General features: G+C 45.0%; 5 protein-coding genes across 18 annotated transcripts; 3 read left to right on the top strand and 2 right to left on the bottom strand.

Moving 5' to 3' along the window:
• Positions 1-51,166: 51,166 nt before the first annotated feature.
• On the top strand, positions 51,167-63,225 carry GNPDA1 (glucosamine-6-phosphate deaminase 1). Of its 2 annotated transcripts, none has more exons than XM_047086224.1 (7): positions 51,167-51,258; positions 52,161-52,290; positions 55,887-55,988; positions 57,635-57,817; positions 58,844-59,028; positions 60,680-60,854; positions 62,231-63,225. In XM_047086224.1, exons 2-7 carry the CDS (start codon positions 52,167-52,169, stop codon positions 62,329-62,331), a joined length of 870 nt encoding a protein of 289 aa, XP_046942180.1. In that variant the 5' UTR covers positions 51,167-51,258; positions 52,161-52,166; the 3' UTR covers positions 62,332-63,225. The 2 variants fall into 2 exon arrangements, with proteins under 2 accessions (XP_046942180.1, XP_046942188.1); XM_047086232.1 differs by lacking the exon at positions 51,167-51,258 and adding an exon at positions 51,615-51,693.
• LOC124517058 (cytochrome c oxidase subunit 5A, mitochondrial-like) lies at positions 61,166-61,850 on the top strand. The gene has a single exon (XM_047086255.1). It carries the CDS (start codon positions 61,406-61,408, stop codon positions 61,811-61,813), a length of 408 nt encoding a protein of 135 aa, XP_046942211.1. The 5' UTR covers positions 61,166-61,405; the 3' UTR covers positions 61,814-61,850.
• A 9,833-nt stretch (positions 63,226-73,058) lies between the features above and the next one.
• Positions 73,059-91,423, bottom strand: RNF14 (ring finger protein 14). Of its 10 annotated transcripts, none has more exons than XM_047086175.1 (11): positions 90,559-91,359; positions 90,319-90,454; positions 89,223-89,409; positions 88,827-89,002; positions 86,259-86,426; positions 85,035-85,186; positions 81,658-82,185; positions 80,559-80,787; positions 77,633-77,805; positions 76,618-76,748; positions 73,059-74,473 (listed from the first exon to the last, which is right to left on the bottom strand). In XM_047086175.1, the coding sequence occupies exons 5-11, from the start codon at positions 86,410-86,412 to the stop codon at positions 74,416-74,418; spliced, it is 1,425 nt and encodes a 474-aa protein (XP_046942131.1). In that variant the 5' UTR covers positions 86,413-86,426; positions 88,827-89,002; positions 89,223-89,409; positions 90,319-90,454; positions 90,559-91,359; the 3' UTR covers positions 73,059-74,415. The 10 variants fall into 10 exon arrangements, with proteins under 10 accessions (XP_046942131.1, XP_046942140.1, XP_046942148.1 ...); XM_047086184.1 differs by having other exon boundaries at positions 89,223-89,406; XM_047086192.1 differs by lacking the exons at positions 89,223-89,409; positions 90,559-91,359 and adding an exon at positions 91,366-91,423.
• A 10,500-nt stretch (positions 91,424-101,923) lies between these two features.
• PCDH12 (protocadherin 12) lies at positions 101,924-115,000 on the top strand. Its single transcript, XM_047086147.1, has 4 exons — positions 101,924-104,803; positions 107,833-107,930; positions 109,792-109,943; positions 114,406-115,000. The coding sequence occupies exons 1-4, from the start codon at positions 101,924-101,926 to the stop codon at positions 114,891-114,893; spliced, it is 3,618 nt and encodes a 1,205-aa protein (XP_046942103.1). The 3' UTR covers positions 114,894-115,000.
• A 4,962-nt stretch (positions 115,001-119,962) lies between these two features.
• DELE1 (DAP3 binding cell death enhancer 1) lies at positions 119,963-134,078 on the bottom strand. 4 transcript variants are annotated; one of them, XM_047086131.1, is made up of 13 exons: positions 133,906-134,078; positions 133,137-133,251; positions 132,919-133,042; positions 130,818-130,965; positions 129,717-129,878; positions 129,373-129,461; positions 129,175-129,271; positions 126,342-126,484; positions 125,148-125,306; positions 124,954-125,046; positions 122,044-122,209; positions 121,278-121,459; positions 119,963-120,540 (listed from the first exon to the last, which is right to left on the bottom strand). In XM_047086131.1, exons 1-13 carry the CDS (start codon positions 133,934-133,936, stop codon positions 120,520-120,522), a joined length of 1,530 nt encoding a protein of 509 aa, XP_046942087.1. In that variant the 5' UTR covers positions 133,937-134,078; the 3' UTR covers positions 119,963-120,519. The 4 variants fall into 4 exon arrangements, with proteins under 4 accessions (XP_046942087.1, XP_046942077.1, XP_046942094.1 ...); XM_047086121.1 differs by having other exon boundaries at positions 121,278-121,508; positions 133,906-134,077; XM_047086138.1 differs by lacking the exon at positions 119,963-120,540 and adding an exon at positions 120,548-120,945.
• Between the last annotated feature and the right edge of the window lie 8,522 nt (positions 134,079-142,600).

The raw sequence follows: 142,600 nt of genomic DNA, 5'->3' as shown, positions 1-142,600 counted from the left end.
CCTCTTCAGAGGGGGCTGCCCTGGTGCTTCGCAAAGACCTCAAGACCCTACAGCTGAAACTGCCGTCGGTCTCAGCCCACACAGCGCTCTAGTTCTCTCTCGCTCCTTAGCCGCAGAAGCTCACTGAGGATGAAGCAGGGCAGAGCCACCATCTGAAAGGAGGTGGTGGTGGTGCTTCTGATGAGTTGGTCTTTCCTCCGGTTTTATCTTCTATTCTGATGAAATGACGGTGATTGTCCCTCTGTTCCAGAACAGAGCTGCGGCTTATGTTTCCCACTGTTCGTTGCTAATTTCACGCACCATCAGGTTTTGTGTTTCATGTCTCCATTAAACCTGTTTCCCCCTCTGGGATGCTGGAACACTGTGGGTAGCACGTTGTCTTGTGCTGGCATGCTGGGGGTTGCAGGGAGGCTGGAACTAACTTGGGGAGCACCTGTCCCTTGGTGATACCCACCCACGGGAAGCTTGTTCTCCAGACTCCCCACCCTCACACCGGGGCAGCCATGGCTCGGAAACGGCCTCCGAGCTAAGCCCGGAAATGGCCTCCGAGGCCCTTCTCAACCCCACACCAGGTGGCCACCACCAATTGAACTTAATCGGCACTGTTTGGCAGTCCTGCTTGATTTATTACAATAATGGAAAAAGAAAAAATAAATCTGTCCTCTGGAAGCCTCCGGATTCACTTACACTCTTGTTCAGATCATGTTCCCCGTACACATAGGGCTATTTCATGAATTTTCCCACCACCAAAAGTCTGAGAGGACCCCTCGTTCTTTTAAGGAGGAAGGACATCTGTCCAAAGGCATCTTTTTAAAAATAAGTTTTAACGTTGTTCAGGCATGGGAAGTACAAAGAAGAAAACATTTAGTGACCCATGTTTTCACTGCCTAGGTCACTTCTGCTGGTAATAATTGTAACATTGGACTAGTAGTCATACATAAAATTTGAGACTTTAATGATTAAAAACTATAAAGTAACAAGTGAGAACATCTGTTCCCACCCTTTCGCATGGTAACAGCTATTATTTATTAAGAGTTTTTTATGGGTCCTTCCCTCTATCTATGTGTATATACATTCTTCTAAATTTACTAAAAAATGCTCTACATTATGTTCTGTACCTTGCTTTTTTTCTTTCTTACCAAATAATACGCCTTGGCATTCTTTCCTGATCCACCTCATTTTTTCAGCACATGGTTTTTCAACATAGGGATGTCCCACAATTTACTTAATCGGTGCCCTATCAATGGCAAAGCACTTTTTAAAGACTTCATTGGGCCCCTGGGCAGTTAACACGCTATTCACCAGTAAGAGAGTAGAGACCCCTATTTCATTCATTTACTCAAAATCCTACAGCTCCAAAGATGATTCAGCTTGGTCCACAACATCTGGCAAATACAACCACAGAGCAAAGCATTAGCAAAGCTGGGGGTGGACGTGTGGTATAAAAAGTTATTTGCAATGCATCAGAATGAAGATCACTTGTAATGATGTAAACACCGTCAGTTCTAGAAGACTCAGTCATGTGACTGGGCCAGGTGGTATTGCCCTGGGTGACATCGATGCAGCAATGCTTTACCCAGAGTTCGGATTTACAATGTCTCAGAAGCCTTGCCACACTGAAATGCCTTATTTTATTCAGAACGGGTGTATTCTCTAGAGCTGCTGAGTCCACAGAGCTAGCCCTGTTTTCCTATCACCAAGCTGCCTTGATAGTAGAACCATCTTTTATTTATATGTGTGTGTGTATGGGTGTGTATTTTTTTTTTTAATTCTCCAGAGAAAGAGACCTTCGCATTGTCCAACTTTAATTCTACCAGGGAATTGGGGTGATCATTTCGGGTAAAATCGAAACTAGCCTCTTTTGGCCACTTGCCAACTTGGTGTCCTAGGCATGTCACCTAACCATTCTAAGCCTATAAAATGGAGTTAATGATGCCTACCCCATGGGGTTATTGGAATGATTAACTGGACAATATACGTCCACAGGAAACATATGGCATGCCCCCACTTGTATACTTAAACACACATCTAATACGTTAATCTGAAAAGAGAGATGTCTGGAAAGATGTTCCCCAAAATGTTAACCCTGTTTTTCTCTTGGGGTGGGATTTCTGGAGGTTTTTTTTCTTAGTTTTTTTTTTTTTTTTTTTTTCCATACTGCTTGGTTTGCTTGTTTGGGGGATTTAAAAAAATTTTTTACAATGATCAGGAAATACTTTTACAAAACACATAAAGCCATTTTCAAAATGAGATAATGCAAATAAAGAAAATCACACAGTAAGTGCTCAATCAATGGTAGACGTTATTACTGTGAAAATTTATCATGAAAATATGGGTCCTTCAATCCCAGAAAATCATCATTTAACTATCTTTAAGACCCACAAAGCTCAATCTTTAAGAACATGGTCTTTGGAATCAGACAGTTCTGGTTTAAATTGCAGTTTTGTATCTTTTTTTCCCCTTGTCAAAACCCTTCACCACTTATAGTTGCGATTCCTCCATCTGTGAAATAAAATGCTTTTCTCTCATCCAATCACCCAAATCCTACACAACCTTCAGAGCTTTCAGTGTTTCCAGCTGCCCTGAAAACAAGGAATTCCTGAAGTACTTGCAGACTTTGTCATTCTTGAGGGCCCTGGATATAACAATGGAACGTGGTCATAGCCAACAGAGCTAACTCCTTACACAATATCTATTCTTCCCTCTCTCTTTACCAATAGATCTTTAATTTTATGCAAGGCAGCAACGTGCAAGGTATTCCTGATCAGAAAGGATGTGTTCAACTCTCATATATTCTTTGCCCTTAACTCTTCCCCCTGTTCCCGCCTAAAGCAAGACAATGACACTTAAAGGGTCAGTAGCCATTTTTACAACTGTAAGAGCCACCCACTAAGAATGACAGAACAAGAGAGCAAAAGAAGTCAGGTCTTTGATGACTTCAGGGAGAGGCTATACAACTCCTAGACCACATCCCCCAACCCCCTGTTTCATGAGAAAAATAAATCTTTACTGTGTTAACCCACTGTTGTCAGGATTCTGTTACATGCAGCCAAATGCAATCCCAAGTGAATATACTAATTATATGCTTACTGTGAGGATTCAAATAACATGTTTCTTGAGCACTTAGCCTAGTGCCTAGAGCAAAGGCATAAGTTAAATACATATTTGCTGATGAGTTCCAGTTTTCCTTCCTCGTAAGAGGGAATTAGGAATTGAAAAATACGTCACAGGGGCGCCTGGGTGGCGCAGTCGGTTAAGCGTCCGACTTCAGCCAGGTCACGATCTCGCGGTCCGTGAGTTCGAGCCCCGCGTCGGGCTCTGGGCTGATGGCTCAGAGCTTGGAGCCTGTTTCCTATTCTGTGTCTCCCTCTCTCTCTGCCCCTCCCCCATTCATGCTCTGTCTCTCTCTGTCGCAAAAATAAAAATAAAAACGTTGAAAAAAAAAAAAAGAAAAATACGTCACAGACTGTAATAGAGAGTTGGGAACTTTATTTATTCGGTACTTTGGAAAGTTCTTAGAATCATGCTCAGCAGACAAGAAGGGCTTTATAAGTATTTGATAAATAAATAATGAAATGAACAATAAACAAATAAATGAATACATAAGGAATTGTCATGAAAATAAAAGATGTCACAGTGATAGAGACACAGAGCCCCTTCTGGGGGGTACACAGGGAAAGGCTCTTGGAGGAGGTGATAATGAAGGTAGGACCTGATCCATAAGAAGGGGCCAACTATGCAACTATGCAAAGGTCTGGAGAAGGACACTGCAGCCAAAGGGAGCCCTGTCCAAGGCTCTAAGATAGGTGAGTTTGTTATGATGAGGGAATAGTCTTCCTGAAATCACCAAAGGTTTGCATTTGCAAGCAGAGAGAGGAATACATAGGGTATTCCATACAGAGAGTAAATCCACATTTTACACTGCCTGAAACTTACACAGCTTGGGAGACCCTCTTTAAGGAAAAGAACATTAAAGTACAAATATGAAATGGGGCTTTGGAAGGGAGCTTTGCAAGCAAAGTGAGTGGCTCTGGAGCTTAAGCTACATGAACTTCAGAGAAAATCTATTTCAGGCTGGACCTGAGGTGATAGAGAAAAGTAGACTTAACATACAAATTATTCAGTCTCTTTTGGTACTCAGAGACCGATTTGAAGCAGATGGAGTGAAAAAGTTGGCCTTTATGATAAGGATCCAGTATAGCTCACTGGACCCAAGGATGAGAACCCAGCTGGGTCAAATATATATGTTGCAACCAAAGTCTCAGACAAGCAGGACTCCCCCTATTTTATCGCTTTGTAAACCTACACAGGTGCTTTATTCTTGTTTTTCTCTTTGCAGATCAACTCCATGTACCTTTCTGACCCATGGAGCAGAAAACCATGGCTACCCACGTTACCTGCCACGCCTCCAACCACCAGTTCCCAGTCCAGCTTCCCAGGGAAGCAGTCTGATTGACAGACTTGAGTCAGGTGTACATCCTCAGGTCAAAAAAACCAGCATGATGGCAACAAAGAGACCACTCAACCCTGAGATACAGACGAAGGCAGCTGCCTGAAAAAAAGGAATCACTGTGAGCCTGGGAGCAAACCCAAGAGGTGTCTGCCTCACCTGTTAGTCTCTGACTGCAGAGCAGGACTGTCCAACAGAAATATACCACCACACACAAATGTGAGCCGCATACATCATCTGACATTTTCTAGTAGATGCATTACACAAATACAAAGAAACAGATGAGATTGATTTTAATATATTTTATCTAACTCAACATATCCAAAATATGATTACTTTAACATATGCAATATATAAATATTTTACATTCTCTTTCACATACTCAATCTTTGAACTCCAGCGTGTGTTTTACATTTACAGCACATCTCAACTCGGCCCAGCGATATTTCAAACGCTCAATAGCCACATGTGGCTAGAGGCTATCATGGTGGACACGCAGATCTAGATTTCTTGGCTGAGATCAGGTTGATGCAGCTACTCACGTACATCACAGCAGACCCAAGTCTGTAACGATCAAACAACATTCTCTTGGTTGATGCCGTTATCATTACAGTGTGTCTGCTCTTGGACTCAGCTAAATATGCAGGATTAATCATCGCTGGCTTTCAAAGTGCACATAGCTCAAGCACATTTGCTGCCAAAATGCAATTACAGAGTTCTTTCTTTGATGGATCCAGAGTTAATGTCTTTGCACTTCCTTTATTCCAGAAATGAAATTAAAGCCACACACACACAAAAGGCCCACAGAAACCTACAGCTCCATCAGCAAATTGTTCAGCCTTGGTAGGAAGGTCATTAGACTGGTTTTATACAGAGTCCATAAAGCATCGGGAAAACAGATAAATGTCAAAATCCTGGTTGCTTGGTTGCACTTCAGCTCAGCCTCCCAAAGGTAATAAATGCACCTCTCCAAAGTGTATCTGTTTTCAGTTCGCTGCATCCAGGTAAGTAAGCAGTGCAAGGACATATTTCTTTTTCATTACATGTATTATTCCCCCAAGTTCTAGCCAACACAGATGTATATACAGGTTAGATCTGCTCCACCTCACTTGGAGAGGCTAGTTTCTATTCTGGCTATTGATTTTTCAGAAGGGTTTGGATGAAAAGACAAGATGTGACGAGTTTAGAAGTCTCTAACTTTTCTGCCCAGAGGCAGTTTGTGATGGCTGCCTCGTAAATTGATAGCTACTATACATGAAGCATTTCTTACGTGCCAGGCAGGGGTGCTAAGCCCTTACAGACATTATGCCATTTGATTTTGCAACAATGCCATGGGTTAGTACTATCATCAACGGCCCCAACTTCTAGAGGAGGAAACTGAGGTTTCAGAAATATTAAGTGACTTGCCTGAAGTCACAGGGTTACTAAGCAATGAAACCAAGATTTGAACTCAAGTTGCTTGACACCAAAGCTTTAGTTACTAAGGCCTGCAGAACAATTAAGGGTGATTTCTGAAATAGAAGGCCATCCAAGTCTCACTTCCAGGGGCCAGACTTTTCACCAAAAGAGAGGATAGTGGAATGAGGTCACCGGTGGTCAAGGCTAAAAGGTGGCACAATGGAGCTCCTCTTTCATGGGAAAAATAAAGACAGATGTGCAAATGCCTGAGGAGGAAGCAAGTGACCAATCCTGGCAAAGAAGGGTTGGACTCGACTCTGCCACAAGCTCTGACCTCGCACAGCAGCCTTGAACAAGCCACCTGGCTTTCAGTAATATAAAGATAATGGCTCTGCCAGGCCTCCCTGAGGGCCTATTTGGATTAACCAGTTAATGGTTATATACTAGTTAGAGTAGGCAAAGGGCCCAATAAAATCCCTACCCAAGCCTTTTGAATATAGAACTGAGCCCCTGTTGATGATAAAAAAATGTTAAAGGAAGATCAAGTTCTCTTCAGTTTTACTGCTTTAATTGAACCCTTTGGCAGTCCTAGGCCAGTCAAGAAAATAATAGCATGCCCATGTTAATTAGACAAATTGACTCTGAAAGACAACACTAGTAATGTTCTTAAAACCTGAATTAGTTTTGGTAACCTCAAGTGGAGGGCAGGCATGGGATAAATATTTATTGAAGGACTAAATGCACAGATTCAATGTTTAGCCAAGCACCTACTACGTGCCAAACAGTGGATTACAAAGATCGGGCTTTAAAAAGCTACCTTTCTGGGGCACCTGCATGGCTCAGTCAGTTAGGCATGTAACTCCGGCCCAGGTCAAGATCTCATGGTTTATGAATTTGAGCCCCCCATCAGCCTGTCTGCTATCAGCAAGGAGCCTGCTTTGGATCCTCTGTCCGCCCCCCTCCCTTCCCCATGCGTGCACATTCCCTCCCTCAAAAATAAAATAAACATTGGGGCGCCTGGGTGGCGCAGTCGGTTAAGCGTCCGACTTCAGCCAGGTCACGATCTCGCGGTCCGGGAGTTCGAGCCCCGCGTCAGGCTCTGGGCTGACAGCTCAGAGCCTGGAGCCTGTTTCCGATTCTGTGTCTCCCTCTCTCTCTGCCCCTCCCCCGTTCATGCTCTGTCTCTCTCTGTCCCAAAAATAAATAAACGTTGAAAAAAAAAATTAAAAAAAAAAATAAAATAAACATTAAAAAAATAATAATAAATAAAAAGCCACCTTTCTGATGTCAATATTTTGCCTGGAGATTGGGAGTGACACCATATCACTCCAAATGTGGATTTCTCCATCAACGAGTTCTTGCACAATCAGCAGTATAAAGCAAACTATCAAAGTAAAGAAAATTATCAAACAATTTCTCAAAGCAAAGAGAAATTGAAAATTTGATAGCAGGTCTCTTGGCAGAATGGCCCTGGAAGACAGAAATCTACATTTGCCAAACACAGGAAAAATCACAGAATTTTCAGGAGCTATTTTGATAACAACTATAAAATTTAAAATATGCAGAGTATTTTCATCCTTTAAAGGACTATATCTACCCAGATTTCCACAAGGCAAGAATAAATAAGTTCCCAGTTGGAGGTGAAGGTCACATCTCAATTACATAACACTCTCTTGTCAATACTTACCTGTTCGGAAAAGTATGTGAAATGTGCACGTTTCCGTAGAAATAACCAGGCATTTGTCCAGCTGGTTTCCAAACTGGCTAGACCTTGTCAATCAGTTAATGCCTTACCTCCTGTGAGATAAACACATGAGAAGTCACTGTCAGGCTACTGTATTTTCTCAAACCCTAATTTGTTCATGCTTTTATTCATTCAACGAAAATAAATTGAGGGCCAACTGTATGCCAGACATTGTTCTAGACATGAATGAAACATGAACAAACCAAAGATCACCTGTCTTCCTAGAACGTACATTTTAGCAAATGTTTTCAATTCCCAATAGAACTTAACTGTGCTTCAACTGGTAGTTTTAACAAAATGAAATAGCCTTTTGGGCTAGTACTCAGATTTCCTTATGTTGATTCATTCTCTTGGCAAATACTAACCACTGGGCTATCCCGAAACAATACAAATATCTATTGAGATGGCAATCATGATTTCAAGGGAGCTCACTGTCTAAATGGAAACACAAGACATTTACAACAACAACAACAAAAACAAAGAAAACACAACCCAACACTACAGGGCATTAAATGCCATGAGCAAAGCGAGTAGAACACTGGGAAATTTCAGAGAAGAAAATTCATCTTCATGGAGAAGGTAACTAGGAGGCATCTGAATTAGGATTTAAAGGATGAGTATGATAAGCACAGGCAAAATGAGAGGAGGGTGGGACACACTAGGATAAAGGATTGTCTGTAAATGATCAAAAGTAACATCTTATTTTCTTGAGGCGCCTGGGTGGCTCAGTCGGTTGTGTCTGACTCTTGATTTCACCTCCTGTCATGATCTCATGGTTCATGGGACCGAATCCAGAGTAGGCCTCTTCACGTTGGGATTCTCTCTCTCCCTCTCTCTCTCTGCCCCTCCCCTGCTTGCAGGCACGTGTTCATGTGTGCATTCCCTCTCTCTCTCTCTTCCAAAATAAATAAATAAACAATTTTTCTTTTTAAAATAACATCTGTGGGGCTGGGGAGGGGGGAGCTCAGTTGGTTAAATGTCCAACTTCAGCTCAGGTCATGATCCCACAGTTCGTGGGTTCGAGCCCCGCGTGGGGCTCTGTGCTGACAGCTCAGAGCCTAGAGCCTGTTTCAGATACTGTGTCTCCCTCTCTCTCTGTCCCTCCCCCTCTCCTGTTCTGTCTCTCAAAAATAAATAGCATTTAAAAAGTAACATTTTCTTAAATATGTGATGGTGAAACAAATCTCTGAAAGCTGCTATGGATTGAATGGTTGGGTCTCCCCAGAATTCATATGTTGAAGCTCTACTCCCCAGTGGTCCTGGAAGTGGGGTCTTTGAGAAATCAGGTCATATAAGTGGAGCCCTCCTGATAGGATTAGTGCCCTTACAAAACGAGTCACAAGAGAGAGACGATCTCTCTCTCTCTCTCTTCCTGGTGAGGATACAGCAAGAAGGTGTCATCTATAAACCAGGAAGAGGGCTCTCACCGGAACCCTACCATGCCTGCACCTTGATCTTGGACTTGCAACTTCCAGAACCCTGAGGAATAAATATCTGTTACTTAAGCCACCTGGTATATCTTGCTACAGCAGCCCAAAGGGACTGACACAAAAGCAAACACTTCAACCTTGCTTTCAAACTTTTTTATACAAATCAAGTTTAGAGCAGTTGTTGTCTTCAACTCAACTGAATGCTCAGGGTCAACCTACAATGAAAAGTTAAGGGTGGAAAATGGGTTTCTTTCTTTCTTTCTTTCTCTTCAGTTTATTTATTTATTTTGAGAGAGAGATAGAGAGCAAGCAGGGGAGGGGTAGAGAGAGAAGGAGACAGAAAAGCCCAAGCAGGCTCCACAATGCTAGCACAGAGCCCGATGCTGGGCTCGAATTCATGAACTGTTGACATTGTGACCTGAGCGGAAACCAAGAGTCAGACATGGAACTGACTGAGCCACCCAGGCGCCCTGAAAATGGGTTTCATCTCACATGTTCACTATGGAACTGGCAGCTAGAAGTATTGTGTGGCAAGTAATTCTGAGGCTTCATTAAGGGTCAGCAGGAAAGGACCTGTGATTGATTACTGATGTCTGCTGCAGGCACAGGCTTCAGATGTGGTGGGTGATTTATTTGCCGTCCCTGGGTTAAGGTCAGACATCTGATTTGCTTAGGGAGGAATGCTGTGTCATAGTGGCTTTTAAGCTGTTTTAGCAGCAGAACCCTTTGTTCAAATGAAATCTTACTCAAATTCCAATAGTTTGAAGAGGAGAGCAGTCCTCATTGAACAGGAAAGTCGGATGTCTAGAGTCCCAACCTCCCCCTCCTCATTCACAGTGGCACCAGGAGCACAGCCTGAAAAACCACCACTTTATGAGACTGTTGCTTTCTGGGTTACAAGACGAACAGCATTTAATTTGTTTAGCTCATATTCAATTCCACCAGAAGGAAGATCATCCTATTTTACAGATGCAAAAACTGAGGCCCAACGAAGTTAACTGATAAACCCGAGGCTGACAAAAGAAGGTTACTAATGACGTCAAGAACCAGAAGCCAGGCCTCCTCCCTCTTACAGGACCGTGGTGTCACCGTCTGTGACTCGGCAGCTCTACCAGAGCTTGCCATGGGCTGAATACCAGAGACCTCTGAGGAAAAGAGCTGGGTTGAGTTGAAATAAACATGAGAAAAAGAAGATGGTCCTGCCTCTCTGTCTGAAATTCTGCCTCGCTCTGCCCTCCCCTACATATCTTTTCCACCAGCCCTGTTGTCAGTGACACTTTAGAGGTCTGTATCCCTGAGCAGCTCAGGGCCACCGGGGGCTCAAGTTTCCTTCTCACTTCCTGAGACTTGCAGGAGAGGTAACAACCTGAGCATGACCCCTCCTCCTCTCTCCTCAGCTATTTCTTTTCTTTTTTTTAAGTTTACTTATTTTGAGAGAGAGAGTGCGCATGCGTGCATGCACAAGTAGGGGAGGGGCAGAGAGCAAGGCATACAGAGAATGCCAAGCAGGCTCAGTACTGTCAGCACAGAAGCCCCAGGAGGGGCTCAAACTCATGGACCTTGAGATCATGACTTGAGCCAAAGTCAGACGCTTCACTGACTTAGCCACTCCGGCACCCCTCTCCTCAGGCCACAAAGGGCTGACGTAGGGTAGTCACAGTGGGTCCCCCATGTAAGCCACTTTACAAATTATACAGTGCTTTTCTCATCTCCCCAAGCCCACCCCACCACCTCATCACTTGTAGCCTGGACTACTGTGGCAGCCTCCCTCCCCACCTCTTCTCCCCTCTTGGGCTCTGGCCTCACCATGTTCCCTTCAACTTCCCACACCGCAGGAAGCTATCTTTGAATAATGCAGATCCGGTCATGCCTCTGTCTAAAACCCTCCAGCAGCTTCCCATTGTCCTTAGTTCCTCATGGAAAGACCATTTAATTATGACAAAGCGTGTGTGTGCATGTGTTGCAGTGTGCACATGCACTCTCAAAAAGGAGGGTGGTTTACGATATTTAAACTGGGACGCGAAAGTACTATAGGCTCCCTAGGATACACAGCAAAGTATATTTATTTAGGTCCTGACTCATTCCACAAAGGAACTGGAGCAGCTGGGTATATAATATGTCTCCTGGACAAGCAAAAACAGGATGCTTTCTCAGCTATGTTTTGGAAACGTCAATTCTGTGGTATGAACCAACTACAGTGTAAAATAAAAATAAATTAGCGTCTTATTATCTTAAAAGCCCCGAAAGGAAAGGAAAGGGCATATATCTGCAGAGGTGCTCTATCACAGCATCAAGATGATTTCTGGATCACTGAATGGGCATTCTGAGGTGCATTAGGAGAAACGGAGTCAATACCTAACACAGTAGCCTGTGTGTCAGTATTTTCCTAGCACTGGCTGGCCCCTAGGTCCTAAGTCAAGAGGGCTACAAAAAAGCAGTTGAATTAAGAAATGGGCAGAGGATCTGAAGAGACATTTTCCAAACAATACATGCAGATGGCCAACAGGTCCATGAAGAGAGGTGCTCAACATCACTCATCAGCAGGGAAATACAAATCAAAACCACAATGGGATATCACCTCACACCTGTCAGAATGGCTACTATCAAAAAGATGAGAAAAAGAAAGTGTGTTGGCAAGGAGGTGAGAAAAAGTGAACCTTTGGCACTGTTGGTAGAAATGAAAATTGGTGCAGCCACCACAGAAAACAGTATGGGAGTTCCTCAAAAAATGAAAAATAACCACTATATGATCCAGCAATTCCAGTTCTGGGTATTTATCAAAAGAAAATGAAAACACTGACTCCTCTTCATTGTAGTATTATTTGCAATAGCCAAGACATGGAAACAACCTATATCTATGGATGGATGAATGGATAGAGAAAGAGAATGGGTGCGTATGTGTTTGTATATGTACACACAATGGAATAGTATTCAGCCATAAGAAAGAATGAGATCTTGCCATTTGCAACAGCATGGATGGAGCTTGAGGGCATTAGGCTAAGGGAAATAAACTAGTCAAAGAAAGACAAATACCATATGCTCTTACTTACGTATGGAATCTAGACAAAACAAAACAGTAAGTTCATAGACAAAACAGAATGATGGTTGCTAGAGGTGGGAGGTGGGAAGCTGGGCAAAATGGGTGAAGGGGGTCAAAAGATACAGACTTTCAGAAAAAAAGCACTTACTATAAATTAGGCAATACATAATATTTCAAAATTCCAAAGGTACAAACATGCCTGTAATAAAGCCTCCTTCTCATCCCTGTCTTTCAGCTGCCCCTGTTGCCCTCTTCAGAAGCATAATAGTCCATGCATACATTAGCCTGCATATTCACAGTTTTTATTTTCATTCAAATAGTGGAATTATATTCCCAGTGTCCTTTGCCTTGCTTTTTCCCCCTACCTTGCTTTTTCACTCAACCATTTATCCTGAGACCCAGTTTCATTACATGTGACTGTCATGAACAGTGACTGGGCTGTGTCCTTGGGATTCTTCTTGGGCCTGAGGGATTTTGTTCCCACTAAAACAAAACTGTCTGACTTGGGGCTGGGGAGTTGGGCCCATATTTACTCATATTCACTGACCCTGGAGCTCATCATCTAGAGAAAGGCAGTTGCTGTCCGGGACCAGCAGGGCAGTACTTGGGGTCAGACAATCAGCACCAGCCCTCCTCTGCACATCACTCAGGGACACTGGCTTATTTTTTTTCTTTTTTTTTTTTTAATTTTTTTTTAACATTTTATTTATTTTTGAGACAGGGAGAGACAGAGCATGAACAGGGGAGGGTCAGAGAGAGGGAGACACAGAATCGGAAGCAGGCTCCAGGCTCTGAGCTGTCAGCACAGAGCCTGATGCGGGGCTCGAACCCACGGACCGTGAGATCATGACCTGAGCAGAAGTTGGCCGCTTAACCGACTGAGCCACCCAGGCACCCCGACACTGGCTTATTTTTAGAGCTTTTAAATAATTTTTAATACACAGGAAATGCACAAATATATTTCTGTGGAAAAAAACGTTTGAACAATTCAGTTGAAGTAAAAAAGCCAGCCCCTTTGACTCCCCAAACACATGTTCACTGTCTACACAGAAGGGTCTACCGTAGCTTGGGTGTTTTAAGACTTTTGCTCTGTGGGGAAGATTGTTTTGGTGTGTTTTCCTACGTGGGAATCATATTCTTTACACCGTACAAGTTGCTTTTCTCATTTAACATTTTGTCTTGGCCCTATTTCTACTTCAGAGTATGGAGTGGGTACTTTGTCCTTTGTAACCACCACATTACGATTCTATTGTATGGATGTATCGTAGTTGATGTAAGGATCTTCCCTTTGATGAGCATTCAGGTTGTTACTAATTTTTCAATATCCACATCAACTGGCTTCTTTCACAGCATATGGGAAGGCAGCTCCCTTCCCAGGATTTCTGAAGATTCCAAGGTCACTTGTGTTTTCCTGGTCACTTTCTGTCCCTGTCCTGTTCTTGAATCCACTAGGGGCTTCTCTATTCTTGCCTCTCCCCCCATGCTCATTATTGCAACTCTGCCTTCTTTATCATCCCAACACCAACAATTTCACTAAGGTTTGCTGGTAAAGGAGAGGGATCACAGCACAATAGTGAACAGGAAACACATTACAACAAATACCAGGCATCGTTCTTCTGGAAAACTCCTTGACCACTGTACCTTGGGGAGGAGCCACTGGCTGAACTTCTCAGGCCCCTACAACTTGCCAGGTTATCTCCTCTCTCACAAGGGCCCTCTGGCATCTTTTAAATTTCATTGGCCAAGGAATAGCTGCTCAATTCCTATTGCTTTATTCTTACCTGGCATGGAAATTTTACAGCATGGTTAACAGTAACTCTGCTACTTGCTTCCTGTGTGACCTTCGATAAGTTACATAGACTCTCTCAGCTCCAGTTGCTTATTATGTAACAGAAGCTATATTAGAATGTATTTAAAGCCCTCAGCACAGCATCTGGTACATTAGCTCATATCATATCCATGAGGCTATCACCTCTCACACTGGGAAATGACCCATCAAGGTGTTTCCCTCTCGAAAGAGCAGTTACTGGCCTAAGTGAGTTCTACCACCAAACTATGACATCCAGCAGGTGTTGTGTGGTTGTTTTTTCTTTTTAATATTTTATTTTTAAGTAATCTCTACAGCCACGTGGGGCTCAAACTTATAACCCTGAGATCAAAAGTTGCACACTCTACCGACTGAGCCAGCCAGGAGCCACCCCCCTCTGCTTTTTTTTTTTTTTAAGATTTTATTTTTACCATCAGGAGGTTTTGAAAAGAAGTGTTTTCTTCTCCATTAGTGGGTTCTAGAAAATCTCCCTTTCAGCTTTACTCCTTACAACTGTTGCTTATGCAATGCATGAGTTCTTGGAGGTTCATGGCCAGCATGAAAAGAGGTCTTGGGCAACTTAAGTGTGCTTTATCCAGGCCACAGAACCGAGATTCAATGCAGTCCCTCCCCTTCACTCTCTGCCATCATCCCTCCTCCACCCAGGGGTTCAAGGCAGACATCTGGGAGTCACCCTTGAATTCACTCTTCCCTTACCCCCACCCTTAGGCTCCCACCAAACCCGGCTGGGGTTACATGCAGATTCTACAGCCCCAGTACTCTGAGCCAGGACACCGTGGGCTCCCCCAACCCCACTCCCACCGCTGCGGCAGTCCATCGTCCACCAGGCTAGCAGAGGCATTCGAAAACATAAACCAGACCATTTCCCTGTCCTGATTAAAACCCATCAGTGCTTCCTGTGGCCTTCAGAGTGAAATCCAAGCTCCACGGCAAAGCAGGCAAGACTCTGGCCAATCCCCTCCTACTGCTTCTCCAGCTCCGTCTTCTGGGGCCTTTACAACTCACCCCCCTTCTCCTCCTCTAACCACCACGCCACCCGCTCTGGGCCTTTGCACCATCTCCTTCCTGGAGCACACCTCACGGCCACAGCTGCCGCGGTGGGTCCCGCTCAGCTTGCCAACGGCAGGGCAGAGAGGCTTCCCCTGACCACCCACTCTAATCAGCCCACCCCTCCAATTTCTCTGGCTCAAACCACCCTGCATATCACCTTCCAGGTCTCTTCTTGTGGATGTGTTTACTGTCTGCTCCCCACAAAACAGGGGGCTCCGCAGAGGCAGGCACTTGTCTTGTTCACTGCCCTGCACCCCGTGGGATGCACAGTAACCACACGGTATCTAATGGGTGAACAGACAAACGACTACATTTACAAAGAAAATGAAGAGGAAATCTCCAGAGGAATGTGTAATTGGAAGACACACGCCAAAGGAGGGTCCCGTGGGAGCTATCTCTCCATACTGGAGCCTGGAGCCTCACAGTGAGACAGGCGTAGGTTGGAGCCAGGAGTGAGGTCCCGAAGTCCCAGGGCCTCCCATGGCCTCCTGAGACGGGAGAGGGAATGTCTCCCCACCACTCACAAGTGCCTTGATTGGCACAGCCAAAGGGCAGGGTTGCTGCCTCCACTGCTGATTTCCATGCAGCGCGGCCCTTCTTCCACCCACCAGAGAGCCCACTGAGTTGCCATAGCAACAAAGGACTGCACCAGAGTCCAACAGGGATGTGTGCATCTCCCAGCACTTCTGTGAGGGCGAGGAAAAGGGGGGCTCAGTCCAGAGTTGTGCCCTTGCTCTGTCTGCCTCTGGCCTGACCTGGTCTAAGCAAAGCGCTCTCCTTGGCCCCTCCAGCCCTACCTCATGGGAACATCAGAGGAAGCTCTCCCTTCACAGTCCTCTCTTCTGTTTTCTCTCTCCCGCTGTGGAAGGAAGGCCTCATCTCTGTATCCTGTCCAGGCCCACAAATTGGCCAGAAGAACAAAGGAGAAGGATTCTCTGATGGCACATAACTCTCAAAACAGTCTCAAGTATGTTTTCGTTTTAAATACAACATCGTTAGTCTGAACGGTCATCTCCTGGAGTTTTCCAGTCTCTGTTGGCTGTCTTTTCGGTCCCCCTGACGAAGGCAAACTGGCTTTTTAAATCCCCAGAAGCTAACAGCCCTTTGAGCAAGCTGCCGTGAAGCAGTTTGTAACATTCGTCAAAATAATGACAATATTATTTACCACTCTCTGAGTAAGTATGGGGCGTGCCTCACCTCTCTCAATCCTTACATCCACCCTGAAAGAAAGGCATTATAGTCCCTCTTTACATGCAAGGAAACTGAGGCCTGATCTGTCCTGGAGTCACACAGTGGCCGAGAGGCCAAGCCGCCATCTGCACACTGCACTCTCAGACTCTGAAACCCAAGCCATTGGCCACCGCTCTGCATCAGGAGGCAAAATCAGCAACATGGAGTGACACATTTTGCGTCCCCAACTCCAGCCAGCCCCGTTAGTCCTCACGTGGCCCCCTCCCGGCCACCGTGGCCAGCAGTTGTTGGCTCTGGCCCCACGCCACATCACCCCCGCAGGGATCTGACAGCAAGTAGCTCAGAGTGGGAACAAAGGCAGCTTTTTCAGCCCCTTCTTTAGAAACCTTGACTCCTTGCCACAGAAGCACTCCGTGGATTGGCTGCTACCATGGCAACTGGCTGCTGGTCTCTGTCCAATTATGTCAGTCCAGAACTGCGGTGCCTCCGTGTCCATTTCCTGCCCAGGCTCCCAGCCTGCCAGTCCAGCCCTTCTGACCTCCAGGCAGTTTTGAATGCCTACGCTTTCTAATTACAGCTGCCTTTCAATTCCCTGCTCCTGATGAAACCTTTGTAATCTGCATTGAACTTCTCCTCCCCGCAGCCCTTTGTCATGCTCGGCTGCTGGCTCTTTATCTGTGGTTTATGAAGCACCAATTGTGTGCCCAGCCTTGCCTCCAGCATACTTGTGCACCTGATGGGCAGATAACTTGGACACACAAATTTCAAACATCCGGGACTCAGTGTCTAGCACCGAGCTCTGCTGCAATTGTGACCTGGTAGGAGGTCTATGGTGGCCTGATTTTAAGCCCAGATTTCTTTGTTCAATGACTCATGAGCACCTACTATGTTCCAGGCACTGGGGATACCATGTTAAACAACTCAGCATGGAACTTCACGTCTTCCTAGGGGAAAGGGGTGATAAAAGTAAACAGGTAAACAAACATGACTTGGGGAGTGGGAAATGTAGTGAAAATAGAAAGGGGCTGAGGAGCTCTGATCCCGGAATGGACATTTTCCTCTGTCCTCATCTAAGCTTCTCACTTCCAGAGGGAGGGGTGCACCTGAGGAAGCAGGGGGGAGGAAGTGGTGCTTGGTGCCCAGGGGGCATTTCTGGATGCAAGTGGCAGAGACTAAACTTAGGGAAAAGGATTTTTATTTAGGCAATGATGCAACTGGGAGTCTGAGGCCCCAAAGTCATCAGGACTCTATCACCATCTTTTCCCTCTCTCTGGCAGTCAGCTTCCTTCCTTCTCTTTGCAGTAGCTTTTCCCACAAGACAGGCAGCATGGCTGCTGACAGATCCTGTGAGCTTTACTTTTCCCAGCCGCAGTCATGGAAGACAGCCTGACCTCAAGCATTCTCCCATTTCAAGACCATAAGACTGTAACTCCAGGCCACTTGTTGGCCTGGATCAGAAGTTCCCAGCCTGACTAACCAGCCAAGGCCAGGGATAGGATCAGAGTACTAACAAGGAGGCTCCTGAGTTCTTTGTAGTTGGGAAAGGCAGACAGTACCAGGGTCCAGACCATCCTCACAGAGGGAGACCCATCAAAGTGTGTGCCCCTCCACCCCCTCCCCACACTCCTGGTTTCTTATTTTTATGGTCTCAGTTCTGTTCCTGAGAGGTAACTTTGCCCCTATGGCCTGGTTCAGTCCCAACTCAAGGTCACACTCTGCTCCGGGGACTTCTCTGCCCATCTTATCTTTGTGACCCTCATGTGTAGTCCCACCAAACCCATGCAGGACCCAAAGTCACCACTAACTCTGGTTGTTGTGTACAGCAGGTTTGACTGAAGGCCTAGGGGGTAACAGATGGGAAACACTCCATAGCTCAGAAGAAGACCAACATATGCTCCACACATTGAAACAATTCTCAGTGCCTTCTATCCTTAGTGCTTACTATGAGGAAATCACATGATTTCCCTTCCTCTTTGACCTTTCTCTTGGAACTCCCAGCAGGAACCGTGAAATTCCTTATTACTTTCTAACGCAGAGGTATTCAGCTTTCTACCTCCACTCAAGTCACATTCCTGAACTGACCCTGGTGTCTCCTAAAAACATGTGAATGTGCTTTGCTAAATTAAAGAACCTTCATTCTAGGGTGCCTGGGTGGCTCAGATGGTTAAGTGTCTGACTCTTGTTGGCTCAGGTCATGATCTCAGGGTTCATGAGGCCGAGTCCTGAATCAGGCTCTGTGCTAGACATGGAGCCTGCTTGAGGTTCTCTCTTCTCTCTCTGTCCCGCCCCCTGTTTACACACTCTCTCTCTAATAAAGAAGAAGAAGAAGAAGAAGAAGAAGAAGAAGAAGAAGAAGGAGGGGAGGAGGAGGAGAGGAGCCTTCATTCTGAGCCTACAGAAGTCAGGAGAGGTTTTCAACAGTCATTATTTGCTTGGCTTATCTACCAGCAAATTCTTAGGGGTCCTATTCCCAATGGCCAGAGCAAGGACAGGAGGTCGGGGTGGAGGGGTTCATTCACAGAGCCTAGTTTGGCCTCAGGATAATGTGCTATCCCCCTCAGTGCTGAGCTTGTGTAAGGTTAGGAAAACTTGCATGTGGTATATCTTACCACGTCTCCTCTAATGTTAGATGGGGTTGCATGCTTATCCCTCAGATATCTTTTGAGGGATGGGCTCAGCAGGTCATACACTGGCTCAACATCCTGAGGGTGACACAGAGGAAGAATGAATGGCTCCCAGACTGTAGAGGTTAGTGATGCCTCAGCAAGGGACACAAGATCCCATTCAGAGAAAAGAAAGGGTAACACAGACCCTCTCACCCAATGTCAGCTATATTTTCCAGCTGAGAAAGTGCAGTTCCATGCTTGCATTCCCAGGACCTGCCTTTTTCACTCTCACTGGGGTGGGGATCCGCAAATGCTAGAATTCTGACAGAGTTGCCGCCTCTGAATCTCCCTACTGGATTTGTGAAGATTCAAAGATGACAGTCATCTGGGAAGCCGTGCCCTTACATGTTTCCCGCTGCCTGAAGCTATTTCTGTGAACAATCAGAGCTTTCTTTCTCTATGGCCTCAAAAAACCTACGCAGGGGTAGTCTGCCCACGTAGGGCGCTCATGTAGCAAGCCTTGTCTTAGAGACCAGTTTGAATGTTCTGGAGGGATGGGAGCCAGAGACAGGGAAAACAACTGTCCATTCTGCTTCTGTCCTATTCTCCCCCAAAGATTTCACATGAGGAGAGTTACAAATATCTTGATGTTCATTCCTTATAAGTCTAGGTTCTTCTCATTATCTCGGACTTCTTGGAGCCTGACCTATTATTGGACTCCTTCTGACTTTGTGGTCTCATCAAACTGCAGGCTGTTTCTGCAAATGCATTTGACTTTGAATATAGGGGCTAGGCTACATAGTCACTGAGATCCTTTCCCCTTTTTACAAAAGGGAAGTACTAAGTTCATAGAATGAGCACTGGGCCACAAACCAGGTAAGTTTGGGGATCTGGTCCTAGTTCTGATAAGGTGTGACTTTGCTCAAGTCACTTGCATCTTGGGGCCTTTGGTTTCTCATCCATCAAATGCATGGCTCGACAGAGGCAGTTTTCTAAACCCTGGCCTCTCCTCTGTACCTTTGTCCTTTTTGCCACACCCGTGTATCACCTGTACTATTATACACTGAATTCAACATTAATATGTTGAATTACCTTTTTAACTTGGCTTCATGATAAGCAATATATCCACGATATCACATATTTAATGTGCTATTTTAATTTTTTTTACCATGTGCTAAGACAAATACTTATTTTTAATTATACTCATCTGTATAATCCCTGAAACCTTCCTGAGTACCATACACATAAACCACCTTTGAGAAACACTGAATTGGAGCATAACTTTGAGAATGCTCTTTACCCTTATTGTGAAATGCTAATAATCCTCAAAAGGAAAAGGAATTTCAGAAAGGAAAAAATTTGTCATTCCTAAGCCAACAGCCAGCATGACCCTTGGAACAAAATGGTCATGTTTTGACAACTTTTTCTTTCCCATCACGGGTAACAGGACCCAACTCTGATTTTAGTTTCTGGAGGCTGAGGAATCTATAGAGCCCCGCCCACTGCTCTCCCCTCGGATTTCCACAGGGCCTACTGAAGACCACAGTCCCCAAGTAGCCCAGGCCTGCCCCTGTGCTAGGTGGTGGGACTGCTGTGGCCAAGTGGAAACGGCTAACTCAAATGATGGGAAGGTTGGCCTTTCGTCCTAAGCACGCGATCCCAAGGTCAGAGCAAGTCTTGTTGGCTGGCAGCCTCCTCCAGTTCCCTTCACCGGCACTGCTTCCTGGAACTATTTGGATGACATAATGCAAGAGACTCACGGGGATCCTCGGCTGGAACTCTCTTCTCTGGTAAGGCACTGGCAAGCAAGAGAGAGGAGGGCTGGGCTCCTCAGGTGAGAGAGGGGGAAGAGATAACACTTCCCTGGTGAAAAAGGATACTTGCACAATGAAAGAAAAAGTGAACAAATCATCAGTCGTCAGGGGTGACCTTCCCCACTACCTCAGGGATTCCCAAATCTGGCTGATCATCAGAATCACTTGAAGGGCTTTTATAAATAAAATTCAACTATCCCTATGCTATTATACAGCAACTCCACTCCTTAGTATTTACCCATGAGAAATGAAAACATATTTGTGGCACCTTTAGTCATAATAGCCGAAAACAACACTAAAAGGCCCGTCAGTAGGTAAAGAGAGAATCAAACTGAGGTATAGCCATAGGGTAGAATACTACTCAGCAAGAAAAAAGGATAAATCCCAAAAACTTTATGAGAAGTGGAAAAAAAACAGACACAGAAAGTGAATACTGCATGATTATGATTCTACGGATATGACGTTCAAGAACAGGAATGACTCATCTATGGTGATAGAAATCAGAACAGTGGCGATCTAGGCAGGATGGGGATTGATTTAACTTTCTGGGGCTGTGGAAATGCTCTGTACCCACACATTTGCCAAAATTCACCCAATTATACTCTGAAGATCTGTGCATTTCCTCATAGGTAAATTTTACCTTAATTTAACATATATATAGATTAAAAAATATATATGTGGATATAGATATACATTATAGATTATAGATAATATATAGAGATATATTATAGATTTTATAGATTATATATTATATAACATAATATATATAAAATAATTATATGTATTAGATTTTATAATATATATATATATATATATATATATATATATATATATATATCTCCCTCCTTTGGCCCCCATCCAATTCCTAGTAAGTCAGCATCTCCAGAGGTAGAATCTGGAAATTTATATTTAAAAAAGTGATTAATCAGGTTTGGGAACTTTTGGATCCTAAGAAAGCTTTGACTGACTCTCAGTTACCAGATTTGGGGTAATCTGCTACTAGAAAGAAAGACTAAAATAACAGCTACTGCTTATTGAACACTTATGTAATAACCCCACAAAGCGGGTATCATTTTCTCCATCTTACAGATTAAACAAAACAAAACAAAACCGAGAGCAAGGCACTTGCCCAAATCACACAGCTGGTAAAGAGCAAAACTACTTAGCCTAAGTCCTCTTTACTACAGATACCTCATTCTTTCCACCATTCATTCATTTATTCAAATAATCCAAGCCAAGTAAGTATTGTGTGCTTTCTTGGAGCCAAGCACTCGGCCGGGCATTATGCCATGTCAACCTCTCTGAGAAGATAGTAAGGAGGACTGATGGGTGAGTAAGATGAAATCTATAAGGCAGCATTTACCTTTGCTTTATAGACTTGGGGAGGAAAAGGGATCCAAGTCCTCTTTCAATTTTCATTATTCAGATGGTTTAGGGAAAGTCCTAGGGTTTATGGTTATATAAGCATAACTAAAGGAAGCCTCTGTGCTGCTTACTTTGGGAACTTTCCAGAGCTAACACCAATAGCAGGTAATGTTAAAAAAATGAGCTAAAATCATTACGGGATTATGAATAATTCACAGGCACCCCCTATTACCCATTACATTTTGTTCTACATAATTGCTTCCTGGGAATCTGCTCCCAGGGCAGGGAATTGGGACTATACATGAAATTGAATATTTCTGCCTTTGACAAGTAAATTTAAACAAAATTGTGAATTAGTTTCAGTCCCCTGCTGCCTATCCCCTTTGAGTCGATAAGACAGGTCCTTTACTGAACAAAATAACCGTGCAAGCAAAAGAGTATAGCTCTCTTGAAAGAGAAGTGAGGTCCCAGTTCCTATTCATACCAGGAAATGTTCCGAGGGTTCTAAATATGCTGGAGGATTTGGGGCAGGATGGGGGACTAGAAGAGGGAAGGCTAGGAGAGAATTAGAGTCAAACCAGAAAAAGTACTCTGGGTAGTATAAAGATGGGACTGACCAGGAGAAGAGTAATCCTTCTTTAAAAATTGAGATGGGGCACCTGGATGGCTCAGTCCATTGAGTGTCTGACTTTGGCTCAGGTCATGATCTCGTGGTTCTGTCCCCCTCTCTCTGCCCCTCCCCCACTTGTGCTCTCTCAAAAATAAATAAACATTTTTTTAAAATTGAGATGTAATTCACATACCAAAAATTCACCTTTTAAAGTGTACAAGTCACTATATCCCACCCCCTGGCAACCATTGATCTACTTTCTGTCTTTGTGACTGGCTCCTTTCACTTAGCATATTTTCAAATTTCATTCATGTAGTCTCATGCATCAGAAAGAACTCCATTCACTTTTATTGCTGAGTCATATTCTATTGTATGGATATACTATACTTTGTTTATCCATTCATCAATTAATGGAAGAAGTTTGGGCTATTATGAATAATCCTACCATGAACATTCGTGTATAGGTTTTTGTGTGAATATATGTGTTCAATTCTTTTGGGTATATAGCTAGGAGTGGAATTGCTGGGTCATAAGATAACACCTGTTCAATTTTTAACTTTAAAAAAAAATTTTTTTTAATATTTATTTATTCTTGAGACATAGACAGAGTGTGAACAGGGGTGGGGCAGAGAGAGAGGGAGACACAGAATCCAAAACAGGCTCCAGGCTCTCACTGTCAGCACAGAGCCCGACGCGGGGCTCGAACCCACGAACTGTGAGATCATGACCTGAGCTGAAGTCAGACGCTTAACCGACTGAGCTACTCAGGCGCCCCAATTTTTAACTTTTTAAGAAAATTTATTTATTTTGAGAGATAGGGAGAGAGCAAGTGGGAGGGGAGCAGTGGCGGGGGGGAGAGGGGGGAGAGAATGAGAGAGAGAGAGAGAGAGAGAGAGAGAGAGAGAGAGAGAGAGAGAGAATCCCAAGCATGCTCTATGCTGTCAGCGCAGAACCTGGCACAGAGCTCCGATCCCACAAACCATGAGATCATGACCTGAGTCAAAATCAATAGTCAAACGCTTACGCTACTGAGCTGCCCAGGCACCCCAACGTGTTCAATTTTTTTAACATGTATTTATTTGGGGGGGGGGGACAGAGAGAAGAAGCTGGAGGAATCAAAATAGGCTCCAGGCTGTGAGTGCAGACACCAACGAGGGGATCAAATTCACAAACTATGAGATCATGACCTGAGCCGAAATCAAGAGTTGTCCGCTTAACTGACTGAGCCACCCAGATGCCCCACATGTTAACTTAAAAAAAAATTATTTTAATTCCAGTATAGTTAACATACAGTGTCATATTAGTTTCAGGTGTACAATATAGTGATTCAACACTTCCATACATCACCGGGTGCTCCTCTGGAGAAGTGCCTTCCTTAATCCCCATCACCTACTTCACCCATCCTCACCTCTCACCTCCCCTCTGGTAGCTATCAGTTTGTTCTGTGGAGTCTGTTTCTTGGTTCTCTCTCTCTTTTTCCCTTTGCTTGTTTGTTTTGTTTCTTAATTCCACAACAGAAGTTCAATTTTTGGGGGGAAGTATCCAACTGTTTTCCATAGTGGCTGCACCATTTTACATCCTCCCGACAGTGTATGAGGATTCCTCCTTTTCTAGCAATAACCTCTAGCAATACTCTTGCTTTATCTTCTTTATCAAAATTTATGTTCTATATAGTAGTCATAGCTTATCTGAAAACCTAACCTACATTACTGGTATCATGTGTCATCCCTCTGGATAACACCTTTACAATTTAAGAGAGCTTCCTGGAAAGAGCCTAAATGTCCATCAACTGATGAATGGATAAAGAAGATGTGGTCTATATATATAATGGAATACTACTTGGCAATGACAAAGAATGAAATCCTGCCATTTGCAGCAACGTGGATGGAACTGGAGGGTATTATGCTAAATGAAATAAGTCAGTCAGAGAAAGACACATATCATATGTTTTCACTCATATGTGGAACCTGAGAAACTTAACAGAAGACCATGGGGGAGGGGAAGGGGGGAAATAGTTACAAACAGAGAGGGAGGCAGGCAAACCATAAGAAACTCTTAAACAGGGGCGCCTGGGTGGCTCAGTCGGTTAAGCGTCCGACTTCGGCTCAGGTCATGATCTCGCGGTCTGTGAGTTCAGGCCCCGCGTCGGGCTCTGTGCTGACAGCTCAGAGCCTGGAGCCTGTTTCAGATTCTGTGTCTCCCTTTCTTTCTGGCCCTCCCCCATTCATGCTCTGTCTCTCTCTGTCTCAAAAATAAATAAACATTAAAAAAAATTAAAAAAAAAAAAAGAAACTCTTAAACACAGAAAACAAACTGAGGGTTGATGGGGGGAGCAGGGAAGAGGGGAAAATGGGTGATGGGCATTGAGGAGGGCACTTGTTGGGATGAGCACTGGGTGTTGTATGTTAGCAATGAAACATGGGAATCTACCCCCAAAACCAAGAACACACTGTATACACTGTATGTTAGCCAACTTGACAATAAATATTATGTAAAAAGAAAAAAAAGAGCTTCATGGAGATACACTAGTACATTATTCAGGACACTTCCAAATTCAAATTATCTGAAGCAAAGAGAGGATTTATTTACTCATGTAGCCGGGAAGATAATCAGGTAGCCTACAGAATCTTAAGGGGAAATTATAGGAACCAAGGTTTCAGCTTCAGGAAGAAGTTGCCTCACTTTCTCTCTTGCCCCTCCCCCCTGAATCTCCCTTTTGTTTCTTGTTTCTTTGGTGTCTTCTTTCCATGACACTCTCTCCACCTCTCATCTCTGTCGCCTCCACTTGGCCTCATTCCATATCAGGTTCTTTCCATGTACTAGAAAGACGGCCGCCCGCTGCTCAGACCTACATCCTCCCAATTTAGCAGCAGTGGGGATAGTTTAGACTTAGGGACGGAGACCTTCTCGCCCACCATCATGTAAGTCATGCCATCCTTGTATCAATAGCATGTCCAGGAAAACGAAGTCTAAAATGTGTGGCCCCCACTGGCTCCCACACCCACATTTGGGGCCGGATCAGAAGAAGGAGACCTTCTCTGAGACTCACCACCTAAACTAACTACCGCCTCCTTAGTCATTTCACTCTGTTTGCAATTTTACTTTTTCCAAATGAGTGGAATGGAATCTTTTTTTAGAAAATGGAGGAACAACTTCAGTAATTGAAAGCACTTTCTGTTTTACTCTCAGTGGATTCCAAAATCTGAAAAGGACTCTCAAGGGACTTCCAAAACTTCTCGTTAGGTTAAACACCTATTAGAGCCCACGTGTTAAAAAAAAAAGAAAACGAGCTGAATCCTTGAATGTTAGAGCTGGAAGACTCTGTGGCGACCACCTAGTCCCCCAACTCATTTTACACTGGGAGCAACTGAGGCCCAGGATTGGTAGGGCTCTGTCTGGTCACACAGATGAAAAGCAGTAGAGCTAGCCCCAAACCCTGATGTCCAGGCCATGCCCTTTCTTCTTGACCAGGCTTCTTGTCTGCACCCTCCCTTAGGCGCACACTCAGATAAAAAAAAGCGGGGGTGGGGGGTACTCCAGATTCATAGTAAGGGCATAAGAAGGACGTGCTGAATGTACGTACAGACTTCCTAGTTGCAATTTACTCTGGGCATCGCAGGGACCCAATTTATGCTGTGGGGAGGATTTCTTGCTGAAATCAGCACTGCCTGGGCCATAATCTTGCTGTGAGTCACAAACTGCACAGGAAGTATCTGAATGAGATTTCTTTAAGTGAGAGAGAAGTGAAGGGTGAGGAAAAGAAATATATGCAGGCATTTTGGGAACTGAAATGAAGAGCTGCAATCAACAGACTCACCCAACATGAGTCCCACCCCTGTGTAATGCTCTGTGGGCAGTGCGGACGCTGTGGACACAAGCTTCTCCTTGCACACATGCTATTCAGAGAAAAGACATACTTCTGGGACACATTTTAGAATCTTCCCCCCCCCCCACATGAATGTGTAAGAGCTCTTTATACGAAGAGTTTCATTCTTGTATATCTTGTAAGTGTCAAATATTTCTGCCCAGCTTTCATTTCTCTTTTACTTGTTTTTATCTTCTGCAGTGTTTAATTGTCATATGTGATCTTATCAATTAATTATTTCTTTTGTGCTGGCTAAGCTTTGATGTCATAATTCAATATCCTTCTCTACTTCATTTTTTTTAACCGATGAAAGTCATTTCTTATAAACCCATTGAAACTTCCCTTAAAAGCCCAAGTTTGCAATAATTTGAACAAGACAGACTCCCATATGCACTCTACTTAAATGTATCCAAATGTTCTTCCAGTACTTTTGATTTGTTTTGTTTTGTTTTTAATGTTTACTTATTTTGGAGAGACGGAGAGACACAGCATGAGCAGGGGAGGGGCAGAGAGAGAGAGGGAGACACAGAATCTGAAGCAGACTCCAGGCTCTGAGCTGTCAGCACAGAGCCCGACGCGGAGCTCAAACCCATGAACCATGAGATCATGACCTAAGCTGAAGTCAGGCGCTTAACCACCCAGGTGCCCTTCTTCCAGTACTTTTGTACACTTAACTATTTCAATTATCTGGGATTCAATTTGGTGCAAAATGTGAGATAGGGATCTAAGTTTTTGTTTTCTTGTTGTTTTTTTCCAAATGGCTAATCGCTTATCATAATAACACTTACTAACTAGTAATTCTCTTCACTTCCAGTAATGTTTTCTAGCGGGGCAGACTGTGAGGATGCATGCTTGGTTGCTGTTGTTTTAAAATATGTGCATAAATCCATGCCACTTTTCTCTTCAAAGGATGGAATTTAACTCCCCTCCCCTTGAGTGTCAGCTGGTCTTAGAAACATAATAAAGTAGGGGCGCCTGGGTGGCTCAGTCGGCTAAGTGTCCGACTTTGGCTCAGATCATGATCTCACGGTTTGTGAGTTCGAACCCCACACTGGGCTCTGTGCTGACAGCTCAGAGCCTGGAGCCTGCTTCGGATTCTGTGTCTGTCTGTCTCTCTCTCTGACCCTCACCCACTCATGCTCTGTCTCTGTCTCTCTCTGTCAAGAATAAGTAAACATTAAAAAAAAGAAAGAAAGAAAGAAACATAACAAAGTATAATGGATGGTGTAAGTGCTGGTGTGTGACTCATGAGGCTAGGTCATAAGCGACATGCAGCTTTCTTCTTGCTCTTTCTTAGATCATCCACCCTAGAGCAGGGCAGCTACCAGATTCCACAGCCCCCACAAGTGCAACAGGGAACCTCTGCTCCCTCAGAGCGCCCCAGGTCTGTCGGGGAGGCGCTGAGAAGAGCCTCACAAGAGCACACAAACCAGCCTATCTCTGTAGTCACCAGGCAGCTTCTTGCCTTTTTTTTTTTTTTTTTTTTTTTTTCTCTTTAGCACCACTGCTTCCTGACTGTGGCTTAGGAATCCCGTTGGAAAAGCATCGCTTCTGCATAAACCATCGAGAGAGGCCCTGGAGCAGAGTGTTTCCTGGGGGTTGAGGATGGAATTGCTTCTGAGCTACAGCAGGCCACCTGGGTCCTTGAGTGGCTCTGCTTTGCCCTGAATTTTGGGGTGTCCAGCTTGAATTGCTCTATCAGTTTCTTTCTATAAGTCCCTCTCTCTGTAGAGTGCTCAAGGCAAGCCAAAGGAGTAGGTAGGGACACAAGTCCTTGTATCTGCTTCCAGACATTTATCGTCTCTCCCACAGAGAAACGTCCCGTTAATTAGATGGAGCCATGGAGCTCCATGGCGATATGGATTAGAGCCCTAACAGCAACCAAGACACAATGCTCTGTTATTCCCCAAACCCTTTTTATAGACCTCACCTAAGAGACCCCTTTGGTCTCTCTGTCTCACCTAGTTAGCACTTACCTTCTCACAGATAACACATTCCTCTTCCTTGGTCCAGATATCGCTTCCTTGAAAAACCCAGCAGCTCCCTCTCTGCCCCAGGCACATGACCTGCCTGAGTTTCTGCATTAATAGCTGACCTAGCATTCTTAGAGAACCAGTGCCTCTTGCGCATCAGATCTAGGAAGGAGCAACTCTGTGTTCTAGAGAATATTTTCTTGCCCTCTTGCCTTCAAAATGGCATTCACTGAAAAGAGACAGGGTTTTGCTGTCAAGACTGGGGACGAAGCCGCTCAGAGAGACAGACGGGCAGCCTTCAAAACATGCATACAAGCCTTTTTAACAAGCAACTCCACTGTTGGAAAAAATTTAAAGACAAGAACAAAGATTTAATGGCAAGGGTGCTCATTACAACACCGTGTATAAGAGTGAAAAATTGCTAATAGCCTAAACGCTCAAGACTAAGGGTACTGATAGATTATGGCACATCCATAAAATGGAATACCATTTAGCTTTTAAAAACTGCCCTGTAGATGAATGTTCATGGGCATGTAAAGATGGGCATTGTACATTGTTAGCAAAAATTACTGTAGTATGTCATTTTTTTCAGTATACACAGTAATAAATGTAGGATGGATATTCATCAAAGATTAACAGGAGTTGACTTGAGATGATGGGTATTTTTATTGTCTTCATTTTGCCTGTGTATGTGTTCTACACATCCTCTAGGTGGGTGTCTGTCACCTTGTAAAGAGAAGAAAATTGTAAGAATTATTTTCAATTCAAAATCTGACTGCCTCTCTACTAGACCAGCTAAAAGCAAAAGGACTGGCAAGACCAAGCGCCAATGAGGATATAGGACTACCCAAACTCTCATCCACAGCTGACAGGAGTGCAAAGTCTAACAACCACTTTGAAAAAATGTCACAGGATATTACTACAGCAAAACATGCATCTACCCCATGACCCAGCCATTCCTTTCCGGGGTTTATACCAATAGAAGTGTCTGTTTATGTACACCAAGTACACACACAAAATCATTACAGCTTATTAACAATAACTTTACTAACAACAACCCAAATCTGGGAACACACTAGTGTTCATCAGCGATAGACTGGCTGAAATAAACTGTTGCCTACTAATACCACAGAGTACTACAGAATACTGAAAAAATAAGCCTCTACAACATGGTAGAACATGAATGAACTTCACAGATCTAACGTTGATGTGCGTACACACATTATTCTATTTACATGAAGGCCAAGAACAGGCCAAATGAAGCTATGATAGAGATCAGGATAAGGGTTACCTGGGGGGTATTGATGGGAAAGGAACATAAGAGAGCCTTCTGGGATGCTGGGAATGTTCTATACCAGCACTGTCCAAAAAACATATAATGCAAGCTGTATATGCAATTTAACATTTTCTAGTAGCCATATTTATTTATTTTTTATTTTTTATTTCAGAGAGAGAGTGTGAGCCAGGGAGAGGGGCAGAGGAAGAGAGAGAGAATCTTAAGTAGGCTCCACACCCAGCACAGAGCCCGAGGTGGGGTTCAATCCCACGACCCTGGGATCATGACCTGAGCCAAAATCAAGAGTCAGACACTCAACCAACTGAGCCGCCCAGGTGCCCCCAGAAACCAGTGAAGTTTAATTTTAAGGATATATTTTTATTTACTATCCAAAATATTGTCATTTGGACATTTAATCACTAAAAATTATCAATGATATATATTCGTTTTTTTGTACTAAGTTGTTGAAAGTGTATTTTATACCTACAGCACATCTCAATTCTAACTAGCCATGCTTCAACTGCTCAATAGCCACACATGGCTGGTAGCTACCATATCAAAAGCCACAGGACTGTACCTTGATTTGAGTTGTAGTTTCATAGGTATATACTTACATAAAAATTCATGATACTGTACATGTAAGATATAAAAGTGACACTTCAGGGGCACCTGGCTGTCTCAGTCAGTTAAGCGTCTGACTTCAGCTCAGGTCATGATCTCCTGATTCGTGGGTTTGAGCCCTGCATTGGGCTCTGTGCTAACAGCTCAGAGCCTGGACCCTGCTTCGGATTCTGTGTCTCCCTCTCTGTCTGCTCCTCCCCCACTCATGCTCTGTCTCTCTCTCTCTCAAAAATAAACATTTAAAAAAATGTTAAAAGTTATACTTCAATAACATAAACAAATACATTTTTAAATAAACCTTTTTAAAAAAGAGGGTTTAAGAGACACTTCGAGCCAAGAGAAGCAGCCTATGGAACTGGGGATACCGGTCAGAGTTCTAAGGGCAACCTTGCAAGTCAGCTGACTTGTCTGCACTGCACAGGCTAGATCCACGGTGTGGTGGAGCAGGGTGAAACCAGCAGGGTAATAGAAGGAAAAACAGAAACTTGTGGAGAAGGCTCCAATGTTAATAGGAGTGTGGGATGATTCTCATAAACAGAGTGCCTTCTTGCTGGGTTTGCCCCCCGGAGTTGAAGAGCATGCTCTGGGACTCACATAGAAGATGGCCAGGAAAGATCCCAACCCACTGGCCAGGAAGGTCCCCATGGCCATGGCTGACATTGGTTCCACTCAAGCCTGACAGAATCTACCTCCAGAGTTTTACTTGGAACACCATAACTTAGGCCTGTGCTCCTGAGGTAGAGTAAATATACCTGATGATTTCTGTAACATTTTTCTCACTAGTTATGTACTTATTTAAAATTGTGTGTGTAGGGGCTCCTGCTTGACTTTGTCGGTGGAGCCTCTAACTCTTGATCTTGGGGTTGTGGGTTCAAGTCCCACAGTGGATGTAGAGGTTACTTAAAAATAAAATCTTTAAAAAAATTGTGTGTATATAAGTACGTGTGTATATAATGGAACATGAAATCTATGATTTCATAGATAACAACTGATTAGAATAATGCTAAAGTTTAAAAAATGACTAAAAAATATTAAGTAATAACACAGACAGTACATGGATAATAGCAACCAAAAAACTAACGAAGTGGTACGCAATCTTTGAATTTTAGAAAACAGTGCTTTATATACAATCCTCCCTTCATGAAATGATACTGGATACCCAGGCTTTTTGGGGTGGGAGAGGCAGAGGTATTTAAGGGACTGGTCCACGTGGATGAATCAAGTAGAAAAAAAAGATGAACAATTTGTTTAGAATGTCTGTAAGAGGCATCAGAAACTGCCTAGTTGGGGGCTGCCTGGCTGGCTCAGTCGGTTAAGCGTCCAACTTTGGCTCAGGTCATGATCTCAACCATTTGTGGGTTCAAGCTCAATATAGGACTCTGTGCTGAGAGCTCAGAGCCTGGAGCTTGCTTTGGATTCTGTGACTCCCTCTCTCTCTCTCTCTGCCCTTCCCCTCCCCTGCTCATGCTCTCTCTCAAAAAATAAACATTAAAAAACAAAAACAAAACCCACAACTGCCTGGGTGGAAGTCAGAGGCAATTTTCTAGGCAAACCCAGGCCTCAGAGAAAACACCCGGGGCAGGTTTCTCCAGAGGGGTTTATGTTGTAGTCATGATAGAAATTCTTTGTCCTCCTGGGGCAAAGGACAAGGCCCCGACTCCTCACCCAACCAAAGCCCAGAGCCATGCATTTTCCAGATCAGCAGATCTCTAGACATGGCACTTCCTGTTTGTCCGGGAGCCTTCAGACAAAACGACTGCTTGCAGGACTGATCCACGGCTGAAGGTCTGACAGAGAGCAAAGTCAGGGGAAGTGCACATCCGTAAATACTGAATTGGTGAGCAAAAACAAAGAGCAGTACCCTAACTTTGAGTGGTTGCTCCCCTTTTTAAGTCGTTAATACATCGATTTTGGGAATTTGTCTTTTCCTATCAATATTCTGAAAGTCTTTTCTTTCTGATCTTTTTTCCTGGTTCTGACCAGAATGCTTCCCAACTTGGAAAGAACTAGCTTTGTATATCAGGGCCAACCTGCAGGGTCTTTCGAGGAAGCAAAGAAGTAGGGGTTTTAACTGGCATTGAGTTCCTCAAGGGCCCTCAGCATCCACTGAAGAGAAGCCTGCCCACTTCCAATTCAGAAAGTGCACAGGGGTTTCCGCTCTATTTCTCCATGCCCTTTGAGTCTAAAGCCCTGTGTGGAGGGGCCGCTGAAGGAACACAAAGATGTCACCACCTTGTTCTTAAAGAAGCTCAGTCCAATTGGGAGCAGAGGAGAACAAAAGTGTAAAAAAGGCAGAAGGAAGCCAAGAAGGAAGGAGTGGGCTGAGGAAAGAACCAGCCACCTTCACAGCCCCAGTCTGGTCCACAGGACAGATTTGGGGGATGAATTTTATATCCCTCCTCCGAGCTCCCCACCATATGGAAGAGCCTATAACAGTCGTGCAAGTTTGTTTCTATTCATTGTCCATTTACAGTGTGCCAGGCACTGTGCTGAGTGCTGTCCATGCACTATCCCATTTGGCAGAGAGGTTGCGAGCGCAGGCTCTGGAGCTACTCATTCAGCCAACGTGTTTTATTGAGAAACTACTATGCGCCAGGTGCTATTCTAGGTACACTGGGAAAATGGCAGTGCCAAGGCCAAGTTCTTACCCTAAGAAGTTACAGCAGAGGCTTCACTTGGACCAGATCTGTGTTTCAAACCTGTCTCTGCTTTTCAGTGGATGATTGACCATTATTAGCTCCTTGAGCTTCAGTCTCTAAATCCATGAAATGACCAACAAAAAAAAAGAAGAAGAAGAAAGAAAAAGATTTGCCTTAAATGTCTGTGTGAGGATTACATGAAACACACATGTAAAGTTCTTAGAGCAGCACCCAGCAGATAGCACAGGCTCAATTAATACTGGCTATTATTTACAATCCCTGAAGTAGGTACCTTTATTGCCCCCCCTTTTTTTTACTGTAGTAAAATATACATACAATAAAATTTACTACTTTAACCATTTTTAAGTATACAGTTCAGTGGCACTAAGTACATTGACACTGGTATGCAAATGTCACCACCATCCATCTCCAGAATTTTTTCCATTTTCCCAAACTGAAACTCCCTTCCCCATTGCCTCCCGTCCCTGGCAACCACCGTTCGACTTTCTGTCTCTGAATTTGACTACCCTAAGTACCTAATATAAATGCAATCATATAACATTTATCCTTCTGTTACTGGCTTATTTCACTTAGTATAATGTCCTCAAGATTCATCCATATCGTAGCATATGTCAGAATTTCCTTCCTTTTGGGGCACCTGGGTGGCTCAGTCGGTTAAGCGTCCGACTTCAGCTCAGGTCACGATCTCGCGGTCCGTGAGTTTGAGCCCCGCGTCGGGCTCTGGGCTGATGATGGCCCAGAGCCTGGAGCCTGCTTCCGATTCTGTGTCTCCCTCTCTCTCTGACCCACCCCCGTTCATGCTCTGCCTCTCTCTGTCTCAAAAATAAATAAACGTTAAAAAAAATAATTAAAAAAAAAATAGATCAGAAAATCAAATTATTAAAAAAAAAAAAAAAGAATTTCCTTCCTTTTAAAGGCTGAATAACATTCCACTGTGCGTACAGACCTCATTTTGTTTAACCATTCATCTGTCAGTGGACACCTGGATAGTTTCCACCTCCTGACCATTGTGGATAATACTGCTATGAATGAAGGTGTACAAGTGTCTTTTTGAGTCCCTGCTCTTAATGCTTTTGGGTATATGCCCACAAGTAGGATTGCTGGTTCATATGGTAATTCCATTTTTAATTTGGAGGAACTACCATACTGTTTTCCATTCCCACCAGCAGTGCACAATAGTTCCAATTTCTCCACATCTTCATCAACACTTCTTATTTTCTTTTTCTTAAAATAACATCCCATGGGTATGAAGTGGTATCTCATTGTGGTTTCAATTTGCATTTCCCTACTGGTTAGTGATGGTGAGTATCTTTTCATGTGCTACTGGCCTTTTGCATATGTTCCTTGGAGACATATATATGCAAATCCTTTGCCCATTTTCCAGTTGGGATTGTTTGTTTTTGTTGTTGTAACCAAGTTGTAGCAAGGTGTTTTACATGCATTTATTCCTTTCTTCCTACAATGCTCCTAGAGCCTCCTCTTAATCCTCCTGCCAGGCACAGACTCATGCCCAGCCTCCTCTCCTGGCACCCAAAGCAAGCCAGACTGATAAATGAAACTTGCAACAGCAGCTGGAGAAAAGAAAACAAAAGCAGAAAGAAGGGAGGGAAGGTCAGCCAAAGAGATAAATAAACAGGCTTCATTTCTCTCAATCCAGGGCATGCTAAATTAGGTCCCAAATAACAGCACCTCAAATCCAAAGGAAAACTGATTCATGTGAATTTCATCTTTGAATTTCACAAGGGAAATGGGTCTTTCACATTCTAGGAGCATTCTCTCTGCCTCCCCTATGATGAAAGAGTAGCAACAAAGACCAAAAGAAATAAGAAAAAGGGTGAGGGGCCTGGAAGGAGGGTAGGTCCTATGCAATCAACCCCTGTGAGCAGAATCGCGTCTGGTGGAAGGGGGAGGGACAGTGATCGCTCCCCCATTGCATTCTCCAGAGGTGGACCCTTAGAGCACTAATGTAATAATTAAATTGATGTTAGAAAGTCAAGTGAGGCCATGATGAAAAGCTGTTGCAAGGAAGACATGTAAATGCAGAACAGAAGACCCCTAGGGGGTGCCTGGCTGGCTCAGTTGGTAGAGCATGTGACTCTTGACCTTGGGGTTGTAAATTTGAGCCCCACACTGAGTGCAGAGATTACTTTAAAAAAAAAAAAGAAAGAAAGAAAAAGAAAAAAAGCATCTAAAAAGATGGCCATCCACAAGGCATTTTTTAAACATAATTGCTCCTTGTGGTGCCTGGGTGGCTCAGTTAGTTAAGCATCCAACTCTTGATTTCAGTCCAGGTCATGATGTCATGGTTCATGAGTTTGAGTCCCACATCAGGCTCTGAGCTAACAGTGCAGAGCCTACTTGGGATTCTCTCTCTCCCTCTCCCTCTACCCCTCCCCCCTGCCTCAAAAAATAAACTAAAAAAAAATAAATAAATAAAAATAGTTGCTCCTCTTGTGGTAGGGCCCCCTCCTTAAGGAAAGAAAAAAGAAAAAACAAACCTCAAGGCAACCTGGCTATATGCATATGTGACAACATCCCTCATGACCTTGTAACGTGAGACCACTTAATCAGACTACATGTTTGTGTATTGCTATACATGGGAGACAAAGAAGTAGCAAGTATATAAAAAACTACACCACATGACATTCCAGGCTCAGTTCTTTGGGTACAAACCCAACTGAGCAGTGCCGGCCCGAATAAAGTTGCTTCCTGGAAAGAAAAGACTCAGTGTCACGACTCTGTGTGAGAATCCTGCTACACTCTGACAGTGACCCCAGCCTTACCCTAGTCTCTTTGTTCTTGATATTAGAATTAGACTATAGCTCTTCACCAGAAAACATGCTACATGCAGGTTCATGGGCACCATCTCCAGAGATATGGCCCCCATGTGCCTGAGATGGGGGCCCAGGAACCTACCTTTTGGCCGAGCTGCCCATTGTGACAGTGATGTCAATGGTCAGAACCTGTTCTTTGAGCCCTTTTGGCTACTTTCAGCAGCAGAGACAACCCTGGGCTTTCCCCAGTCTATGGGACAGCCATCATGGTCTCCACATCCCCTTTCTCTCCCCAGATCCCAGATTCCTGATATTGCAAACATAAAAATTAGGGGCTGATCACTTATTTACCCCACGACAACAGCATTTTTTCCTTCTTAAAAAAATTTGCTTAGAGATGCTTTTAATTTTTAAGCACTTGCCCCTAAGTCTTTGCTGCATAAAGAGTGTGAGGGAAAAATTTGGCAGATGGCATTTGGGGGAGAGATGGAAAGCATCTAAGAGCCATGCAAACTGATCATCACTGAGCAATGAAGATAAAGGGAGAATCATAACCTAAAGTTACAGTAAGAATAGGATTCTACATACTGGTCAAGGTCACACCCATTATAACTGTAATAATGGCTCATGAATCTCATGCCAGGCCCTGGGCTAAGTGCTTTTCACTAATTTATTAAAAATATATTTAAATATGGGGGCACCTGGGTGCCTCAGTCAGTTAAGTGTCCAACTCTTGATCTCTGCTCAGGTCTTATCTTAGGGCTGTGAGCTCAAGTACCACATCCAGTGTGGAGCACACTTAAAAAAAAAAAAAAAAATATATATATATATATATATATATATATATATGAAAAAAATATATATGTATATATATATGAAAAAAAATATATATGAAAAAAATATATATATATGAAAAACTACATAAAAAATTATAAAAATGTAAACAGAGGCTGCATTTACAGATGGTCTCAGGTCATTCAAGCAATGTAGCCTTGTGGTTTTAGCACATGAGCTGTAAACAGCCTTAGGTTCAAATCTTGGTTCTGTCATTCATCAACTATGTGACCTTAGCAAGAAACCTCTCCTGGCCTCAGTTTGCTCATCTGTCAAATAAAGAAGCATGTAGCTCACAGGGCTGCTCTGCTGATGAAGTGAAATGATAAATGCAAAACTCTTAGCACGGTCTCTGGTACGTAGTAAAGCGACTTAAGAGTGTTTATTACCATTATTGCTGCCAGAGTGGAGTGCGAGTCCTGACCTAAAGTAGGGCGTGTTGGGCCAGTACACACTTCTAACTTCATACATCTCCAACAAAGATCTAGAGAGATCCAGGGAACACTACTAGGCCAGAGTAGTCACTGAGGTGGCACCCAGAGCTGGAAGCTGGCAACCTCTCGTCTTCATGCTGGATGACTCTCCCTTCACAGATGGCATGGCCCAAAACTGGCAGAAGACCTTATAAAATAGGTTGCTTCAAGAATTAAATAAACAAGCAATGCCTGGCACATAGCAAATGCCCAATCACCATTAAGCATTGTTATTATCATCTATAATTTTATAAGACATTTGCTAAGAACACGACCGCAAAAATAACAATTAGCATGATTGTTAGCATAGACTCTTGGAGTTTGGATGTCTTGGGTCTGGAAGCCCAGTCCTTTCACTCTTCCCTAATAACAGCATTCCACCTTGTTTTGGACGAACTTCAGCCCTCCATCCCACGGTCCTGGCGGGGCTGCCAATCACAGTCCTCTATTCCAGACCCTGACAGTCCCGTTAAGCCTCATTAGCCAGAGGCCACCAGGAAGGAGCCTGCAGTGATGCAATCATATTTCTTGCCTTGATGTGGTGAGGTGGGGCCTTCCACAGGACTGCTTGTGTTACTCTTTAGGACTCAGGATTGAGAAAAGCAGAGTTAACTGGGGATTGAAAGCTGTTGTGTCATGAGGGTGGCTGAGTAGTTGGTTGTCCTCCGTAATAGATGAGAATGGCAAAGAAGGCCTTTGTCACAGATCAGAAAGCATCGGTCACCCAAAGAGAGGTCCTTATGACATTTCATAGTTTCTACATGACTTTGGGAGAAAGTGTTTCCTGTTGGCTTTCCAGCTGGCTTTATCTTCTCTGTCCTCCTGGCTTCATTCTTGGGCAGTGCAAGCTGATTTTCACTGTCAGTCCCAGACCCAGTTTTGCTCTTTCAGCCCCAGGAGTGACTTCAGACAGAGACACTTTTCCTCAAGACATGTTACTGATATTTGCTAGAAAATTGTCATAATGAGAATTCAAACCTCTGATGACCATAACATGAAGAAACCTCCGGGAGTCATGCAAAGACCAACCTACAGTGACAGGCAGCACCTGTAGTGGCATTCAGGCCCTGAGCTGCGGCAGGATGCTCCGGGAGCTGGGCAGGGTGCCCTCAGGTGGAGACGAGGTCGGAGCATGGGAGCAGAGCCCCAGGGGGGTGCAGTTCCATGGCTGCTGGTGCTAACATGCCTATAACAGCCTGGTGTCTTCCCGGCCTCCTGGAGGGCTGAGTGCTTAGTTACTTTTGCGATTCTGGGGGCTATTGTAATCTTTTTTCCAGGAATATCTGTTAAACCAAGCCACTCAGTTTCTGCTGCTTTCCACTCCAGAACCCTAAATGACATATCTCTTTCTGTAGGCCCTGTGTTTGCTGCTGGGGATAGAGAGGAATGGGCTGCAGTCCTACTTGGACATACTCACTGACTACTTGTGATTAAAGGGAGTCATTATGCTCATGACAAAAAGATTCTTGCTTTTGGGGCTCCTGGCTGGCTCACTTGGTAGAGCATGTGACTCTTGACCTCCGGGTTGTAGGTTCAAGCCCATGTTGGGTATAGAGATTATTTAAAAATAAAATCTTTAAAAAATAAAGATTCTTCTACTCCTGAAATCATTGTTGCACTATATGCTAACTAATTTGGCTGTAAATTTTAAAAAATAAAATAAAAAAAAAATTCTTGGGGCACCTGGGTGGCTGAGTCGGTTAAGTGTCCGACTCTTGATTTAGGCTCAGGTCATGATCTCACAGTTTGTGGGTTTGAGCTCTGTATCAGGCTCTGTGCTCTCAGCACAGATTCTTGGGGATTCTCTGTCTCCCTCTCTGTCTGTCCCTGCCCTGCTTACTTTCTCTCTCTTTCTCTCTCTCAAAATAAATAAGCTTACAAAAATCCACTCCTGGGTCCTCCCCACTCCACCCCATTTTCCTTCCATAGATTTGATGAAGGCTTTCTCTGACCCCAGCACCTGGCCCACAACAGCCTCAGCAGACGCAGTGAAGGAATGGATGGATGGATGGACGATGGGATCATCTCCATTTCTACACAGAAGGAGACAGTCTCAAAGAGGCTTACAACTAGCCCACACACCTAGTATCAACAAGTGGTAGAACAGAGGTTCAAAACTACACCAGCCTGTGTCTTCACACACCACACTGTGTTTCTCTTGTTTGCCCTGGAAAGGAGCTCTCTCCTTTTCTTGGATAGGAGAGAGCCAAGGTACCAAGAAAAGATTCCAATGTCAAAATAGCACATTGCAATTTGGGGGTTCCTCAAAAAAGGTAAACATAGACTTACCATGTGACCCAGCAATTCCACTCCTAGGTGTAAACCCCAAAGAACTGAGAACAGCTATTCAAGTACGTGCACACACATGTTCACAGCAGTGGTTTGAGTGGTTTTTTATTTTTTAAAATTTACTGCACTCCAGCCCGTCCTAACGGTTAGCTTGCTTCAAGCTTATGCATTCCTTGCTTGCTAGCCTGTCCCTTGATGCACAGCAGAAACAACTTACTTTCCTTGACATTTGCAGACCACTGGTTTTGGGGCATGAAGAACCAAACTTTTCCAGAAGATAAGCCTTCGAAAACAGCTGCCACTGATCCAGCAAGTCTGTGAAGGGTCATGTCCACATATGAGTAACCACCTGGGCACCTGCTTCTCTTGGGTGTAGCCCCCCCACCCACCCTTTTCCCATGCTTTCTCCTTTAAACCCTACAGCTTCCCCTGGACAGGGAAGATGGTCTTTGAGACATTAGTCTACCATCTTCCCAAGTTGCCAGCTTCCTGAATAAACCAACCTTTCCTTTCCTTCCATCATTCCTCTCTTGATTTTCAAGCGGTGAGCAGGTGAACCTAAGTTTGGAACTGGTTCTCTGTCCTGTAACATTTATAATAGTCAAAATGTGGATATAGCTCAAATGCCCACCAATGGGTGGATAGATAAACAAAGTGTGGTATATGATATTATGGAATCTAATAAAAAAAAAAGCATGGATTACTGATACCTATTACAATGTGGATAAACCCTGATAACAATATACTAAGTGAAAGAAGCCAGACACAGGTCATATATTTTATGATTCAATTTATATGAAATATCCAAAATAGGTAAATCCACAGAAACAGAACACAGATTTGGCGGCTAGAGGGGCTGAGAAGAGGGAAGAATGGAGGGAAACAGCTTAATGAGGAGGTGGGTCCTTTTTGGGGTAAGGAAGATGTTTTGAAACTAAATAGAGGTGATGGCTATACACTGTGATTGTACTAAATGCCACTGAACTGTTCATTTTGAGATGGTTAGTTTCATGTCATGTGAATTTCACCTCAATTAAAGAAAATCACATTCTAAGAGTCACACTAACACTCAAACATCAAATGTCTCCCATGGTACCTCTCCCAGTCCCAGGCACACAGTAGGTGCTCAATGAATGCTTGGTGCTTTTTAACTGGTTTTTAGGCTGTGTTGGATAAGTCCTCTTTTGGAGGAAGTACGATTGAATGGCTAAGACTGACAACAGCTGGGTTCAAGCTCCAGATCACCCATTTACATGACCTCCGGTGAAATCCTAAACCTCTGTGTACCAGTTTTCTCGTTAGTAGAATTGGAATAACTGTGCCTACCCCATAGAGTTGTTCTAAGGACTGACATGATAATGCATGCAAGGCACCTAGCACAGTCCACATAACACAATACCTTCTCAGCGAACATCAGCTCCTAGGATGACAGTGATTATCTGCTACAGTGGGTTCTGCTCCCAAACTCTCCATTTTCCAGTGCTTATCATACTCTCTCTAACACATTCTGTGCTGTAGAAAACTGGTTTTGCCAGCAAAGAAGCTATTCTTCTCAAGGCAGACTGACTCTCCAGGGAGAAGACTCAGCTATGAAATTCCAAGGAGGCTATGGAGTACCCTTCTTGTTTGTTTGTTTGTTTGTTTATCTCCATCAGCAACAGAGAGCTCCCAGGAAGTGAACTCTACACAGAATAATGAGAATGGTTCCTGTTTCCTTTGGCTGCCTGTGAAATTTAGTGCATTTACTGTGAGCTCTGTTTCTTGGTCATATGCTATGTGGGATGACATTGCTCTCCTTCCAGCCCCAGGCTGCTTCCTGTGCTCTGTGATATGGAAGAGACTTGGAGACGTGGGAAACATCCCACACAGCTGGTCCACCAGCCTCGGAAGTCCACCCTAGAGCAAAAGAGTCATCAGGCTCAGGAAACATCCTGTCCACACCCTCAAACGTATCAAACCTGTGCCTTTTGTCTATGCCCAGGTCACACACTTGATTTTTGAAACCACTGTTTTAAAAATAATTACAAGTGGGACATCTGGGTGGCTCAGTCCGTTAAGCATCAGAGTCTCGATTTTGGTTCAGGTCATGATCTTGAAGTTGGTGAGATTGAGCCCTGCATCGGGCTCTGCGCTGACAGCGCAGCACCTGCTTGGGATTCCCTCTTTCCCTCTCCCTCTCTGCCCCTCCCCTGCTTGTGTGCACATACACTCTCTCTCAAAATAAATAAACTTAAAAAAAAATAAAAATAATCAGAAGCATTTAGCATAGGTAATGCACTCACAAAGGATAAAAAAAATCAAACAAGGGGCATCTGGGTGGCTCAGTCGGTTGAGCATCTGACTCTTGATCTGACCCTGGGTCATGATCCCAGCGTCATGGGATTGAGCCCCACATCAGGCTACGCACTGAGTGTGCAGCCTGCTTGATTCTCTCTCTCTGTCTCTCCCTCTCTCCCCAACTCATGCACACACGCACTCTCTCTCTCTCAAGGTAAAATAGATAAAAAAAAAATTTTTTAAATCAAGCAGTATGAAAAGGAAGACTTCCTGCTCCTTTTGCTTCAGCTTCCCAGCTTTTCAGTTCTCCTCCCCCCAAGGAGATCACCACAACTGTTCTAGAATATCATTCCAGAGATAGTCTATAGGAACATGTATTTACTCCTACCTCCATGACCCCCATGCATATTCAGTGCAAATGATACCATACCTGGAGTTCTGCATCTTGCTTTTTTATTTATTTAAAAAACTTGTTTTATTTATTTATTTTGAGAGAGAGAGAGAGAGAGAGCGAGCAGGGGAGGGGCAGAGAGAGAGGAAGAGAGAGAGAATCCCAGGCAGCCTCTGAGCTGACAGTGCAGAGCCTGATGTGGGGCTTGAACTCACAAACCACGAGATCATGACGTGAGCCAAAAACAAGAGTCAGAAACTCAACCAACTGAGCCACGCGGCCACCCCTATTTTTTTTAATGTTTATTTTTTGAGGAGGGAGAGGGGCAGAGAGATGGGGACAGAGGATCTAAAGTGGGCTCTGCACTGACAGCAGAGAGTCCAATGTGGGGCTCAAACCCACGAACAGCAAGATCATGACCTAAGCCAAAGTCAGACACTTAACTGACTAGGTCAGCCAGGTGCCCCGTCCTTGTTTTTTTTTGTTTGTTTGTTTGTTTTGTTTTGTTTAACTTAACTATGGGGGTAGTCTTTATAGCAGTTCACAGAACTCCTCCTTTTTAACTGCTGCATTATATGCCATTGTATAGATGTGCAAAACTTTATCCGACCAGTTTCCCCATGATGGGCACTTACGTTGTTTCCAATATGCTCCTTTAAGAAGCAGGGCTATAATGAATGACCTTTTAGGAGGAAATGAGAATTACAGTTCCTTCTGTTGGGGGTTGGGGGTGGGGATTCTTCTGTTACTCTTGAACTTTCCCCAGAGTTGCTAGTTTATACAGGACATGTTCTGTACTTTGTCCTGCACTCTCTATTAACTATCTATTAACTTTCAGGATGCCCTGAACGTATTCAGCTTTTTTATTAACCTATTTTTAAAACTAATTTATTATCATTTTATTTTTTAAATGTTTTTATTTATTTTGAGAGAGAAAGAAAGAGCATGAGCAGGGAAGGGGCAGAGAGAGAGGGAGAGAGAATCCCAAGCAGGTTCCGCATTGTCAGTGCAGAGCCGACACGGGGTTCCATCTCACCAGGAGATCATGACCTGAACTGAAATCAAGAGTGGAACGCTTAACCGACTGAGTCACCCAGGGGCCCCCATTTTTTTTTTTATTTTAGAGAGAAAGAGGGGAGAGGGGCAGAGGGAGACAAAGAGAATCTTAAGCAGTTTCCACGCTGATTTGAGCTGAAATCAAGAGGAGGATGCTACACCAACTGAGCCACCCAGGTGTGCCATGTACTCAGCTTTTTAAAATTAAGTTACTAAAAAGTTTCAGTTATTTTTCCTCCACCATAATTGGTATTTAAATCAATTAAATGGCCACACTAACTGAAAAGCATAACTCTACCAATATAGATCTGGACAACCCCTTATGGTCTCCGCAGTTTTAACTGAGGTAATTATAAAAGGGAAGGCTGCAAATTAAAGGTACTTATTTTCACATTCAGGAAAGGAAAATACTGTTCTTTGGCTAAAGTCCCAAGCGGTGAACACTACCCACCATTAATAAAAAATAGCGATTTTTGTTCAGAAAATCAGCCAATCAGCGATACTCACCCCGGTAACCAGGCTTCCGAAAGTGAGAGATTCGAGGAAGGAGAACCCCATGCCTCTGAAAGCCAGCCAATCAGTGACAGCCCTGTGCTCCTAGACAACAGCCAATCAGCAAGTCCCTCATTCCACAGGCCAGGCTTCAAAGTTAGCAAGTCAAAAGCAGCCTTGCCCTATCGATCGATACACGAACACAGCTCAGGGTCCTTAAATTCCTAAATAATTCCTCTTCTGAAAGTCCACCAGCTCCTTGTCACACTCCCCCCACCCTTACAGAAAATCAGCTCTAGCTTTGTTCGGGAGAGCACACGTCTCACTTTCAAGCAAACATGAAGTTCATCTTTGTGCGTCAGACATAAAGTTCAATTTAATATTAGTTTGCAAGTATGCAGCCCTTTTAACATCTGGACCCCTGTTTATGATTGGTTGTGAAATCAGACTTCGGAGTGCAGGTGCATTGTCTCTGACTCTTGGACTTGTTTCTATTGTCTGTTTTTTATTTGTGTGTATTTGAACCCCCCCACAAACAAAAGCAACCATAAATTTTGCGAACTTTCTGAGCATAGTCATTTAGTGAGCGAGGAAAAATTCCTTTTAAGGTTTCCACAGTGTGCAATTGGTCATTTCATATTTTAAAAATGGTGGAAAGCCACATATAAACCAGCATATGGTAACAGCTACGCATAAGAGATGTATGATTTCCTCAACTAGTGTTAAGGGGAGTGATAAACAGATTTTTTTTAAAAGAGAGATTCAGGTTAAAATGATAAAATACTTGCAGCAGAAATGTAATGGACTTCCACACTGTGTATCATCATCAGTCTTCAAGCTCAAATAACCATTCAAAGATACTACTGCTGAAAGTGTTTTCTGATTCTAAAATTGTAAGAAAATTTTCAAATAGTAGCATCCACTTCTATAATAAAATTGTAAAAGCTGTATTTAGTATTGTTGAAATGATGAGAGATGTAAATGTCTCACCTTATGGCATAGCCACAGTGCAAGTAATCTCAAGGCAGAAACAACTTTTCTTTCGTGCAATATTTTTCTGGTTAAAAAAGCTTGCTAATAGGGCTATTCTGAGTAGAATCTCTTCCAGATAAGTCTTCAGAAAGTTTCTGCAAATTTACGCAGAAACTCTTTTACTGAGTTCATCACACACACACAGTTCACCACACACACACACACACACACACACACACACACACACACACACACCCCAAAAGGGCCCAGGAAACTTCTGGAGGTGATGGAGATGTGTATTACCTTGCCTGTGGTGATGGTTCACAGAGGTATGCATATGTCCGAACTCATCAAATCACATACATGAAATATGTACAGTTTTATTGTGTATATAAAAAAAGAAATGTTGAAAATTTTTTTACTGCTTTTGTTGGAGATAATATGAACATAACTTTTGGTGAATGTTTGTATAAGGGTATAAATCCTGCTTGTTCAAGGTTGAAGCACAACATAAATAATTCTATGGTTAGTTATCCTGCTGATATTCTGCATAATGCTACTCAACAGTACCTGATGTCTTTTTTTAAAAAAATTTAATGTTTATTTCTTTTTGAGAGACAGAGCATGAGCAGGGGAGGGGCAGAGAGAGAGGGAGACAGAATCTGAAGTAGGCTCCAGGCTCTGAGCTGTCAGCACAGAGCCCAACATGGGGCTTGAACTCGGGAACCAGATCAGGACCTGAGCCCAAGTCGGATGCTTAATCGACTGAGCCACCCAGTCACCACTCATGTCTTTTTTACTGAGATTGGAGTAACTGTCATGAAATTACTCTCTTACTTCAGCATTGATACTATTCTAAGTGAGCAATTTAAGGATTTTGATTTTATTGGCATTCAGTATTCTTCATTTCTCTTACATTCAAAAACCATTAATTCTCGTTAACACACAGTTGAGAAAATCCTCCATTTATGTGAAGGACTGAGATGATACTTGAATTCTAAAGAAAAGGGTTTTCTTCTCTAAGAAATACTCTCTAAGAAGCCAGTTGTTGGTTCAAAATTCCTGTTGGCTTTTTTTAAAATTTTTTTATTTTAACGTTTATTTATTTTTGAGACAGAGAGAGACAGAGCATGAACAGGGGAGGGTCAGAGAGAGAGGGAGACACAGAACCTGAAACAGGCTCCAGGCTCTGAGGTGTCAGCACAGAGCCTGACGCAAAGCTCGAACTCACGGACGACAAGATCATGACCTGAGGTGGAGTCGGACGCTTAACCGACTGAGCCACCCAGGCGCCCCCTGTTGGCTTTTTAAATAATGCATTGAATGAAGTTTACTTCTTTTTCTTTCTTTTTTTTCTTTTTTCTTTCTTTCTTTCTTTCTTTCTTTCTTTCTTTCTTTCTTTTTACATTTTTTAATGCTTTTCTTTTTTGAGAGAGAGAGAGAGAGAGAGTAGGGGAGAAGCAGAGAGAGAGGGAGACAAAGAATTCAAAGCAGGCTCCAGGCTCTGAGCTGTCAGCACACGGTCCGACCCGGGACTTAAACCAATGAACCCCGTGAGATCATGACCCGAGCTGATGTCAGTCGCTCAACTGACTGAGCCAACTCAGGTGCCCCTACTTATTTCTTGTTCATAGTTTTCAGTATCAATTTGGCAGTAGGATTGTGCAAATTGAAAGGACAGCTAACAGTGTAATGGAGGTGCTCCATTACTAAGGAACTTGTTGAATGTGTTAAATGAGAATTGATGAAAAACTTGTCCCTTTTATTATCAAAACTCTTGTTAAAAAGGACATTATGTATGAACCAGAAAATAAATTTCAGTCCAGTAGATAACTATTTCAGCACCTGCCATGATTATCTTTTGAAATGGGTTTCATCCATTACAAAATTTGACTATTTTACTTGGATGTTACTCAACACTCTTTTAGCATGGGAACAAGTAGAATCAACATGGGTAACACAGAAGAAAAAACGAACAAAAATTGAAGACCATGCTCCTTTTTGCTGGTGGACATTTTACAAAATTATTGATCAAGAGATGCAGTGGAATCCTGCAGAGTTGGAAAAGCAGGTTATGCTGTGAAAGATGGTATTATGTGCCTCAGCCAATCACATTTGAAGCGCAACGCTCAGGGTTGGTAACTTTTTGCAAGTAGATGTTCCATATGCTGGCTCATAATGCTAATGCTGAGCACGATTTCTCATTAACAAATGTTCACTGGTCAGGAACAGAATAAGTTGAATGTGGGGTTCCTGGGGAGCTCAGTCGGTTAAGCGTCCAACTCTTGATTTCAGCTCAGGTCATGATCTCCCAGTTTGTGAGTTCGAGCCCCGCATCAGGCTCTGTGCTGACAGTGTACGGCCTGCCTGAGATTCTCTCTCCCTCTCTCTCTGCCTCTCCCCTGCTCTCGCTCTCTCTCAAAATAAATAAACTTAAAAAAAAAAAAAAAAAAGAATGTGATCAATGCAGAAATCATGTTAACATGTAAATGGAACAAAGACTGTAACTTCAGGGAATTTTATAAGCAAATTCTGCAAAACGAGGAACTATTAAGGAGAACCAAATAACCAGGGAAATATAATGAAATAAACAGGTGTGTAATTTAGATACTTAGAATTTATTTCAGATAAACAACTCTGTTTTTAGAATAAGTATGTCTCATGTAATTTTTATCTCAAAGTATATGCAAATAGGCATTAGAAATAATTCAAATTTAACTGTGTCCTGTGTTTTTACTTCTCGAATTGGTGAACACCTTACCCGCAGCCTCTGTGCCTCTGTGCCTTTGATAATCCCTGTCTATAATGCCTTCTCCCTTCTTCAATGACCAAATCCTAATTCTCTTTTGAGACCCATCTCAAAATGATCCCTTAGCGATGGCTAACTGTGCCAGGCACTGTTCTAAGTGTCTTACATCTATTAAGATCATTTGTTCCTCCCCGAGGTAATTATTCTTGGTTATAATAGCATATACTATAAGGAAGATATTTTTCATATTTTATGGATGAAGCAATCAGGGCACAGAGAAATTAAGTGACTTACCAGAAGTTACCCAATCAGTAAATGGTAGAGCTGAGATTCATAGCCAGAGAGTGTGGCTCTGAAGTCCATTCCATGATAAGCCATTCACGTCTGTTGGATATGGTTGCCCTTGGAACCCAGCCACCATGTTGTGAGGAAGCCCAGGCCACAGGGAGAGGCCCTATGTGAGCGTTCCAGCCGACAGCCAGCATCAACCACCAGGCCTGTGAGTAAATGAACCTCATGATTCCAGCTCCAGCCTGTGAGTCTTACATTTGAGGCTCCACTGTACCCTGTGTGAATGTCTAGCACATTAGAAATCATGAGAGATGATTAAAAATACATGTTTTTAAAAGGATTCTTCAGAGCAGTTTTAGGTTCACAGCAAAATTGAAAGGAAGGTACAGGGGCACCCAGGGGGCTCCGTCAGTTAAGCTTCCTATTTTGACTCAGGTCACGGTCTCACGGTTTGTGGGTTCCAGCCCCACACTGGGCTCTATGCTGTCAGCGCAGAGCCTGCCTCAGATCCTCTGCCCTTCTCTCACTCTGAAGCTCTCCCACTCACACACACACTCTCTCTCAAAAATAAATAAATGTTAAAAAAAAAAAGAGAGAGAAGGTACAGAGAATGCCCATATACCTCCTGTGCCTACACATGCACATCCTCCCTGGTTATCACCATCTCCCACCAGAGTGGTACGTTTGTTGGAACCGATGAACTTACACTTATTCATTGTAATCCGCCAAAGCCTATAGTTTTCATAGGGGCTCATTCTTGCACATTCCATAGATTTAGACACATGTATAGAGACATGTATCCACCATTATAGCATCTTACAGAATGGTTTCACTGCCCTAAGAGTTCTCTGTCTCCACTTATTCATTCCTTCCTCCTCCCTAACTGCTGGCAACCACAGATTTTTTTTTTTTTTTTTTTTTTTTTTTTTACCATCTCTCTAGTTTTGCCTTTTCCACAATGTTACACGTTTGGAATATTACAGTAGACATAGCCTATTCAGACTGGCCTCTCTCACTTAGTGATAACACACTTGAGTTTCCTTTCAGGTCTTTTCGTGGCTTGACAGCACATTTCTTTGTAGCCCTTACTGAACTTACTGTTTTTAGTCATTGAGTTTTGGGATAATCTATTGTGCAGCAATAGATAAGTATCCTTCCAGAATTTCCTCTAACTAGTCTCATGGTAAAAAAAAAAAAAAAAAATTACCTATGTTTTCACTCATCCATTCACCCGGTTATTGAACTTAACGATATATCTGGCTTCAGACATGGCTCAAATGATGTCATCAGGGTTCGGTATCTGTTTTAGATGGTTCTACTTTTCTCATTGGCAGTTCTAAGCTTTCCTGGATTTTACAGCTCCCCCAAATGTATATCCTCAAAATACCAGCATAAACCCCAAGGAAGACCTGAGTCATCTGCTGTAACAATGAGTCATGTCTTCAATTTCAAGTCACAGAAAACTCTAACAGTGACTTAAAGTTTAAACCATAAGGATATTTGTTATTTACTTAGGAGAAGTCCAGAAGCAGGAGTCCCAGCATTGGTTAAATATTAAGAAGTTCTTTCTAGCCCTCACTCTATCCTTACACTTATTGCCTCATGGTTATAACATGGCTTTTCCAGCTCCAGGCATCACATCTGCCTTCACGGCAAGAAGAAAAGGCAAGGAACAGAGACTGTTTGGCAAGCATGTCACTTTTCTCTGAAAGTAAAGTAACTTCCCAGAGCCATCTTTTTACTTCATTGTTCCTAACTAGGTTACCGGGCCACATCCTGGCTGAGGAGCTGGGAGAGTAGTTAACTTTCCAGTGGCCACAGTGGGAAGCCACAAAGGAGAAGGGAGCCTGTGAGCCGCCCTTGGGTTAGTATCTTCCCTGTCTGCCTAGCCCTGAATCAATCATGGCCAGGGGCATGGAGCTCTCTAATTGATTAGATCTTAGGCCAAAGGGCAGGGCCAGCTTCACAAAACTCGTATGAACGCTGGGGACCCAGCAGGATTTTCTGGGCCTGGGGGCCAGATGTTTACTCGGAACAGAGGCAATGAAACAGTAGAAAAACATCTGTCACAGGAGAGCTGCAGAATGTTCCACTCTATGGGTGAATCCACAATTCTTTTAATTAGCCCATTTTGGTTCTACAAGAGGACGGAAGGCAGGGTGTGGGTAAGATGAACCCCAGGCATGCAGTGGGAGGAACATGAGGGGGCAGGAGGTTAGGGTAGAGAACATTTGGAGGGTGGAGAGTGGGCTGTAAGGAAGGTGGGAGGAAATAAGGGGTAATGATGGCTGGCCATGAAAGCCAAGCTATACTACTGTATCATCGAATACTTCCAACAAATACATAAGGTCAATGTTACTAATCCCACTCAAACCCCTTGTTCCAGAAGAGAAAATTCAGAGCTGGAGAGGTTGAGTCCTTTGAGTCACTCACTCAAGAACTGGGAATTGACTACCAGATCTTTCTGATCTGTCCCTAAGCTCTCTGGTTCCAGAGCTGCCAGCCTTGACATGGACCTGGAACTGGTTCCCTACAAAAAGGTAATGGGGATTGGGGTGGAAGGGACAGGCCCACTTAAAGTCACATGAAGTCATTCTTCCTGGACAGACCCAAAGGCAGCTGCTGATGAGCACCCCCCCTCCCCCATTTATCTGATGCGTTTGGAGACTCGGGTTGTGAAACATCTACGGTCCTCATGTGGAAATGAGATTTCTGACTGCATTTTTTCCCCCTGCAAATTAGCTCCACCACTCCTTCTCATCAGGGCCTCATCAGACTAACACCACCTCTATCAAGCTGGCCTGGAGCTGCAGGTGGGCCCACGGGGAGCCGTGAGCCCAATGACGGGAACTGCAGAATGTGGCCACCTAGCTCATTGTGTGGTGTGTTCCCATTTCTGTAAAATAGAAGCACATTCAAGGAAAAACAATTTGGAAATGTAGTCTAAACTGTTAGCAATGTTATCTTTTTTTTTTTTTTTTTTTTTTTTTTACATCCAAGTTAGTTAGCATATAGTGCAACAATGGTTTCAGGAGTGGATTCCTTAATGCCCTTTAGCCATTTAGCCCATCCGCACCCCAACAACCCCTCCAGCAACCCTCTGTTTGTTCTCTGTATTTAAGGGTCTCTTATGTTTTGTCCCCCTCCCTGTTTTCATATCATTTTTGTTAGCAATGTTACCTTGAGGTGGAGACCTGGGAAGACCAGGGACCTTCCCTTTTCTCTAGTATAGATTGCTGTAAAGATTAAGCTTTAAAAATAAAGCAAGAAAAATCCAATTATATTTAAAGCAAAGAGGTTGTAATATCTAGGTAAAACCATGACATCTAAAAGTTAACCTGAAGGCAGAGCTAGGCCCAACTCTAGGAGACTCGAAGGAAGCGATTCTGCTCTTCCTGCCCCCACCCTTCCCCAGCACTAAAACTCAGGCCCCAACCCCAGGCCAAGCACTGCATTCCTGGGAGTCACCTGAGGCCCCCAAGTCCCCGGACTCCTGCACGAACCCAGTCTCCAAGCCTCGCCTCCCACGGCTGTTCCCAGCCCTGCGCGTCCCTGGAGCGGAAATGAAAGGGTGGCTGGCCCCGGTCAGGGCACAGTCCACCGGGAGCCAGGGCCCCGCAATCACCCGGACGAGTCAGCCCCTCCGGCTGAGAGCTGCTCCGCGTGACCCGGTGCCACGTGACCCGCGCGGGGCGGGGCCGCCAGCACAGTTGCTGCAGCCGCCGAGGGAGGTGTCGGAGTAAGTGGGTACCGGGCTGGCGGGGACCCTCCTCGCGGGTGGGCGCGGGCGGGGCCCGAGCGTTGCCCCTGCCTCTGGTCCCCGGGGACCGTGAGCCAGCGAGCTGCTGGGATCCCTTCCCCATGCAGGGCCGGAGGGGCGATGGGATCGCCATCGGGGTCGGAAAGGCACACCCGTATCCTTTGGATGGCTGATCCAGACACTTCCGCCTCTCACTCTAACTGACCGCAGTGAGAGGGTAGCAGACGCCCTCCTTGCGGAGCGGTTACATTTTACCCCATACGCTGTGGGGGAAACTGAGGGTCCACAAAGCAAGCCAGGCCGGTGGGAGCACCCACTCCAGCACTGATAAGAGAACACACCTCTACAGGCAAAACCCGTGGATCTAGCGTCCCAGTATACCACTACACCTCTTTATTGAGGAAGAGGCCGTAGGTACAAAATATCCAGCGGATGGGGGAAGAGGGGTCGGGAAAGAGGGCTAGGTCGAGCTACAAAGTAATTGCCAACATATTAAACACTATGGTTTACATGCATCCTTATTTAATATTCACCATCGTGAAATTTGTCAGGGAGATACTGTCCCCATTTTCATGCCTGAGGAAACAGTCTCGAAGATCTTGAGTCCTTTCACTAAGGTTCTGCCGTTGCTAAATGGAGGAACGGAGATTAGAACCCAGGTCTGTCTCACAGCAGCGCCTCCTGGTGGGTGGTGGAGGCACTTGGCCCAGCCTATTCCTCTGTGAGCTGAAAGTTGGGATCTTTTCCTCTTCCTGGCTCATCAGCCTAGGCAGAGGGTGTTGCTGGGTGAGAAGGGCTTCTCCCCTCTCCCCAGCCACCTGCATCCCTCCCTTTATTCCTATCCCTTACCACTGATTCCTTTTGTCACCTGTCCCCTACAGGACAAGATGAAGCTCATCATCCTGGACCATTATTCTCAGGCCAGCGAGTGGGCAGCCAAGTACATCAGGAATCGCATCATCCAGTTTAACCCAGGGCCAGACCAGTACTTCACCCTGGGACTTCCCACTGGTGCGTTGTGGGATAGAGAAGGTGCCATGGACTGGAGGCAGGGGGAGAGAGTGAGCATCTGGGGTTTTTAAGGGACCAGGTTCATGGGCTCATTAAGCCAAGAGACTTTGAAGGAGGGCTCTGAGGTGCTGGTGCTATGAGTGAACAACCTTTTTTCCTGGACATGCAAAACAGAGGACAGTTTCCTTTATGGTCTGGTTTAGTTGCTGCCTTCTCCTAAAGAGTTCTGGTATAGCAGGGATCCTGATTAGGCAGGAATTTTTAGACTCCATTCTAAGTCTTCCCACCAGAAGTCCTTAACAGAACTGAGTCGTAATGTCTTCAGGCATACATTTTATGTAATGAATGAATTTTTGTGCATCTAAAGTGCTACTAGCTGAGCATTATCCTTGGGAGAATTGAGAAGATAGTCCACTCAAAGCATTTTCTATCATTAATTAAACACAGGACCTAAGTGAAAAACAGTCCCAGTTTCTTCATTCATTCATTCATTCATTCATTCATTCATTTTTAATGTACATCCAAGTTAGTTAGCATATAGTGCAATAATGATTTCAGGAATAGAATCCAGTGATTCATCCCCTACGTATAAACACCCAGTGGTCATCCCAACAAGTGTCCTCCTTAATGCCCTTTGCCCATTTAACCCATCCCCCTGCCCACAACCCCTCCAGCAACCCTCAGTTCTCTACATTTAAGAGTCTCTTATGTTTTGTCCCCATCCCTATTTTTATATTATTTTTGCTTCCCTTCCCTTATGTTCATCTGTTTTGTAGCTGAAATTCCACATATGAGTGAAGTCATATGTTTGTTTTTCTCTAATTTCACTTAGCATAATATAGTCTAGTTCCATTCATGTTGTTGCAGATGGCAAGATTTCATTCTTTTTGATTGCCGAATAATACTCCATTGTGTGTATATATATACACACACACATATATATACACACATTGATGGACATTTGGGCTCTTTCCATACTATGGCTATTGTTGATAGTGCTGCTGTAAACCTTGGGGTACATGTGCCCCTTCAACACAGTTTAACTGTATCCTTTGGATAAATACCTAGTAGTGCAACTGCTGGGTCGTAGGGTAGTTCTATTTTTAATTTTTTGAGGAACTTCCATAAACGTCCCAGTTTCCTATGGAAAAAATCAGAATGTTGCCTTTATGGGAGGATATTTTGACCTCAGCTCCTTAAGGCAAATGTCCTGATTCTTTCTTTCTAAGTTTGGGTGGATCTGCCCCTCATTGTCCCATCCACTAGAGCAGGGACCTTCACACCTTTTCTGTAAATGGTCACTTAGTCAATATTTTACACTTCACTGGCCATATAGCCTCTGTTGCAACTATTTCACTGTCCTTGTAGCTCAAAAGCAGCTGCAGACAGTACATAGATGAATGTGCATGGCCGTCCACCAATAAAGCTTTATCTATGGACATTGAAGTTTGAATTTATATAATTCTCATATGTCACAAAGTAATATTCTTTTGATATTTATAAACCATTCTTCACTGATGAGCTGCACAAAAAGAGGGAGCAGGCTACTTTGGGCCTGTAGTGTGAAGTTTGCTGACCTGTGCACTAGAGGTTTGTGGGAGCAGTATCTACACGTACCTGGAAAACCACCAATGTCTCAGTCCCTGTGGGGGCTGCACTAACATCCTGTTTTGTAACTAGAGCTATTCTAGGTCAGAGTCTATGCTGCTGAAATCCCTCCCTAATTCCCCATCACCTGCATAATCAGATCCCGGCTCCTCAGTGTGGCATTCAGGGCCTTCCAAGACCTGGCTCCTTCCTGTCCTGCTTGAACCAGCATGGCATGTCCATATAAGGGTTCCTTGGAACATCCCTTCTTTTAGGTGAAACATCTAAAAGGTGAAAACATCTTTAATTGGTGGAAACCAAATAAACCAACTCTAGCTAACTCCAGCAGAAAAGGAATTTATTGGTTAGATATTGGGGAGCTCACAGAATTGATGGGAAAGCTAGAAATTTGGAAAATGCACATGATGAAGCTCAGGGGAAGGATAGAGAAGCTGTGTGGCTCAGGCATGGCTGAGGCCATGTAACAGGGACAGATTGATTATGGGGGCAGGGAGGGAACTTTCGTTCATTCAACAGGTTATTTATTGAATGCCCGCTGTATGCCAAGCTGTTCTAGGCACTGGTGATACAACAACAAACAAAAGAAACAAATTCCTTCCTTCCTAAATCTTTAAGTGTAGTAGGAGAGACAGATAATAAGTCGACAAATAAAGTATGGTAGATGGTGATGAGTGAATGAGAAAAATGAAACAGTGAAAGGGGTTAGGGTGTATGTAGACAGGGGTGGGGGTTTGCAATATCAGATATGGTGGTGGGGAAGGTCCATCTGAGAAAGTGATGTTTGAGTAAAGGCCAGAAGAAGTGAGAGTTATGCAAATATCTGAAGGGAGAGCACTGCTGGCAAAGGGAACAGTATGTGCAAAAGCCCTGAGGTGGCATTGCAAGGAGCAGGATCAGTAAGGGTGAGAGAGGTAACCAGGGGCCAAATTATGTACATATTTTGTTAGGATTATTACTCAGTGAAATGTGAAGCCATTAGTAGTTTGTGAAAAGAGTGATCTGATTTGGGTGGGTCATTTTTCTTTTCATCATCTTATTTTTAAGAATTTCAAATAGTCACAAAAGCTTAAAGAATAGTGTAGTACCATTTTCCTGGGCTCACCAGTTGTTAAAATTTGCCACAGTTTCCTTCTTCTCTTCTGTCTCATGTTCTCTCTCTCTCTACACACACACACACACACTTTTTTATGAGCCACTTGAAAGTAAGTTCCCAACCTCCTGACACTTTACCTTTAAATCTTTTGGCATGTATCTCCTCAGAATAAGGACATTCTCTTACATAACTACAATGCTATTATTATCCCTATTAAAAATCCTTCCATAATATCATCTGATATACAGACTATAGTAACATTTCTTTCCACATCATCCACATTTATGTTTTATAGTTTTCCCCCCAATAAGCCTGTATCCAGACTTCATGAATATTTACTTTTTTAATCTATGGAAGTCCTGCCTTTTTCACGTGCTTTATGACATTGACTTTTTAATGACCCTCAACTCGCAGGAGTTTGCTGCTCCTCAGGGAAGTCTTCTGTGAACCTACAGACTTACCCTGATCATAGCTGACACTACTGTTTCATGTTCCCAGTCCTACAGGGTGAGTTCTTCCAAAGCAGCTGCTGTGTCTCCTGCTCCTGTGTTCTCATCACGTGGCCCCCTGCCTCACATGCTAGTTGCTCAGGGAATATCATGTCAGTAAGTAAGGTGATGTTCACTCAGGTTACTCATCATGGTCATTTCAGTCAGCCGTGTCCTGAGCACTGGGATTCAGCAGTGAACGGGACAGACACGGCCCTGCCCTCCTTGAGCTTACAGTCTAGTGGGGAAGTAGGCATTCAGAGCAGTTAGGATTGGAGCATTGGGATAGGACTCCATATCTGACATGTTCTCTCAGATCTGATAGGTTCTCCTTGCTGAGCAGCCCAGCTGGGCATCTTCAGGAACTGGGAGCTAAAGGGGATTCATGGCTGTGGCCTCTCTTACAGGGAGCACCCCAATTGGCTGCTACAAGAAGCTGATTGAGTATTATAAGAATGGAGACCTGTCCTTCAAATATGTGAAGACTTTCAACATGGATGAGTATGTGGGTGAGTCTGTCTCTTTCAAGGTCTTTCCTGATTCCAGGAGAATTGTACTCCTCCCCTTTCAGGCTCAGCCCAGGAGAAGAATAGGGAAGTCCCAGGGAGCCGGTGATGTTTAGGGATAAGCTTAATTAGCAATATCTGTCTCTTCCAGGCCTTGGTGTACTCAGCTATAAAAGCTGACCTCCTAGCTTGTAAGCCGTAAGTGATCAAACAGATATGGAAGCCTCTTGTACGGAGCAAGCATTTTTTTTTTTTTATGTTATTTTTGAGAGAGAGACAGAGGGAGCACGTGAGCAGGGGAGGGGCAGAGAAGGAGACACAGAATCCAAGGCAGGCTCCAGGCTCTGAGCTGTCAGCACAGAGTCCAATGTGGGGCTCGAACTCATGAACCGCGGGATCGTGGCCTGAGCTGAAGTCAGACGCTTAACTGACTGAGACACCAAGGCACCCCCAGAGCAAGCATTTTAAATACATATTAAATGAGTATCTCCTTCTTGTCTGCCTCTTCCCCAACTCCATGCCATTTCTTTCTGGAGCCAGTAATTACAAATGGGATCGTGGCTGGGGTGTGTCCCTCAGTGTCCGTGTCCTGTCTTTCTCTCCAGTGTTCATCCTCTAGCTCCCCTTCCTGCGAGGTACACTGGGAGAGGAACGGACACTGGTGTCCCTTCCAAAGCTGAAAAGCTACACCTTGGTCTTCTGTACCCACCCCACCCCCACCCCCCGCCAGGTCATCATTTCATTTGGCTTCTTTTTAAACATCTTTTTTTTCACTTGTGGTAAAATCCACAAAATTCACCATCTTAGCCATTTTTATATGCACAGTTCAGCAGCGTTTAGTCACACTGTTGTGCAGCCATCCCCCAGAACTCTTTTCATCTTGCAAAACTGAAACTCTACCCATTAAACACCAACTACCCATTTCCCACTTACCCAACCCCTAGCAACCACCATTTTACTGTTTCTGTGAGTCTCACTACTCTAGATATCTTATATAAGTGGAATCATAGAGTAAATGTCTTTTTTGTGACTGGCTTATTTCACTCAACAAAATGTCCTGAAGGGTCATCCATGTTGTAGTGTCAGAATCTCGTTCCTTTTTAAGGCTGACATTCAACATCCACCTTAAACATTCTTTTTCTTGGCTAAAAAACATTTTGTGAAGCCCTGAGATAATTCTGTCCAAGCACCTGGCATTGAAGTTGGGGTTCAGGCTGAGCGGGGTATAACTGTGGGTGAATGGTGAGGTGGGAGGCACGGGGGAAGGGGCATGCTTACTTCCTTTCCCAAATGGGCCAAGCCCCACTCCCAGGTTGCTAGGCCACCTCCAAAAGCCCAGAGTGGCCCTGGCCTCCAGCCTACAATTACTCTTTTGTGAAAAGGAGATCCAGATGAGGGGATTTCTCAGGTTCCTGGTGTGTAGCTACCTTGGCCCAGTCCTGTCGTCACAGCAGTGGTGGAGGGTGGACACAGGGAGACCAGCTCAGACTATCCTAAGTGTCTCAGGGCCAGAGGGGCGGTGCCCAGGGCTCCCTGATGAGCACTTCCCTGAAGGAGTCTGTGAAGGTCTGGGGGTATCCTGGTATCCTCTTTGGAACGAGAGCTGTGGCCCAGCCTGGGAATGACTTAGTGTAGCCATGGCCCCACAGGCCTTCCTCGAGACCACCCGGAGAGTTACCATTCCTTCATGTGGAACAACTTCTTCAAGCACATTGACATCTGCCCAGAAAACACCCACATCCTGGACGGGAACGCACCTGACCTGCAGGCCGAGTGTGACGCCTTTGAAGAGAAGATCAAAGCCGCAGGAGGGATCGAGCTGTTCGTTGGAGGTGAGCTTGACACTCTGCAGCACGTGTCCAGGGCAGGTCCAGGGTGGTGAGGACATGTGGGAACGGGACGAGACCCATGCCTGTCCCACTGCAGCTTCCTCACTGCACTGAAACAGTAGCGATTATTTATCACCCTGAGTCAGGGAAGACCCTGGAGTAGGAGCCCTCACCTTAGCTGTGCTGCTCAGTGACTGTGTGATCCGCACTTCAGTGCCTTGTTGGTAAAGTGAGACGTCTGGATTTGGACTCTCGGATTCTATTCCCTAGTCTTAAGGTTTTGTATGGATCAGTCCATGGGACTTACCTAAACAGTTCAGAGCAAAGACTTTGTGTAGTTCCAGAAGATTGCAACTTGGCCCCCGCACCACTGTAGCTTAGCCATTTGAACACCAGAGAAGTTTGATGACTTCCCCCGGGTCAGCCGCAACAGTGGAAAGAAAGGAAGAATCTAGGGTGGCCCCTTCTCAATTTGAGGTTTGTTCCTACCCTGGGCTGCCCTTTTCCATTACCGTCTGTCGCCACCTCTGGATTCACCCATGGGGGTGATAAGTTGGGACTTTTACTGCTGTAGATTTAACTCTTCTTTACTTCAAGGCAGGGAGGAAGAGGCTAATGTTCTCAGCACTCATGTTCTGAGATTTTATAAATTTTGCAACCCTTGACCAGGCCATTTTTTATTTGCTGTAATTCTATCTCAGCAACAGGACCCCTGACTACTGGGAAGGAGAGAGAGAAGTTACCCATCAGTGATCTTGCGAAGCAGAAGCTATTTGGAGTGCTGCTTACTTAGCTTTCTGAGGGTGGTAGTGAGGCCACGACGTCTGTGTGAGCCTCAAACAGAAATGCCAGGAGGTGGGGAGAGGGGAAGATCTTATGCTTAAGGTGTACCTGCCCAGGGTGAATGGGAAAAGAGATATGATTTCAAGGATTTTTTCAGACCCCAGGTGGGGAAAAATAGATTGTCCATTCTTGAAATCTTGGATCCCTGGGAATGACAGGCCTGTCCTCATTGTTTCTCCTGGGCAGGCATCGGCCCCGATGGACACATCGCCTTCAATGAGCCGGGCTCCAGTCTGGTGTCCAGGACCCGTGTGAAGACTCTGGCCATGGACACCATCCTGGCCAATGCTAGGTTCTTCGATGGTGACCTCACCAAGGTGCCCACCATGGCCCTGACGGTGGGTGTGGGCACTCTCATGGATGCTAGAGAGGTAAGGGCACAAGGGGTCCACAGGCCTTCCTGGGGGGTGGGGTGGTGAACTGGCCTTTTTGTTGTTAACTATACAGGGTACCACCTGGGTACAGTTATTAAAAATGAAGACCTTACAAATAAGGCTAAAATCCTAACTGATCCCATCACTGCTCCCCCTTCCTCTTTGGAGGCAACCATTGTTCTCAGTGTGAGGGAACCCTTTTCAGCACTGCCTACTTACAAAAGGCTGCAGGCTCCCCCGCCTCTGCCTGCCTAGCTTCTCCCAGGCAGAAAGGAGCCTGGCCCTACTGATGTCAGAATATGAATTTGCACCTGCCCGGGTACTGAGAGGGACTGCTGGTTCCCTGCAGTTGGTGGAGGTCACTGTTCGAAGAGAGCTCCCCCTGCCACCCCAGGATAGTTGTGGTTCTAGGCCTGTGTTCGGGGATTCATAAATGTGGGGAAGTGTGATTTGAACTCGGTTCAGTGTGTTCTTCCCTAGAAAGTGGAGTATCATTTGAATTTTTGGTGGTTCCAATTTCTTTACTGTCTTTCATTAGAATTTTAAAAACATTTTCTCTTCCTTTCAGGGGTATATTCAGTGGGAAGCAGCTACACATTTTAGCTTCAAGTTTCTTTGCCTAACAAACATCTACATCAGTGAAAAGGGCTCCCTGTTTCGAGTGAACTTTTGTGAAATGAGTGATATCACCCACTTTCTCTTGGGTAACCTTGACTCAGTACCTAGGAGGTCACCCTGCTATTTTTGGCCTTGCAGCTTATAAACCTGCAAGGGTTTGAGGGCCCTCCCTGTCACGTGACGGTATTATGATCTGGGAAAGGACCTGGGTCTGGAAATCAGGAGTTCTGGGGTCCTGAATGAAGAGTCACATTCTCTCTGTGCCTCTGTTTTCATTTCTTATGAGAGAGGAACAGTAAATCCTGTTCACAAGTCCATGGTACAGTGGAATTATAATGAAAGGAAATCTAGAGAGCAGAGTTCTTTACACTTTCCAGCACTTCTGTTCTTGATATTTGAACTGTTGAGGGGAGGCTGTGCCTTTGTTTTATTTGAACAAAAAGCATCACCCCAAGTGCTATTAGTCAGTCTAATACCCGGAATTGAAAGTGACTAGATTGAGGGGCAGCCTTTCTGGGCTTCAACCTTAGGAGCCACACGCATAACTATTACCATCACTTCCATGGCCCTTTGTAGATGGGGCAGATCGGGACCCCTCTTATTCAGACTGTGCTTGTGAAAACTCAGCCAGCCTAGGACCCCTTGGGACCCACTGTCACAACCATTGGGATAAGGGGTGTGGGCCTCTGTCTTGCATGTCTATTCATAGTCGTCATCAAAGGTATCAGGAGGCACCATCAAGTGGTGGCCTTTGGGTCAGAAATGACCTGGAGCAAGGGACTTAAATCTCCTGGAGCCCTTTTCCTCGTCCTAGAACATGGGGATAATGATGCCCCTGCCTTAGGTTATTTGTGTGATCAGGCACATACAGCAGGGAGCACAGTGTGGTGCAGGCTAACAATTTAAAATGGTATATTAAAAACAATGATTCTTACAGCTGGTTGGGGAGACTGGGCCAGAATTCAGGTTTCTGGACTCTGGGTTCCACTGCTCATTCTCCTCCATCACAGGCTTGTTTTCTGATCCCCAGGTGATGATCCTCATCACAGGTGCTCACAAGGCATTTGCTCTGTACAAGGCCATCGAGGAGGGGGTGAGCCACATGTGGACCGTATCTGCCTTCCAGCAGCATCCCCGCACGGTGTTTGTGTGTGATGAGGATGCCACCCTAGAGCTGAAAGTGAAAACTGTCAAGTATTTCAAAGGTGAGGGGAGGGCTGGGGCTGGGAGTTGGTGGCCAAGTTTAGGGTGTGCCAGGTGTGAGGAGTGGATCTAGTTTTCTTGCTCTGGCCACTTTCATAGACAACTCTGATTTTAACAAAAATGAAACCTTAGGATCTCAGAATACAGTCAATGCTCTTCCATCCATGACTGCAAGGGTCTGTTTCTGGAAGCCTCTTTGTTCTGAGGAGGCAAAAACCCCAGTGAAATGAAAAGTTGTCGTCCAAGGGCAACGTGGTGATCTCTTGGCAATGATATTGAGCCTCAGGGTGTTTTAATCTTTCAAGGTCTTCTGCAGGCCTTCCCCTCTAGGTAGGCCACTGAATTCTTAGGAGGATCTTTTTCTCTTCCACTTTAAAAAGGACACACTGCTTTAAACAAACTTATGTGAAAACCCTCATCTACTAAGCAGGCATATTGGGAATTTATTCTTTGGTTAAAAGATTAACCTTTGAGACTGCATGCCGTCATAGCGGTCACGTCACGCTCTGTACCACTCCCCACTGTTGCCCTGTAGCAGCAGCCGCAGCCCCCGATGCCAGCCCCAGAGGCCTCCCGTACCCAGGTCCAGGTCGCGGCTCCACCGCCACTGTCCAGTCAGTTCACTGCTACTCCCAGGGGGTCGCATGAAACAGATGGGGAGTTTGATGCTCACCGGGTGACATACTTCAACAAGCCAGATATTGACGCCTGGGAATTGTGTAAAGGGATGAACACGTTTGTTGGCTATACTCTGGTTCCAGAACCTAAAATCATTGATGCTGCTTTGCGGGCATACAGATGGTTAAATGATTTTGCCAGTGCAGTTCGCATCCTAGAGGTTGTTAAGGACAAAGCAGGACCTCATAAGGAAATCTACCCTTATGTCATCCAGGAACTTAGACCAACTTTAAATGAACTGGGAATCTCCACTCCAGGGGAACTGGGCCTTGACAAAGTATAAACCCCATGGATGGCTTCTCAAGGATTTATTCATAATGCTACTTGATTATAAACAGTCACCTGGAATTACTGATAACGTATTACCTTATTTGAACAAGTTTTCCTTTATTGAGTACCAAACCATGTAATGGTAACTTGGACTTTAATAAAAGGAGTTTGAACTGAAAAAAAAAAAAAAAGATTAACCTTTGAATGGCCAACACCCCCAGAGACTGGATTTAAAAGTCCTGTGGATTCTAGCATTCTTTGGAAATAACAAGTTCTTTTCCTACTCTAGGGTTTTTGTCATTTGGAGCCACAGAAAAAAGATAATTTTCAGGAAGAGGAAAAATTTGAGAGCTCTTGGATATGACTGTTCATAATGGTGGAACTTGGCTTCTACCTGCCTTAACTGCTTTTCGTTTTTAACTTTTCACAGGCTTAATGCTTGTTCATAACAAGTTGGTGGACCCCTTGTACAGCATCAAAGAGAAAGAAACAGAGAACAACCAGTCTCCTGAGAAACCGTATGGTGATTAGCCTGCACTCACCCTAGCATCAAGGACGTCCTCAGGACAGGCGAGGCATTTCTGGTGATTGCCTTTAGGAGGACACAGTTGTATTTCTCTCACCCAGTATGGTTACTCCAGACGAACGGGCATACAAATTGTTCTTGGCCCTGCAGCATGGAGCCTAGTCGTCAGAGTTTAGGGACAGGGAGAATGACTTGTTTTCTAACTTAATCAGAAAAAAAAGCCTCTGAAAAATGTACTCCCTAATTTTTGATGTCTGCCCTACAGAAATTAGGGTTTTTAGCTTTGGTTCTCCCTCTGGCACTGTTCTCACATACAGCACACTCCCAACAGGAATTTCTATCATTTGTATACTGATTCTCAATTTGGGGGGGTGGTGGGAAAGGGACCTGTGTATACGGGCCAGACCTCTCTGGAGAGGCTCTGAAAGCCCCTCTTGAGCAGGTCTGCTATTTGAGGATCACTACTCCAGATGAAGGAACAAATTCTCAAGCTTATGTTCAGTTCCAAGTGCCGTGGCAAGAAAGAAAAGGATTTCTTTCTTTCCCTTGTTGTTTTTCTCTGCTCTCACAGTTGGCCTTTCCGTGAACTCGGAGGATTCCTTGGGGGAGAATCTGGGTGGCCCGGGCTAAAGAGAAGGCTTTTGCTGATAAACTCAGAGCCTCAAGGGGCATGGCCACGTCACACTCCCTTCCCTCGGGGACCCTCCAGCACGGAAGGAAGGCAGAAACCCTCTTCCCAGCAGAGCCCATGTTTCTGTTCCAAGGTCTCCCTGGGCACCATGTCAGTGTGCCCAGCTAAGGAGATGGGGGCCAGGGCAAGCAGCTCGCTTCGGCCTAAGTTTAGTCACAACACAAGTGACATGTTCTCCTGCTTCCCTGAGAGCTGAGTGCCAAGACAACATACCAAATGCTTCTAAAGGCGCCTAATAATAGCCTTTCCTCACTTAAAATACCTTGCCCTTTCAGCCCTCTCAGGTTCCTGTGGCGTGTTCTCGTGTTCCCAGAACACCAGGAAGCACAACAGTTTTGCCCCTTTATCCTTCACCCCGTGTTCACAAAATGAGTTCATTGCTCTGCCTTTCGACTCTCTTAAGCCTTCGTGGAGTGGATGCTGCCTTCCCCTCCCTATCTCTGTGCCTGTTTGAAGCTGCTGCTTCCTCTATTTCTGGGAAAGATCTTTCAGAGACCGGCTCAGGCCTCTCCTTGAGTGCTGTGTTTGGTACCTGGTGTTCTGTCTTTAGCTTTTATACGTGATCGTGCTGTCATTCTGTCTTAGGCTAGTGGATCGATGGGCTTATTTACAATGTGATATTTTCTATTAAATCTGTTATTTTCAAATAAAACGTGTCTTTATGGGTTTGCGCCCCCAGGGGTCAGAGGGTGGTCTGTGTTGATACTTATGTATTTTGGCAATGGCTGGTGAGCAAGGCTTCACATTCACTCCTCACAGCAGTTCCGTAGGAAGGTGCAGTCACAGCAACTGCTCACCCTCTTCCGTCACCAGAGGGAAAATAAAGTCATTCATAGACATGAAGCACCTGTGTAAAATGGCAGGTAGGAACAGATGAGCAATGAATTGTCATGTTCTGGCTATGCCTGGGATCCAAACAAGGATACGGCTTCTAAAGAGAATAAGGAAATTTGTGACCAAGGGGGATATAAACATTGCAAGGTATGAAAAAATAGGTTTGGATGGTTTTTTTTTTAGTTAGAAAAGTAAACATAATGGAACATCTTGGGTCAATATAACCAGTTGAGGTACAAGTGGAAGTTGGCAGAAGGGTTTAAATTTTTATCACTTGTATTGAGATATAATTTACGTGCCTGTAAAAGTCATCTATTTTAAATTCAATGATTTTTATTAAGTCTACCAAGTTGTTCAATTCCCTGCCACATCCATTTCTGTCATCCCTGAAAGCTCCCTGTTCTTACCCCAGCCCATGTGACCACTGATCTGCTTCATCTCCACAATCTACCTTTTCTAGATATTTCCTAACAGTGGAATCCTACAGCATGGAATCTTGTGGGTCTGGTTTCTTTTGCGAAGCAAAATGTTTTTGAGGTTAATCCATTCAACATGTATCAGTATTCCCTTTTTATTGCAAAACAGTATTCCACCGTATGGATATACCACATTTTGTTGATCTGGTAAAGAAGGGATTACATTTTAAGTGGGCATGTTAAGAAAAAATTCTATTAGAGTGAAATGAAAAAGAATTTAGTCACGACAACTAAACTGGAGATGCCTCAATGAACTCGGGACCTTAAAAAGATCCCTTTCCAAGGCCCATGTTTCCCTGGTGGCCCAACAACAGTGTCATCCTGCTACAACCAGTTCTTCTGCAGGTCAAGTGGGATGTATGCTCTTGGGCCAGAATGGGCCTCTGACACTACTCAGGCCTCCTTGGAAAAGAGCTAATTACGTTTGGGGGTGGGGATCACAGCAGGCCTAGAATATCTTGTTGCCAAAAGTAAGGGTGCTTTTAAAAAGGTTTGAGGCAGTAATGAAAGGACAAGGCAGCCAGTTTAATGGAGCTCTGAATGGCCAGGTTGTGACAATCTAATCAGTAAGTATTAAATACAGCTAGGTAAAACAAGTTCAATCTGTAAAACCCTAAGTCTGATACTCAAAGAGAAAAAAGGTAATATTAAGTATAAATGGTATTGCATTTCAGGAAGAAAGGATTGAATGCATTCAAGGTTTTATTGCATTTAGTAAAAAGTGGCAGCCTGTTGACATAAATGGGTATCACGCCTTCTATTAAATCTGTTTATGAAGTAGAGATGGATACAAAAGCCAGGCCCACTATTTCCCTGATACATCTATGGCTTACTTCCTTACTTCCTTCAGGTCTCTGCTCAAATGTCATTTATCGGAGATCATCCCTTACCTCCAATATAAAATAGCAATCCACACTCCCTATTCCCCCTGTTCCTGCTCTTTTAGTGCCTGATGTGTATTTTGTTTCCCACTAAAATGTAAGCTTCCTGAAGGCAGGCCAAATACTGTTCTAACCCATCTCTATCAGTGCTTTGATATCTAGAAGGTGTCTGTTTTCGGTTGAACTATAAGCCTGATAGTACCTCCCAAGAATAAGGACCGTAACAACAACCCGGGGGAAGTAAGAGCATATTATATGATAATAGATTAGCCAATTGGCCTACTAAGGAGATCTAACTTTGTAAACTTGATTCCTCATTCACGAGAACCCAAATCCTTACTGTGAGGAGATGCTAGTGAAACATGCATACGTTTCCAATAAAATACATTTTAACAAAATACAGAGTTATTCAAGAATGATAAATAAAACAGAACATAATAATTCAGGCTTCAAGGGAGCCTTAACACCGGCTGGCAACTACATGATATTCCCCTAGTCTGTTCGGTCTCCTCTAATTTATAAGGCCTCAAGCCTCCAACCACTCTTCCTCTAGCCTTTCTCTCAGCTGTGACCTTGAAAATCAAAGTAATCAAGACAACGTCCAAAAGCTCCACCATCACGCGCACCCACCTGCCAGCCCTGCTCTCATGGTTTCCCTTCTTCCTGTTAATCGCTGCTTGTCCAGTCCCTCCACTTGTGCACTAGATCCTTCTCTTGCCTCCTTGAGGGCATCGTTCCAGCAAGATTCTCGCTCACCTGCAGCATCAAACTGTCCTGCTTTCCTGGGTCACTCCTATCAGCATACAAAACAAGCTTTAAAAACAAAACTCTTCACCAGGTTTGCCCCATCCTGGAGTCACCTGTACTCTAGCTCTCTCCTCCCTCCCTCTCTTCCAGCATTACCACCATGTATACCTTATACCTCTGTAACTGTCTCACAGTTCTGGGATATTCCATCCCTTTAAAAAATTATTCTTTTTCTTCAAATTTCCGCTTGGAACATTTCTCGTGACATACTTGCAAGTTCACGGATTCTTTCCTTAGCTGTTTTAAGTCTACGGATGGACCCCTCAAAGGCATTAATTTCCGTTGTTTTTGTTCATAGCATTTCTTTTTGATTCTTAGTTTCCATATTTTGCATACATGACTCACCTGTTCTTGTATGTTGTCCACTTTTTCCCTCAGAGACCTCAGTATATTAACCATAGTTACTTTAAATTCCCAGTCTGATAACTCTAGAATCTCTGCCATATCAGTCTGGTTCTGGTGTCTGTTTGGTCTCATCAGATTTTTTTTCCTGCTTCTGAGCATCCTTGTATATTTTTTATTGGAAGTTTGACATGATATATATTGGGTAATAGGAACTGAGGTGAATAGGCGTGAGGTGTTATGTTTATCTGGCTCACAGCTAGGCTGTGTTCGATGCCTGCTGCAGGTGTCAGAGGTTTTGATTTCCTTCAGTGTCCATGTTTTCAGTCTTCGCTTTCTGGTTTTCCCTAGAAATTCCTTCTTGAAATAGAGTCGGTGTGTTGCAGCTTCTTCAAAAGCTGTAATCCACTATTGTAATACTGGAGTCCTACTGATGGTATGGGACTAGGGAGAATTCTTCTGTATCTTATGAGTAAATCTATTTTGTCTTTTTTATGAGCCAGAGTCCTGGGCTGAGAACTTTAGAAGTTTCTTAGCCTTTTTTTTTTTTTCCTTATGTGAAAAAGGAAGGAAGGGGCTTACGCTATCCAACAGCCCTTCCCCAAGGTCAGAGAAGACAAGTAGTTTTCCCTGAGGGCAGTCTTCTGCCAAGTTAACAAAAAGCTCTGGGTGTATTTTGAAATGGCTACTGCCCCCCAGCCCCCTTACAAGAGGAGAATTTTCTGCCATCTTCACAATGAGAACCTGGGGAAGCTCCTGGAGGTAAAACCCACCAAAGTGTGGGCAACCCCATAGAGTAACTCCCAGTAGTTTTAAACTCTCAAGCTAGCCCACACTCAGCCCCCAGCAATTCACTTCAATCCTGATTACTGGCTCTAGCTTCTCCTTTAGGTGAAGTGATCTGTATTTTCTGCATATTTTTTCTCTAGTTTTTGTGGTGGCTTGCTCTGTGACCTCTATTCTTTGATGGGTCAAAGAGAAGCTGATTTTCAGTGTGCTCAGCATTTTTTCTTGTTGTGAGGCTACCCCATGTCTTCTCAAACACACTCCAGATTTCCCCCTCCCTTCCATTGAAACACCACTTGTCAAAGTCACCAATGACTACGTAGATCGCTAATTCAATGCTCAGAGCTCCTGTTACTTGACCTATTTGCAGTATGTGACAGCTGACCACTGCTTCCTTCAAACTTCACATGGCTTCCAGGATATCACAGTCTGCTGATTTCCCCTGAGTAGCCACTGTCTACTCTGATGGGTCCTCCACATTGCCCTGAACTCTTGGCATCTGGAGTGCTCCAAGACTTAGCCTTTGGACTTCTTCTCCCCATGTAACTCACTCTCTTGGTAATTTCATCCAGTCCCGTGGCTTCACATACCATCTATACACAGACTCCCATATTTCCATCTTCAGCCAGAGACTCTCCCTTGAACTTCAGACTAGAATACCCAACTGCCTACCCAACATCTCCATTGAATTAACTGCCAGGTGTCTCAAACTCATCTGTCCAAAACTAAGTTCCTGATCTTCACCAGAAAATCTCTGCCACCTAGTTTTCCCCTTATCAACCCGAGACAAAAAGAGCTAGGAATCAATTCTGATGCCTCACTTTCTCATATTATATATCCAATCTATCAGTGAATCCTTGAAGTTTTACCTTTAAGGTAAGTACACAATGTGACCACTTAAGAAGATTCCAACTGCAGACATGCCGGTCCAAGCCACCTGCACTTGTCACCTGAGTGCTGCAATAGTCTCCCTTCTTTTTTTTAAAACATTTTCTTGGTACTTTTTTTTAAGTTTATTTGAGAAAGAATAAGCAGAGTAGGAGTTGGGGGGGGGGGCGTGGGGCAGGGAAGGGGTGGAGTGGGAGAGAGAGGGGGAGAGAGAGAGAGAGAGAGAGACAGTGAGAGAGAGAGAATGAATGAATCAATCCCAAGCAGGCTCTACACTGCGCAGAGCCTGATGCGGGGCTCGAACCCACAAACCGTGAGATCATGACCTGAGTTTAAATCAAGAGTCAGACGCTTAACCGACTAAGCCACCCAGGCACCCCACTGCAGTAGTCTCCTAACTGGTCTGTTTCTACCCTTGCTCACACACTCTCCTAAAACCTAAGACCCTATCACACTTCTGCTCGAAGCCCTCCAAAGGCTCCCATCTCAGAGCAGAAGCCCAAGTTCAAGCAGTCAGCCTCTGCTATCCTAACTCTTCCTACTCTCTCTTCGGTTCCTACTGGCTCCCATGCTGTTCCTGGAGCACTCCAACATGCTTCTTACTCCAAGAGCCCTTGCCTCTGCTGCCCTCTCTATCCAGACTCTCTTCTCTTAGGTGCCCACATGGTACACTCCCACACTGCCAAGCCTTTGTCCCAGGGCTATCTTGATGATAAGTCTTCTCCACTCTTTTAAAATTCCAACATCACTCTGCCTCCCCGATCTCCCTATTTCCTCAACCAACTTCACTTCTGATCAACCATATTAGTTCCTTAGTGTCTGTCTCCTTCTACCAGAATTTAAAGTTGCATAAGGGGAGAGATCTAGGTCTGTTTTATTCACTGCTACATTCTCAGCACCTAGGAAAACAGGAAGGCCCATCTTAAGGTGTGCAATAAATACTTGGTAAGCAAGTGAATGAATACTAGGAACATAGCAGGCTGCAAGAAATGGAGTGGGAATGGGAATAAGACATGCATCATCATCTAAATTTCCATGCACTGACATTAATATTAGTTTAGTTTGTTGGTTCAGCGAAGGGGGGAAAAAGCCAAGCAAGGGAAAAAAGTAACTATGTTGACTTAGTATTTACAACTTTGGGATCAGAATCTCACTAAGTTTTCAGCGTGCACAGTCCTCTCCGAGGCGTCCTGTGGCTCAGAGAAGTATGCGAATCCTTGGGAGTGGCAAATCTTTGCGCGACCTGAATCATTGCGCAAGGACTGGACTGTGAATGCTGCAAGTGGATAATTAGCATTAACCTTTGTTAAGAACATCCTCAAAGCCAGCTCTCTGATCACAAAGGCCCAGCCTGGTTTGCTGACTGATTTTTTCATTGAGCCAAAGTTCAGGGAGCAGACTATTTGGCTCTTCTTTCCAGTATCAGATGGTGCCGGTGTTACGACTTATCCGTCACACTTAGGAGCTTCAAATATAACAGTCTGTTTACGAAGGGATGCACAAGTGACACTTTCTATGTAACAACTGGATGCCAACTATGGTTCAAGTATAGTTTTAAGTGGCCTCACAGTTTGGATAATACTGCTGCTCCTGCCTTGATGATGTCGTTAAGTTGCCATTCTACCTCCCTGTGTGGATAGCGGACTACAATCAAACACAATGAGGAAAATGAAAATCCCAGAAATAAGCCTGTTCCTGTAGCAAAATAAAATACTGCTCCTCTCTTAATCATGTACTGCATTTTTAGAACATGGAAACTGCTGCCACCTGCTGGCGATGCTTACGACAAAGTGATACTTGGTGGGCTCTCCAAAATTTCCTTCCAAAGCAGGCAGCCACATGGATTTATGATTATTCTATCTAATCAACTCTACTTTTCTCCTAACAACAACAAAAAATGAATCTTAAGTATATTAAGGGATTTCTAAAGTAAATTAGAACCATCTACTCCAAAAATATAACCCCGCTGGGGCACGTGGTGGGCTCAGTCAGAAGAGTATGCGGCTCTTGATCTCGGGGTTGTGATTTCGAGCCCCACGTTGAGTGTAGAGATTACTTCAATAAATTTAAGAAACAAAATGACCTTGCTGACAATACTAGAGGACTGGGAGAGTGGCTGCCAAGTCTCTTCTCCGTTATCCATCTCCTTACTTGCTGGCTGCGGTATTTAGCTGAGACTGCAAGCTTGCCCTCTCAGGCCTGTGGGTCCGGATGACCCACAAGTCTCATCACCTTACCCAGTTTAGGGGTACCTGGCTGGCTCAGCCAGTAGAGCATGCGACTCAATCTTAGGAGTTTGAGTCTGAGCCCCACGTCAGGTATAGAAATTACTTAAAAATAAAATCTTAAAAAAAAACCCAAAAAACAAAAAACTTACCCAGTTTCACGATTTCCTCAATAAGCTGATTTGGAAAATGACCATAACAGGTACATTGCCTAAAATTCCATACAAAGCCAGTGAAATGTCCTGAGAAATAACGGATTTAAAGCTACAAAAAGACCTCAAACAAAATGTTCAATGATTTGCTGAGCCTGCTAGGATTAGGTCATCAGTCTTCAAGAAAAGGTTTTCAGGAGTACCAGGGTGCCTCAGTCAGTTGAGTGTCCAACTCTTGACTTAGGCTCATGTCATGATCTCACAGTTGTGGGATCAAGCCCCGCGCTGGGCTCCTTGCTGGGCACGGAGCCTGCTTAGGATTCTCTCTTCCTCTCCCTCTGCCCCCCATCCTCTGCTCATGTGTACATGCAAAAAAAAAAAAAGGAAAGAAAGAAAAGAAAGAAAAAAAGAAAAAATAAAAGGTTTCAGCTCGTGACCAACCCAGGTACATCAAGATCTAATGGCTGTTTAAGTAATATTAACAAAAAAAATGGATGGGATATTGACTGTGCCAGCCAAGAGGAGCCTAAGAAAGTATGATGACTAAATGTAATAGGCGGTATTCTAGATGGGATCTGCAAACAGCTCAAGGTCATTAGGAAAAAAACTAAAGAAATCTGAAACAAGTATGGACTCTTCTTACTAATAATCAATATTTGTTCATTATTGTGACAACTGTATCATACTAATGTTAAGATGCTAGTAATAGGGGGAAGCCTGTGTGGAATATAACAGAACTCTGGACTATCTCTGCAATTTTTCTGTAAATCTGAAACTTCTAAAAATGTTTACTTCAAAAGAGAATGGGACAAGATGCAATTCAATTGACAAAGTGGGCCCTTAAGTCTGTTCAATCACAACCTTAAAAAGTCACAAAACTTGTATTTTGACTTTGCAAGTTATTCTGTAGCTTATTTTCATTTATCTGTTCTAGACTCAAACCTTTTATTTAAATCAAGAGATGCAACCTCTTCAAACTACACTTTTGAACATGATGACCTGGCAGTCTGTACAGGGACCCTTTGCTCTCTCGTGCCCACCAAAAGGATACATGAGGTTCATGTCAATTTATGACAAATCTTGGCCCACTTGTAACAAAAGGCCTTCATGAAATTAAACTAGGTACAACACTCCTTATTCTATCATATAGTTTCTTGATATACCAACCTTCCACAAAGTCATGTATTTCACAGGGCATGTGTGGTTACCCCAATCTTTCATTTTACTCAGAGACAAAAGTACTCTACCCAAGGGGCGCCTCGGTGGCTCAGTAGGTTAAGTGTCCAACTCTTCATTTTGGCTCAGGTCACGGGGTCGAGCCCTGCATCAGACTCTGCGCTGACAGCACGGAGCCTGCTTGGGATTCTCCCTCTTTCTCTACCCCTTCCCCCCACTCACGCATGCACTCTCCCTCTCCAAATAAATAAAATTTTAAAAAGTACTCTATTGTGCTCGCTTTGGCAGCACGTATATTAAAAAAGTACTCCACCCAGAACTGTACCATCTTTTTTTTTTTTTTTTTAACTTTCCTTAATGTTTTTATTTATTTTTGAGAGGGAGACAGAGTGTGAGCAGGGGAGGGGCAGAGAGAGAGGGAGACCCAGAATTGAAGCAGGCTCCAGGCTCTGGGCCATCAGCACAGAGCCTGATACGGGGCTCGAACTCGTGAACCGCGAGATCATGACCTGAGCTCAAGTCGGTCCCTTAACCGACTGAGCTCCCCAGGCGCCCCAGGAGAACTTAAAATAACCTCGTAACACATGCTTCAAAAATAAGACTTTATAAGCCCTATTGTCTTTGTTATAATTGGATGGTGAAAATTTTGTACCTAAGGAAGAAAGGATGGAACATTCAGATGAACAAACAAGTCTAAGACTAACCACCTGTGTTTTTTAAAATCGTAAAGAGAAACCTCCCATTTCTTTTACAGGAGTGCATTATAAAGCTTTCTTTCCTACTTCCACTTTATCAACAACATAATGTGCAAAACCCTAAAATAAAATAGTCTCTAGCAAATACCAACTAGTCCATGAACTAAAGAACTTCTGAGTGGCTACTAGTGAAAAAATCTCAACTGAATTCCCATTCCATCACAGAGCCACTCTTCTTAGGTATATGCTGTGTAAGTGTTTTAATTTCCATTTGTTATATTCAACTTATTCTTTAAGAAATTAACTTTAGTTCTGGGGCACCTGGATGGCTCAGTCGGTTAAGTGTCTAACTCTTGATTTCGGCTCAGGTCATGATCTCGCAGTCTCATGGGTTCGAGCCCCATATCAGGCTCCATGCTGATGGTGCAGAGCCTGCTTGGGATTCTCTCTCTCCCCCTCTCTCTCTCTGCCCCTCTCACAAATACACAAGTAAGCTTAAAATAAATATATATATATATATATATATATATATATATATATATATGAAATTAACTTTAGCTCTTATATAAAATGTGCAAAACGAAAGCTCATGAACCATATGGTTGAAACAAAATATGGGCCCTAAAAACCTAAGTTCAGTCACGAGTCTGGATAAAAGAACAGGTGCTATTCCATGACTTTTTTTCTGTTCACTTTAAGAATATGTGTTACATGCCATAAAGTTTTTTAAAAATGTGATCAGTTGCCTTGGAGACAAAACAGCAGCAACTCTGCTCTAATTATAAGACAATTTTTAAATTATTTTTATTTTTAAGATTAAGCAGCCTTATTGACAATCCAGAAACAGTCCTTGCTGACTCTGGATACACACACATAAAATGGTTAAAAGTGATTCCCCAATTTTCAATGATAAGTTGGGAAAAAAGAACATGTTCACAGCTGCAGCTGTATCCCTCTGTCCTCTTTTTCAAAAAATCATTTTGCTACCAAGCCATTCACCAAACCACAAGGAAAGACAATTTTTCAAAAAGCCATCAAAATCCAGAAACAGGGATCTAGGAATCAAGCCAAAATTATCCCCCAAAATAGTGCTGTTGCAAAAAAGGGTAGGAAGCCAAATTTCCATAGCTCATTAGAGAAGACCTTTAAAAAGAATTCAGAAAATTGGGACTCGAACTACAATGGTGGGGAGTTCAAAATAGAGGTATTTTTTAAAAATGCAGCTTGTTCAGCTTGGGAATATATTAGGCTTTCTCCTATTCCAGCATAAATAAAAATATGAGCTGCTGGAGTTAATATTAAAATTGTCCTTACTAATGGAAGGTAGGGCATGAGTGAAGGGAGAGAGCGTAGAACAAAAGGTAGCAAAGACAAGTCATTTTGAATCTAGGCTCTACCGCCCAGAAGAGCTGAATAGGACTGAAATTCTTCTGAGCCAGTATCATTAAATTCTAGACTGGGCTCAAAACCAGTGAACTATACCCCACTAATAAATACCAGCTGGCCCACAGTGTTTTTGGCATTAAAAAGATTTTTTTAATTGTCTATAAATTTCTATTCTGAAAAGCAGATCAAAATGACACTGGGTCATCCAATCAGTTACTGACTAAAAGGGCTTCCCCAAAGAAAAGTCACTTGGCAGAAACTTAGGGTGAAAGGAACATGACATGGAGTAAATGAGATCAGGCTCTTGGTACAATTTTAATAAGGCTTCTTTCTACCTACCCCAGTCATAAGGAGCAGTACTGAGGGGACTCCCCCATAATGTCTTAGAGGGATGCTTTCAGATAAAAAGGTCTACAACTTTAACTCTTGACTCCTCTCTTCACCTAAAGCTTGGGGAAGAAAATAAATATTTACTTTTTAACTATTCAGAGCTTCGGGCACACTGTAGTATTTAATATTCTCTAGTTTTCATTGAACCTTTGGCTTATAATTTTCTCTATGTTACATTGAAAAATGTGTGCATGTGCCTTTATCAGTAGTACCACATGGAAATATAAACCTTGTTCTTCCACATCTTCTACAAAGGATGAGTGCATAAATGGTACCCTAAATAGCCTGCAAAACTATTTTGTGTACTTGACACAAGATTTGGGTAAACCATTCCATTTCCTTATCTTGAGCAGGAGTTAACTAGTCTTCAATCTCATCTTCCCAAATATCTCCATTAACATCCACAGCATGGAACAACCTGGAAGTATAAAATACATTTTTATGCACTTGGAAAAAATATAATCTCTTTCCTTCTCTCAAAATTACCTTCTGCACTCTTCTGATAACATCTTTGAACAGCTTTTCCTTTCTCTCAATCACTACACTGAGGAGGGCTGAAATATGGGTCCCTCTGAACAAGCTGTCATAAAGTTTACAAGAATAGCCCTTTTCGGATCCAGACAAACTCTTTAAGGCCAAGGATTAACAATAATGGGAAATGGGTATCAAAAACCTGATACTCAATGTATACAGTAAATGGAATAAATCAGGATTAGGGAAGTCAGGCAATCCAGAAGAAGGTGAACTCTTCTAAACCACTGTAACTCTATCACACGTGAGTCACTCTATTCGGCCTCATCACCCTTGCATTCTCCACTGGTAGAATGCTTTATAGTTGCCAACTCGTTTTTCTTTCCAATGTTACCTAAAATTCATGTAATTTTCAACACTAGATTTACAATGGTTCACGCAGAGAACCTGTTTCTTCAACTTTTCTTACAGTTAGGTAACACCAATGATTTTAGGTACTATACATATGCCTCTTAAGAAAGATCATAAACTGACAGTGAAATGAGAGCTGTTGAAAAACAGGATATTTTCATTGTGCCAAGAAATCACCCCAGATATTACTTACTAATCACACACACACAAAAAACCAAAACCTTACATTTTTTAAAAATATATTTGAGAGAGCATAGCAGGGGCAGAGAGAGGCAAGATTCCCAAGCAGGCTCCACACCACCAGTGCAGAGCCCAATGTGGGGCTCAAACTCAGGAACCTCAGGAACTGTGAGACCATGACCTGAGCTGAAGTCAGACGCCTAACCCCTGAGCCACACAGGCATGCCAAGAAAACTTACAATTACGATGGAGCAAGCAATAGAACTGAGCAGCATACTAACAATGGGAGAGCCTGACATTACGGACCTAATGCGATATAAAATGAAGTACACAAGTATTCTTGTCAAAAACGTTAACTCTAAATATATTCAAACTCAGTCTAGACCTAACTTCCAATTTACAGGAAAGAGAGAGGACAGAGTAACTAAAAGACAACATGGAGAAAGAAAACTCTAGAAAGTAAGATGATCTATAGGACAAGTGGCCTGGACGCTCTAAAATGTCAATGTTTTCCTCAATGCATCCAACAAAAAAGGGTGAGCAGGGCCACCTGGATGGCTTAATCGGTTAAGTGTCCAACTCTTAATTTTGGCTCAGGTCATGATCTTGAGGTTGGTGATTCTGAGCGCCATGTCAGACTCTGCACTGACAGTGAGGACCCTGCTTGGGATTCCCTTTCCTTCTCTTTCTGCCCCTCCCCTGCTCACGTGCACACTCTCTAAATAAATAAAACTTTTTTTTTTTTTTTTTTTTTAAGTGGAAGGGGCCCCTGGGTAGCTCAGTTGGTTAAGCCTCCGACTTTGGCTCAGGTCATGATCTCGCAGTTTGTGGGTTCCAGCCCCAAGTTGGGCTCTGTGCTGACAGCTCAGAACCTAGAGCCTGCTTCAGATTCTTTGTCTCCCTCCCTCTCTATCCCTCTCCTGCTTGTGTGCTCTCTCAAAAATAAATAAATAAACTTAAAAAATAAAAAAGTGGGAAAAACTCTTCTCTATTAAGAGACTAGAAAGACAAAGCCAAATAAAATGTTTGAATTTGATTATATTGTGGCTCAATAAAACAGCTTTAAAAGATATTTTTAGGAATCATTGGGAAGTTTTAAATATGTTTATTAGGAGATAATATGCCACCATCACTAAATTTCTTTAAGTACTATGTTATGTACAAGAATTTTCTTATTTTAGGTGATAATATGGAAGTATTTAGAGATAAAGTATCCTATCTCCAACTCAGAGTCAAGTATTAGAAAATAAATACGGCAAAATACTATCAATTGTTCATTTTGGTAGAAGATATCCCATTAACCATAGTCTTTCAACTTTTATTTATGTTTGAAATTTTTCACTGAGTAAGATAAAAAATAAAATTTCCCAGTGGCGTATTTTCAACATAAACTCACAAGAAAATATAGAAGTCCATATATGTGAGAAAATATATAAGAGAATTCTCTAAGAAAAATGGTCCAAAATATGTTTCTGAGACTACAGGATTATGTATACGTACCGATTAAAACACGGGGAAGCAGGATCAGTGAAATGTTTATAAGGGTTTGCTCTAGAGAGAGAACCCATGCAAATCCAACAGAAATATTGCATACATCCAGTACATGTCATCTTGTTACATCCATCTAATTTCTGGTGGGAAAGATGGAAAGAGAAAAATACCAGGGCTATTAAAGCAAAAGAGGAAAGCACATGCCAAAAAGATTCAGTACAATGTCCTCCTCGACTTCTCCTTTTACCCCGTGCAGGGTTTAAATATGCAGGGAACATGCTGTAACTATTACACATTACAAGTAGAATATAGAAAATATTCAGCAGGTGTACCTACAACTAGATACTTAGCAAAACTTTTCTGATCAACAGGAGATACAAACCAAATGTGTATATTATACGTGGAACATGTAGTTTAATCTAAGTAAACATTTGGTATCAAGTCCTCCACTCTAACATAGGGCTGAGGCACGTCTGAAGTGGTTCAACAGAATGCCAGTTTCCTTAGTGGAGTAACTGGAAAATCACCACCAGGTTCAGTTCAGATATAATGGATCAGAATGGGAGAACCAAATGCAAAGATAAATTCTGATTTTAAAACATTAAGATTGTGTCAAGAAGCAATACATTTAAATGTCTATTTTGGCTCAGGTTAATAGGAAAATGTCGTTTCCTAAGTGTATACTTTGTACGCAGGTGTGTTAAATTCCAGGATAATTAGTTCTAAGAAGTCAGGCGTGAGTTTTTCTATCATGGAGATGAGGTAAGAGTTGATTGTAGCTCTACTGTGGCTTCGTCATAACCCATTCCATTTTGATGTGAAAACAATGTGAGAATAATTTTCACTTTGTGAAAGCATTTTGCAAGGGAAGACTACATCCACTTATGGTCAATATTTAGTAGTGAATTTGCATCTTCCAAGTAAGGTTTGATAAATATGTTTCCCTAGTCATAAATAATAGGCTTCTTCAGGCAATCGTAACGAGCTTGCAAATCTGTCTGCCAAGTCTGTCCCGAAACTTTACCTCTATGGGAGTCCCACAACACGGGCAGCTCTTTGAGTTCTTTTCTAGCCATTCCTTACTTTCCATCTCTTCCAGTGCCTTCTGAATCACCCTCTTGCCATACCTCTGTTCCAAAAATCTTTTATTGGCCTCATCTGCTTGCAGGTACTCATTTCGTAAGTCTATTAATTTCTCTGGAAAGTGAAATGGAAAATTAACTTTTATACAACTTTGCAAAGCTGACTAAAAACCATTTAAAAATGGTCATAACCCTTTGATTATTCAATAATGTTATTACTGGGACTTTAATCATAAGGAAATAATCCAAAATGAAGTTATATGCACGGAGATGCATGTAACAATGGCAAACAAATTAAAGTCCAAGGGAATAACCACAAGTGAAAGGGCCAGTTAATGGCATCATTTTTAGTTATTAAAAACTTCTAAATGAGGGGCGCCTGGGTGGCTCAGTCGGTTAAGCGGCCGACTTCAGCTCAGGTCATGAGCTCGCGGTCCATGAGTTCGAGCCCCGCGTCGGGCTCTGGGCTGACAGCTCAGAGCCTGGAGCCTGTTTCAGATTCTGTGTCTCTCTCTCTCTGACCCTCCGCCGTTCATGCTCTGTCTCTGTCTCAAAAATGAATAAACGTTAAAAAAAATTAAAAAAAAAACCTTATAAATGAGATGGCTACAACTCAACTAAAATACTCATTACAGAATCCAGAAAAGGGCATATTTTAGGTTATAACTAGGTAAAAATGACACATGTACAAATAACAAAGAACATAGAAGAATCCTCCAGCTAGAGAAGTTGGACTTGCTCAAGGTATTAGAATAAGAGGCCATCTTTCTCGTTGACTTTGAGTTAATAACGTTGACATGTTTGTGCAACCAGCGGCATACTGTTAAAGAGTGACTAAGCTAAAAGACACAAAGGTTGAAACACACACTCATTTTCCATGAAGTCAGCATCATTCACCCTTTGATAATAACAAGGCCTACCAAATAAACAAAAGTATCTTTGGCTTAAGAGCTAAGACTCTTCGATTCTGTATACAACAAAAGTCAACAAATAAAACTTGCCACCCACAGGTACTGCAAAGTCCCTCCTGTCAACGTTTCCCCTTGATATTCTTCTCTCTGGCTGCACAGCTCTATCACTTAACTCAGATGTAACAGGCAGCCAGTCCCAAAGGCTTTACTTGCAGACAAAGGCTTTTGTTCACATTCTATTACCTTAGTTTTTCAACATTTTCATTGAAAACCTCTCTCAATAACGTTATAATTATTTTATTAGTTTATTTTCCTCACACTCATTAGAGGTCTTTTTATGTAGTGAATCTTTTGGGGAAGCTTTCTTTCTCTGTATCGTGCATTCCCATGGCTCCATCACCTCTACTTAGAAGCTGCAGACCTGTATCTTTTTATCCTGTCATTTTTATCCCTCTAAAAATTCAAAGCACTTTTGTGTTCCCAGATATCTTAAGAGCAAAGATTATTGCACTAAAGTTCTCAAAATAATTGTTAGTATTTTATGTATTTTATATAGTACTATCCAACAGATAGATATACAAGCATGAATAGATACAGAAAGAGATTCTTAATTTTGCTGAAGCCCCCAAGCCCCTTTGATTTCTTCCACAAATGTTATGAAACACCTGAAACACACCTCAGCTCCTCAATGATAAGGTTATACAAGTCTAAAGCAAAGGCTTCTATTATACTCTGGTGAAGTCTCCATCCCATCTGCCCATATCTACTATAAGACTCTGCTCTAGGCAAACTGGAAGTATTCACTCATTCTCCCCTTAGGGTTACTTTCTTGGAGATACTGACACTCTGCTTACGATAGCAATTAGGAAACACAGTAATAATGGCATTAATGGTTACCATTTTGCATTTTACACGTATTAGCTCGTCATTCCCAAACTATGTTGAAGAACCAGTATTTCCCCCACCACTCTGCCAAGGACCAGTATTTTCACAAAATACAATCAAATGAATTATTAGACAAATAATAAGACAAAAAAACCTAAGCTTAAATTTTTATTAGATCGGACATAAAATTACTCTGTGAAATCACTGTAACTTCCTAGACCTCTCAATTTATTTATCTTGTCACGGACTAGTTTAACAACAATACCAACTTCGAGGAGCACTACAATAGTTTATCCTGACAATAGCCCTATGAATAGTAGCTATTATCATTATCCCTGTTAGTCTGAGAAAGACTAAGCCATCAAAGTCCAGTCAAACTGAGGTCAACGCCTGATTTCTCAATCCTTATTTAGATCAGAATTAGCAAACAGGTTCCACCTCCTGTGTCCACTTTAATGATTGGTGGCTTTCTGAAGCGCTATGTGTTGAGGAAGATTCTGAGACTTTCCTGGGCTCAGTGACAAAGAACTTGATGACTGATCAGATGTATGTGCCATGGAAACAAGAGTGGCAGCTAAGATGGTCTGCACTTGCCAACTAGGAGCTACATTACTCCACGTTCATAGATAGAAATGACCTTGCCATTCCTTCTCTGTAATGGTCCCCTGGTATCTGCATGGCCATTTCCTTAGTTCCTTCTTCAAGTATTTATTCAAACCGCTTTGCCAGAGAGGCCTTCCCCTGGTTTCCCTAAGTGTAAAACCTCAAGCCACTTCATATTCTGTTCCTGCTTTATTTTTTTTCCTCCATAGCACTTATAACCATCTAATATCATTATTGTTCTGTTTGCCTACCCATTAAAATATAAGTTCCATGAGGGTATTTGGTCACTACGATATCCCCAGAGCCTAGGACAGTAACTGAAACAAAAATATCTGTTGAAGGAACACTTCCAAATGGAAGGATTGAAGTGATAAGGATTTTTTTTTTGGCGGGGGGACGGGGTGGGGGGGTGGCGGGTGGCAGGTGGCGTAGAGGATAGGAGGACTGAGTTGACACAGTTAACACTTACCAGCAGTTACCTTACATGGAGAGACCCCGTGGTAAGTCAATCTGCACAAGGTACAGAAGGCAAAATTGCAACTAGAGCAGATGCCCATGGTGCAACCGGGCTCCTGCATCACAGGCAACTGGCAGCAGGGGCGGGGACAATACACCACATCTGCCATCAAGTCCAAGGTGGACTGGAGGAGAAGGCGGTCATAGCGGGCAAATAACTCTGTTTCCACTAGCTCTTTGACCTGGAGGGAAAAATAAAACACGCAAGTTTAATGATGCCCAAACGGTCTGATTCTGGGGAGATCCTTAAAATGCCGGTGCTAAGTTCACATGAATCAAAACACTCTATCTCACTTCAAAATCAAACCAAATGTGACAAGTCTAGACCCTGACTGAGGTGGTAGTTATATGGGTCTACACATGTGTGAAAGCTGAGCCAACGTACACTTTAAATGGGTATAGTGGGGGCGCCTGGGTGGCTCAGTCAGTTGGGCGTCTCACTTCGGCTCAGGTCATCATCTCACGGTGGTCTGTGAGTTCGAGCCCCATGCTGGGCTCTGTGCTGACAGCTCAGAACCTGGAGCCTGCTTCGGATTCTGTGTCTCCCTCTCTCTCTGCCCCTCCCCTGCTCAAGCTCTGTCTCTGTCTCTCTCAAAAGTGAATAAACATTAAAAAACAAAAAATGGGTATAGTGATGGCTTAACAAAGTTGATTTAAAAAAAAGAGTCAAGCCAAGTACCCTGTCCCTGATTGTTACCCATTCCAAGGATATGCTCTTCAGATCCAAACCTCACACAAAGGCAGGCTAGTGATTCTCCAGGGTTGATGGGATCCGAGCAGATAAACAAAGTAAATCACCAGAACACTTTATAATTACTTTTCTAACACTCATCTCTGCCAAGAACTTCCCATTCTAAGTCCAGCAAAGGAAGCATTTACATTGGCTTCAACAATAAGACCCCAGCATTCTTGATGGATACAGTGAAACTATTTGTGGGCTGGCTCCAAGGCCTCAGCCTGGCCTGATGAGCCCTAGCAAGGAAAATCCTGAGAAAACATCTCCCTTTGGGAAAGAGAAATGGGAGGCAGCTTTGAAGAGAGTAGAGGATTACCTGACCAGGAGTGGCCACCGAAGGGCACTTGGGTTCTGGGCAGTTGAGGCACTGAACTTGGCCATCTCTGATCTGGATTTCAAAGTAGTCCTTTAGACAGGCTTTGCAGTACACGTGCCTGCACTCCAGGAAGTACATGCATTCGCTACCCAGCTTCTCACAGAAACAGATATTGCACAGGAACAATTTACTGTTAAAGCATTTAATCTGCTGAGCTTGATCGAAGTCCAAGATTTCCTGGATCAGACTCGACAGCGATTCCACATCCTGCACCGCTCGCTCATCCACAACTTCCTCTTGGTCAACATCGGATCCAGCAGCTCCTCCAAAAGCTAGGTCTGTGCTGGGGGAGGCTTGAGCCATCCTTCTCTGCACCTTTTTCTGAGAACCCATCTTGAGCTCAAAAGGAGAGACAATATTCAGGTATGCTAAGGTCTCTTCCTTAAGAAACTGCATCCAAGCGAACAGGACCACGCTGCCACGGTGTTCTTCCCACAGGTTGTCTAAGTGCTTGCAAAGAGCAGACAGCTAGGAGGAAACACACGAGGGTGCTGGTGAGTTTGGAAAGAGGAGGATACTGTCAACTCCTCATTTCTCTTGAAATCTTTTTAACCTCTAAGTTAGGCCCTTACAATTCCAAACATGTTTTTTGTTTGTTTGTTTTACTGCTGTGATAAACTGTGCTGGAAAGAAAGAATATTCTTATATTCTTAAACTATCCAACAATGTGAGTCACAGCAGAAAACAAAGTCAAAAACTAAAAGAAGTACCATGAAAACAAGAGACATGGCAAGGCTGTGAAGGGCATAGGTTTACATAGGGGCCACTGAGGTGGAGGAGTTTTCGATTCTTTATTTGTTCTTTGTTTTAGTGTTGCTACGTATCTCATGTAGGAGAAAGAGAGCTAATTTTAAAATGAACTATTCCTATTCCTTTGGAGTCCTAGCCCTGTAGGTACCCTGCATAATAGAAAGAGGGCAGTTTAAAAATATCGTCCAAGTTTTTAATTCTAGCTTTCAGTCCTATCAAACAGCCAACTCAAGAGAAAGAGTCACTAACAGAATCCAACCTCAGAATCCTTGTTATTCAGATTTATAAGCTGGTTTTAACTAAGCAATCTGAGCTTACACCAGATCCTGGTTAATGAAGGGACACAGAATGCTATGGAACCTGGACACGATTATAAGCCCTCGACATGATTCGGCTGCCATAGGGAAAGCTCACACTCTCTAAGCTGAGCAACCAAATTTAAACTACTTCGACTTTTCCTCTTTAAAGGTGGTGTGTTCAATTTGAAAGGCAAATGTAAGAGGATTTTCCATTAGAAATGTAAAATATTGGTAAGTAGAGCTCAGGAATTATAAGCAGCTTTTCTTTTTAGCTAAACACAAAAAAATAAGCCTTCCAGATGCAGACAAATTTTGTAAATTTAAATAACAAGTGAAAAAGGACATTTTCTGTTCCTTGCTCTGCACAGTGCCATTCACTAAACCCTATATAAGCACGAACTTAAACACTTCCTGAACTTAAAAACTTAGGATGTTAAATACCGTTCAAAATGCTTTTTCACATGTACATGAATATGCTTATAAGATCAATCATACTTTTGAGAAACCTGCTGAAATGTGTAAAATGTACTAAATACGAAAAGGGAAACTCTGAGTGCTATTTGGGCCACCAAGTCCAATGAAGAACCATTCTCAATCCTCTTTTTTTCTCCACCCCTTCTCAAAAGGGGCAGCTGGGGTACACATAAATGTAAGGAGTAAAGAATAAGAGAGAGACTGTGTATGTGTATGTATATATATCGGGGGAGGCATAATGGAAAATACTATGAGGTTAAACCCACTTCCCTTCTACCAACCCCAATCCAGTGACAGACAGGACCATGTGTCAACTTCACTATCAACAGGTGACATTCACAATGTCAAGGAAGCAGGGCCCAGCAACCAACAAGAATTGAACCAAGAAGGAATACAAGGCCAATTAAAAGATCAATTACACGCATAACAATTTATCTGACAGGGAATCCTACTGTTATTTCAGCTGTAACACATAAAATAACAAACAACCCTCCTCTCCCCACACTCCCAAAAGCCAGCAGTAAGGAGATGCTACTTGGCTGGAATCTGAAACTGCAGCCATGCACTCAGTTTATCTGTCCTTGTTTTGTGCTTGTGTGTAAGTGTGTGCACACAGGCATGGATACAAAGTATCAAAAGCTCTCTGGAGAAATGTGATTATAAATATCTAAATAATTCAGTCAGCTTTCAGTGATCTAAATGTCAAACAGCCTTGACATTCTTGGGCAAATAATCCACTGCCTTGCATGTATTGCCTCTGGCCCAGATATCAGAATGTAAGGTAATAATACTCCTTTCTATTCTACATGTATTATCCTTTTGTAAAATTTAATTTTGTTTTTAAACCATAAGCTCAATTTTACAAAAGCACTCAAAGATTAGACTAGTCAGTGGGGTGGAATAAAAACTCCATGATCAAACAGGAAAACCTGACAAGCTGTTCCTTGAGGTCAAGGAACTCTGACAGCTTTTGTCTTAATATACATCAGCCTATCAATCTTCATCACGACTTGTAGAAAAGTAGCTGCTATTGATCCATTATCTATCTCAGAGGGCTTTATATTAGCTTCAAGTCATACTTATGTCTCAATCAAGAGTCGAGGTTATTACTTGAAAAGGATATATAAGCCGGAGGAAATGAAGGCTTCATAATACAAGGTTCGTAATATAAGGTCTCAAACCTTCATGAGATAGAAGGTACAGCAAGAGATAGGAGACCTCTTCGTGACATAGGAGATACATACACATTTCTAGTTGTGTGTATTTACATCCACGTGAGACCAGTCAACAATTATTTGTTATTAACATACAGATCTCTAAAAATAAGAGCACTTACTCTGTTTACGTAGCTAATTTGTTTATTGTAACTACATCAGCACAACTTTAGCCCTCCTAATTACAGTTAAATCTTTGATTTAAGGAATGGATAAGAAACTAAGAAAAAAAAGGCATACCAACATCTAAGGAAAACGAGAAGGACCTTATAGTCTCTATTACAATACAGATTAGATGGGAAAAATAGCAAAAGAAGAAAAAATATATATACTTGATTAAAAATTACTCATACTGCAATTCACAATGATCAGTCATCCTAATTACTGCCGTTCCTTTCTAAAACACCACTTTCAATTCATTAACATTAGGTTTCATGAAGGCAAGGGGAAAAAATTACAAAATCAAAGCCATTTGTTCTTCATGCACTGAATTCAAGATCATCAAGGTAGTAGTCTCCAATTAAAGATGATTTTTTAACTTTCTAAAAATGGATAGGAGAAATTAAGTTTCGGGTCTAACCTGAGTTGGTGACAGCCATTTGCCACTAAGTGTGAATGAAGGTGGGGAGGAGGATGGATAATCTGGTGGCAGTTCAAAGTTCAGCACAAGTGGAGGCAGAAAGCAAATGGTGTATTCAAAGCCACTATTCTGGAGACACTCATTTGAATTGCCTGAACCAAAAACAAAAATTAGAAAGAATCAGTCGGTCAACACTTGAGTGTCCATTACTATTGAGCAGGTGCTCAAGAAAGACTAACGCTTTAGCTGAGGGGATAAAAACCCTCCCCCAAAGCACCTTCTATTTCCTAATTATAACTTCATAGCCACCACCTTTAAAAAAAAGAAAAAAAAAATCTTATAAACCCCTGAAAAATCTACTAAGCACCATGACATTTCTAAGGAAGACACATAACTTACTCTTGTACATACTTGTGAATACAATTCCTAACACTAACAATACACAATGTTTTCTTTTGTTGTTGTTTTATAGTAGATGATTAAAGACACTACCTAGAGAAAAGGATTTTTATTTCTATCCAAGAGCTATGACCTACTTAGACCAGCATATGCCAACTTCCCATGAATCATAGTTGGGAGAATTTGTGCCAACACAACGATCTCAGGCTCGAGGGCAAGATACAGCACACAACACTCTCACAAAGTTTCATTTTAGATTATTACACTTACTTTCTTTACTCAATGCCTTTATAGTAGAAACATTTTGAGAAAGTGTGCATCAAAGTCTTCTGTGAACGTCTGTATCAAAAGCAGCAATTTTTTATTTTTGTGTGTGTTTTTTTTCTGAAGCAAAAGGTCACAGAGTAACAGCACGTCACAGGCTTATGGTAGTTGAAATGATTCTGGAAACCAAATAGTATTGACAACCACCACGGTACTTTAAAACTTTCCAAGCGTTTTCACGTACATGATGTCATTTTCTCTTTTATTATTCCTGTTTAACAACTAATGACTCATAGCTGATAAACTGCTAGTTAGAAGATTAGGATGCATGAAATATGCAGGATAATATCCCAATTCAGTGGTCAAAAGGCAAATCAAATTGAAAACTATGCACCCTCAGTCCAATTTTCAATTAAAACAGGAACATGCATTAAATCTGTAATACTACCATCTATCACCAATGCCTATAAACACAAGATGGTAAATAATTTAGGGTACACTAAGAAATCGAGAATAACTTTTATTTAGAAAAATCTGCTTAAGAGAGTATTATTAACTAACCGCTCACGAATATCTTGAAATTCTGTGGCAAGTCCAAATAGATCCTGGTTTCTCCACCTTGGACAGACTCTGCTTTCCTAAATTCATCTCCATCGTAAATACTCGCCAGGGCCAGCAACTCATCCTCCTGAGCTTCTCGGTCTTCTGACGACATTTAATTTTCTGGAGCTGAAGTTACGTTAATCCAAATCAGTTAAGAATAGAAAAGGCAGAGAGTTTGGAAAAATCTAGGGGCAATCCCCACCCTCACCCCCCAAAAAAGATTAAAGTTCCACCCAAAAAACTGCAAAGAATTAACCAATATTATCAATCTTCTGCTCAACTAAAAGTGATAGACATATCTAATACTCCAGTACCTTTGCAATAGTAACAGCTTTTTCAAAAATGATGATTGTGGTGCTTCTAAGTGCTGACTGTAACAGACATCAGAAATTTAGGGAAAAAAGGCATGATCTAAAAAATTTTTAAAAATTTTCAAATTATTCTGACTTGTCCACCAATCCTAGCAAATTGCCTTGCTCACAAAATTAGTCAAAGTAGGGACCCCTGGGGGGCTTAGTTGGCTGAGTGTCTGACTTAGGCTCAGGTCATGATCCCAGGGTCATGGGATCAAGCCCTGTACTGAGCATGGAGCTTGCTTTTGAGATTCTCTCTCTCCCTCGGCCCCTCCTCTGCTCACACTCTTAAAAAAAAAAAAAAAAAAGTCAAAGTACATGTAATATACTTACTAAAAACAAATGAATTATTTATTATTTTTTTTAAGTTTTATTTATTTAAGTAATCTCTACACCCAACGTGGGGCTTGAAGTCACAACTCCAAGAGTAAGAACCATAAATTCCTCCAACCAAGCCATTCAGGCATCCCTAAATGAATTTTCTAAATCCCTAAAAGTCTCTAGGGCAGGTTTTTTTCAACCTCGGTACTACTAACCTTTTGGAACAAACAATTCTTTGTAGTAGGAGGCTATCCTAAGCCTTACAGGATATGTACCAGCATCCCTGGCTTCAATCTACTAAATTTTTCTTTAATGTTTATTTATTATTGAGAGACAGAGAGCATGAGCATGGGAGGGGCAGAGAGAGGGGGAGACACAGAATCTGAAGCAGAGACTCCAGGCTCTGAGCTATCAGCAGAGCCCAACACAGGGCTCAAACCCACAAACCACTAGATCATGACCTGAGCTGAAGTCAGACAGTTAACCAACTGAGCGACCCAGGCCTCCCCCCCTCAAGGCTTCAACCTACAAGATGCCAACATAGTCAAATGTGCCCCCCAGGGGTGCAGTGGGGGATGGCTCCCAGTTCAGAACACCCTGTTCTAGAGAATGTTACAGGGACAGATACTATATAAGAGGGTTAGATAACTGAGGAAGCAGCAAAATAACATCAAATTTTTCTATTTTTTAATGTTTATTTATTTTGAGAGAGCACAAACGTGCCCAAGTGGGGGAGGGGCAGAGAGAGAGAGGGAGAGAGAGAATCCCAAGCAGGCTCCACACTGTCGGTGCAGAGCCCAACAGGGAGCTCAATCTCACTCACCAGGAGATGATGACCTGAGCTGTTATCAAGAGTCAGATGCTCAGGTGCCCCTAACATTAAACTTTTAAAATACCACCAGACTTATTAAAAATAATTTTAAGGTCTACCATTATTTCAGGTGAAACTAAGAATGAAAATATGCTACAATTAAAATGTAAAATCGAGGGGCGCCTGGGTGGCGCAGTCGGTTAAGCGTCCAACTTCAGCCAGGTCACGATCTCGCGGTCCGGGAGTTCGAGCCCCACGTCGGGCTCTGGGCTGATGGCTCAGAGCCTGGAGCCTGTTTCCGATTCTGTGTCTCCCTCTCTCTCTGCCCCTCCCCCGTTCATGCTCTGTCTCTCTCTGTCCCAAAAATAAATAAACGTTGAAAAAAAAATTTAAAAAAAAAATGTAAAATCGATACTTTTTAATCGCAGCAACTGAAAGATGCACCACAATTTCAGGTAATTTAAATGTGGAAAAATATGTAATGAGAATCTGTGAAAATTACTTTATTAAAACAAAAAATTACCTTTCTGTCAATTAAAATACTGGACTATAACTGGATTTGCAAATGCCCCCTCTTGACTAACATTTTTAAATGTAAGCATACACAATTGAAAAGTTAGGACATTATAAAAGGTGACACTTCAAAATTTGAACAAATTCATTTAAAATGATTCCATTTAAAAAAAATTGTTGGGACACCTGGGTGGCTCAGTGGGTTAAGCGTTCGACTTCGGCTCAGGTCATCATCTCACGGTCCGTGAGTTCAATCCCCGCATCGGGCTCTGTGCTGACAGCTCAGAGCCTGGAGCCTGTTTCAGATTCTGTGTCTCCCTCTTTCTCTGACCCTCCCCCGTTCATACTCTGTCTCTCTCTGTCTCAAAAATAAAATAAACATTTAAAAAAATTAAAAATAAATAAATAATTAAATAAATAATTAAAAAAAATTTTTTTTTCCCCAGCAGATCGTCATGGTTGTGCTTAAGCTACATTCCCATCCCAAACAGAACACACTAACATATTCTAGTTGAGATGAGTTAGTACCTGTTATTAACAATCAGAAGAAAAGGCTATTAGCAATGCAGTCTGTCTTTCAATTCAGAATGTGGAATTCAGGCAAATCCCATTTATTCTCCAGGAGGTGGAGATAAGAGTGTCGAAGCTGGATAAAATGCCAAGATCTGGAACTCATGCTAGATACACTATAGAAATCCTGCCATCTGCAGAAAAAAAACAAAAACAAAAAAACCCCAGAAGATGGTGTCAGGACCCTCTCCAAATTTTAATTCCAAAGTTCCATTATTACCAGTTAGGTCAAACACATCCTAACATATAGTCAATCTTAATCTACAGCTGCCTATTACTTTCTTTAGGACAGCCTAACAGAGCCATGTGGTTAAAGGAGTGTTTGCAAGGCCCCAGCAGTGTGAGAAGCCTTACCTGACTGCCCTCAGCCCTGGGAGGAGTCAAGGTGGAATACCAACATCATATGAGAGTTGAGCACACCATGTCTCATAATAAACATCTAAGCATCTTCTTGGATTTGTTTTGTTTTTGTTTCTCCCTTCCTCTTTGGCTTCTTCTATTCTTTCATTTTCTATCCCCCTCCAGTTCTTCCTCTTACCTGCTATGAAATTAATCCTGCTAGGGACACTCAACATCAGGTCAATTTAAGTGTGACAGCAAGATATTTAAAAACAGAACAAAAGCATGCAAAGGTACACATATACACACACTTTCAAGTTCTACTTTGAAAATTTTAGAGCCAGACTTCTCAACTGGGAGTAAATGGAAGTGGAGGGTGGTCGATAAATGGGTTATGGAGAATCCTAAGAACAGTCTGAAGTTTTACGTAAAAATCCTATAAGAAACGGTAATTTTGAAACCAAATTCTCAGATGTGTGACTCCCAAATAAACTAAGAATGAAAGTCACAATCAATTTACATTCATTGAGCGCCTATTATATATTGTATTAGGTCCTTGCACATTACCTTATTTAATGCTAAGCAATTAAGTTTCTGTTTCTTCCAGTGTAAACATTTGTAAATGGGGTGAGAGATGATTTTATAATGATTCAGGTTTTAGGTTACTCTTCTCCATCTTGTCTGCACATGGGAATCACCTGGGGAGCTGCTTTTTAAAATCTCAATACCCAGGCCATTAAATCAAGCAATTAAATCAAGCATCAGTAGTTGCCCAAGCTCTCCAGGTGATTCTAATGTGCAGCTAGGATTAAGAAGCTCTACTTCAACCAGAGTTTCCCATCCACAGCTTCTCAAAACCTACCGCACAAACCCCAGCTTCTGAAGCTACCACCAGGTCCCAGTGCCTTAATTCACATGACAGACCTACATTCATTTTCATTCTATCCACTCAGCTTTCAAGACTCATCTCCAAAGACCCTATTCTATGTAGAAATTTCAATTAGATGTCCTGTCTTTCTTTAAAAATCCAGCAAACTTTTTTTTTTTTTACGGTAACTTTTCTATGACATTATCACATCCCACTTTGCATTACAATAGTTTATGAACTTACACTTTCAGGCCACATTAGCTCCTTAAGGGCAAGTTTCAAGTCTTTTGCATCAGTGTGTTGCTCTCAGCATCTAGCAGTGCCTTGCGTTTGACAATGGAGACAAATATGTAACTGAACTGGTGTAAGATGCAGCGTGCTGAAAAGGGGGACCAGAATTCTAAGGTTCAGTGACTGCTTTGCTACAGCCCACTAGAAGCAGGAGTCACAATAACACCGAGAAAAGTAACACTGAGTGCTTACCGTGTGTCAGGCATTGTGCTAAGCACTTTAAATGCATTAACTCCTGGCAGATTCCCACAGCCCCACGCAGCAAGTCCTCTATTTGCATTACACGGCTGAGAAAAATGACAGTTTAAGTCCGTTTCCGGCCCAAGGTCACACAGCTAATATGTAACTAAATCTGGGTTCAGACCACTGTTTCTTCATCTGTAACCCAGGAAGGAGACGAACCCCCGCGCCATCCGACAGGTATTAAGTTTACTGTTAGTCTCGGCAAACGGAAACTGCTACACCAGCGAGGGAAGCCTTCCTCCGCCGGGTTTCCCTTCGGCCTGCGAAAATCCTACTCATTCTCCCAGGCCACACCGTGCAAAGTATCGAGCTGGGGTCAGCCCTGGCTCCGGAATCAGCACGCCGCCGAGGGTGTCCCCACCGCTCACCACCCGGGGTGCTGAGTCGTTGTTGGTACGACTCACCTACAACCCGGGGGCAGGCCCCAGCCTCGCTACCTGCCCCGGCGCTCGGACACAGAGGACGCTGCAAGAACGTGAGGTGTGAGCGAGACCCAGGTGTCCCGAACCAACAGGGCCTGGGCCTTCCCCTTCCTCCTCTGAGCGCCCCGGGTGGGAAGAGGGTTGGGATCTTAGCCGGACCGGGCTGGGGACGCCCTGTCCCAGGTCTGGGAGGCTCAGGCCCACTGAGCAGTCCCGGCCCGGCCGCTCTTCTCTGCCTCGCGCGCCCGGAGCTCGGTCCACACCGTCGCTTCCGGCCACCCCGCCGCGCCGGGCCCAAAAGTTCCGCCCTCCGCCCTAGCCCTGGTCCGCTCACCGCCACCGCCGCCCCGGCCTGGAGACGCCCGGCTCAACCGGCGCTCGGCACCGCCTCTTCCGTGTTTGGAGCTGTCAGCTGAGCCGCGCGGATCCGGCTGGCGGCCCGGCGAGGGGAGGGCTTGCGCAGCCGCCCTGACCGCCCGGTCCCTCGGCCGCCCCCTGAAGGCTAAAGGCGGCGGTGCTTGGGCGGTCGCCGTCACCGCTCTCCCCGCCTCGCCTGGTAAATTTAAGTTTGCCTCTGGAGAAGTGGGTAGAAATGCAGATTCTGTGACCAGGAGGTTCCTTTCCGTAGTTCTGGGATAGGCCCTGGAATTCGAAATTTTGCCAATCCCTAGAGGTGAAAGGGAGACAGTTCTCTTTCCAAGACAGACACTCCTGTAACAATCTCAGACGTGCTCCTCCAGGTAGAGTAAGCAAGGTTCCCCCATCCAAACTTCTCAGAAATGCTGCCCATCTTTGGGGCACCTCCTCCATGAAATCATTCACTCACTGTTCCTATTACAACACTAATAACTACCATGTTTATTGAGCAGTCAGGATGCTTCTCTTCACCATAACCTTATGGTTTTAGATACTATTTGTTATTCCTACTTTATTAATGAGGAAATTGAAAGTAGAGAGGTTCAGGAACTTACCAAAGGTCACATGATTTCTTAATAGAAACTGAGTGGGAATTATAATCACATGCCCTCTACCTCATACCATATGCATAAGTAACTCAAAATGGATCAAAGACCTAAATGTAACGCTAAAACTATAAAACTCTTAAAAGAAAATGTAGGAGTAAATCTCCTAAACTTGGATTAGGCAATAGTTCCTTAGATGTGACACCAAAAAAACACAAGAAAAAATAGATAAATTGGAATCAACACAACTAAAACCTTTTGTGCTTCAAGTACACTATCAACAAAGTGAAAAGACAATCTACAGAACAGGAGTAAATATTTGCAAGTCGTTGATCTAATATTCTGTATATATAAAGAACTTCTGTAACTCAATACAAAAAGCAAATAACCCAATTTTTAAAATTTTTTTTAATGTTTATTTATTTTTGAGACAGAGAAAGAGCATGAATGGGGGAGGGTCAGAGAGAGGGAGACACAGAATCTGCAGCAGGCTCCAGGCTCCGAGCTGTCAGCACAGAGCCCGACGCGGGACTCGAGCTTACAGACTGTGAGATCATGACCTGAGCTGAAGTCGGATGCTTAACCGACTGAGCCACCCAGGCGCCCCGCAAATAACCCAATTTTAAACGTTTTCAAGGTTACCCATGTTGTAGCATGGGCGAAGGATCTGAATAGACATCTCTCCAAACAAGATATACAAATGGTCAGGAAGCACATGAAAAGATACTCAACATCATTAGTCATCAAGGAAATGCAAATCAAGACCGCAATGAGAAACTACTTCACACTCACTACGATGGCTATAATAAAAAGACAGATAATAACAAGTATTAGTGAGGCTGTGGAGAAATAGGAACCCTCATACACTGCTGGAAATGCAAAATGGTGTAGCTACTCTGGAAAACAGTTTGACGGTTCCTCAAAAAGTTAAACATTAAAAAAAAAAAGTTAAACATAGGGTTACAATAAAACCCAGCAATTCTACTCCTAGGTGTATACCCAAGAGAATTAAAAACATACATTCACACAAAAACGTGCACAAATATGCAACTACGTTTGTACCTATTTCTTTGGGTATAGTGTACATAAATGTTCACTATAGCAGCAATATTCACAATAGTCAAAAGGTAGAAACAACTCAAATGTCTGTCCTTGGATAAGTGGATAAACAAAATGTGGTATATCCATATGATGAAATATTATCCTGCCATAAAAAGGAATGAAGTACTGATCAATACTACAACATTGATGAACTTTAAAACCATTGTGCTGAGTGAAAGAAGTCAGACATAGAAGGCCACAAATTGTTTAGTTCCAGTTATATGAAATGTCCAGAGATGGCAAATCCACAGGGACAGAAAGCAGATTTGTGGCTGCTGGGGGCTGAGGCAGGAGTGCATGGGAAGTGACTGTTAATGGATATGGGGTTAGTTTTGAGGGATGAAAATACTGCGGAATTAGATAAAGAAGACTGCACAATTCTGTGAATATACTAAAAACCACTGGACTGCACACTTTTAAAGGGTGAATTTTATGAAATGTGAATTATATCTCGATAAGAAAGTTTTAGGTACAAAACACTAAAGTTCTCAGCACTTAAGTGGGATGCTAAAATGTTGGCTCCAGTTCTTGGAAACCATCAAACTAATGTGCCCTATGATCTAATAAGCTCCTGTGTCCTCTTTATCATATACTTCTCCCCCGAGAAAAGCAACTTGCAAGGGTAGTCCTCTAATGCAAACCTACAGGATTCTAAAAGTCTTTACCGCCACTATCTTCCAGGCAGGATTGGCTTCAGGGGCCAGCCACCTGTGTACAAGCCAAGGGCCTTGTTTTCAGGAAGGCCTCAGGCTCACAAGGGTCCTGCTCTTGGTCTAATGCTCGCCTATGGCCATCTTGAAATTCTTAATTTTTTAATAAGAAGCTATCCATTTTCATTTTGCATTTGGCTCCACAAATTATGCAGCTGGTCCTGCACCCAGAAGAGAAGAAAAACCAAGTGAGTAAATCAAGGCTTTGGAGGGGTTTCCCTGACTGCCACCAAAGGGAAACTTTTGAATTGCAAATAACCACTCCTAATTTTCCATATTGTCACAGACCAGAAACCTAACCAACCCCTGTGATAGATACCCAAACCAGAAACATATTCCTTAAAGATGCAAAGACAGAAGAAGAGTCTCTATAGTCACTCACTAATATCATTATTCATGTTTAGCCAAAGGAAATAAAACCAAAAGCAAAACATATGATAACCCTACCTCACTTTCTCACAGGTGAGACCATGAATCCTGTCAGAGACCTACCAGATGCAAAAAGTAAGAGAGCCTAAGAACCAGTTCGGGAAATTCTCACAAATCTGAGCAGGAGGTGAATTGTGACATCATGTCATGACCTCATGTCAGAAGTCACAGGATGGAGGGAATAGAAGAGAGAATTTCAAAGCAGTGTTAATAATTTGGACTCAATGCTTAGCGTCCAGAGACAGTGTTGTAATAAAATTTTGTTTTGGACTCCATAAAAATAACAGATTTTTTGTATCTTTGGTTTCATGTCCTTTATCATTTTTCAAATGAGCTTTCCCCGGGGGTGCCTGGGTGGCTCAGTTGTTTGAGTGTCTGACTTTTGATTTTGGCTTAGTTCATGATTCCAGGGTTGTGGGATCGAGCCCCATGTTGGGCTCCACACTGAGCATACAACCTGCTTAAGATTCTCTCTCTCTCTCCCTCTGCCCCTCTCCCCGACTCGTGCGCTCTCTCGCTCTCTAAAATAAAATATAAATAAGTGAATAAATAAATAAATAAATAAATAATTGAGCTTTTTTGCATGTGCCCAGCCCTATACTGTGCTAAGCACTTTACGTGCATTATCTCATTTAAATACCCAGGACTCCATAACTGAGGCAATCTTGTCTCCCCATTTTACAGATGAGGAAGTTGGGGCACTAATGGGTGAAGTGATTTCACCAATGTCAAACAGTGGTGACATTCAAGATTAGGACCAGTCCCTCACCAATCTGACACTCTGCTGTAGCCTATAAAAGAATTAGGTTTGTTGTAGCAGAAATACAAAGAGAACAAAATAGTTCTTGCCATAAGAATTAAAAGGGAAAACCCTAAGGAAACCAGGATTAGATTTTATGACATGATGATAGGTGAGAATGAGAATACAGAGGGAAAGAAAGAGACTCCCCTCCATCACTGTCCCCAAGCCTAGTAGATGATGGAGCCATCCTCAATTATCATCCCTATTTTAAAGCTAAGGAAACTGATAACAGAGAAGTTAAGTGACTTTTCACTGTCACACACATGGTATATTATGGAACCGAACTTTGAATCCAGGCGACTGGAGCCCTGAGCCCACATCATTAACCCCAATGCTACGCTTAGATCAAGTTAACACTTCACTCAAGGGAAATGGTCAGTTGGGTGTGTAAGGAGAAACAGCCAGATCACCTGTGAGACCAGCTTCTTAGGTTGGGGCAGCTCATACTATACCTCAGGTCATCCCAGGGTTATATAAAAATAGACTCCTAAAAAGGCTTGAGGTGGGTGACAGCATAAAATGTTTTCTGTGCTTCTGATGCAAGGTAAAATTTGATTTACAATAATGGGCACAGAATGATCATGTTTATACTTGCAACCTGGCATTTTATTATTATTCCCCTGAATAACTGTGAAAAGGGTTTTGTAACCCCAAGGTAACATGGCTCTGTAAGAAGGAAAGGGGGTGAGATTTAGCAGCAGCTGCCATCATAAATCAGTGTGTGGCTGTTTCTCTCAGAGCTCCAGGCTCAACTCCTGGCTGTCATAAACTTATAAAGGGAAGCCCCATGAGAATTTATGTAACGATAGGAAGACTCATTTTCCTTCCTGCAAGAACCTTTCTGAAGCAAGGCAAGAATTAGGTTGATTAGATTCTGTGTGAAGAAAGAAAACCAAACCAATGGTTCAGAGGAAGGGAAAATGTGGGTCAACTTGAGCTACTTTCCTTGCCAAAAAAATTGACCTTGTAAATAGAGACGAACATGCTGAATTCCACCAAATAAATGAGTGACTGGATGACCGAATAAGCTAATGAATGAATGTGATCCAGGCTTCCCCCTGGGGTGGTTCTGTCAGTGTGAGAACGGTTCGATATTGGAGTCACCCAGAAATGCTGAATATATAACAAGGCCAATCAACACAGTCAGCTTCTGAATATTCATGCACAGACGATGCTTCCAGTCAATATGTTTGATTTTTGTGTTCACTGATAGATTTTCAAACTCGCTGTGTAAATCAAAATTCTAAAGAAGAAGGAGAAGGCCAAGAGGAAGGGGAAGGGGAAGAGATTGGGGAAGAGGGAGAAGAAGGGGATGGAGGAGGAGGAGGAGGAGGAGGAGGAGGAGGAGGAGGAGGAGAGAAAACAGAAAGATAGAAGAGAAACTTGTGTTGAGACTATATATCACTCTGAGTAGGACTGCCAGGTAAAAATACACTAAAAAAATTGTCATCATTTGTCTAAAATTCAAATTTATCTGGGCACCTTGTATTTTTATTTTTTAAATCTTTACAACCTGTTTCTGGGCTAAGAACCCTATGGAGAAGAGAAGGTTGAGGACAGTATCTGGGGACATGCCCACACCTGGGAGTCAGAAGGAGGGAAAACCAAGGATGGAATCAAAGAAGCAGACAGAAGAGTCAGTCTGCAGAAATATGGGGAGAGAACCAGCTATGCACAGAGCTTCTACTGAGTACACAAGCATGGGGGAGAGTTGCGGACCAGGAGGACACACAGTAAGAAAGGCCTGATGGCTGTAGAATTTGGCTCTGACAAACTTGTTAGTGCTTCTAAGGAGTTCTAAGTCAGTGGTTCTCAGTGAGATGGGTGTGGAGATGGGGTGTATGTCACAGTGACTTATATATCAGAATTAAAATCTACGTGCTAGAAGTAGCCCACTCTCCCTCTGAGGTTGGGGGAGAGAGACAAAACACATGTGTAACATGGGATGCCTGGATGGCTCAGTCAGTTGATCGTCCAACTTCGATTCAGGTCATGATCTCACAGCTCGTGGGTTTGAGCCCCGCCTGGGGCTCTGTGCTGACAGCTCAGAGCCTGGAGCCTGCTTCGGATTCTGTGTCTCCCTCTTTCTCTGCCCCTCCCCGACTCGCATTCTGTCTCTGCCTCTCTCAAAAATAAATACACATTAAAAAAAAATATGTGTAACCCTTATCAACTCAGAATTTATGTGCTCCCATTGTGGTTACTAAAGCTAATAAATTTTAAGTCTTTTCTTGCATTTTTCTTGAAAATCATGAAGGAGACCGATGGTTCACAACAATTCATTCACAAGTCCTCAAATTCAAGTTGCTACCTTCCTTCACAGTACCCCCTCCATCATTTCCTCAGCCTTCATCAACCCCCCTCTCCTATTTTCCTTTTATTATGTAGATCAATTAAGCCTCTCTTTCCAGAAACAAGTTCCAATCAACTTCCCCAACTCTGTCCCAAATAAAAGGTGAAGACTTTTTGAAGGGATGGTAGAGGGAATGGAGCTGGCAGTTATAAAACTCTCTTCAGCCGGGTGGGAAGGGGATACGTTTGAATTTTCTTGCCCTGTCTCTGGAATTCAGAAAAGTGATTCTGACACCTGGCCCTTTTTGAGAGCTACCACTCTTAACCAAGACAACCAAAACACAAAGCCTTTTCATTCCTTGAAAAGTTCTATTTCTTGGCAAACCTTCCCCTACAAAGTACATCTTTCTTTCTGCACTGGGCCCAGAAAGAGGTGCCATTGTGTGGGAGTGGACATCTGTCATCTGTCCCAACAAAGACCACAAAGTGCCATGTCAGGGGCAGGAGACTCAGAACATCTACCTGAGTCTCCCCATCAAGATTCCTGGCCAGACTGACTCTAATTTCAACAAGGTCTTGCTAAAAGAAAGAGGCTGCCCTTGGGTGGTCCTGTCACCCTCCCAACAGGAATGATCCCAAGGAGGATGAAGCTTGTGAGCTCCACCAAGTGGCCTTGTGATGGTGACTGTGGCAGCTGCTGGGCAGATTCACAAGGAGCCCTGAGGGTGGGAAGCCGGCCAAGCAGCACGTTCATAGCACAGAGTACGATCCTAAGCCTGCATCCAGCTGAGCGGGGAGTCCCCCCAAGGGTCAGAGTCCCACCTTGCTGGTCTGACTCAAGTCTCCTCAGGACACCAAGTGTTTTGAAAAAATCCCGACTCCACCCCTCCCACTTCGTCCCCCAACCCCTCCCCATAGCCAAGGGCCCAAGTGTGAATGACCTCAAAGTTGGTGGTGAGCAAGGCTTTCAAACACCAGCCCTAATGCTGCCCTCTTTAAAAAAAAAATATTTCGGACGTAAGGGAGGCCATCCTTAGCTTTCGCAAACCTATTTGAGAGTACCTGCATGACTTCAAACCAATTTTCAAAACTCAGAGTGATGAGGGCTCTCCAGACAAACTCCATTCACCTCTTGACATATGACTGCTAAAGAACAACTGATCCCCGCAGCCAGAAAGGAAGAGAGAAAATCACTAAGTGGGGATCTCATTCCCAGAGATAACCACCTTGTTTGCTGGCTTTGGATTCTTATAGGGTTGTCTCAGCTTTGTGCCCCCAGTGTGAATAAAAGAAACAACAACCATAAAAACCATCTGTGAAATCTAAATTCAAATTTTCTTGTGACCTGTGAGACCACTTTTTGCATCCATGGTACAGCCAAGGCAACACATACACACAGAGCATAGATATCACAGTGTCCCTTCAAGAATATAAATGTTAATACAGGTAAAATCATGAATTCCATAATTCTTTCAGTGAGCCTTGGGTGACATCGGGTTTCTCCTGAAAGGAAGCGATTGTCTTTGTGGATAAGCTCCTTACATTGTGTTCCATGAAGCATGGGTCTAGAGCTATGGATGTTCGTGAACTCTAGCCACCCACCTCTCTGCCTCTGTACCTTTTTCTCTGCCTTTGGCCACCAGATGGCATTCTGGAAACATTCTTTGCACCAGAGTTTTCTGCACCAAAGCTCCCCTGCATTGCTCCCAACTGCCCTCCCCCTCTCCCTCCTCTGTTTTCTTCCAGTCCATTTTCCAGAGTGCAGCCCAAGGGGCTTTTTGGAGGTCCAATTTGCATGATCTTGGGCAAGTTAGTGAGCCCTCTGTGCTCAGCTTCTTTCTTTGGTATGAGGGTGGCACAGAAGGATGTAGGTAAAGACCTCAGGACAAGGCCTGGCCTATAGCTACTGTCCTCATCATCCTTCTCAGAGCCATCTGAGCCATCTCCATTCAAAAGCTCCCCTGTGGCCTTCAGGACAAGGTCCAAATTCTTAGCATGGGACCCCAGGCCCTCCAGGATCTGGTGGCCCCTTCTAATGTCCCCAGACCACCTTCTTCCTCCTCTTTCTTCACACAGGCCCTCTTGAGGTACTATAAGGAGCCAGATCCCTCACCTCTGGCCTTTGTCCGCGCAGCTCCCCCTGCATGTTCAGTCTCTCCCTTGTTCACCCACCTTCCTCTGACTAACTCCTCCATGTCTTCAGGTTTCGGCGCAGTGCCCTCCATGAGGGAGCCTCCCCTGACCCCCAGGCCCGAATGCAGAGCCACTGGACCCACTTCTTTCCTTTTCCCCATGTCCTCCTTCAACTACAAGCCTCTTGTGGGTCACTTTGTCTTGCTAGCTGCCTTGCACATGATAGGACACATGACAGCCAAGAAGCGAGGTTGCCATGCAAGTTATCACCCAGGGGCAGTGAGCACAGGGCACGTCTCTGAACATGGGGCCTGTGCTGGCTCACTCTGATGCACAGGCAGCATGGCCTAAGCCTGAGCTGAGGAAGCCCTGGAAAGTGAGCTTTCCTGGCCAATGAGGAGGGAAGGGACAAATGCAAGGCCATCTTCACCATTTGCATCGGAGGCATAAAACCTGGGAAATAATACAAGCTACAGTAACAGTCCCAATGAGTGCCTTCCCTGTCCCCTTATAGGTATCATCTTGTTGCATCCTTACCACAACCTCAATAGGTGGGTGAAAGCTACATTCTACAGAGAAGGAAACAGAGGCCCAGAGAGGTTAAGGGACTTTTACAATGTCTCCAAGCTTGTGAGTGTTCTGTCTCTAGGGCCATACTGTAGGAGATGGCCCCATGGATTAAGGCCCTTGCTGTGTGTGGTTCAACAAGTGACATGGACGGGAAACCTCCAGGAGTGGAACATGGACCGGGTGTGGGGAAGAAAAGATGAAGGGAAGGGAGGGGCACAGATGGCTCTAAGGCCACGGGGCTCCCTCAGCTGCCCCTGTCCTACAGGCCCACAGGCCCATGTCCCAATGGGTACCTCCAGCTTCAAGGACTCAGCAGCAAACACCCCCCTCAAGGAAGCTGGCCTTAAATTCCCATCATTTCAAATCCTTTACAAACCTCTAGACTCAGCCCAAGGCAGGGTGTAAGACCAGGAAGGTGCTGGGGCAGCAAGTGATCCTGGGGGCCTCACTGTTGTGAGGAGGTGAGTGGGGGGAGGGCACACCTGAACACATCCACATCCTTAGGAGTGTCGGGGGTGGAGAGGAGTACTGTTCGTGGGACTCTGTCATAAACAGGAGTGGGGAGACAAGAATCAGGGGAAGGGAGGGATAAGGAGAGGAAGGCGTGGGAGAGGGAAAAGTATAAAAATCTCCGAGGCAGGGGAGCAGGAGGCCGGGGATTCCCCTAGACAGGGACTCAGGCAGGACCAGATGCAGAAAACAATGGGCCTGAAGGCTGGGGAGCAGGAAGGGAAGGGGGAGGAAGCCACGTGGTCAGGTCAGAGAGATTCCTGCGCTTCAGGAGCCAAGGCCATGGGCACCCTCCTGGGTTTGTGTGGGCAGGGGCTGCCCCAGGGCCAGTGGAAGAGCCAGAGCTTAAGGCGGGACCAGCAATTCAGTTCTCAACACCCACTGCTCACAAACTTCATCGCCTGTGACTCTGAGCCAGGACTCAGCCCTTCACGCATCATTTCATTTCGTCTTCACAATTTCCTGTTGTGAGTGCTACTGTTCTTATTCCCATACACACTTTAAAGATGAAGTGGAGGAGGCCCAGAGAGGTTTAGTGACTTGTCCCACATGGCCCAGCTCTTAAATTGCAGAGTCAGGATTAGAACCCAGTTGGGCTCTGACAGTCACTCTCTTCATCACAGTTGCTTCCCAAGAGACAAAAATGGGTGATCCGGGCAGAGCCAAGACTTTGAAGTAGATGAGTGTAAGGAAAAGACTGGAATGGGAGAGGAATAATGGGAATATGAGGGAATCAAAGAGAGCTGAGGAAAGGAGAGACACAGGGTGCATGACATGGCCAGGAGGGGTATCAGGGGCAGGCGGAGGCTCAGGCTTTCTGCCCACTTGTTTGCACAGCAGCATTTCCCTCAGCGGCCACCTTGAGTGGATAGCACCTTTCCATTGGCCTGTCCTGGGACTCCCATCCTGCTCAGCCACAGGCCACTCGACAGTGGGGGAAACACTCTTTCTCTAATTGGCATTGAAACTTACAGCCCTCCCTTTTCCTGTAGGTGGGGTTTCCATAGGAAAAAGCTGCTTCTCCATTTCCCTAGCCCAGCAACTGTTTGGAAGTCAGATCCCCACATCCTGCTTTACTGGGTCAAGTCCCTCTTGGACCGGCTCTTTCTATCATTTACTGAAGGGGACCAATGGGTGGCCCTGTGTGGGGTCTCCCTTAGCAATTTCACTTCATCGGTGCCTGGACCTCTGAGATCTCTTCAGATGAACATGGCCTTGCCTGGGAATCCTGCTACTTCCATCATCATCTAATTATGGGACAAGGCTGTGACAACAGGTTTTGGCGAACGGGGCTAATCAAGCCCCCCAGGAAACACTGGAGGACTTGCCTACCCTTTGAAGAACTCTAGTGGTTTCTGAGTCTAGCCCACTCTGGCGGTAAGCATGATACGACTTCTGCCACTTCTGCTGGGGCTTTTGGGGCCAGGTGGCTACTTGTTCCTTCCAGGGGGTTGTCAGGAGGTGGCCACTCTCACTGTGAGATACCAAGTGTCAGAAGAAGTGCCGTCTGGCACAGTGATAGGCAAGCTGTCCCGGGAACTGGGCTGGGAGGAGAGGCATGGGCAAACGGGGACTGCCTTCCAGATCTTGCAGCTGCCTCAGGCGCTCCCCATCCGGGTGGATCCTGAGGACGGCCTGCTTAGCACAGGGAGGCGGCTGGACAGAGAGCAGCTTTGCCGGCAGCAGGATCCCTGCTTGGTTTCCTTTGACGTGCTTGCCACAGGGGATTTGGCTCTGATCCACGTAGAGATCCAGGTGCTGGACATCAATGACCATGAGCCACAGTTTCCTAAAGGCGAGCAGGAGCTGGAAATCTCTGAGAGTGCCTCTCTGCGCACCCGGATACCCTTGGACAGAGCTCTGGACCCAGACACTGGCCCCAACACCCTGCACTCCTACACGCTGTCCCCCAGCGAGCACTTTGCCCTGGATGTCATTGTAGGGCCTGATGAGACCAAACATGCGGAACTTGTGGTGGTGAAGGAGCTAGACAGGGAAATCCACTCATTTTTTGATCTGGTGCTAACTGCCTATGACAGTGGGACCCCCCCCAAGTCAGGCACCAGCTTGGTCAAGGTCAATGTCCTGGACTCCAATGACAACAGCCCTGTGTTTGCTGAGAGCTCACTAGCACTAGAAATTCAAGAAGATGCTGCCCCTGGTACTCTCCTCATAAACTTGACTGCCACGGACCCTGATCAAGGCCCCAATGGGGAGGTGGAGTTCTTCCTCAGTAAGCACGTGCCTCCAGAGGTGCTGGACACCTTCAGTATTGATGCAAAGACGGGCCAAGTGATTCTGCGTCAACCCCTAGACTACGAGAAGAATCCTGCCTATGAGGTGGATGTCCAGGCAAGGGACTTGGGTCCCAATCCCATCCCAGCCCATTGCAAAGTACTCATCAAGGTTCTGGACGTCAATGACAATGCCCCAAGCATCCACATTACATGGGCCTCCCAGCCATCGCTGGTATCAGAGGCTCTTCCAAAGGATAGTTTCATTGCTCTCGTCATGGCAAATGACTTGGACTCAGGAAATAATGGTCTGGTCCACTGTTGGCTGAGCCAAGAACTGGGTCACTTTAGACTGAAAAGGACAAATGGCAATACATACATGCTACTAACCAACACCACACTGGACAGAGAGCAGTGGCCCAAATATACACTCACTCTGTTGGCTCAAGACCAAGGACCCCAGCCCTTATCAGCCAGAAAACAGCTCAGCATTCACATCAGTGATGCCAATGACAATGCACCTGTGTTTGAGAAGAGCAGGTATGAGGTCTCTACTCGGGAAAACAACCTACCTTCTCTTCACCTCATTACCATCAAGGCTCATGACGCAGACTTGGGCATTAATGGAAAAATCTCATACCGTATCCAGGAATCCCCAGTTTCTCACTTGGTAGCTATTGATTCAGACACAGGAGAGGTCACTGCTCGGAGGTCACTGGACTATGAACACATGGCTGGTTTTGAGTTTCGCGTGATCGCAGAGGACTGGGGGCAGCCTCAACTTGCATCCAGCGTCTCTGTGTGGGTCAGCCTCTTGGATGTCAACGATAATGCCCCAGAGGTGATTCATCCTGTCCTCGTTGATGGAAAAGCCAGCCTCTCAGTGCTCGTAAATGCCTCCACAGGCCACCTTCTGGTACCCGTTGAAACTCCTAATGGCTTGGGTCCAGTGGGTGCTGATACAACGCCACTGACAACCCACAGTTCCCGGCTGTTCCTTTTGACAACAATTGTAGCAAGAGATGCAGACTCAGGTGCAAATGGAGAGCTCCTCTACAGTATTAGGAGTGGAAATGAAGCCCGTCTCTTTGTTCTCAACCCCCACCTGGGGCAGTTGTTCATCAACATCACCAATGCCAGCAGTCTCATTGGGAGTGAGTGGGAGCTGGAGGTAGTGGTAGAAGACCGTGGCAGCCCCTCCTTGCAGACCCGAGCCCTGTTGAGCGTCTTGTTTGTCACCAGTGTGGACCACTTGAGGGACAGGGCCCGTGAGCCTGGGACCCTGAGCACATCGGTGCTGACAGTGATTTGCCTGGTCGTACTTCTGGCCATCTTTGGGTTGGTCTTGGCTCTGATCATGTCCATCTGCCGGACAGAGAAGAAGGACAGTGGGGTGTACAACTGTCGGGAGGCTAAGTCTACCTATCGCCACCAGCCCAAGAGGCCCCAGAAACACATTCAGAAGGCAGACATCCACCTTGTGCCTGTGCTCAGGGGTCAGGTGGATGAGCCCAGCGAGGTTGGGCAGCCCCACCAGGAGGCAGGCAAGGAAGGGACGATGGAAGCAGGCTGGGACCCCTGCCTACAGGCCCCCTTTCACCTCACTCCAACCCTGTACAGGACCCTGCGTAACCAAGGCAACCAGGGAGCATTGGCTGAGAGCCAAGAGGTGCTGCAGGACACTGTCAACCTCCTTTTCCACCATCCTAGGCAGAGGAACGCCTCCAGGGAGAACCTGAACATTCCTGAGTCCCAGCCTGTGATGGGCCAGCCACGCTCAAGGCCCCCAAAGGCTATGGGCAGCCCCGCAGGGAGGCTGCCAGGAGACGCAGGCAGCGAGGAGGCTCCACTGAGTCCACCGGCCTCCTCTGCAACCCTGAGGCGGCAGCGGAATCTCAATGGAAAAGTGACCCCTGAGAAAGAGACAGGTCCCCGTCAGATCCTGCGGAGCCTGGTCCGGCTATCTGTGGCTGCCTTTGCAGAGCGGAACCCTGTGGAGGAACTCACGATGGATTCCCCTCCTGTTCAGGTACCTTGGGTGTGGGCAGCTCTCTCTGTGGTCACCCCTGGACCACCACATCAGACACCCCCATTACCCTCACCTTCATCACATGCATTCCTTGGGCTCACTAGGGACTTTACGGTATGTTGGATGCAGTGGGTCAGGGCACAGTTCTGAGGTCAACAGAATTTAGCTGTTGGGCACCTTACTTGCTATCTCTGAGTCTTTGTTTTCCTCTCTGTAAAGCAGAGATGATGGTAAGAGCATCTGTCTTGGAGAGCTGTCCTGAAGACTTAATTAGTTCTTATAAAAGCACTTACTTAGGGTCTGTCAAGTAGACACACAGCAACAGGCATGCCTAAGAATACATGCTTTGGGTTCAGACTGCCTGGGTTCAAATCCTGGCCCCACCTCTTCTTAGCTGAGAACCAAAGGAACATTACTCAGCTTCTCTGTTGTTGAAGACGTCTGCGTTAATTGTACCCATCTCCTAAATTTGCTTGAAGATGAAATGAGTGCACTTAAAGCCTAGAATAATGTCTGGCACATAGTGAGCACTCAGCAAATGGTTACGATTACTTCTGCAAAAGCTCTTCATCTCTTCTTATCTGGGCAGCCTCCCCATGAAGCAGGCCAGCATGGGCATCATTGTCCCTGGGCTCAAAGGCTGCATTTGACTTGCCTAAGACTAGACTTTGCTGGCAAGGCCTGTAGAATGGGGCAGTGGAAACAATCTCAGAACTTGGGAGTCTGGCAGATCTGGGTTTAAATTTCAGCATAGCCGCTTAGTATCTGGGCAACCTTGGGCAAGTCTGTCAATATCAGAGCCCCCTTTCCTCATCTATTAAATGGCAATTATGATGCCAAAATTACCCTGCGTCTACCTCCCAGGGGTTGAGGATCAAATGGGATAATGAAGGACAAAGTATCTAGCGACCAGGGATTTGCTAGACAAAAATGGGAAATCTTTTTCAGAGACTGTAACTTATCTCACACCCATATCTGTTCCTCTCCACTTCAGATAACTTTCCCTGTGCCAGGCTGCCCACTCAAGGCACACTTCTGTTTGGCCAGGCCATTGGCTCAGGTTTCCTGTGGAGCAAGGACACAGCTTCCTTCCCCTACACCCTCCCCAGGAAGCCACCTGGCGAGAACCCGGCTCCTCTCTTAGGAGTCTTGCCCTGGGACCTATGTAGCCCCAGAGGTTGCCCAGAGCCATTCATTCGTTCGTTCATTCATTCATTCGTCAAATGCTTACTGAGGGAGCTTTTTGAGCCAAACACTGTGCTAGCAGAGATAGCAGAGAACAGGGACTGTGGTTGAACCCACTGGGGTGATGGAAAGAAGGGTGCCCAGCTGGGATCAACTTGACGGAAAGAGGCAGCTTGCTTAATGCTCAGGTCTTTCCAGCGGCCACAGCAGAGCCAGATCTGGGATCAAATTGTAGCCCGGCTTCTAACTGCTATGTAGTCCCTGTGAGCCTCATGTTCCACATCTGCAAAATGGGTGTAATGGTGGTATCTCATCCCTAGGGTTATTGTAAAAATTAAATGAGATTATACACCACCCCTACAGTTTTTAAGTGATTATCATAAGATCTATTAATAAATGAATTATAGGGGTGCCTGGCTGGCTCAGTTGGTAGAGCATGTGACTCTTGATGTTAGGGTTGTGGGTTCGAGCCCCATGCTGAGTAGACAAATTACTTTAAAGAAAAGTAAATAAATGAATTATATATCTTCACTCATTTAATCCTTATAACTACAACCACCTGGGCCTCATTATTATTCCCTTTTGACCGCTGAGGAAACCGAGACTCAAAATGCTTAATTTCTCAAGGCCATCCAGTTGGAACTGGAGAAGGGGCAGATTTAGAATTTGAATCCAAGTCTGACTGATTCCAGAGTCTGTGCTCTAACATTGAAGTGACTCTGAATGACAGCACTATGTTCAGGGCGTGGCAGTCGGGGACTGTCCCTGAAACATCAGCTAACCCTTGGAAGAGTGGCAGGTGCCTTAGGAGGGCTTCTGGGCCCTGGCAGAGAGGTGGGATCTGCCCTGAAGCAGGCAACTGGACACTGACTCTCCCAAGTCACAGTGAGACCCAGCCCTTACCACCTCCTCTTCCAACTGTCTTCTGTGGTTTTGGCACTTTCTAGCTGGAGCTGCCCAGAGAGGCCGAGTGGGCCTTCTCAGGGAAAAGTGGGGGTAGGCCCAGGAGCCAGAGGCAGTGTTTCTAGGAGTAACAACCCTTACTCCTCACATTCTCTGAGATTTAACATTTTCAAACCATTGGATTAATCCTGACAACCCGGTGAAGAAGGCTGGATGGGTATTTCCAGCTCCAACTTAGAAATGAGGGAACTGAGGTCTGAGTATGTCTAAAAACCTGCCTAACGTTACACATACTAGAAATGACCTTGAACTAGAACTCAGCTTCCCAAGACTTGGTCTGTTGCCTTCTCTTTCACAAGTCCCTGCAGGGTCTGGTCCTGACATCTCATTCACTCCCTGCCCCACTGTCCAGCCTTTCTGAACCTCTACAGTCTCCTCTGGGCTTTCAGCTTGCAGTGCCTTCTGTTCTCATTCTTACCCTTGCTGAATGAATGAATGAATGAATGATACATTTTGCTTTCTCCACAGCAGAGTCTTGCGGTCGGAGTGTTTGAATACTGCTAAAGGCATGGAAATAACACCTTCAGACAACGCTTATCAAAGTAATAATGAATTTATGGTCAGGAAATGCCCTTTTCACCCCCATCCCACAGATTCCAGCGGGAGCAGGTCACTGAGAATGAGAATGAGGGGATGGGCCCAGGGGGTCCCCATTCTCTCCCTCAGACACCCATGTCCTGTGGTGACAGGACAAAACAAGGAACCTGCCTGCACAGGTCCCTGCCTCCGTCACTGGTCACCATCCCCCATCTGATCACACAAACATCTGAAGCTGGAGGAAAGACTATAAAAAGAAAGCGCCGGCATTGAGGGAAACATCCGGCAAGGAAGTGTGCTGGGTCGGAATTGTGTGGAGTCAACAGATTTTTCCTGTCTTGCAGCAAATCTCCCAGCTGCTGTCCTTGCTGCATCAGGGCCAATTCCAGCCCAAACCAAACCACCGGGGAAATAAGTACTTGGCCAAGCCCAGCGGCGGCAGGTAAGCAGCACATGTACCCACAGGCTTCTCGAGCCCCCCACCGGCTCGCGTGCACCCCTGCGGCCTCTGTGATCTGAGGAGGGGTGAGCACATCCCAGACAGCAGTCCCCTGGGAGAGCACCGGACTGCATCCATCCCCCCATTCCAGGCAGCGTGGTCCCGGAGCAACTGTATTTATAGTATTTATAGGACCCAGAGTCTCTAAGGAAATGACTTCATCCCTGAGGCTCTATCTATCCCCTGATTGCAGAGGTGCTGGGCTAGGGCTTTAAATGTGTAACTTTCAGCTTTCTTTCTCTTGACCCTTAAACATAATATAAGGACTCCCCGGCTAAGGATATGGGCGTGTGGATGTGTTCTTTTGGACACTGCTAGAATTAAAAAGACCTCAAGGGGACATCTAATATAATTCTTTTTTGTTACAGATGTAGAAACTGGAGCTCTAAGTAGTTTGATCCGACCTCTCTGTGTTAAACTTGAGCAAGCCAGATAAATCCTCAGGGCCTCAGTTTCTAATCTGTAAAATGGAGGTCATCACACTTCCTTGCAGTGATGGGGTAAAGATTTAATGATCAGATTTACTCGAGGCCCACAGCCCAGTGACTGGCACACAGTAGGTGCATAACCAATGCTCAATCCTTTCCTCCTAAAGTGACTTTGCTCATGGTCACATAACCAGTGAGTGGCAAAGCTGGGACCAGCTCGGGGCACCTGACTCCAGGTTCAGTGCTCTTGCCTTGACAACTCATACCTTCTTCTTTGCAAAGATGGTGGGAGGTGGTGGAGAGCACCACTGATTGGTTTTCTCATTTGCAAAATGGGAATAATAACAAGAGAACCCCTTACAGATGTGACAAGTCTGAGAAGGTGCACATACCTTGCAAAACCTAAGGCGTGACTCAGAGTAATTGCTTAATAAACATTAGTTGTTGTCATCATTATTGCAAACTTGTCACCTCCCTGCTGATTGCTTCATGACAGCAGGAATGGTCACAGAAAAAAGGCAGAAAAGATGCCCAGACCTTAAAGCTCCTCAGGGAGCCTTCCCACCTGCTGGAATGTGGGGCCAGACCTGTCCTGCCATACTGAGGCAGTCCCGAGAAATAGCCTCCCCAAGTGGTAGGCAGGGTTTGCAGGAGGGAGAGGCCAGGATGGGGACAGCAGGAGTCAGGTAGAGTCCAAGTGGCTTTTGGATTTCTCACCTTAGCTACATCTTCTGCTGCCCTGCTCTTCTGGTCTGGGATTTGGCTTCAAATAGGGAATATGGAATATTCAGTCACTTTGTCCACAAAGTATTTATTAAGCACCTACTTTGTACTTAAGCCAACCCCTGCTTTGAGCACTGGTGAGCGGGGAATGAGGCGGACAAAAATCTTTGCCCTCACTGGAGCTCATACTCAGATGGACGGAGGTGGATGAATAGATGGATGGATGGGTGACTGCATTGTCTCAACCAAAGTTACTCTGCTCCTACTTTGGGCCAGGCATTGCGAAGGAGCGGGAGGGACAATGGTGAGTAATGATATCAACGCATTCATTGTTATTTCTATTTGCTGAGTGCTTGCAAGGTGCCAGGCACTGTACTGATTTCTTCACATACAATGTCTCATTTTACCCTCACATGCCCCTTGAGGTGGGAGTTATTATCCCCATTTTAGAGATGAGGCAACAGACTCAGAGTAGTAGCACGAGGCCTGGGACCAAGTTATCCAGTTCGTCTGACTCTGAAGGCCGAGCTGTGTATCCAGTTCCTTATGTGAAGGAATGAATGCTGGCATGAATAGAAGAATGTTCATGAACAGGAATGAATGAATCTATGTGTGAATTTCCTCACTCATGGACTGGTTGGCTTCCTTTGTAGGAGCACAGTCCCAGACACAGATGGCCCAGGTGCCAGGGCTGGTAGCCAGGCAGAACCAGACCAGGAGGAAGGGCCCCTGGATTCTGAAGATGATCTCTCTGTGAAGCAGCTGCTAGAAGAAGAGCTGTCAAACCTGTTGGACCCCCACACAGGTAAGGAACTCCCCAGGATCACTCTGACCTTGCTTCTGCCTCCAAGGTCACCTTGCATGCCCTCCATGGGAGAACACAGACATTCTGTTTCTGGGCAGGAATATCAGCAGCATTTTACTTTCCCTAAAGCTTCAGGCAATCTTCATTTGTTTAAAGACAAGATGCTACTTTGATTATTCATTTTAAAAATCATAATAATAGCAAATGAGCTCTTGGTATGTGCCAGGTACTGGGGAGTGTCTCATATACATTATCACATTTAATCTTCCAGTCTTTGGAGGCAGATGTTATGAGCTCCAATTTAGAGATAAGCAAACTGAGGCTCAGAGAGGCACTGCAGCCTGCCTAGAGTCACTTAGCTCATCAATGACAGAAAGGGAACCAACCTGGGCCTGCATGCCATCAAGGAGACCTCCCCTTACTTCCTAAACCACTCATTTGTGTTTCTTTGGTGGGCTTAAATATCCTTTGACCCTGAGAACTGAGTCAAATCTTTAATGTGTTAATATTTCTAATTGAAACAAAAAAGCACATTTTCTAGAGAAACAATTAGTTTTGATATTAAGTACATAATCTGGTGCTAGCTGGACATTGGTTAGCCTCCTTTAGGTAACATAGCATACCTCTGTACATCCCTACGCTGTGGTTTTCTGTTTCTGTGGTTAATAATGTTTCTCAGCTGGACGTATCCTATGTGCTCCATTTGGCTGTAAACACATCGAAGGCATGGCAAGGACTATAGCTAACAGGCGCACCTGGGTGGCTCAGTCGGGTGAGCGTTGGACTTCAGCTCAGGTCATGATCTCATGGTTCATGGGTTTGAGCCCCATGTTGGGCTCTGTGCTGACAGCTCAGAGCCTGAAGCCTGGTACAAATTCTGTGTCTCCCTCTTTCTCTGCCCCTCCCCCACTCATGCTCTGTCTCTGTCTCAAAAATAAATAAAAGCATTTTTAAAAATCTTAAAAAATAAACATGGGGAAAAAAATCTTTACAAAAGTATAGCTAAAATTTATGGAGAGCTTTCTATGTACTAGTCCCTGTTCTGTGTTCCTCACGAGAAAATCTTACAAGATAGAACATCTTAAGAGAAACTATTCGTTATCACCATTTCATAAAGGAAAAAACTGAGGGGCGAGGGTGTTTAACAATTTTCCCAAGGTTGTGCAGAAAATGGTTACTAACACTGGCAGTGTGGCTCTAAATTAAAATTAAGGAAAGTTAAATCTAATTAAAATTAAGTTAAATGAAAAATTCAGTTCTTCAGTTATAGCAGCCACATTTCAAGTGCTCACTAGCCACTTGTGGTTAGTGCATATTGCTTTGGGCAGCACACATACAGAAAGTTTTGTAGGACAGCATTGTCTAGAATCTACAACCATGAGGTCCAATATGGTAGCCACTAGCCACATTTGAAAAAGGCTAGTAGGAATCAATTTGGGATATATGGGGGCCTGTACCTGGCTCAGTGGGAAGAGCATGCAACTCCTGATCTCGGGGTTGTGAGTTTGAGCCCCATGTTGGGCACAGAGATTACTTTAAAGAAAAAAGAATCAGACATCTTTAAAAAAACAAAAACAAAACCTGGAGCACCTGAGCCGGCTCAGTCAGTAGAGCATCTGACTCTTGATCTCTGGTGGTAACTTCTAGTCCCATGTTGGGCATAGAGCTTACTTAAAATAAATAAAGAAATAAAATGTATTTTAAAAAGTGTAACTTATTAATTTTTTAAAAAGGATGTGATAGGGGCGCCTGGGTGGCTCAGTCGGTTGAGCGTCCGACATCAGCTCAGGTCACGATCTCGCAGTCTGTGAGTTCGAGCCCCGCGTCGGGCTCTGGGCTGATGGCTCAGAGCCTGGAGCCTGCTTCCGATTCTGTGTCTCCCTCTCTCTCTGACCCTCCCCCGTTCATGCTCTGTCTCTCTCTGTCCCAAAAATAAATAAACGTTAAAAAAAAAATTAAAAAAAATAAAAAGGATGTGATAAACATATAAAACACACTTCAGATTTTGAAGACTTAGTATGAAAAAAATGTAAAATATCTCATTAATTAAAAAAATTACATGATAAAATGGTATTAATTACAAAAATGTTTTACAAATCAATTTCATCTTTCCTTTTGACTTTTTTAACATGGCTCCTAGAAAATTTAAAATGACCTCTATGGCTCGCATTAATCTCTACTGGCCAGCTCTGGGCTGGAACCTGTGGGCTTTGCTGCCACACGGTCCTGCTTCTCCACAGCACAGAGGGCAAAGAGCACAGGAGCACTGTAAGAAGTGGGGGGGGGGGGGGTGGTGGTGACGAGGGCAGCAAGGATAGAAAAGCCTGCGCTGCTCACAGGGCAGGGCTGAGAAGGGGTGAGCTCACTGACCCCAGAAGTCTGGGGAGCATCCATCTGATAATATGATAAGGACAATATTTAACTGGTCACACGAGCTCACTGAATGCTCCCAGCAACCTGACCAGATGAGTCCTACTATTTCACCACTTTGTGAGAGAAAAAGGAGGCTCAGAGAGGTTAAGGGATTTTCCCAAGGTCACACTGCTCATAAATGGCAGAGGTGGGAAATCAAGCCCAGGCCAGCCCAGTGTCTACCTGCCTCGGGGTGGATTCACCACTGCTTTTCAGCCATTCTTATACACTCCAGTGATTTTCTCATTCCAAGCCTCATTCCTTCTGAAGCTCTCTGACCCTGGCACAAAAGCCTGATTCTATAACACCAAAAAAGTTTCAACCTTATTACCAGAGTCTCAGGGAACTAAGGTTTACATTTCCCAAATGCCCAGGGTTAATATTTATGTTCACTGAGTCATTCAAGAGATGCTTACTAAGTCCCAGGCAGGGGCTGGACCAGTGGGGAAGAGGTCTGACCCTGACAAGGCAAGACTAAGACTCATTTATCAATATAAACAGTGATTAGCTGTATTTTGGAATAACTTTTCCAAATTACAAAAGTAATATTTGGTTAAGGTAGGAAAATGTAGGCAAACAAAAAGAGAATAAATCACTTCTGCCCAGGAGTAACTCCAGTTAACATTTTGACATATCTCCTTCCAGTCTTTTATTATATGCATAGATTCTAAAGCAGCTCACCTGAAGCAAACATTAAATACACACTAAAGTGGATGTTGTACCTTTTTTTTTTTTATTAAACACAGTTGCTTAACCATAAGACTTATACTTTTTTTCCTTTGACTTGGCCTCTACCATTGGGCCCAGGGCTAGTTTTCTTTTTTTTTTCCTTAAGTTTTTATTTATTTTTAAGAGAGACAGAGACAGTGTGAGCAGGGGAGGGGCAGAGAGAGAGGGAGAAAGAGTCCCAAGCAGGATCTGCACTGCCAGCACTGAGCCCAATGCAGGGCTTGAACACACAAAACTGTAAGATCATGACCTGAGCCAAAACCAAGGGTCAGACACTTAACTGACTGAGCCACCCAGGTGCCCCCAGGGTTATTTTTTTGAGATAGTATTTTTGTTCAAGAGATGTGAAAAGGAAAAGCGTGATGATGGCATTAGGGATCTAGGGGACAGTTTTTCACTGTCCCATTCCTGGGACAGCCCTTAGGCAGACAGCCCTTTCCCAGCCTCGAGGCCAGGGTTTCCTGCAGCTTGAGAAGTAAAGTTTGAGGAGTTTAGGGCATACTGACAGTACAGACCTTAGCAGGCCCTGGGGATTCCAGAGGCCACAGGTGGCTACCCGGAGCACCCAGGGGGATAAGGGGCCGGCTCCTCAGAGAGTGGGTGGGTGGTACAGTCACATGAGGCTTTGAAGTCATCAGATTTGGTGTCAAACCTTAGTTTGGTTGCCTAGTAGATGTATGATTCAACTTCCTGGAACTTGAGTTTCCTCATCCATAAAATGGGATAGCACTCTTAACTTCAAAGGGATGTGCAGAGGTTAAATGAGAGAATTAGATAAATTGCTTGGCACGAAAGAACTTAAGAAGTGGTCACTATTATTATGAACACAGGCAGATGGCAGGACCAAGTCAGGAACTTCAGCCTTGGCTAAGAAGAGGGATGTCCCCTCCTGGCCCCCCCCCACCCCCCCACCTTCCCACCCCACCCCCACCCCACCCCCTGGCAATGCCATCTTCACCTACTAGTGCCCTGAGGGAGTGAGGATCCCGACTACCTGAGTAGATGGAAGACACCCAGCCTGAAACACACCAGGCCCAGGAAATTCTTCAGGAAAGGGCCAATTTCTAATTCAAGGTCTTCTTCCTCCTCCTGCCTCCTCCCTACTCAGCTCGTGTGGGTACTTCAGTCAGCAGCCTTCCTGCCCAGCAAGCTTCCCTGTCAGGGCCTCTTCCTTCCCGTCCCCCTCTGGCCTCCCTGTCTGTCCCCCGCCATTTCCCTTCCCTCCTTTGTCCATTGCCCTTGCCCTGCCCACAGCCCCACCCTGGCCTGCCTGGCCCTTCCCAGGGCCCAGCCCTCACTGCGTCCCCTCCCTCCCATGCAGGCTTGGCCCTGGACCGGCTGAGCGTCCCTGACCCGGCCTGGATGGCGAGGCTCTCTTTGCCCCTCACCACGAACTACCGTGACAACGTGTTCTCACCAGACACTCCGGCCATGGAGGAGCCAAGGACCTTTCAGACGTTCGGCAAGGCGACGGGGCCTGAGCTGAGCCTGACAGGCACGCAGCTGGCCAGCACCTTTGTCTCGGAGATGAGCTCACTGTTGGAAATGCTGCTCGAACAACGCTCCAGCGTGCCTGTGGAGGCTGCCTCCGAGGTGCTGCGGAGGCTCTCTGTCTGCGGGAGGACCCTCAGTCTGGACCTGGCCACCAGCGGGGCCTCGGGCGCAGAAGGACAGGGGGGCCCAGGTGGAAAGAAGGGGGCCGAGGGCAGGACTGGCAGCAGCAGCAGCAGCAGGGGGCTGTGGATCCAAGAACCAGGGATGTTAGGGAGCCCAGGCGCTAAGGATCCTGGGACACGAGCTGCTTTCTAAAATCCTTGAATTCACTGTTGAGAGGTGGCCCAAGAACTTTAGGGTGACCTATGCTGTCCCACAGAGGAGGCAGGGGAGCCACGACTAATATCTGACTGACCAAACCAGCCCCTTGTGAAGGGCTGGCTCTGCCTGTGAACTTTTTGGAGTGAATTTTTTGGCTGAAATGAGTGTTTGTTGGCAAAACACATGTACAGCACAGAGGGTCAGGCCTCCTGTGGAACAGATGCCAAGGAGTGTCATAAGCAGGAAAGGATGGCCTCATCGCATAGTTGGGGGTGGGGTGCTGGTCCTGGGCTGCCAGGCAAAGCTCTCTGACCTACTAATAAAGGAAAAGCACTGGCTCATTCTCCTGTTTGCACCTGTCAAGAGGGGGCAGGGGAAGGGTAGCAGAGTGAGGTGTCCTTGTTGCCCATTTCCTGGCAAGATGGTATGCCGGACATGGACAGGAATAGGGCACATTAGTACACAGTGCTAGGTACACAATGATGAACACATGTGCTCTTGACCCTACTTCCCTATTGCTACCTTATCAAATAATCTGCTTCTCAGCTGGAAAATTAGGGCTAAGAAAAGCATGACTATTTATAGAGCATTTATGTGAGCCAGTAAAGCCCTGGGCTTTACGCTAGGATTTAGTTTAATTTCCCAACAACCTTGGGAGGGAGGTGTTATTATCCCCATTCCACAGGCAAGGACGTGAGGCTTGGAGAAGCAGAGTGTCTTGCCCAAGATCAAGAGTGGAGGCAGAAGCAAGCTTTGGAACTAGTCTTCAACACCAAACCTCTGCCCTCCACTTTGACACTACACTGCCAGCCAAGGAGAGGAAAGGAAAAGGCCCCGCAGCTGAGCTGAGCCAGGTGTGGACTTACCTGAGCTCCCCTCATGAAACACTGTTGAACGTTTCCAAAGCTGCTCAGGCCTCCACAGCTCTGCATTTCTGAGCACAGAACAAGAGGGACTTGGATCTAATCTGACACGGGCCTGAGCTTCTGCAGGCTCCTGTGCTTTCCCAGCGATTAGCCCTTCAGGTACAGACGTCATCCTTGCAGACGCACCGTTCATGGTTAAATCTTCCTCTGTCACAGCAGGTTTGGGCCTGTGAATTCAGGCCCTAGAGAACAGTGTATGAACTGGGTCTATGAAATCGATACTGACAGCAGCAAAACTTCCAGGGCAGGAGGGAGCAAAGAAATAGCAAATATTTTTCCAAGTCTCAGCCTTATAATTTTCCTGGAAATTTCCAAGCAGTCAGTCAGCTAGCCATTCAGCTTCTCGGTAGCATGGGGCCCTCCTGGACACTACAGGCAAAAATTCCTCTCTGTGCTCCTCCTTTCGTTCTCTGTTGGAGGCCAGTACTTATGTTCATTGTCCACAGTAACAGGCCAATCATACTCCCAGCCAGGGATAATGAAAATCATATATATTTGGAATCCAATGTGGCACCCTTATCCAGTTATTCCATTTTACAGATGAGGAAAATGAGGCCCCCAAAAGTTAAGTGCCCCAAGAGCAGGGTCTCTGGGTGTGTGTCACCTCACTTTAGGCCCAAGTGATCTCCTTACAAGATCTGTGAATTTTAAGCTATTGGGTTCCCAAAGTAAATGAGACAGGCCAGGGGAAACTAAGCAGACAGGGTCTCAAGCCTGACCAGCCAGGTGACTGGCACAAAGCAACAATGGATATATACTTAACTTGTTGAATGAATGAGTGAATAAATGGATAAATCAGTGCTTCAGAGTTTCCTTTTATCTGTATCAGAGCTGCAGGTAAGACGTCATTAGAAAGAAAGAAAGAAAACTTCCATTATGGGAAATCAAAGTCTGAAAACCACAGAACTAGAGTAAACTATGCTGACCGCCACTCTCCACCCACAATTACTAGTGGATTTTTGATGCAGAGCTCATGTTGGGAGGGTGGAGAAAAGAAGAGATGGGGGAAGAGCCAACCTAAGAAACCCGGAGCCAAATTAATTAATTAAAAAGAAAGCTGGAACTGTGGCTGTCAAGTGGATCACTGGATGCCCTTGATCACTGCTTCACTCTAGTTCAAAAATCCCTAATCTGTAGCTCTTGGACCTTGAGAATACTAGGCAAAGCCTTGTGTATAGGTGTTTTTCTAGGCAGAAGATGCAAAGTCCTCATCAGATTCCCAAAGGAACAAGTAACCTATGAAAGGTTATACTGCACCTTGTCTAAGTCCCTCCCTAAACCTCCACAAACACAAGCAATTTTACTCGTAAGGAGCCAGAACATTTTATAGCCAAGAAAAAAGCAAGACACTTCTGATCTGCACAAAGCTGCACGGCGGGCTTGTGGCAGGGCTAGGATCTGGATCTGGAATTTGTGTGTTGTTCTTTCTAACAAATCAACGGTTCTTAACCGGGAGTCCATGGTTGGGCTTCAAGATCTATAAATCCGCTAAAGTGCATGCAAAATTGAAGGGCTGCATACTTTTGTATGGGAAGGAGTCAGTGCTTTTGCCACATTTTCAAAGGGGGTCTGGGGCCTCAATAAGATTAAGGACCACTGTGATCCTCTCTGTTGGTCCTCGGCTCTGCCTTCTCCGCAGACCCTAAGGAATTCATGGGTAGAGCTGTTTCTGTTCTGAGGCAACTGATCTCTGGTCAGAGTGGGGATGTATGTAGCTGCTCTCGTCTGCAGCATGCAACCAACTCCTAGCATGGGAACACCCAGCACTTTCCCATGAACAGGCTGAGCGACACAGTGTGTATGGCGACAGAATTGAGCGTGCTGAGCAGAAAGGTTACAGAAACTTCTTCGCATCAGCCAAGATGTCAAAGCTGAGACTTCGGACATGCTCAGAACAGTTTTCACCAAGATGGGCTCAATCCCCTGGGATATCGAGGGAGCAGGCAAGCCAGCAAGCACTCAGTTAAATGTCGTCTTAATTTGGAAAGCGCAGAGGGACTTTTTTTTTTTTTTTTTAATCAACAGTCAGCCGGTTCTCCAGCACGAGGAGTGTGATGCAGTGCTCACTTGGAGCCTGGGGGCAGCTCAGAGATTGACAGGCAGCCTCCTTGTCTGTCACCCAACTTCAGCTTGGCAGCTCACTGACCCTACCTCTCCTCTGGCTAAAACAAGAGTGAGATGGCAACCACTACCCATGGGACTCCGGAGAGAACTATATCCCAAAAGGAAGACAGGAGGGGGAGGGAGGTGTTTTAGCATGGGCTCGGCCTGGCACATAGTATGCACCAAGAAAATAGGTCAGCCTTTTCCAGCTCCTACTAAGTATGGAGTATGACGTAATGGGGCAGGGGAGGACGGAGGCATGACCAGAAACACTCATTCAACAAACACTTTGTATTTATTGAGCAATTACTAGGTGTCAGAAGTAGCACTGGAAGTAGCAGTGGGGAGTATACAGAATCATGGATTCGACAAATATTTAAAGCACTTACTATGTGCTAGGTAGGCTTGGTGCAAGGAACTGGGTGGAAAGGGGGCAATGCATAAAATCACTCATTCCTTCAACAGATATTTACTGAACATTTACTAAGTACCCTGCACTGTATTAGCACTGAAGATATAATGAATCGAACAGCCTTGTCTGCACTGTGTCAAGGATCCCTGAAAGCAACATCTCTGGATAAGGGAACTGAGTCAGCACAGCCTCGCACAAAAGTCTCACTGCTGAAGGGCACCAGGTCCTAAAACTTGGGTCACCCTGTACCTAACCCAGGCAGGGGCCACTCCCCTGTCCTCCCCACCTCATATTTCCTTTCAGGGCACTGATGACAACTCATTAACAATGGAATTGTAATGGCGAAAGCACAGCAGTGCCTGGGTCTGTGGATGAAGGCCCACCCCTTGGGGATGGACAGAGACCGCAGTGACTGAACAGCCAAGGATTTCTGGTCCCTTGACAACATTGCTCTCACAACTCTTCCATCCTGCCTTTCCACAAGGAGAGCTTAAAAATATCCTACCTCCACGTTTAGCACCCCAAATTGAATCAGTACTTAACTTGTAATGACTGAGGGGGAAGGAGAGCTGCATCTGGCCCTCAACACGGGACACCCGCTGTCCCACGGCTGTCTGAACTGCCACTCCTTCCCCAGAAGGAATCGGTAAGCCAAAATGAAAAGAGGAGGGGAGGAGACTGGAGAGTAGGGTCCCACAGGAGGACAGGAAATGACATTTTACAGAAGGTGCCCCAGGAAGTTTGATCGGCAATCTGTGTGTGGCTGGGCTCTGTGCTTGGCTCAGGCTGGCAAACATGGGGTTAACCAAGTTCTTTACTACAGGACTTCTTGAAACCTTAAAGATGCTGATGTACACTGTAAATCTATAAAAAAAGGGATGTCTGGTATAGCGTTTCCCAAACTTATTTGACCACAGAAACTTTTTTTTTCTTGCAGAGATTAGTGCATTGTACAGCTTAAAAACCTAACCTTTAACCAATGTGTGTATTGAGCCCCTACTAGCGTGGGCCTTGTGCTAAGTGCTGAGGATACCAGAATACAAAGACAAGGTCCCAGATCCCAAGGAGACATCTGTGGGAGGCAGCCGCATGAGGGGATCAGTGTGGGGGTGGGAAGGCCAGCGTGCAGGGCAGCTCTGGAAAGGGAGTAGCAGTCAGGGGAGACACTAAAGTTGAAAGAAGCCTAGGGCCCCCATGACAAGAGGAAAGTGCTGGAAAAGCGTGGCAGGAGCCACTGGAGGTTGGTGAGAGGGGTGGGCAGCAGAGAAGACAACCTCCACCCCCAACTCCTTCCACTGTTGAACTGGCCAAGCTGGGTGATCTTTCACAACTGAACAGTTACTAGAGGGTTTGGTCCCTCCCACTCCCTACCCTCAACCACATCCATGCTATTGAACTTGGGCTAACATCCAGAAGCCAGGGAATAGCTATTCACAGATTCAGTAATTGGAGTCATTAGCGTTGACTCAGAAATCATTTTTTCCTAAGTCTCTCCCTTGGAGAAGCTTTTAAGACCCTTCAAATTGGTTAATGGAGAGTTTAGAGATGAGGTGGGAGCCTCTGCTTTCAGCTCCCCCTGCCCCACCCCCGGCTCTCCCCAACATACTCAAAGGCAAGAGTGATGAGATAATCCAGTATCTATTTTATTAAACTCCCATCCATTTCTGGCACACCCTTCACAAACAAGGATCTCAAAATCTACACTTTCCTGCTCCAAGCCTCCACTTACTCCCTCACATTGGAGAGATGTGACAGTAACACATAAAGCTAGTGTGAACTGGCAAAACAGAGCCCTGAGCCAGGAGTCAGGGGGCCTGGTCTTCTCCTGGCCTGGTGACTCATAAAGCCATACAACCACGGGCAACAGTCTGCCTCATTGGGCCTAAGTGGTCACCAAGGCCCTTTCTGCAGTGAAATGCCCCCCATGAGCTCTGTAGGGTCAAAGGACATACACCAATGCCTTCGGTCAACAACTGAGAAAACAATGTAGTGGGTCAGGTCACTGCTTCATAAGGGGACACGGCCAGGCAAGGTGACATGGCCAGGACCTGGGTCTTTACACACTTTCTTCTTCTTTACTATGCTGGGGCAGATGCTTAAGTTTCTTTGGGAAGTTGTGTAGATATCTGGCCTCTGCTTTGGGACTCAAGTTGTAACAGAGAAGCCACAGGCTCCATCTTTAGGGCTGAAGTGAGAAGGTCTGAAAAAGTCAAGCAGACATATTAGGTATGTAGGCAAGAAATTCATTCCTCCCAAATCAGTGATGAAGATGATCCTAACTCCACTGGGGACGAACAAAAGTGAATACGGAAGCCCATCTTGGGAATGGCCTGACTCAGTGTTCCTCAAGTTTTAGCCATTCATGGAACCACCATGGGTGGGACCTGTGCTCCCTTTTATCCAATTTCACAATATTTTTCTTTAAATGGATCGTTTTTAATACCTGTGAAACTATAACGTGCTAGTCACATTTTTACATTATATATTAAATATACAAGTACTAAGATAGAAAATATTAGAGTACCTAAAATCCTCTTATGAACCACCAGAAGCACATACGTCAGATGTTGGCAAACATCTGTCATGCAGTCTAAGCCTAAGGAAACTGAGACATGGGAAAGAATATGTAAGTGGTTTACTCAGTCACAGGCTATGGTAAGACTCTGGAACCTTCAGGAGAGTTTTTTACAGGTAACTGAATGAATCCCTTTCGTGCACAGAACCAGAAATAACTATCAATGTTTCCACTGCCCACCTGTGAGGCTACCAACTGGAGGAAAGGTCAAAGTCATTTATTAGCCAGCACTTGAAATTGCTTGAGAACCTCAGCTCTCGCTGGAATGTCCACCTCAGAAAGGGACACTGACACCTATTTTTGTTGCCATCCAACCTGTGCACCCTCCCCACCCCAGCACCAGTAACTATGTCTTATCTTACCTTAGCCAAAACCCAGTCTGACGAGACTCCTTTCCAAAGGGTAGTTGTGTGGGGGAAGAGCTCCCCTGGGACTGGCTCCGAGACGCCCACTTCTACAGAGGAGGCCAAGGTTCCCTGTGCTCGAGGCGTGTGGGAGGCGTGAGGCTCCCGCCAGCAGAGTGTTGAGGCTGCAGAGGGAGGGGCTGGAGAAGGACTTCAATCCTTTAACTGCCAAATTGCTGGGCCCCAGGGCTGTGAGGAGAGGTGAGAGCGACTCTTAACTCATACTGTGGGTTCTTAACTTTGGAGTAAGGACTTCTTAAAGGGCTTGGTTGCCCCTGGCGTTGTTAACCCCGGTCAGCCCGAGTGACTCAGGAGTGAGCACTCAGAGCCCTCGAAGGGTAATTCAGGGCACTGAGGCAATCTCAGGATACGGTCTCTCCTGAAAAATCCTCAGGGAGGCTACCATTTATTCAACACCTGCTGTATGCCAGGTTGTGCCAAGCCCTCTAGAACCATCTCATTTAATCCTTACAACCGAACAAGTAAGGTACTAGTAGTACCCTCATTTTCAGAAGTGAAGAACCACGTCATTTTCAAAGACATGGAGTCCGAGTTCAGTGACATAGCAGGGTTCTTAAAGCTCAGGTTTGTCTGACTCAAAAAGCTGTGCTCTTACCCATTACTGGGGCAAGAAATGCCAAGGAGACCAAGGACTACTGCCACCCCCTTCTCTGTCACAGGGCACTGAGCTCAGGGAAGGGAATTTGTTGGCTCTGACATGCACCTTTAACCACTGCTTCCATGGAAAAGAGGGTCCGCAACCTTTCCCGGGCAGGTTCATTGCCCAGAGCCGCTGACTGCTGATAACATCTTATAGCCTCTCCCAGATTCCTCTGCACACCAAGGCCCTTCTCATAGCAAATTCCCAAGTGGTATCTGCTCTGTGAGTCCTGAAAGGAAAAATAGACAGCTGTACAGATATGCACACATGCAGGAGAGAAGAACTGAAATGCTAAGGCAAGAGGAAGGTGGGGTAGTCGGGCAAGCTGGGGCTTCATCCATATAGGTTCAAGGTCCAGTCCCAGTCCCCCCTGTACCAAGGGATCTCAAGTATGAAAAGCCAGAGGCCCAGAGTGTGCCCAACACAGAGGAGCCGGGGATCCCTCTGCCCAGGGAGATTCGAGTGGCAGTGTGGCAGCCTCTCGCTGAGGCTGATGCTGAAGGCAGACAGAAGTGACGGCCACGGGAACGACCAACCCAACTGTGGGGAACCTGGGAGTCAGGCTCCTAGTTAGGCTAGAAGAGCCAGGACCAGGGTAGAGGCTAGGCTTCTCAAAGGCCCCAAATGCCTTTCTGAATCTCTGCCCAGGGGCTGCAAAACATACACTACAGAGAGTGTCCCTCCTTTGAAAGGTTAAAAGTCTAATAATCCCTTTGCCCAAAATGCTGGATCCTCTCTCCTCTCACTGAAAACTATGATCCTTAGAGAGGCATTAGCAGGTAGGGCTTAAGAGAACAACCTATATAGCCAGACTGTCTGGGTTCCAATCTTGGCTCTACCACTTACCAGCTACGTAACCTCAGGCATATTATTCTATGCCCCTGTGCCTCAGCGTCCTCGTCTATAAAGTGGGAAATAATAATAACACCCACCTGATTGAATTGTTATGAAAATTATGTGTTAATACATTAAAAGTGCTTACTGTTATTATTATTTTCTTATTATTTTAGTTGCCCTAAAGAGATTTTATTTTATTTATTTTATTTTATTTTTTAAATTTTTTTAACATTTATTTATTTTTGAGACAGAGAGAGACAGAGCATGAACGGGGGAGGGGCAGAGAGAGAGGGAGACACAGAATCTGAAACAGGCTCCAGGCTCTGAGCTGTCAGCACAGAGCCCGACGCGGGGCTCAAACTCACAGACCGTGAGATCATGACCTGAGCTGAAGTCAGACGCTTAACCGACCAAGCCACCCAGGCGCCCAGCCCTAAAGAGATTTTAATCTCTCCCTCTTTACTGGAAAATTATTATATTCAAGCACCCAACTTAAAAAAAAAAAAAAAAAAAACTCTGTTGATTCCCAACCATGGTCTCATTTCTCTTCTAATTTCCAGAGTCCAATTTCTTGAGAGAGTTTTTGTAACTTGCAGGGCAAAGTCTATGTAATAAATATGGTGGACTCATGACCGTAGACCAGCTTAGAACACAGCGCTACACATTCCTAAGGCCAAAACAGCCACCCTGCAACACTGCTCAGTACAAACCTACAAAGACACAATTACTCCTGGGGGGTGGGTGTGTGTGTCAGGACCGTGCCCAACACCCTCTGTGCATTTCTCCCAGCATCCTGACCGAAGTGGACCAAGGTGCCCTCAGGCATGTCTAGCACATGAGACAGTGAAGCACACTCAGCCCGAGATAGAGCTGGGACTCCATCAAGAAAGGCAGGCACTGGGGCGCCTGGGTGGCGCAGTCGGTTAAGCATCCGACTTCAGCCAGGTTACAATCTCGCGGTCCGTGAATTCGAGCCCCGCGTCAGGCTCTGGGCTGATGGCTCAGAGCCTGGAGCCTGCTTCCGATTCTGTGTCTCCCTCTCTCTCTGCCCCTCCCCCGTTCATGCTCTGTCTCTCTCTGTCCCAAAAATAAACGTTGAAAAAAAAAAAAATTAAAAAAAAAAAAAAAAAGAAAGGCAGGCACAGAGGCAGTACTAGTTGGTGACACTGGTCCCCTTCTGAAAGCTACTACAGGTAACAGAGTAAAAACAAAAAAGTATTCTGATGCCCAAGAGTCCAATCAGGTACCACTGTGTTGGCCAGAATACACCGAGAATCAGCAGCCCCAGTGCAGGGAAATTCCAGTACATGCACATGGCTTGCTTTAATCCACTACTCCTGATCTTTCAGCACGCAGTGCCCAAAAAAGTCCTGCTCAAGTACATTTCAGGAATACAGCAAACCACAGACGCCTTTTTGGTGACTGACACTGAGGTGAAGCTTTGAGATCACCTGCACTGAAGACACCTGTTTAGTGCAGCATTTCCCAAACCCATCTGACCATGTTTTCCTTCCTATTATAAACACCCCATGAAACTAACACTCTGGGGAACAAACTCACGGTCCTGCAGCCTGGATGCCAAGGCCCCCAGACACCTGCCACCCCTGAAACTGTGCAGTGTCTTCTGACTTCCCCAAACTGCACCATCCATGAGGGTGCACCTTCTCTGTGCTCAACTGACCAAGCACTCACACACCTGCTACCTCAGTTAGATTTTGATCCTCACAACAACACCCGTGAAGCAGTCGACAGGTGAGGCAGTCATTCCATCGCAATTTTCCAGATGAGGAGAACAAGAAGTGACCGGCTCAGGAATATGCTGGTAAGTGTAGCAACTGGCTCTGCAGTGAAACAGGCCCTGCTCTGGAGCATGCAGTCATTTCTGTGGTGCAAATACTCCACCCACAGCTGATTTTAAACTACCGACAGCTCTCACAGATTGCTGTCAGCCAACTCCAGGGCCCCACTAGACCTGCCCAAGGGTCACACAGTAAGTCAGCAACAGTTAAGACCTGAAGCTGGCCCAGCGTTCCTGTCAACCCTCTCCTATGCGCAGCAGAGCCTGGTACCAGTTCCAAGAGTCCCTCTTTCAGCAGACTCGATCCCCAACATGTGTGGACATTGGCAATCCCATACCCCATTGTTGGCCGCAAGCCAAAGGTATTTCACAGCTCTCTGCTCATCCAGGTGTGGCTCCTTGGTGAAAAGCACCCCGAGGAAAGCTTGAGCCTGTGGTTCAGGAGGAAGGAAAAAGGCATTTCCATCACTTTCAGGCCCCGCATACTCTAGGAGCCCAGGAGAGACTCCCCACCCCTACCCTGGGCACTCACCTCTCTCAAGCCTGAGTGTGCAGCCTGCTTAAGCATGGACACTGCCCTCTGGCACTCAGGACCCCAAGTGGAGGCTGGGCCTTGCAACAGGCACCTGGCGTAACGGTACTGAGCCAGGCGGTGACCCTGGCTGGCAGCCAGCTGGTAAAAAAGAACTGCCTGGGACAAAGGGAGAGACACCTAGTCAACTGATACCTCTGCAAGCCAGCCTTCTCTTTGAGCGAAATTTGTAAAAACTATTTTAATTAAATAATACATCATCATTACAGATTCATCAGAAAATAGATAAGCCAAAATTTCAAAATACAGATAAACCAAATATGGAAACATAAAATCCCCCCCCAATCCTGCCTCCTAAAGATCATTCTCTGTTCACTTTTACTTTACAGCTTTGCAAATTTCTTCCCACATATATGTGTATTTATACATGTACACATATACACGCACACACACATATACATATAAATGTGTGTATGTGTGTGTGTGTGTAGGGAGAAACAGTGAGAGAGAGGGAACATTCACACTTTTGTAACCTATTTTTCCATTTAACAATACACCATGAATGTCTTTCCCTGCCAGTAAACATAGATCTAGTGCATCATTTTTTAAAAATGTTTATTTACTTATTTTGAGAGACCAGGGCAGGAGCAGCTAGAGAAGGAGAGAGAGAATCACAGCACAGAGCCTGGCATGGAGCTCAAACTCAGGAACCGTGAAATCATGACCTGAGCCAAAATCAAGAGTCATATGTTCAACCAAATGAGCCACCCAGATGCCCTTGGTGCATCGTTTTTTAAGGCCCACAGAGATATTATTAACCAACATACTACTGAATAACTTCAAGTTGCTTTCCCTTTTTTTTTTTGCCATCACATACAATTCTAAGAAAAGTACATTCTTATATATATATAACATCTTTGCGTACTTATCCTACATTTTTACAATGAATTAATCCATTCATCAAGGTAAGGTTCTAGGTCCTGAGGATACAGCTGCAAAGAAAAAAGACAAGGTCCCTGGCCTCCTTCTGAATCTAAATTCCTGCAAGTTAGAAGCTTCTGTCTTCTTTTTCCCTCATGGCTGGGAGAGAGAAGGTGAACTCTCCCCAAGCCCTCCTGCCGCTCATTTCTGGAGGTCAACTTTGGGCAGGGCAGCTCAGGAGACAGGCCTGGGGACAAACAGGAGGTGCAGTACCTTGCCAAGGTCCCTGGGGGTGCCTCTGCCATGCTCATGACACAAGCCCACATTGTACTGTGCTTTGCTGTAGCCATGGTCTGCTGCTTTCTGGAAGTAGGAAAAGGCTGCCGTGTAGTCCCCATTCCTCATGTTCTCTGTCCCTGTAAGAAAGCACAGAGTGTAAACACAACTTCCTCTGTGAACCTCCCCACATCCTTGGCCAGATCCTCATAAGCTGCTTCCTTTCTTTTTTGTGCTAGACACTCTGCATATGTTTCCAGCCTCCGAATATTTCACTGGTTTGCCAGAGACATCAGTGGGTTCTGCCCTTCTATACAACATCCTCCTCTTGGTACCAGCACCCCAGTTTTCCTTGGAGAGCAGCCCTCCTCCCCGCTGCCCAGTGCTATCAATCGTTGTGCTGTGCTCTTCCCAACCAGTAAGTCCCTCACTCAGGAATCTGAATCCTGATCTGGTTGAGGCAGGAGAGAAAATAGCTTTTGCAGGTTTATTCTGACAGCAAAACTCTGAAGACACTGTCCCTCAGTTACTGCCGCCTGGATCCCCGGACCTTCTCTATTCCTGTCCTGAGATTTGGCAGATCAACAGATCCCAGTAGATTCCTTTTGTGCTTAAGTTAGCCAGAGTGGGCTTAGGCTGCTTGTAATGAACTAGATCGAATTGATAACAGCTGATACTGTTAATCCTGCTTTAGGAGGAAACCGTGAGAGAGAAAGTAAGACAGCTGTGATCTGAACTCAGGTGTGTCCGGACAGCAAAACCCACGTTCCGTTTTATCATCCAAACAAATGAGCAAACAGAAAACACAGACGGGGCTGGGCACAGCCAAGTCCCAACTCAAACCTTTGCTCAAGTTGTCTCTCCTCCCTGGGCTATCTTTCTGCCTCCACCATCAGACTTTCCCATTCTGCCTCTGCTCTGGAAGCTTCAGACCACACTCAGGCTTCAAACACTCTTTTGGTTTTTACTCAGTATACAAGCCTTTTTCCATGAACTAAACTGTTTCCAGAGTACAAGCCCTGTCTCCTCAATTAGACTGCAAAATCCTGGAGGCAGAAGCAGAAAAAGAATGTAGAAGAAATAACTTCGCATAGGGTGAAAACTCTATACAAATGCAAAATATGATGATGGCTTGTGCTCCCTTTGTGTTCTGCCACACTGCTTAGCATTGCTGAATAAATGAATATATGAATGAAGGAATGGGCAAGAAAATCCTCAGAAGAGACTGTCGGCCCATCAAAATCACAAAAAGCTAATGAGGTAGAAGCCAGGTTCCATTCAGCCAGCAGTGAATTAAAGTTACCTCCCTGCTGCCTGAAAATTTGCTGTCCAGGATGCACAGAGCCCTCTGCCCTTGAGAAGACTCAAGAGGGCAAAGGATCCTACCCCTGTCCCCATTGTCCACACTGGCTCCTCGATCCATCTCTCTTCTCTGTCCCCTCTGCCTCTAACCTAGACCAAGCCACCATGACGCTTTGCTATGCCATCAGTAACAGTTCCAACCCAGTCTCCTGTTTCCTCTGGCATGCCTGCACTCCACATTTGTCCACACAACAGCCAGAGAAATCTGAAAAAGTACATCAGATCATGTGACTGCCCTCCTCCTCTTCCACTGTAAAACCCTCCAATGGCTTCTGATCTCCCTTAGAAAATCCACACTCCACAGTGGCTCAGAAGGCCCTGCCTGACCTAGCCCCTTCCTCCTTCTCTCACTTCATCTGTTTCTACTCTCCTGGTGATTTCTAAGTTGCAGCCACACTCACCTTTCTTTTATTCCTTTCACAAGCAAAACTCAATACTGCCTCAGGACCTTTGTACTAGCTGTTCCCCCTGTTTGGAAAGCTATTTCTCTATACAGAAACAAGACTGGCTTGTTTTTGTCAGTCAGGTCTTGGCACAGAGTTCTTCCCATCAGTGAGGACTTCCAAATCAAAAGCTGCTCCTTCCCCGAGTCACTGACACATTCCCCTGTTTACAATTCTAACATTCACCATCATCTGAAATTCTTTTTTATTTATTTGGCAATGTTTTATTCTTCTCCCCCTCAATTCACACGTCAGCTCCATGACAGTAAGAACTCTGTCTCATGAATCACTGTATCCCTGACACCTAAAATAGGGCCTAGAAAAGGTGAATGCTTAACAGCTTTGTGCTGAAAGAATCCCACCTTCTCATACATCTGCCCAATACACTCCAACAGATGCTGTTGGCAGTCTGGGTCGCTGCATTAAAAGGCCTGAAACTTAAGCCAAGTCACTGCAGAGAACAGAACAAATGGTGGAGGGGCATCTAGAGTCTCCAGACGTGGGTAAGAGTTCCTGTCTGTGCATTTGAGAGCCTGCTCCAGACCTTAGGAGTCTCTTCTCACCTAAACGTGTCAGAAAACGCAAGGTATCCTCCCAGATTTCTCTTCTGCTTCTTACACAGTAACAGAATGTTCAGGTAAGCACATGGACATTCAGCTAGAGACTACATTTCCCAGGCTCCTCTGTGACCAGGTGTGGTCAGAGGCCTACATCCTGGACACTGATTTGTGCAACTTTCTAGGTGGGGAAGGAGTAGTCCTTTAGCTTTCCCACCTATCCCCTTCCAGAAAGAAAGCTACAATAGCCAAACAGGACCTTGAGACGGAAGTCAGTTTTAAGAATGGCAGAATCATGAGGATGGGTCCCTGACACCACTGTGCCACCATGCCAGGTCTAGTCTACCTACCCGGGAGAAGATAAATTCTCTCAATTTAAACCACTCCCTGCCCTAACTCTGTTTGACCAACCCCATACCCTTTCCGTTCTCCCATCCGCCTGCCTTGATGCAAGGTCCACCCAGTTACCCAGGAAGTTGAAAGCAATGGAAACACTGAGCTGGAAGAGCTGCTGAATGGAAGTCACAGCCTCCTCGAGGGAAAGAGTTTTTGATTTATCTTGTTCCTGGGGAAGAAATATAAAGACTCATCATGGGAGGGTTCACTCAAACTGCAACCTGCCCAGGGGAATGTGCTGAGGGTCTGGAGGCCACATCTGAACCATACCTGCTTTTGTCCGGTGGGCACAGGCTGGGCTGGCTTTGCCCCGGATCTGAAGCTACTGCTGGCATGCAGGAAGCCGAGATCACTAGGGTCTGCAAGGGAAATGGGTGACACCCAGCCAGGGTAAAGGAGAAAGTGTGGTTTCTCCTTTTCTCCCACTGCCCCAGTCTCCCTGGCCCCTCTGGCCAGCACCACCACCAGAAATCAAAATCATTCAAAGGATCCCAGAAAGCACGGGCCCTCAGAGGAATGACAATTTCCTTATCTGGCAGAAGCAGCAACAAATGTCCATCTGCCCAGTCCCCACCCCCTCTACCTCTGGCTGACTCTAGGTGGTGAAAACATACCTTCTTCAGAGAGACCCTGAAGACCAGATGCCCTCACGGAGCTGTATGAAGAGAGGTTCTCAGGCTGAGTGGAGGGTTCTTCCTGGCCCAGCCTGGGTTCCCTAAGGCCAGTGTGCCTGGGAGCTGGGCCATCAGAGCTGGGGAGAATGTGCCTCCGGAGTGCTGGAAAGACCCAGTAAGAGTAGTCACATCAGAAGGGGATCAGCTCAGTCTGCTCAGGCTCGACTGAGTGTTCCCTGAGGTTCGGGGGAAGAATGTGGAATTTCCTCCTTCACACACCTCCACCTCCTCCTCCAATTCCTTTGCTGGGGTCAAGAGGGGCCTATATTTATGCTGATCTCCTGCCCTAGGTATAAATGCTTCATTTGCCTGAATTCTTCCAGTGGCAAGGAGGCATCTACCTCACTCACAGTTGTAGCCCCGACACCTGGCACTCTATTTGATAGTAATATTGATAATGATTATAAGCATAAGGACAAGACCTTAAACTAATACTTACTGGGCACTTACTGTGTGCCAGGCACTGTTCTAACTCGTTGACAGGTATTAACTCATTTAATCCTCCCAAGAGACCTATGAGGTGGGTTTTATTATTATCCCATCTTATGGATGAAAAAATTGAGGCACGGGGGAGTTAAAAGTGACTTGTTCAGGGACACAAGACTAGTATGCACCAGCTATGGGGCCTGAACCCTGACACTAACTCCAGGGCCTTAACCCCTGGGCTGTATCGCCTGTGTACCATGGTACATAGTAATTATTCAATGAAGATTCACTTAGTAATGAATGACTGACCAGAGAATGACCTGAAGGGTCATGGGTGAAAGGTAAGCAGGAAGCCACACCCAAGATCTAAAGCAACCTCGATCCCTGTGGGGCTCCCTTCATGGAAGGGGAGGGGAGGACATGGGAGGACACTGAGGGGCAGGGGTGGTCCACACCCTGGGTGGGTAGAACTTCCTCACATTCCCCTTCCTCTGACTTCAGATAGGAAAGGCAAGGAGCTGCTGATGGCTCTTTTCCTGAGGTGTGTCCAGAGATGCTTCCTGGCCTAGAAAAACTCCCAGCCTAGCCCTCCTGTCCCTGGGACTGAAAACTCACAGGAGCGCGGATGCCACAAGGGAGATGAGAGGAAACAGTCCAGGGGTCTGCGCCAAGAGCGGTGCTCTGCTTGTCGAGGTCCTGCTGGCAGGGATGACTGGAAGTGGATCTGCCTTGCCAGCTGCAGGGCCAGCACGGCCAGAGTGCCCTGGGAAAGACAGCACACTGGGGACCCAGCTTTGCACCAGTTACCTCCTTCAGTCTCACCCTTCAGCTCAAATGCCACTTCCTTGGGAAGCCTTTCCTGACTCCTGGCTGAGGCCAACTAATACCCTCCCGGTGCCCAAACTTGCCTGGTAGAGCCCTGATCACACTGGTACTTAACTAATCACCTCGACAATTATTTAGCTAAGGTCTGTCTCTCCTGTTAGTCTCTAAGCACCATGAGGACAGGAATCATGTCTGTTTTGTTCACCCACGTATCCCTGGAGCCTAGGAGAACGCTAAGATGTAGCATTAATAAATACACACATGTATTTATTACATGCATAAGGAGTGAATGAATAAAGTCTAAGCAGGCAAAAAGATAATGTGGTAAGCTGGGGCTTGGCCACAAATGCAGTGACAGGTCAGGGCTCACCATCAAGTTCATTCTCTTTCTCTGGCCTGAGGCACAACTCTTCCTTTCTCTCTGACCAAGCCACCCCACCACAGACACATTCACACATACAGGCTTGTTGAAGGTGTCTCTTCTCTGACAGGTGTGTGGAAAACCTAAGCTAGCTCCTAGCTCAGAGACTGCTTGGTTTTCCCTGCCCCTTCCTGTCCACACCCAAATACCTGTTTATTACAACAGGCACTGGGTACACTGGGAAAGATGATAGTCACGTCTCTGTCCTTACGGACTTTATATCTTCACTGAGGGAGAAAGACAAAATTCACGTACACAGAGAAATAAATATAATAACAACAAATTATGCTAAATGTAAAAAAAAAAAGAAAGAAAGAAATCAGGAGTTTACACAGAGCATAAGACGGAGGTTTGACAAAATAGGGCATTAAGGATAGCCTCTCTGTAGGCATGATGTGTGAGCTGAGGCCGGAAGGAAGAGAAGGTGCCAGCATGTAAATAACAGAGACGTGTATCCAGAATACTGGGACAGCTCGTACCCTTTCACAAGGGCAACAGTGACACAGCTGAGGGACAGCATCAGGACGCCCAGAATCCAAGCCCAGATTCTAGGACTCACTGTAGAATAGCTCTAGGGCTCAGATCTTTGACAAAATGAGAAAATGTTCCCCTCTCCAAAGTATGTTATACCCCTAGTTCACAGCACCAGAGAGAAGTGGCCCTACCATGGAGACATTCCAGGCTCCATTCCGCTGATGACACCAATTTACAGATAAGACAACTGATGCTCGGGGAAGTCAAGTCTTGCCTAAAGCACACAGCATGAAAGTGACAGGGATGAGATGTGACAGAAATGAGAGTGATGTGTGCAGAACCTGGATGACAAAGATTCTGCCTTCTTGGACCTAATGTTCACTACTGAGCACCTAACTTTATACATCAGAGTCAACAAATATTTATTGTTCTGTACTGGGATCTGTACTAGGTGCTTTTACAAAGCCACACTAAGTATAGCAACCAATCTGTAGAGCATGGTAGCTAAGAGCATGAGCTCCAAAATAAAACCTGGTTTCTCTACTTAAGAGCTGTATGGCCTTAAGCATGTTACCTAAAGGTCCAGAGCCTGAATTCCCTTATCTATAAAACAGAGATTATATTTCCCTCGCAAGATTTTTATAAGGATTAAACAAGATAATGCATACATAATATTCTACATTAATATATAACATGTTAGCTATTTAGTATTATTCATTGATAACATCTACCTTGTTCTCAGCTGTGTCACAAGTGCCTAACAAAAATGCCTGGCTCAGAGAAGGTGTTAAATAAATGTTTACTGAATGAAAGGAGAAATAGGGCAGAGGGGAAGAGGAGCCGCAATATCTCCCCCAAATATGCCCCAATGACATGGGTTACTCACATTTTGAGTGTGGGGACAATGATGCCCTAGCTCTTGTTTCTAGGCTTTATTACCATGCAGGATCATTCTCATCCACACAGAAGGTCAAGGACAGAGCTGGGAAGCCTTACCCATGATATGGCATCCCACAAGGTGTTTGGGGAGACACGGGCAGACATCCACTGGAAGGCATCCTTCCATCCATGAGACCTTGGGCCCCTGTTCGTGCCTGGGCCTGGGCCATGGGGGCCTGACCTAGATGAGGCAAGAAAAGCTATCAAGTTATATCCCAAGTGGAAGGAGTGGGGGGTAAGGGGAAGGGATGGGTGAAGGAATGGTAATATCTCACCTGTCAAAGCTGGGGACAGGGACCAGCAGAGTGGAGGAGGCAGCCTGAGGCTCATTTGGGTTGGTAGACTTTGGAGTCAGCCCCCGGAAGCCGGGTCCCAGCAGACGGGGAAGAGCTATGTATAATAACAAAGATCAATCATCTCAACATGAACGGCCCCACCAATCTTCCCTCTGTTCCTTGACAGAGCCCCACTCCTGGAACCCAGGAATCACTGGCATCTGCCACTGCGTAAGTTCTTAAACAAGGACATAAGTGGGAATCTTTTGCCTAGTACAGTTTCTGAGGTGCCACCCAGGCCAATAAACCAGGATCATCCAGGGCATATTCTGAAAATGCTCCCCGGGTGACTCTGATGTCCTCCCAGGGCTGACAACCACCATTATGAAATTACCAGACATTCCTACGCAAACTCTCGCTCAATGTTTGGAGCGCCCTGACTCTAAATCTTGCCTCTTTTCATTGGTTCCGCACTCCATTGGCCACTACCCACCTTTCACGAATTCGGAACACCAGCCATTTGACCCCTCCCCCTTTAGATAGCCCCACCCATCTCCGTGGCCCTAAGCTCCACCCTCTTCCCCACGATCCCCATTCACACCTCAAATTCTAGCAGCCCCTGACCAGCAGGCGTAGCCCCGCCCCCGTGGGCCCCGCCTTTCCTCAGCTTTAACCCAGCCCGCTCAGGCTTCGGCTCAGTCCTCCGGCCCGCCCTTCTCCAGTTCGGAGTTTCAGCTGCTTCTCGACGCGCGGCTCCGACGCCCCCTACCTCTGCCCAGGAGTCCCGGGAGGCGCCACATGTCGTCGCCAACAGCATAGAGAGCTCGCAGTTCAAAGAGCGAGGCCAGACCTACGGGCGGCGGCTAGAGAGGCCGCTGTCGCGCCCTCCGAACGGCCGAGTCCCGAGGAAGCTTCCAGCCAGCCAATTAGAAAGGAGCCTAGCCGGAAGACCGGCGCTGCGCGAAAGGAAGTGGGGGCTGGCTGGGAGGTGAACTGCGGCAAGGGCATGGACGTGGGCCCGGCCTACCCTGGAAGAGGCGTCGCTTGCTGCCCGCAAGAGAGTGGGGAGAACGCTCAGCGGTGGGGGGGTGGGGGTGGAGTCGCAGGTGGCGAAGCCGAACCGAGTCGGAAACTGGACTGTGGAGAGGCGGGGCTAAGGGCGGCCTCGGTAGCGCAGGACGACCTTGCAGACACCGTGGAGACGCGAAAAGGGGAATAGTGTACCCCAGCCCCGCGCCTGGACGAGGCGGTAGTAAGCAGGGCCAGTGGGCGGAGAGGAGCGCTAGGGTCCAACAAGAGAGGCCCGTAGTCCGCGCTTTTCCAGTCCAAGGCCCTCGACTAGGAGATTCGGGCTGGGACCGACGGGGTAGGCGTTAAAAAACTGCGCAAGCAGCGTTGTGATTCCGGGGTTCTAGCTCTGGCTCATCTTGTGTGTACCGTGCAGCCACCGTACGACCTTTTCCCCTGTCTGAGCCTCAGCTTGCGCCATGATAGGATCAGATAGATGGAGGGATCTCGAGTAGTCCTTCCTGGCGCTACAGGAACAACTTGAGTTGCTTTCGAAATACCTAAGAGGAGACCGTCCCCCCACCGACCCCCCAACACCTGTTAATCAGAGCCCTCATGCTCAGACCCAGCCAGTGTTATCTATGCATTCTTTGGTGTGGAAGAGAATGGTTCTTCTTTCACCAAATGTGAATATATGAAATAAAGGACTTCAAGTTCAAATCTAAGGTACTTAGACATCCTTCCTCCTTCTTTCCCCCAGGTACATGACTTCTGGTTGGGAAGAAGTCTACACCTGGGCTAACAGCTTACTGGGGTCACCTTTTAGACCTGGTTTTGTGATAGGACAGTTGTATTTGTTCACCAGTTTTTGAGCCATGTGGCAGTCCCCATCATAGAAGCTGAGAAGACAGATGAGTAAAGAGCATTTGTGGCCTCGAGGAACACTTGGTCCGGTGTTTTAAGAATGGCCTCTGGAGTTCCACAATTGCTTTGAAAAATAGCTTTCTTACTTCCTAGCTATGTGTTCTATAGCAGTTAACAATCTTAAGCCTCAGGTTCTTCATCTATAAAATAGGAGGAAAAAATACCTCATGAAATTGTTGTGAGGATTCAATAATGCATTTAAATGGTTAGCAGAGCCCCTAGCACATAGGAAGAACCTAATAAATGTAAGTTGCTATTAATTGCAGTGGCAGAGGAGGTGAGTAGGGAAAAACAATAGATCTGTTGCAATCGAATCGTGAATACTGGGCTATGGGATACTGAGGAAAGATTCAAAAAAGTCATTGCATTTGAGCTGCATCTTTACATATGAGAAAGAGTTTCCTAGGTGGAGAAGGGAGAAAGCCATTGCAAGCAGAAAAAAACAATAAATAAAGGCCTAGGAGTACAAATATTGGGAAACTGGGTTCAGAGATACACTTGCTTTGGGATTCGGGGCAGGCACCTTTCACATTCCTTGTGTTGCTGCCCCAAAATAGCTGATTTGGGTCTGTTCTTTGTCCCTGGACTTCTGCACCTTAATTCCTGCCAGCTTGTCTGCAGTTGCTTTCATGCCCTGAGGCTCGGCCACATCTAGCTCTTCAGTGAATACTCCCCAACTACTGGAGCCCTCGCTGCTCTCCGCTTTTCCCAGTTCCTTACCACTTAATTTATTGCCACACAATTTAGCAGTAATTATATGTTGTCCTGTTATTTAATTGTCTCATTTGTGTAAGTCTAGTCTCCCCAGTTCTTTCCCCCGGGGCAGGGATGGCATTTTCCCATTTTGTGTCCCGCATAGAGCTTGACACAAACTGTCAAACCATGTCTGTTGACTGGACACCTTGTGCTGATGATAGTTACAGACAAGAGCACCAGACCCCAATCAGGGATTTATTGATTTGGGTAGGAACATATTCATTCCATATACAAACATTGAAGGGCCCTTCATGTTTGAAGCTGGTTGAAAAATTGTGAAGATGAGGTGTCTGTTTCCACGTGTAAAATGACATTATGACATCTGTTCCTAGAAATCTAAACAACTAACCACTGTGTAGATGGCAAGGGCAGCTGAAGTCTCACTGGCACAGCAGATCACCTGTTCAGTGTTGCCCAGAGGAGCGCCATCAGAATGACAACTTTGTTCCCGTGCCTTTGGCTTTGCTAAAACCATTGGCCATTCTCTTCTTCAGCTCCCAAGGTTGCTCCCCGTTGTTGGCTTGTGGCCCAGTCAATTTGACCCAGTCCTTCTACAGAGATAAGCTGTCTAACTTAACATCAGGAACCTACTGCCCAGATAGCCACTTCATTACCTTTTGTTCATGACACTGTATACTCATCACAGCCAGTGTTCCAGACATTTTTTGTTGTTGAGTCTCAGTTTACATTAATCAAATATTTTCGTGCTTATTCTGTGCTAGAGAATGTCCCGGTATATAACAATTTTTAAAAAATGGATGTGGTCCCTGCCTTCACAGAGAAAATAGTCTAGCAGGGCAGACACACTCAGTAGACAAATAAAATACAGAATGGTGTCTTGGTACAGCATACAAATTCTCTGAAATTTAGTGGCTTAAAACAATTATTATCTCTCACAGTTCTGTGAGTTGACTGGGCTCAGCTGGGCAATTCTGCTGGTCTCACTTCAGGTCTCTCGTGAGGTGGCAGTCAGACGGCACCTGAGCTGCAGCTGGAGTCCTATGAAGGCTCAACCAGGACACTGGAACAGCTGAGCCTCTTTCCTTCTCCATGTAGTCTCAGGGCCGTCCCAACTGAGTGGCTGAACTTAAATGGTGGCTCAGAGCTTCTGAATGTACAAAAGTGTAAGCTGCCAGGCTTCTTGAGTTTTAGACCTGGAACCTGCACCTATACCCTGTTGGCTAAAGCAGCAATCAGTGCAGAGGGGAAGACAAATGTTAGGAAGTGTGGTTTTTTGGAGACCATCAAGAGCTTTAGTGGGGAAAGTACAGGTGCTATGAGAACACCTAGGTACGGGAGGTGGGAAGACTTCCTGGAAGCAATGACATCTTGACTGATGAGCCTGAATGATGAGGTCTGGGATCTAGCGAGATGAAGAAGGGAAAGGGCAACAGTTCAGGCAGGGAAAATTGCCGGTGCAAAGTCTCAGAGAGGCAAAGAGAGCACAACTTAAGAGCAGTGTGGCTGTAGCTGGGTGGGGAGTGGGACAGTGGGGGAAGTAGGCGAGGGGGTGGTATGAGATAGGGATAGCCCTTTAATCTGGAGAGATAAATAGCCTGATCATAACGTCTGGTAAGCCCCCCTCCCTGAAGATGTCTGGACTCTGTCCTGAGGGCATGGGACACCAAGGAAGGAAGCAAGGGCATGATCAGACCACAGAGATCCTAAAGAGGCTACCAGCTACTGTGTGGGGAATGGATTAGAGGAGTTAAATTCTCATTTGCATCCAGACCCATCCAGTGACCTCACCTGTCTCCAAGAAGACTGAGTCATCACCTCAGCACTAACATTAGTTCTTGTTGCTTTTTATTAGTGGGAATGTTTTTTAAGATTTAAAAAAAATTTTCTTAACATTTATTTATTTTTTAGAGAGAGAAAGTATGCACGCAAGCCTGAGTGGGGACAGGCAGAGAGAGGGAGACAGAGGATCCGAAGTGGGCTCCATGCTGTGAGTGCAGACCCCAATGCGGGCCTTGATCTCACAACCGTGGGATCATGACCTGAGCTAAAATCAAGAGTTGGCTGTCCAACCAACTGAGCCACCCAGGCGCCCTTAAGATTTATTTTTAAGTAATCTCCACACTCAATGTGGGGCTTGAACTCATAACCTCAAGATCAAGTGTCACATGCTCTACTGACTGAGCCAGCCAGGTACCCCTATTAGTGGAAATTTTTATTAGAAATGCCAGGTCCTTTGTACAAGTTTTTTGTTTTTATTTTAAAATGAACATGTCATAGGAAGTCTTCTACCTGGTAGAATTTGGACATAAGGTTGGCCAGGTGATCAAACAATTTGTGCTTAAGTGTAAAGTGTGTTAAGGAAGAGCTTGCCTGCCAAGGACAGGGAGCAGGCCAGATTCAGTGGACTTTACCCCTCAGTTAAGTAATGGTCAGTTAAAAGAGCCCCTATTCTAGGAAAAAGTCAAACAGTACTAAAAGGCTTAAAAAAATTATAAAATCTTTTCCCTCACTCCTCATCTCTAAGATGGGAATGACAATTGTAGGCTTCTCGTGAGATAACGGTATATAAATTGCCTGGCACATGGTCAATAAAAGGTGATGAAGAAGGTTCTAACTTGAGAGCTGCTGTGAGTACAGCTGTGGATGTTTAGTTGCACACTAGACAAATAAATGTAAGGCATGAATAGGAGAGGAAATGACAAGAACATAGACTCATTTGGAGAGGTCTGTCTCTTCCCTTTGTTCTAAGGCCAAACTCTGCTCTGAGTCCCATTCTCTTCCTGCCTCTTCTAGAACCTTGTCACTATAATTAACCTGACCCTCATGCCAAAGCATATGTGTCTCTACTGGTTATTTTCTTTGAGCCTATGAAATATACAAGAGCCTTTCCTATCTTGGGAGGAAAATCCTTCATTTGATCCTCCTGCCCTTTTCAGCTACCATTCTGTTTCATTCTCTCTACTGCCAGATTTCTTAATTAAGTAGCACACACACTGCTTCCTATAACTTCACGACTCCTTTGCTTTTCAGTTTTGTCTCCCAGCTTCCATCGCTGTTCTTCTGACACAGCTGTCAGTGCGGTCGTCAAAGACCACCTCATTAACCACCAGTGGGCCTTTGCTCAATCAATCTCCTTGGCCCAGAGCACTTGACTCAGTTGACTGTCCACTCCTTAATTCTCACATACAAAACCACCTCATCATCCCACTTCCTTATTTCTGTCAATTGTATCATTTCCCCAAGCCATTCAGGAAAGAAACCTTGAACTCAGGGTTGGCTCAACTCCCTTCTCTGCCCTCCCCCACATAAGTTTTGACTTTTACTGCCAGTATTAGAAATTCATTAAGCTAGTTTTTTAGAAAAATTTGATCAGGATATGGAGGAGCGGAGGGACATTTAATGGACCCTAAAGACAGGATATAGTTGGAATCCAGGAAAGACCAGGACTGTAGACTTAGGAGTCGATGAAGTGAGCCTTCTCTCTCTAGCTTTCTTTCTGGAATTCTCATGATCTTCACAGACACCCCAAAGGTGCTAGATACTCCCACACCTACTTAGTCCCCAGGGCCCATCAAAAATCACCATCTTTTGCATCAGGCCCTTGAATCTGTCTTCTCCCCAGCTTCCCTTCTACTGCATTTCCTGTGTTGGTTTACCTTCTGATCATTCTGTGTCTCCCATTGCCTCTTCCTCCTCCTGTCCCTGAGTCCAAGCATTGCCCATGTTTCAGTTCTCTGTCCAATGCCCTTTTCTTGAACTCTCTTCTGTGTTGTTGACTCCTAAAGGAGAGGAGACTCTAGGGGCGCAGGGGTGGCTCAGTTGATTGAGCATCTGACTCTTGGTTTCGGCTCAGTTCATGTTCTCATGTTTCATGAGATAGAGCCCTGCATTGGGCTGCAAAAAGACAGTGCAGAGCCTGCTTGGGATTCTCTCTCTCTCCCTCTTTCTCTGCCCCTACCCCCCTCGTGCACGCACACGCGTGTGTACACGTGCCCACATGTGCACGTGTGCGGACTCTCTCAAAATAAATAAATAAACTTTATATTTAAAAAAAAAAAAAGGAGAAGAGAGTGGTTAAGAGTTTGGATTCCAGAGTCCTAGTGGCCTGCGTTTGAATCTCCCACCATTTTCTAGCTGTGTGAACTTGGGAAAGTGACTTGAATTTTTTGAGCCTAAATTCCTCATCTGTGAAATGGGGATACGGGGATAGTACTGGTACCTTCCTGACAGGGTTGATGTGAGGATTCACTGAGCCATCACATGTAAAGTGCTTAGTTAGCATAGCACCTGGCACACAGAAAGAACTCAATAAATGGCAACAATTATTAGGCTTAGCCTTAGCCTTGTTCTTTTTCCTGAGTTCTAGCCTGACATCATCTGCTAGACTTTTCCATTAGATGTCCTGCTGTGACCTCAGATTCACCTGTCAGAATTCTCTGGATACTGCTAGAAGATGCAGATTTCTGAGAGCTGGAGGGTGGAGGGGACCTGAACAAAGAAAGGTGGTCTCATCGAGTCTTTGAAGGAACCCCCACCTAACCTCAGTCAGGCCTCAGCAGAGAAGACTCTAAACAGTTTCCCTGTAAGCCTTCAGACCCTTTGCCGGCTGACTCTTGGAATCTAGGAGAGCAGGCAGGGCTGCCATTAAGAGAGCAAATGAAGGCTGTGAATCCAACCTTTAAAAAAAAAAAAAAAGCCCTGGGGGTGGTGAGAGGAGATGTAGCGGGATCAGTGGAGCTTTGAGGTGGGTGTGAAAGGTGAGAACAGCACCCTCAGGGCGCTGAGGCTGGCTTAGGCAGGGGCCTCCCTCCACTGCCTGGGATTTGGCAGCTCACAAGCCAGAGGCACTCCTGTTTTTAGCTGAGCTTTTGCAGATCTCCTTTGCCACCCTTGTGAACATTCCTCATTAAGCTCAACGTGGGGAGCAGGGTGTACAGCTTTCACCCGCCCTTCAGCCCCTTGCTCCTACCTGCCTCTCTGCTTCTGGGTGGCAGCATTCCTACTGCATTTGTGGGCAGGGGACGGTATCCTCAGAGCTGTTTGCTCTGAGCCAGAGTGGCCAAAGAGGTAAGAGCTCTGACCCTAAAGCAGAATGTGTCTCTATTTGAAGGCCCCTGTTGGAAGGAACTGGTGAAACAGTATAAAAGACTCAAGATTCCCTCAGGCCTCAGGGTCCCACCAGCCATGCTGGGTGATTCACAACAAATAGAGGTCCTAGGCCAGTCACTGTTCCAGGGCTTGGGCTTGCAATAGGAGAGGCTCCTGGCCCCATGGGGCAAACTGTTCAGGGGGTGGTGGACATTAAACATAACAAAACTGATGATACATTCCATCTAGGAGCACTGCTAGCAAGGAGAAGCCCAGCTGCTATGAGAACAGAGGGCAGAGATTACATTTGGGGAGGGGAAAATCAGGGAGAGTTTCCCAGATGATGTGCCAAGTAAATTCGGGCTCAAAGAAAGGACAGGCTGGTTTGAGGTGGAGGGTGGAAAAGAGCCTTGCAAGCAGATGAAACGGTACACGCAAAGGTCCTGAGGCAGAAGGGAACTAGGCTTTTGGGTGGTTAATGCAGCCAGCAGAAGCTCAGTAATGAAGGGGGACAGTGGCCTCTTGAAGGCCGCAGAGCTACCAGCATGGGTTATGCAGAGCTTTGCAGACTACGATGAGAATTTGAGCTTTTATCCTAATGATGATAATGAGCGTTCAATTTTATGTATACGAGTGCTCTACTAAGTACTTTACGTGCGTTTTCTCATTTGCTTTTCATAAGTCCCCTTGGAGGCTGGTGCTATTATTCCCATTTTACAGATAATGAAACCATGGCCCCGGGAAGTTAAATTGCTCAAGATCACACAGTTGGCACGGCAGAGCTGGGATATGAACCCGGATATCAGGATCCAAAGCCTGCCCTCTTAATGTCTGCACGGCCCTCGGCTGAGAGCTGAGAGCTAAGGATGGCCTTTGAGCTCAGTTCCATCTTCCTCAGACCTAGGTTCCTCTATCGCCGCACGCATGTCCCCGATCCTTCTGCCCAGAAACCCAGGCAGAGGTTTGTTTTGGCCAAAGGAGAAGCGGGCCGCGCCGCGGATTCGCCCCCCCGCCCGGCCCCCACGGAGGCGAGGGGCTGGCTGGGGCGCGGGCGCCGCGGAACCGCCAAGCGCGGCCGCAGTGCGGAGGGCGCTGGCGGGTGCGCGCTAGCGCTGCCTGGCAGCTGTGAAATCTGGAGGTAATGGACCCCAGAGAGGAGCGTGGGGCGGGCGCCCCTCCGCGTCCGGCAGGGGGCTCCGTCTCCCCGTGATCCCGGGGCCGAGCGCCTCAACCCCGCCGCCCGGATCACGTTCCCTCCAGCCTTGAGGGGGAAAACAACGTTCATTTCTGATTAAAAATGACTATTTTTTAAATGGGCTTCATTCTTTATTTCTTTCTGTCCTCTCCCTGGGCCAGAAAGAGGCGGAAAGCGACACTGAGAATCCATTCCAAACGAGCAGCCAAGAGGAGACGCGGCAGCTCCCAGATGTTGATGTTTTGTTTTTTGACATAAATCTTTGCACTCATATGGGAGTTTTCATTGATTCATGTTCCCATCTGCTGAATTTCCTCTTATTTATTTAATATGGCTTTTTGGGGAAATCTTGCTCCGAAGCTCTGGAGGAGCGTAAACTGTGGCAACCGCTGCACCCCATCCTCCCGCCTCCAAACGTTGGCTTGCTGGGGGCAAGGGAGAGGCAGTGGCACCCTGCAGAAAAGGCCTGCTTCACGTTCTCATCTTGGGGGACAGGAGCCCTAGGCACGTGCTAACGTGACTGTTCCCGTGC

This window comes from Lynx rufus, unplaced genomic scaffold (assembly GCF_022079265.1).
Source record: "Lynx rufus isolate CCGP_SWC_20201006 ecotype Redwood Valley unplaced genomic scaffold, mLynRuf1.p SCAF_1, whole genome shotgun sequence".
NCBI classification, from domain to species: domain Eukaryota; kingdom Metazoa; phylum Chordata; class Mammalia; order Carnivora; family Felidae; genus Lynx; species Lynx rufus.
The sequence above is the reverse complement of the archived record's forward strand: the minus strand, read 5'-3'. Positions and strand labels throughout refer to the sequence as shown.

Bases quoted from the DNA above. Each gene is read 5' to 3' on its own strand.
- GNPDA1 (XM_047086224.1), top strand. From the start codon at position 52,167: ATGAAGCTCATCATCCTGGACCATTATTCTCAGGCCAGCGAGTGGGCA. The intron at 52,291-55,886 runs GTGCGTTGTGGG...CCTCTCTTACAG, and splicing joins CACCCTGGGACTTCCCACTG to GGAGCACCCCAATTGGCTGC. The intron at 59,029-60,679 runs GTAAGGGCACAA...TCTGATCCCCAG, and splicing joins CTCTCATGGATGCTAGAGAG to GTGATGATCCTCATCACAGG.
- LOC124517058 (XM_047086255.1), top strand. From the start codon at position 61,406: ATGCCAGCCCCAGAGGCCTCCCGTACCCAGGTCCAGGTCGCGGCTCCA.
- RNF14 (XM_047086192.1), bottom strand. From the start codon at position 86,412: ATGTCGTCAGAAGACCGAGAAGCTCAGGAGGATGAGTTGCTGGCCCTG. The intron at 76,749-77,632 runs GTAAAGTTTCGG...CTTTCCCACCAG, and splicing joins GTTGTGGGACTCCCATAGAG to AAATTAGATGGATGTAACAA. The intron at 74,474-76,617 runs GTACGTATACAT...TTATACTTCCAG, and splicing joins GCTTCCCCGTGTTTTAATCG to GTTGTTCCATGCTGTGGATG.
- PCDH12 (XM_047086147.1), top strand. From the start codon at position 101,924: ATGATACGACTTCTGCCACTTCTGCTGGGGCTTTTGGGGCCAGGTGGC. The intron at 104,804-107,832 runs GTACCTTGGGTG...CCTGTCTTGCAG, and splicing joins TGGATTCCCCTCCTGTTCAG to CAAATCTCCCAGCTGCTGTC. The intron at 107,931-109,791 runs GTAAGCAGCACA...CTTCCTTTGTAG, and splicing joins GCCAAGCCCAGCGGCGGCAG to GAGCACAGTCCCAGACACAG.
- DELE1 (XM_047086121.1), bottom strand. From the start codon at position 133,936: ATGTGGCGCCTCCCGGGACTCCTGGGCAGAG. The intron at 130,966-132,918 runs GTAAGGCTTCCC...TGTCTTTCCCAG, and splicing joins TGTGGGATGCCATATCATGG to GGCACTCTGGCCGTGCTGGC. The intron at 129,272-129,372 runs GTATGGTTCAGA...TTTCTTCCCCAG, and splicing joins TGCCCACCGGACAAAAGCAG to GAACAAGATAAATCAAAAAC.